The sequence below is a fragment of the Phaethon aethereus genome, assembly GCF_964289735.1.
Source record: "Phaethon aethereus genome assembly, chromosome: 14".
Lineage (NCBI taxonomy): Eukaryota > Metazoa > Chordata > Aves > Phaethontiformes > Phaethontidae > Phaethon > Phaethon aethereus.
The window spans coordinates 13,555,420-13,699,598 of NC_138590.1; the positions used below are offsets into that span (position 1 = coordinate 13,555,420).

At 45.6% G+C, this 144,179-nt stretch overlaps 2 protein-coding genes across 4 annotated transcripts; both read right to left on the minus strand.

Annotated features, from left to right (window-relative positions):
* Positions 1 to 8,882: 8,882 nt before the first annotated feature.
* SAP30L (SAP30 like) lies at positions 8,883 to 14,871 on the minus strand (the record flags this gene model as incomplete). Of its 3 annotated transcripts, XM_082006152.1 has the most annotated exons (4): positions 8,883 to 9,011; positions 10,953 to 11,051; positions 12,752 to 12,874; positions 14,686 to 14,871. In XM_082006152.1, 4 exons carry the CDS (start codon positions 14,869 to 14,871, stop codon positions 8,883 to 8,885), a joined length of 537 nt encoding a protein of 178 aa, XP_081862278.1. The 3 variants fall into 3 exon arrangements, with proteins under 3 accessions (XP_081862278.1, XP_081862280.1, XP_081862279.1); XM_082006154.1 differs by lacking the exon at positions 12,752 to 12,874 and having other exon boundaries at positions 10,953 to 11,036; XM_082006153.1 differs by lacking the exon at positions 12,752 to 12,874.
* Positions 14,872 to 24,793: 9,922 nt separating this feature from the next.
* GALNT10 (polypeptide N-acetylgalactosaminyltransferase 10) lies at positions 24,794 to 110,790 on the minus strand (the record flags this gene model as incomplete). Its single annotated transcript, XM_082006011.1, has 12 exons — positions 110,351 to 110,790; positions 67,967 to 68,069; positions 66,983 to 67,121; positions 62,765 to 62,931; positions 42,427 to 42,612; positions 40,650 to 40,833; positions 39,641 to 39,758; positions 31,021 to 31,128; positions 28,931 to 29,152; positions 28,081 to 28,197; positions 25,822 to 25,971; positions 24,794 to 24,961 (listed from the first exon to the last, which is right to left on the minus strand). The coding sequence occupies exons 1-12, from the start codon at positions 110,516 to 110,518 to the stop codon at positions 24,794 to 24,796; spliced, it is 1,830 nt and encodes a 609-aa protein (XP_081862137.1). The 5' UTR covers positions 110,519 to 110,790.
* Positions 110,791 to 144,179: the final 33,389 nt, after the last annotated feature.

Below are 144,179 nucleotides of genomic sequence, written 5' to 3' on the forward strand. Positions count from 1 at the left end.
CTGGTCGAGATCAGTGCCGTACAGCTCAGGGCAGGGGGTAAAAACAGCTGAGCACTTTGCTCAGCAGGACTCCATGCCATCTCCATAGCTGTGCGATGCTGGACAAGCTCCGTCTCTCCTGGTTACTCCAAAGGTGAAGTGCAATAGCAAACCCGGAGCTGCTGCAGCTCCAGGAGCCTGCGGATCAGAGGAGGCAGGGAGCCAGACAGACCTGCTGGAGCACAAGCGGGCAGTGCAGGCTGGTGGGAGGACATTTACCGGCAAGAGGAGAGACAGGCAGCTACCCAGGAGGCTTGAGCAGGGGAATTGCAAGGCCAGAGCACTCGCCTGGAGCCTCGCAGATTCCTTGCAACAGATCCCCGAGGTGGGGAAGGTCCTTTCTTGCTAAGTTTCCTTTTTCCCTGCTTGTTCTTTTGCGTGAGGAATTCAGTCCTGACCACCCTGGAAGACTTTACAGTAACCAGAGAAGTGAGGGAATTTATGGCGTCACTAGCGGCTGAAAGCAGAGGAATTGAGAGGAAAAGAGATTTTTTTTTTCCTTAGACTGCAGCTACCTTGACAAAATTCTCATGGCCTGTAACTGACCCGCAGGAGCAGCCGGCGGGGCCAGAGCAGGCTGGTTTAATTGCCTCGGCCAGGAGCTCCTTCCCAAACTGAGAAGCTGGAAGGAGTTACGAGACTGAGCTAGTGCACAAAGCTTGCGTCAACCCCGGAACTCCCTCCTCTGCTCACCTTCACTGTTCAGCTTCCACTGCTTTGGTCCTGTGTCTGACGGAGAGTAGAAGGGCAGGCTTTGCACTGAAGCTCATCGGCTTAACTCAGATTCGAGCCTGGGCTGCTGTGTTCAACAACTCACCCTACAAGATGTCCAGGAACCAAGGCAGCTCCTTAGGGCTAAACCCACGCGATTCCACACCCAACGCCCTTTTAGGCTCCTGTTTCTAGGAATGCGGCATAAAGAGGTGGGAAGGCCCTTGTGGAGATGCCTTTGTCGGCCTGCTTTGCAGAGTGCATGGAGGACTTGGAGCAGATGAGCAGCAGGGAGGAGTGGGGAAAACAGGATCAGGAAAAGGAGAGAAGGGAGGAGGACAAGGAATAGCCTGGTGAGGGACAGCAGCTCCCCAGCACTGCAGTTTGTGCTGGTCTAATAAGAAAAGCCCTGCCTGTACCCAGTGCTATCACTGCGCCAAAGAAGAGCCTTCAACCTGCTTTTTATACCCAGGAAAACAGAGACAAGAGGGCTGAGGTGAGTCGAGGCCAGCAGTAATGCACCGAGGGCTCCGCTTTTTTACATGAGGGTCAGGGTTTATGGACAGTAAACCACTGTAAATTCCAAGAAAAAATTAAACAACCTGGTTCTGTTGGAAAGGTGGGTGTGGAACAATGAGAACAACAACCTGCAGGGTAGAGGGGTACCCCAACTTCCAGGGCAGAATGGACAAGGAAGAGCGGAACAGCCCTGTTTGTGACACCTACAGAGATCCTGGTTGCCCAGGTGGGCAGAGTTGGGAAGGTGCCAGGCTATTTCCCCCACATCTCCATGCAGAGGGGCTGGATGTGGCGCCTGCCTTTCCCACCCCAGCCCAACGAAAGGCCTGCAATTCGGACGGCAAGCCACCAAATAGGAGATCAGATTGCTCAGGGCTGCCTGCCAGGCCATGGCTGCCGGCCTGCCGTCTGCTCAACAGGCGCAGGAGCTGGCGAAAACCCAGACACCGAACTGAGCTACGAACGAGCTGGCTCCTGGACCACTGGATACAATACTCACTTTTCTAAAGGCGGACTTGCCCACACAGGCATCAAGACCATGAAGAGACGCAGGCAACGCTCACCCACCTCTCGGACCCAGAGCCTCCTCTCTGCTTTGCGACCACCACCTGGGTTAGCGAGCTTGCTAATGCGGTGCCCATCATTGTGCTCTCTGGTCCCTGGCTGTCCATACCTGTGGTAGGAGGAGCAGCAGAGCCACCTCAGCTACCTGACACTTCCCTCTTCCCCCGTCTCGCAGCCTCTGCTCTTCCCCACGGGCACCTTGGTGCTCCCTGCCGAGGATGCCGCAGCGATCACCAACACGTAAAGGGAATAGATCTTGGAGAAAGTTCCAAAAACAATTAAGTAAAATCGCATTAGGGAGCTCTGAGGTGCTGAGGGAAGAAGTGAACACTGCCTGCAAGGATAAGAGATGTGAGATCAGCTCCAGCTCCTGGCAAAGTGAGATTGAGTGCTGGCAGAGCCGTGCAGTCACCCCTTATCGGATACAGGGAAAATTAAAAAAAAAAAAAAAAAGAGGAAAAAAGAAAAGCAAACACTAAGGCTCTCCCCTGCACACTCAGCCTGCTCAACCACATCTCTCAAACATAAAACCATTAAATCCACATTCACATTTTTCCCCAGTCCCCTGCGCTGCCCTTTCTGCTGGGGAGCAGAGAACCGAAGCCTGGTTTCCATCAACATTGCAAGGAGGCAGCAGGACGGCTCACGCAGAGGATCGGACGTGTTCAATTTCAATGTCCAACCAGAGGGAAAAAAAAAAACCCCGAAACCCAAACAAACCATTTTTATGATGTCCACATCCCACTACAGCATAATCCCGCTTCCGGTATCTGACAAGTACAGCCAGCTCCCACCGAGGCAGCATCTTGGCGACGGGAAAATGGCTCTGGTCCCCCCGCCAGCTGCCCTGGGCTCAGAGGTGCTGCTGCAGAGCACCCAGCACCCGTGTTCCTGAGCTAACACTGCCCTCGCACGGCAGCAGGGAGCCCAGAGGGGAATGTGCGGTTTTAGGCCCACCAGATCAATCTGCTGGTTGCTTCCTCTCTCAGTGTGAATAGGTTAAAAAGGTTGAGCAGATTCTTCCTCTGGGTTTCTTGGCAGGGAGCAAACATGAGATTAAAGGCTTTTCCCTGGTACCTCCTAAACCAGCTTGACAACACAGAGGGCATCGCCTGCAAAGTGATCCACCCTGGCTCCTTGTTTTGTGGTGCCCACCTGCGTCACCTCTGGTCTTGCCACCTTCAGCTGAGAGCTCCCCGAGACAGGGACACGCTTTTGGCGCAGGGCAGCACATTGCCTCACAGAAAAAGATGCTGGTTCATTGCAAAGGCCTACAGACATGTCCACAAACGCAGGCACTAAGGACATCATGATCTGCTTCTGATGTGCCAGCTCAGTCTCCCCCAGCTCTCCAATACAGCAAGGTCAGTCTTCAGCTAAGAGTATGTTAGACTCGAACATAACTATCGATCACTGATGGTTCTTTAATCTGCTGTGAGAAACAAACACAATTTGGTTCAGTTCTCTAAGGTCTCTTCCCCGCAGTCCTGAGGAGTCAGGTCAGCTGGCTGTAGGACAGCACCAAAGAATAAGGAGACAGGAGATGTTGTGGGGTTGTTTCAGGGAGAATTATCTATGCAAATCTTTCTTGCACATCAACAGTGTAATTTAATTTGACAGCAATAAATTCAGGTCACTCATTTTGAGCGTAAAGCTCTCAACATCCTATCATCCTCCTCTGTGAGAGCCCAAGCATCTGAAAAGCTACACTACAACCTCTTTCCTGGCCAAAAATCAAGGCTAAAGCATGCCTCAGACAGTGCCAGCAGAGCCTTAGGAAATGCCATGACAGTGTTCAGGAGAACAAGTATTCAAGCTCCAGGTTCTGGCATCACTCACTCCCTCACTGCAGCAAAAAAAGTGAGGTGTCTTTGCCCATAAGGCTGGCGGTCAGGAGGAAGAGCAATATGGGAAAAAGAAACATATCCTAGTCAGCAGTGCCCTCCCTCATTCTCCCCTCCATGTCTGCAATATTTTCGGCCCTGGGGAGGTGGCTGGGAAATGCCAGTGAATCAGAGAAGCCTGGACCAGGACACCCATGCAAAGCAAAACTCCATTGGCTCTGGAGCCAAAAGTGCCAAGGGCAGAAAGGGAAACAGAAGGGAATGTAGGCCTTGTTGCTAGATAGATCATTTATTAAAGTGAAATTCAGCATTTTATCTTTGTCAGACAGTACAGAGTTAAAGTCTCATACACAGTGGAAGCAGGACATTTCCTACACCTCAGAGAAAGGAGTTCTACAGCTTTTGCTATAAGTTACTAAGTTGCCTTAACAATACACAGCTATATTACACAGTTAAAAATACAAGGTGTCCAAAACATTTGGCATAAATCAGCACAACACATGGAGGCCAGAAACAGAAGAGGGAACACAGTTTTTCTCTCCCAGTAAGCCCGCTAAAAGACTCCAAGCCATTCTGCAAGTTACCTGCTACTCACCTCCGCTGCGCTCTAGCCGCGGAACAGAGTTGTGGCTAGGACAGGAGTAAACCTGGCCCTGTTAGGGCTCGGCTGAGAGGCTCCTGGAGCCCACTGATGTACAGGATGGCCTGCAGAGCTGCTTGCAAGGGAAGTTCAGGTTTAAGGCAGGAGAGCCAACCCCTCTCCCTACACTTTCTTCAACCATTTAATTCATTCCAGACAGATGTGTTCACAGGCAAGTCAAACACGCGAGACCAGGGATAGCTGTGAAAAGTGCAAGGAGCATCTTACATCGTAACACTTCATTTGCACTTTGAAAGTGGAAAATGAAAACTCCCTAACTTGATAAGCTAGAGATGGCTAAAGGGCATCAGTGACAAGAGGAGTGAGGCATCAATAACATTCCTTCACCTTTGGGACTCTTCAGTCAATACTCTGGGCAGTACAAGGACTACCTCCGTGCAGGAGGCTAGCTTGTGTTACCCACTCTTTTAAACTGTAGAGGCAAAGTGACTCTAGTGCTCTGGGGAAGTGTAACGATCTGCAAATTTAAATAAACAGTCTCCCAGCAGACCATTTCTCTCTCCTCCATCTGCAGTTACTGCTGAAGATCTCCCATTGGTATTTACATTTGGTTCAACCAAAAGACGTAAAGTGCACAGCTCTCCCCTTCTTCCCCTTTCATAAAACACCCATTACAAGAGCTAACACAGGACAAGTCTTCCTCCACATTGCTAACTGTGGAAGAGTGTTTTTTTGTTGAGTCTCTCTGTGGGCCGTGTCCTGTTTCATCTTCTCTGTGCCATCATGACCCACTTGAAAACTCGCACTTACTGTGGATTATTTTGGCTCTTGATTTCAAAGACCCTCTGAAGCCATCTCACACTTAAGGCTAATTTTAAATGCCAGACTTGGTATGTTTCGGTCAAGCCTTCCACTCCAGGCTATCTAGTGGTTTACAGCCATATTTCTAAGGAAAACTGAGACACTAGAGCACTGGGGACAAGTGGTACAAACCTGCTCGCTCTGCTTTTCTCAGGCTGAGCTTCTAAAGTGCCTGGCAAAAGAAACATTACCTTTTAATGCAATTGTTTACTTCAGGTTGATACATAATATTCTTTGAGATGAAGAAATTTGAAAACACACCTGCATTCTAACACAGCCTCCTTGGATATATTTGCACTTTTCAGCCATCAGATTGCCACTGACTCAAGACTTTGCATACTTCCAACTCCCTTCAGTTGAACTCAAGCCAATAACTACCAGCAATGATTTCTTCTTCTTCCCTTAAAGTGAACAGAGGGTCAGCATACAGGATGAAATTAATCCTGGAAGAGATGTTCCTGCATTATTTGGATTTCATACTAATGGCTTTGGATATATTCAGAAATCTAATGAAGTTAATGCAACTCTTCAATGAGAATTGAATTAGGCTATGCAATTGAGTTAGGCTATATAATGGCTGGAGGGCTTCAAAGATGACGACTCTGCCCCAGGGTGAATGTCACCTATGTAGGCTTGTAAGAAATAAGCTTCCACTATTATAAATGGAAGATGACATCTGGTCATCCTCCATGCCCCCAAGGCTTGTGCTCCATGGTTCAAAGCTAGACAGAATTTAAGGCCCATCTGTGAAAAGCAAAATGTAAAAGGAAAAAAAATAAACTTATACCAGCCAAAGCGATTTGGGTCTTCCACCTTTCCAACAAGTCCCATCTAAAAGTGCTGAGAAAACGTCCCACCTCATGGCTTCACAAGTGTGAGGTTCAAACAGATTTACTTTGAAGTTTAAAACAAAACGTTGGAAAGTCTTTTTTAATTGGCATGCAGCATAAGGAATCAAATACACAGAATGGTATTATACAGAACGACAATTGCATTGTTGCGTTTTCTGGTTATTAGACACTAAATGCTTTTCAAGAATCACAGGCACCCTGAACATGGATATTGCTACTGAATTGACGTGTGATTTCGGTTTATAGCGTGGGAGCCATAAAGCGGCTAACCCTTCCAACAAGACATCGGCTTTCCTTTGCTCAAGGCGTTTTGCTCTAGCTAAGTTGAGAACAAGGTAATAAGGCATTTGCAAGGGTTTATAAGGCCGTGGGGTCTGACAGCCAAAGATTCTTCTGCTTCTTTGGTGTCTTGCCTCCAAGCTTTCCACCTTATAAACAACTGCTAATGGCTGGTAAACATCCCTTCATCATCACACTTCACTAAGAATTTTTTCAAAAAAGTATAATTCTTTAAGAGTGAAACCAACAAGGATCACATTTCACATCAATTGACTACTTTCAGGAAAAAAAAAAGTTTCCTGGATACCACCTCTGCACAAAAGCATTCCAGTGAATACACCTGAACAGATGGAACCTGCCACCATATTTCCTTGAAAAGAATCATTTTGCTGCTGGCTGCTAAAACACTCCAACAGATTTATTTACTCTCAGAAATAAAACAAAACAAAAATACAACAACAAAGTAAACCCCAAACAAACTACATTTTTACAGTTTTGGTCTAGAAGTTACAATGAGGCATAACCCTCTCAACTCAGAAACTCATTTTCCCTTGGTAATATCCTCTGATTACACCAGCACTTCGAAGATTAACATGCAGTCAGAGAACGTACCGTTTTAGCTATCTGTCCTGAATGAGAGAAGCCAGATCATGTTGACTGATGTGGGAATTTCTCCATCCTTTCAATAAGGAAAGGACCAGCATAATTAGCAAATTTTAAAACATTCATGAAATACTGACGCAAGACATTCTCTCCTCATTCCTTGAACTTCTTTCCTGGCTGATGTTCTTAAAATCCATACTGAATCGAACAAGGAAATGCTGAAACAATCATACTCCCCAAAACTTCACAAGTGGGATGTGTACCATAACAGAGTATTTCTGCCTATGACACAGGACTTAGACATGTTGAAGTTTCTTGAACGTGTTTTTGGAGTATTAGCAAACGCTTCAGAGCTGATGAGAACAGCTTGGTTTAAATTGTGACTTGATTTTTAAAGAGACCCTTGGAGAGCTTCAACAACAACTTCACTATGTGAACCCTTCATGCCTTACGAAACATGACGCAGGACTAAGCTGTGATCGTGATCTGTATGTTTAGCTCTTCAACAAAGCTTCATCCAGTTTTGGAATATTAGAACCTGCCATTGACAAAGTGTTAGCCCAAGTTTTCTACTGTTCAGTTCGTTGATTAAGGCTTGTTGAGAATATACTCTATGTGGAGTCTTGGCATCTTGTAACAGAATGGAGACATTGGTTAGGACAGCAAAGAAACAGAGTGGTGCTTTAAATCATGAGATCCCCTTGAATAGAATTTGAGGTCACCGGAGAACTGTCAGTCACAACCAACACTTTTATAAGCTCCTTTTGCCAAAATAACCACTGTGTTATTTGTAAGGACACCTTGGCTTTAAATAATGAAATCAGAGCGATCACCTCCTACAGTGCCCAGTTAAAGAGCACCAGCATGCCACTCTCCACTCAAAAGCACACGTAATGCACACAAAAGGCAAGTGCTTCAATACTTTTTGCCCGTTGCAAAGACAGATGAAATGCATTATGCTCCAGTCAGTTCCCTACCCCGGTTATGGTGCTACACCCATCAGCATCAGTCTGCTTTATACTCAGAGGCTGCCGAGCCCACTAGTCCACACAGAAGTTTTGTGACATCTGCTAAAGACCAGCTTCAGTATAAAATTCACATCACTTGTGATTGATGCCTGATCTGACACAGAGATGAAGAGACAGATGTCTTAAGCCATTGTTTCACCTACCATCACTGAGCCTTGAATTACAAGAGAAATACATATAAGTGAATGAAATGAGCATTTCTACGAACATGATCAAACCCAGCAAATAAGCTGTATTTGCCTTCATAGCACATTCTGAGGAAATACAAAAGTTTTTAAATGCTTGCAGACAATTAGTGAATTCTTAAATAAAAGAAATTAGAAAAAGAGATTGCAAAGAGTTGTTTGGCATCCGTTTTGGAAGGGGCAGGAGGAAAAATGGTAAAAAAAAAATAAATTTCAGACTAGTCAAGTAGTGTTCACTGCAGTAGATTTGGTGAGCTAGAGCATTTGTAGAAGTTTGGGACTTGAAGCACTGACTCAAGGCAAGACAGAGCACGTGAAGGTGGGGACCACGCTTCAGGGAAACTTCTGACTCATGCACCTCAATAATGAATTTTACCTCTGCCGCTATTCCAGTCCTGCGCCAAGACAAACTGCATGGTGGTTTGTGATGCAGCCCGAATTCAGTGAAAAAATTCCATCTGTGATCTGAATTGCAGTGAGATGCAGATTTCCAGAAATGGTTTAAAACACCGAGTTGACAAACTCCACAGTCCTACAGGTTTACTTGGGTTCACCACTATCCTTATTTCTTTATTCCAATGTGACTTTGAAATGAGGGGAAGAAGTCTTCTGAAACATGCTGGGCACATGTTTTCAAATACTCCTGATAAGAATGTCTGTATTCTTTTCTGTCATCCAGACTTACTGCATTTAAAAAAAAAGAAATTTACAATATACTTCAACAGTTTTTATATACCTAAAATGCACAATACCATCTGTTCCTTCAAGGTCTCCCTTATTCCAAGTCTTGTTAAGCTTCATTCTAGTTGCTTGCTACCTTCTGATTTCTGGTCCAGCCTGCTCTTGTTGTTCTTCACCATATAGATGAAATACGCAAGCGTCTCTTTCTCATTCACAGGAATATTCCTGAAGTGACGACTGACAGTCTAGAAGGACAACATGTAAAGAGACAGAAATTCTGAAATTAAAAAGTAGAAATAATCAGAACAGGGTTTCTCTTTGCTTTCCAAAACCGATTTTCTGGCCACTGAGTGTAATATACTTTTAGTCAAACATGCACCAATTCAAACTGTCAGTCCTCATTTACCTCTCTCTCTCTACAGCTGGAATGTGTGTATGAACATAGCACAGTCTTGCTATGTCAGCAGTATTTGCAGCCAACCTACAAGCGGAATTTGGAAGCCAGAATGTCCTCCTGCCAAAGCAGCACAGCCTCCCCTAAGCGGCATTTCATGCCGAGATTATTCGGAGAGCAAGTTTCCCCTGCATCTCAGTATTTTAAAGGAGAGTGTGAGAAATACTGAAACACTTTGCTGTGTGAACCAGATGTAGCAAAGTTTTAGAGTCCAAAGGAAAACACACTGGATGGAACACCAGGGGGTTTGCAATGGGAGAGTTAGGACTTGGTTAGGGCTACCCCTCTCTGACAGTAGCATAAGCCCTGAACCATTAGATGCTTTTTCCTCAGAAAATGAAGGTAGAAAACATGTTGGAGCTGGATGAGATCTGCTTCTCATATGGAAGCAGCAATTTTTTGGTACCCAACACAGCTCTAGCACTGGATGTTGATGCAGGCTGAGCAATAAGTCACTCCAAGAAGATTTATGGAAGTTTGAGTTTTCCTTACGGTGGGGTAGCAGCAGGAGTCTAAGAGCCTCAGGCAGCAGTGATTCAAGCATGGGAGCTGGACGAGGATCCAGCGTAGGGTCAAAGCTGCTCAGACTTCACAGGAAATCTGGGAAGTGTGTGACAACTTTAAGTTAGGCTCCCTTTATTTTCCGCTTGCATAGTATTTTTTTTTTTTTCCTCCTGGGCACATTCATGGCAAATTGCCCAAGTAAGTAGTCCTTCATGGCAGGAGGTAGCTGAGAGACTATGAATGGTTAGTCAGAACATGACAAATCAGAACTACTAATGAGGACATACACCCACTCTGCTTCATTCACCTTATTCCTACATGCATGACACTACACATTCTCTATATTCCTTCCCTAGCTGACTTTGAAAGAGAGCAAGACAGTGTCTTGCTGTCATATTTGGTCTGTGGTTTGTTGCCCTTTAAAGCAAAAGCAAAACAGACAGTTTTGGGCAGACAGTTGGGAAAGCCTCAGCTTACAAAAACAACCTCTTTACCAAAAAAAAACTGCTCCAGTTTTTTCAAGTTTAGAGAAGATTCTTCCCACAGAATGCCTTCTGATCAAGTCAGGAAAGAGAGCAGAGCAGATGCACACCAAGCACAACTAGCCCAAATAACAAACTGTTACAGAGAGTTCTTTCTTAACAAGTCCCCCATATGGTGAGAAAGCAGCAGTAGAGGCCCTTAAAGAAAGGGCCTTGTATTGACTTAATACCAAATCATAAGACATCAAGACAAGGGAGGGAAATAAGGAATCTGAAGTCATGGTCAGTGACTTTGCCTTTAATAATAAGCAGTTCCAACCAGTTCAAGTGCCTGTGATGAAAGAAAAACTAGCAGGGGCACTTAAGGTGACTAGTAGTGTGTAAGTCTGAGTTTCATTACACAGCCATCTTCAGGTAACACCTACGCCACTGGAAACTAGGTCCTGCTTCTGCTCCCTGCAGGTAACGGACTGTGACTATGAGCAAGGAGGGAAAGGAAGCAGAGAAAAGCAAGTTACTAAAACATGCTTTCAAGAGCCAGCTTCCATGTATTCCATGACTGCCTCTGGTGAAAGAAAACACGCAGCTTTCTGTTGGCACCATCCCATGAAACCTTTTGCAGAGCACACAGTACATACTAGCGAGACTCGCTACAGGTATTAGCATCTAAGAAATGTGCATGCCAGCAGAGGAGACAAAAAGGTTTTTTTAATAACAGAGATGATACTACTTCTGTCATCACTTACTTCTGCTAGCTGAGCCTTGTTGAGTCCAGGCCTAGTCTGCAACTTGTAATGTCTCTTGTAACGTCGCAGAGTGTTCACTTGGAGCTGGAACAAGTCAACCTGGAAGTGATGCAAAGAGAGGATGAGCACTGCCTGTAGCTCAGGCAGAAGTGTAGAGGTATCTAAAACATAAGAGTTATCTAAAAGGAACTATTTCTTCCTCAACAAGACTGTTCCTTGCCTGCATTCAGAACCACATCGGCTTGCCTTACTGACAAATCTAAGTATATTTTGTATTTGTTAATGCTAAAGGACCAAAATAACCTCATGGAAATACAAAATTTTGTTCTGGTTCACATGCTGTCAACAGAATTGCTGGCCAATTTCTGCTCTCAATTACAGCTCTGCAACCTCCAAGCAAAGGGGAACCTTTTGTTCCCACAAGGTTTGAAAAGCTCACACATGAAACATCAATTTAGCAGGCACTGAACAAATGGCTTGTGACATAAGACAGAGTATAGACACAGAGAAGAAATGAAATTCAAATACTTCAATGGGAAGTGCACTGTTTAAAAGCAAGGGTGATGGGGGGAGGTTACAGGAAGGAAGATCAAGATCATGTAGAAAATGCCATGTTTCAAACACAATGAATCTCTGCTGAAAATCAAGAAGAAAATGACATTAAAGCTGACACACTGCAGAGCTCCCTATTCAGACAGGTGATGTGCATCCCTCACTTTTTAACCACCAAATACCCTGCACGCTCTACAAGCACTAACGTTGTTAGATGCCAGCTGGGTCTTCACCAGTCATCCTGGCAACCAACGTAAAGACCGGATGAGAAAGTTTTGATGGAGAACCATGTAAAATTGAAACATGAACAGCTACAACAAAAGGTCAGGTATCCTTAAAAAAAACCCCAAACCAAAACAAAAACTTGCTACTCTTTCAACACCTTCACACAGCAGGTGTGTGGACACAGCTTTGCAGTCCAGACACACAAAACAATTCTTGGTGGCTTCCCCCCCGTCCCGAAATAAAATGCTTTTTGCCAATACAGGTGGCATTTCCAGCAGAGGGCTCTGCTGATGTGGCCAGAGCTCAGCTCCTCCACGAACATCACCTCTGCACAACTTTTTGCAGTGTCAACAGTACCAGAAACATCACCAAAGCAAATACAGAACACAACGGCACAGAGAAGAGATTATTCTAGAATTCTGTAACACAGGAAAAAAACAAAAACAAGCCAAAACCAAGACAGGCCTATTTCCTGGAAACAAAAAGAAGTTACAAATTATTTGAAGGTAGTTTTAAATAGTGCCAAAAATACCACATATGCAAAGGTCTGGAGAAGCTTAATATCACTGGATATCATATATCCAAACATAGGGAGACTGACCTATTAGATTCTCTAGTGTATTTGCAAAATGATGCATGCTAGGTAACAAAGAACCATATCAAGGCCTCAGTCACCACTGAAAATAACTTATTTTTACCTTTAAAAAAGAATCAGTATCAAACGCTGTTTTAACAGCTTTGTTTCGAAGCAGTACATACATGAAGCTGTGCAGTTACCTTATTGTACCTCTTTTTATAGAAAACTTCACATAGGCAAAGAACTCATACAGGGATGAAGAAGAAAATCGGGACATTACACATCAGAAAAAATTCTTCCTGAAAAATGAGAGTAACTGTGTAGCAGTTTCAGTGGAGTTGTAGTTTAAAATTTAAATATATCCCAATACATTAAAACATCCAAGTCAAAATTCAACCTGCTCAAAATTGGTAAAGCATTCTATAACCACCTGGCACCTACTAACCTCTGGGACATCTGTTTCATGCTCAGGAGAGTCACCTCCATCATCACTTGTCTTCCTCTTTCTTTTGTTTCGGACACTTTGAATGAAGTTCTTGTGAAAGTCACAAATATACAGATGTCTCACCTAAGAACCAAAAGCAGCAAAAAAGCAATCAAAACAGGTACTGTAGAAACAGCATTCAACAGCAGCCACATAGACACCAGTATTAGAGTGCATCTCTCATGACTGACTGCCTCATGACATTAAGGAATTTCTACTCTTAAGCTCCAAGACTGATATCATACTCTTGAGTTAGAGATAATTTACATTACAAAGACTAAAGGCAAGGAAAGTGAAGGACTTAAGAGCTCCAGCTGATCCTCTGCAGATGATGTATTTCTTTTTTATGGTTGCAATCACATGCCAGAAAAAAATAGGTAATTGTCTGAGAGAAGTGTATTTGCTTCAGGACTTACTACCAGACAACTACCAAGAAAAACATCATTCTTTTCCACTCTCGTGAACTTTCTGGTTTAAATTGTACATGAGATTATTAATGCAAGTGTTTAAAAATCTAGATCTAATAAAAGTTGGCTAATTACCTCAATTACAACAAGCAAACCAAAAGCAAAAATCTCTTCCCTATAGCTTATCCTGCCATGGAACCCCCTTTTTAACAGATAATATTTCACTAGAGTTAGCATATAAACAACAAAGGAGCACAAACCATCAAAGTTATTTGGTACCTGTAAGGCAAAAATGACTCCAGAGGACACAGGCACCCTACATTTGAAGTTGCTTTACACAGCCTGCTTCATACTTTCCCTTCATTTTGAGTCCGCTAGTCTGATTTCCTCTTTTTCTTTCTAAAGCCTTACATCTGTCAACAAAGAATCATTTCTAAAATGAAAGAAATGACTGTACCACTAGACAAATCTACTGAGGACTACAACCAGGTGAAATACTCTGTTTTTTAACAGTGAGACTGTATTTCAAATTGAGTCACCCTCTTCCTGTGACAATGGTGTATTTCGGCTGTGCAAAACGGACCTACCCAACTGAGGACGCTGCCAAACAGCCTGACTCAAAACTTCGCCTCGGTTTTCAGTTTGTTTTTAATGGTTTTAATCTTTCAAGATGAGGTAAGAAAAACCAGGCGGAGCAGAACACCGTTAACCGAGTCTCTTCTGCAATCCTGGTGGGCTGCTCTGCTCTACCCGTTTCTCCGCGGCCCGTTTCTCCCCCCGAGAGCTGCCGCTTGACGCCAGCAAGCGCTCAGCAGCAACTCGGCTGCTCAGCGCCCACCCGCGAACCGGCGCGCGAGGACCCGCACCTCGCCCTCCAGCCAGCCGCAGCAGCTCGCTTTTGCACTAGAACGCGAATTCTTACCGATGCGAAAAGTAACGTCAGCGACGCCTAACTGCAGGCGCAACCCATGCCGGTGATTTCACCGAGTAGCGTCAGCGGTTTTCAATACGAAACTGAAATTAAACCTTTTGCCTCCGCAGCAAAGGTGGCTCGTCCCCGCGCTCCCCCGAACATTCCCCGCTCCCCACCGCGTCAGAGCTGTCCTCCCAAGCCCGGTTCCTCCTGCTGCTTCATTAAGCCTCCCGGGATAACCAGTGCTAGGGGCAAAGAGTCGTTCCTTTGCCCGGGTGTCAGCGACGCTGAGGAGGGGAAAACGCCGTCCAGAGGAACCGAGCGTGCAACACAACGCCTCCCCCTCCGCACCCCTCGCAGCTTGCAGGGCTTAAGGGGACCCTCCGCGGGCAACTGGGAAGCTCCGCTTGCCGGGCTGCTGAGCAACTTTCCGCCGCCCGCCCGCGGCGCAGGGAGCGCAGCCTCCGCGGGAGGGACCGCAGTGCGGTGCCGGGCCAGGCAGGGCGAGGCGCGCCCGGCCGGCCCGCAGCAGGTCCCGGCGACAGCGGGCAGGACCGGCGGCGGCCACAACTCACACTTTTGTCGATGTCCAGTTTCAGCTTCTTCTGCGAGATGCTCTTCTGGATCCTCTTGCTGAAGGACGCGTTGCCGGCGGGGCGCACGCAGCGGTCCCCGTCGTCGATGAGGCAGCAGCTCTGGCCGTAAAAGGGGGCGGCGGGAGGCCCATCCCGGCTGTCCTCCTCGGTGCTGAAACCATTCATCGCCCACCTGCCCGCCCCTCACCCCGCCCGGGGAGCCGAGAACCGGGGAAAGAGGCGCCGCCGCTGCCGGGCCGCCCCGCGCCCTCGGGGGGACCCCGCCGCCCGGCGCCCCCGCGGGGGCCCCCCGCTCTGGCAGGGGCCCCCTCAAGGGGGGGACCCCCCGCAGCGCCGGGGAAGGAGCCGCGCCGCCGGGAGGGCCGCCTGCCGCCGCCCCTCAGCGGTGGCCGCGGAGGCCGGGCCGGGCCCCGCAAGCGCCGCCGCCCGCGGGGGAGCCGGGACCCCGCACGCACCGCTCGCGCACACACACACAAAACCGCCTCCCCGGCAGCGGAAGTCCCGCCCCCCGGCCTGCAGACAGGGCGGTGGTTGGGCGCGACGGCTGGCGGGGCGGGGCGCTTCGCCGCCGCTCCGAGTTTCTATTGGGGAGGGGCGCTGCCAGTCTGTCGCCACGGCCCCGCTCCGGCCCACCTCCGCGTTCGCACAGCAGCCGGAAGGTCGCCGGGAGAGAGGCGCGGCGCGCCGGGTGTGTGTGTGTGGGGGGGCGCGCGCCGTTGCCAGGGCACTGCATTGCCCCCCCCCCCCCCCCCCCCGAGGGTTGCCCCCGCTCCCCGCGGGCGCGCGTGGCGAACACAGGCCTCCGGCACTCGCCCGCCGCGGCCGCCGGCTCCTGACCCGCCGGCGCTGCCCCGTCACTGGTAGCGGGCTGGCGTGGACAGTCTCCACGCACGCCTGCTCCCGGCTGCATCACCACACGAGGCTCCCGCTGCGCTGTAGGTAGGAGCCCCTGGCTGAGATACTGTTAAAGAAGGTGGATGTTTTACTAATTACAAGACAGGGAGGAGATAGGACCTGGGGCAGTGCTGCCCAAAGCCATCGCCTCGAAGCTTTGCATGGCTTCATCTTCAGGAAAAAAAAGGGGGTAGAAGGCGGGGGGGGGGGGGGGGGGAGAGAGAGAAAGAAATTCCTCCGGCGCTGTAGAGAAAAAATGTTACTTCTGGAAACGCTGTCACCTCTAATACCAGACAGCATATGCTATTGTCAAAGGTGCGTGGGCAGCTGTAAATGGAAAAGGATTTCATCTTCCTAAAGAAAAAGACGTTTTGCACAAACAGAACAAAGGTTCTGTCGGCTAGAATTACTTCAAAGCCTGAAATTCCACACGTGGAACAACGTGCGTTAGCACGGGATGACCTGTGCTGCATGACACACACAAAATACCTTTGCAAGAAAGAGACTCCTCAAAGCCCTTGGTCACTGGATCAGCCCACTCCACGGTAACCCTGACACAGGCGTCCTGAGCCTGTTTTGCCTGCTCCCCGCAGGAGGACAGACATGCTAAAATCTGTATTTTCTAGGCAGTCTTTGCAATACCAAACATGTCTCTCAATAAACCTGAGGGCAGGGACTTACTGCTCTTCCTCAGCAGTTCTGCCTCTTAGCTTTTATTTCTGGTGCCCCCAGGCAATTGATTACTCATTTCTGTTTTTCTATGTGGAGAACCAGTGTGCACTCTCCTGGGGACACCGCTCCCAGGAGCCAGCAGCTCCAACGGGAAGGCGGTGCTCGCAGACCTGCGAGCAGTTAGCAGTGACATTTTAGAAAGCAAGACGCCACCGCTTATAAAAGCCCCCGGCCAAATTGCCTGGGATCTGCTTGCTGGAAGTAATACCCTCCTGGCAAAAACCATACAGATATTCCTTGGTTTTGGAGAAGGGAAAACACCAGAAGGCTGACAGTGATCTCAGAGCTCCTGATAGCAAGCTTTCTGGATTTATCTTAACATTTCAAATAAAAATCAAACAGCAAGCTGAGGAAATCTTGCAGAGGGACACTGGGGAAGCTGAAAGCACGGACTGTAGGGAATGATGATAATAGCAGCAAGCAGGGAGATAGAAGGGAACATGATCAGAACAGGCAGGACCTCTTCCTGTCCCCATGAGGAGCAGATTCTGCCAGTGCTCCCTGGACTATTCTGTGGGAAGCTGGGAGTGGCTGGAGAAACAGGCACCATCAGTGCCAGAACAGGTTGGCACTGACCACCAGATTGTATTTCACCTTTGGCTGCATGCTCTCTTCCCATGCAAATAAGATTTTAAGTTGTTTTGCAATGCCTACCAAGAGAAAAAAAAAAACAACCCCGCTTTTGTCACTGTCTGTTTGCTACTTCAGTGCTAAGTACCGCCAGCTCAGGCTAACTCAATGACACCTTTTTTTCAGTTAAAAAAAAAAGTGTGTAGAGGTGTTCATATAATTGCAGTTTATTTCAGCATATTTATCCTCATGGGAACCTCAAGATTTCACAGTCTGCTAGTCTGGAACTAGCTGGCTGTGAAATAAACTGCCTCACAGAGGCATTCTTTATTAGGTATCTATCACTAACCTGATCTAATAATTCTTTGTGGGAGCTGCAATCAAGTGAGGAACAATGTTTCATAAATCCATCAGCACCCAGGCAGCTTTAGTGCCTTTAAGCCTGTAACAGCCTGTCCATCCGAGTCAGCCCTCTAATCAAATTAGGGGAACCTGCACAGGCCTTTAAACCTTAGCTGGAGCAGCACTACCCTCTAAAGATACTGGAATTTACTGCTTCAGTGGAGCCATTCAGGGTTCTTGGGACAGAAGTGGTGTTCTCCAAAAGGTCTATGCTGCCAAAGATGTCCTGGGAAGAAGCCATACTTTTTTATTTATTTTTTTTTAATATCTCCATCCAGAAATCAGACCATTTCCATTTTCTGTACCTTGGGGGCCAATGGAGACTCTGCCCTAGTGCCTTCTGCCAGACTCCCACTCTCCTCGGCATTTTTCTAGGGTGGCACGTATTGATAAAATGCTTAAACTGTTACAGCTTTTGGCACATACTCCTCCTGGGAAATGTTCCCGTGCACAAGAATCACGGCACAGTCTTCCCTTCGACGCATGTCTTGCTCTTATCTGCTGGTCCCCCAAGAAAGAGCCTTGCCTTTCCTTCACGCATGCTGGTTTTCACTTTCCAATTTTCACACCTGCTATTGTTTGTCTCCCATTTATTTCACTGTTTTTCACCCCATGGAGTTAAATAAAAAGGAGTGTTGGGAAGGCCACAAAAGAAATGAAGTGACAACAGTAGAAAGTGCTGGGGGTCCTAACAGGAACATGGGATAGGGCCATGAGCAGTGCCTATAAACTTACCTCGCCTTGGGCTGGAAGACTGCTCTCCCCACACAAAGACTGGAACACAAAAAGGGCAGCGAGCTGTTATAAAGCCTCCCCTGAAAACCCAGGTGTAGGATGGATCTACCAGTGGTTGCTCTCAAGGTGGACACGCAGAGAAAGGAGAGTGACAGCTTCATCCTGCCCTAAGCTGGGCAACAGCTGTGTGATGCTGAGCTCCCCTGAACTGCAGGGAAAGGCAGTTCAGACAAGATGCATGGGCAGGCCTGGGAGATTTTAACATTTTATTCTCATGGCCAAGGTATCTCAGCAGTAAACACAAAAACTGCCTTTGAGAAAAGTTTTTACTTACTTAGTTGCCAGTTAACACAAACTTCGAATCACTGATTTGGGTATTCAGAAAAAAGCCAACCCCAAAAACTGAAGTAAACACCTTTCTTCCTCCTTCCTTTGGCTAAACTTCATCCAACATGTCCTCCACTGCTAGTCTCACCTCCCCTCCGCTGCAGTTCATACACAGTTTCTCCCCATTCATCCAGTGAGGTGATGGGTGGTGCAGGAGGTCAGGGTCAGCATGTAACTGTCTTCCCTTCTCCATGCTGGGTTTTCTCTGCTCCTCTCTGCTTCCCAGTGTGCCCTACCAACAAGGACTGGCCATGGCCACTGTTCCTTAGGGGTGTCCTACCTTGGCACAGGTCATCCACCATGGTCATGGTCCCTCCAGGACTGGACCCTTGGGCACAGAGCGTCTCCTTGCATGAACACGTCTCCCTCCACATCTCCTCCAGCTTTGTCCACATCTCCTTACGCTTCTCCTCACGTGTGTCCTCTGCTCTTTGTTAAACTTGTCTGAGCTGAGGCACTGCAAGGTCCTCCGGTGGGCTGGAGTTTTGGGGCACGATGGGTTGTTCTCATCAGTTTGAGATCTGGCTGGCAGCAGCCGTGAGGGGCAGAGCGAGCTGCCCACAGGCATCTCTGCAGGCCCCAGCTGCCTGAACCTGCCACGTATGCCCAACATGGCGCTCAGGGCATGAGCTTGTTGGCTGCTCCTGCAGGAACGCACTAAACCCTGCCATTTATACCCAATACAAAGGGCAGCTGAAAAGACGTTTCCCAAGGGGGCTGGAGGAGAGCAGCACATGACATGGCAGGAAGCCTGCGCTGGGGAAACACCAGACCAGCGTAATTAAGCTTATTCTCATAAGAAGTAGAGAGAAGGGAAATCAATCACTGGAGCAAAAGAAGCAGGGACAGTCACTTCTGCATACAGAGTTTTCAGAAAACACATTAAAAATTTATTTTAAATATATTATAAAAGGAAGTCCATTCAACTTTAAAAACACTAGGCATTCTATCAATGATTCCCGATTTATGAAAGCTACTACATTAAAGTGCTACAAGTCCTTTACCACCCCCAGATATTAGGCTGTTGGTCCTAATATGCACAAAATAAATATACACTGATTCAAGAGGCACCATCCAGATTTTTACAGATAAAATGCATGCAGTACAAGGAATAGACAAACTTAGACCTTATCACTGAGATCCTGGAGAATGCATTTTGAAACTAATTCCCTTCTCCACCCTAGAGGCTAAAGCTATTTATTATTTTTATTGTAAGGGCTAATGTTTTAGTCTGTTAGCTTGATCAGTTTTTATCTTATTTGCTGGTTGAAGTTCACATTTGCTTGCTCACTGATTTGGATTAGGATTTTTTTTCCTAGAGTTGAACTAGTAGATTTAAGACCACATAGATCCAGTGGCTTTATATAAAACTCAAAAATCCCTCACATCTGCTGGAATCGTTGAAACCTTTTGGGTCATACAGAAGCATCAAGAAAGCTCAAATGCAGCAAATAAAGGGGCATACTCAGCTAGCAGAACCAAAGGCAAAAAACAGATGTAGGATTTTTATTAGGATTTCTATAATCTATCATTGCCTAGTTTCATACACAGATCTCCAAGTTAAAGCGTGACACTACAAAGGAACAATCGGAGCAGGAGGTGAGGTTATTTCAGTTATACTTGAAATTTATAATGTGAATAAATCAATCTGGTTAATGAGAAATATGAAATGAATTGACAACTGTGTGTTGAATGCTGGTGGAAATTTCAGATCTCAGCTTTCCCATTCTCCACCCATTGCATCTCTCCCCTCCGCTCAAACCAGCTTGTTTTAAAACATGGACTCAACACTCATTAGGTCAGCAAATAAAGCACTTAAAGCTAAATCTTACACAGGCTGGGAAACTGCAGCGCACATTCCTTGCTTAAGATCAAGGAATAGGCCACTGGTAGATTGGGAGTGGGACCCAGTGCTCCTGACTCCCGGTCCAGCTCCCCGTTTGCTATGTATCCTGCGAAAGACCTTTTAATCCTACCCCCCTCCACGCCCCGCTGACATTAGGTTAATGACTCTGACATTAACCTAACACTACTCACCATTTTGGCAACAGTTTGCTAACTAAGAAGCTTTTCATGCTAAGTGACTGTTAAAATGGAACCTAGATTGCCACTTCTCAGATAAGGACCGACTTGGGCACCGCCAGGCTCCTTTGTTGCCAGTAGTTGGAAATACTGTAGGTGAGTAGGGACATGAATCATAGCAGTTGGGAGTGGATGTGGGACGCAAGGTGCACTTAAATCCCTTGTGCTAGCACAACCACACTGTTTCAGACACAACTTCACCAGGGCTCTTTCGACTGAAAGCGTGACAGGCTGACTGCTAGAGGCTGGCTGTTCTCCAGTCAAAACCATTCAAGTGTCTGTCCGCATCCTGAAAAACAATTTAAAACCAAAGCTTCTCCCTTTTTACCTAGCAGTTATGTGATTGCCCAGTATGACTTCTAGGAGATCCCTCTCCACTCTCCTCGGTGACGTAAGCCATCATAGCTACGATAATGCCTGTTTGACTTTCAGTACATGGGCATCTCAGTGCAGCTGGGAGGACGAAAGTTTGTTGACTGAAACTCTCCAGCAAAGGAAAGCAAGTCCTGTGCATGGACTACTGTAAAACAAACCAGGAGGAAAGTTAAGATGAGAAATTGCTTTCTTGCTACTTCTGTATTAGACATTTGAACACACCCTTTAAGTTTCCCAGCGATGGAAGGGATCGACTTTCTGAAAGCTTCAGATTTTATATCCCCTTGGAAGTATTTGTGATTTCTGATTTGGATACTTAGAAAATAAAATGCAGGATCTTGCATGCCAGTGAAATGCATGAGCCTTCACCACGAGGTGAAACATCCAACAGCTAACCAAGACATCCTCTGGTCTAGCTTTAGTTGTTACAGTGCACCAAGAGGAAGTCACCGTCCTTTCCAAGTCTTCCCATTAGGTGTGACAACCCCCTCCGAGTCATTAATGATACTGATATCATTATTGGTGGGTAGAGGAAACCCAGCAGCTTCTGAATTACCATCATTCACACAAATTTTGTACTTGAAGTCAGACATTTTAAAAAACACACACAAACTGCAAGTTTTTGCAAGAGTCAAGCTTTCTCTTACATCCTTATCTCCCAGCCCCTTCCCCTCTTCTCTCTTGTCCAGCAAGGCACTAGGAAGTGGTTCAAGTTTAAGCATTTGCTGTACATTTGCATTTAAAAAGGCACATCTTTATTTTAATGATGCTGTATTCCCCTTTCAGTAAGGCCCACACATTCTTCTATTATGGTGTGGAAAAGAAAGTTAATTTCCCAGGCATGAAAAAAGACATCTAAGAGCCCCAAACCTGTTACTCTGTTTGTAGGCCTTAGAGATTAGCACCAGTTATAAATCAACAAGAGCTTCAGGAGCAAATCAAAGTATCATTATGCAACATAACACATATCCAGGGGTCCCCCTGGTGTCTGGGGTTCTGATACTTAAAAGTAGCAGAATTTATGCAGCCTTGGAGAGAAGGGTTGTTTGAATATTTTGAGGAAAAAAATATGAAAACATTTATTTTGCATTAGATGATCACTGGTATTTAATCTCTAGTCTTGACTTGCATGCAGATGTGAAGTTTTGCTTATGTATTCATGCTTTAGCAATTTTGCTTACAAATAACCAAAAGTAATTGGAATAATTAACCAGATTGCCCAGCAAAGGCTCAATTAAAGATGTAGATGATGAAATACAGCTTCTATTTCTCAATCAGTGGGTGGTTGGCTATATTAACTCTTCTCATTAGTCAGCAAAGCCTCTAGGGTATTGAAAAGTATAATTGATGTAAATAAATTAATAGCTCAAAGCCCAGCGAGCCAGTCAGAAATGTACCGAATTTGTGGGGCACTTACCACACTCAGATCCCAAACCTTCAGAAAACAGATCAGATCAACCATACTGAGAAGGACCCAGCGGGACCACTCACACTAAAGCTCCAGTTTCCACGTACTGGTGGTTGGCTGTCAAACAGGAGTTGCCTCAACGATTACCTAATGTTTTGGTGCATACTGCTAAAAGCTGTCCTGTCTCTCCAAATTAAGATCTTTAAGTGGTAAAAGACCTGTTTATTACTGCAGTTCTCTCTGAAGCAAGCGTCCAGCAAGCCAAGCAGCTAGGACTCTCTTCACAAGGTGAACCCAAATACAAAGCAAGCCATGCATTTTAGAAACAGAAGCTAGTCCTCTCATTAGAAAACTAAGACACACAAAGTTGCAAGCTGCAAGCAGAATGACTTACAGTCCATCTACATCACTTGCTGATTATGTCCCAATTATATAAAACTAGCACTGTTCATGGACAAACAGCTGCTTGTTCCACAGGTATTAAAACATTCATAAAGACATCTAGTCAGGCTGTCTAGCGATCCACAGTCAGCACTACTAGACTAATAAGAGCATTAATAACTTAAGGAAAGCAACAGTCAGACACAAAGCACTGGAAAGTGGCTCTGTCTCTCACAGGAATGAAAAGGGATCCTAGTAACAGATATATTGTAGTTACTGAGAACATAAGATGTCAACCCTGTTTGACACTGGTCTCACTTCCATAGCAATACTGCTGCAAAACTGTCACAAGGGAAGCCTAGAGCTTGCTTGCTTTCTTCACTCCCAATATGTTGGGCACCAACACATTTGGAAGCCTGGTCCCAGCTGCAATGCAGTGCCCGTGTTTCCCTTGCTTCATGACTACGTGGGCCAGGTAAGTTGGCAAAACAGGTCAGACACGGTCTCAGCTGCGAGGATGAGAGAGGTGGAAGTGATTTTGAGCCTCATAATCAATACATCAGACTTGAGAGGCAGCTAGCTGTGTTCTAGTCTGCTCCCAGCTGACAGACACAGTACTACATCGCCTCAAAGACGGCTGAAACATGGGCGATGATCCTACAATTGGCAACATCAGAAAGGGCTTCTTCCTTCTGGAGCTCTGCTGGGGGAGTCAGCCTGCTTATTTCTTGACACCAGGCAAAAATCTCCTTGCCTTCCCAGGAGAGAAGGACACTCCAGAGCAGAGCTTCCCTGCCCCTCCAAGGAGGGGAAGTCCATGAACTGTGCTTACCAGGAGTCCCGGAGGGGTGCCCTGCTCCTACTCTGAGTGTGGGAGTGAGACAATTCTGGTTCAGTGTCTGGCAGATCCTGCAGCCAAACCAGAAGGGTAATAATACCTTGTGCTGCTAACTGACTGCACAAGGAACAGGGTACCCGTGAAATTGGCCCATCAATTCCACATCTCTGCTTAAGCAAACAGATTTCCAGTCACAGTAAACTGTACAGTGCTGCAGATGTTGGGAAAGGAGCGGAGATTCATAGCACATTCCCACAAGGCTAGAACACTACTGACCACAGAACTCATGACTGCAACAAAGTACAGACTGAAGAACAAATGGATAAAGACCAATGGCTTATCTCAGCCCCGACTTAATTATCCTGAATTAATCTGCTCACACCAACTGTGAATTAAGTTAGCCTTCAAACCTCTAAAGGAAAAACGGAAGTTGCCTTCACATAGTAGATTTAACTCTGAGAAACCCTACATGTGTCTGTACTAAAAAGATCCTGAATATGAGGCAAATTTGGAACCTCTTATCCAAAGGCTCTTAGTAAAAATCTTCACCTGTAAGAACTGTGCTTACTTAAAAACCTTCTGCTAATCTTTCACCTTGAAGATTCAACAACGAGTGACAAACTGACTGCGAAGTGAATGGACCAGAAACCCAGAAGCTTCATCACTAATAACTACAGCGATATTCCCAACACTTGGCTGCACTTCCACTAGAGCTCATTCCTTTATCAGAGCTATGATCTGGAAAGTAATAATACTCAACCTGTTTGAAATCTACTTTGGCTTAGGAAAAAAAAAATATTCATTTCATTTTACATTTTGATGGCCTTTTTTTTTTGACGTCTATGATGCTGGAGGATTAAGTCTTGTATTCAAGATTTTACTTAGATGGACTTCGGAAGATAAAGCGCCTATGTGGGAACGCTTCAGTGGGTAGTATAGCAGCTACAAAAAGTCCTGGATAACAAAATCATTTAACACCAGACCCAGGTGGGAAACAAAACAAAAAAGCAGTTTGAATCACATTCAGACTCCTCTAAAAACAGAGTTTCTGTTCAGTCTTAGCACAGAAGTGGCTCTGGCAAAGCCTTTAAAATTCCACCATCCCCAGAAGAGAAGGATGCAGCATCTTCACAATAAAGACTGGCCTGCTAGTTAACCTTCTCCTGAGATTCTCCCTTTTACCTTCATTAACTGTTTAAAAAAAAGTATTCTTAAAAAAATTTTTTGTAACCCTCCCCAGTAAAAACTATAATTGTAAAATATATATATATTTTCTCAGTCTTTTAAAGATCAAGATTTCTGTTAAATTTTTCTAAGACTGTTGAGTTTGTATGTTCAAATATCCACTGCTGTGTTGGAGATGAAGGATTGCAGCTATTCATAAAGATCTTTCGGTCGCTCTCACTGCAGTCCATACAGCTGCTGCTTACTGGATGGTAGAGGGTCTTGTCCTGGAGAAGAGAAATTTGATGTGAGGTTGCTAAGCAGAGAAGCAAAGCTGGTTTAAAACCAACAGAAAGAAGTCTTAAAAACCAAGGCAAGCTATTTTGTCACCTGGATGTACCTGAAGAAGTTGTTCCACACGTAAGTGGTTGGCAAGTGTCAGGGTCCATTCCCAGCCCTTTCAACAGTATCCAGCCCAACCCTCACATCTGCACTGGAAAGCTCTCAAGCTATGTCTGAAGCCAGGCTCTCCAGCCTACAGGCTCACATCCCGCTGCAGTCGCTCCATGCACTGCGCAAGGCCTGGGATGGGGCATTTCATCAAGAACTTACTTGCCTGTTGGCCACAAAGGCATTGCGTAGTAGGAGAATGAATAAATCCTTATCTACTTTTGGTATCATCTTGTAGTATTCAGGACAAACTAATAAACACAGCACACCTCTTTGCAAACAGGTTTTGCAAGGGTGTTGCATCACCTCCGTGCCAGCTGTGGACAGGACTGCAAGGAGAGTGTCCTTCTGCTTAGCAAGCCCTGGAGAAGCAGTCCTCACCATTTCTAACGGTGGAACAGGGGAGTTACCTCTTTCTAATCAAGGGTAATTAATGGCACAATGACAACAGATTGTCTGTAGATTCTCTTATCACAGCTACATGAAGAGAAGGAATAAAACACTTAAAGTGGTGACACTCTAAGGAAACAAGTCTGTGTCTGGCAGATCCTGCAGCCAAACCAGAAGGGTAATAATACCTTGTGCTGCTAACTGACTGCACAAGGAACAGGGTACCAGTGAAATTGGCTCATCAATCCCACATCTCTCTCAATATGAGACCTTAAATGAGAATACGCATACACACACGCACACTCACTTTTCGGTATCTCCAGAGCTGGTTCCCCTTCATTCCATGACAGTCATAGAGGGTCACAGGGCTGCTGTGGGAAATGGCATCAAAACAAAACTTCTTGGTATGCTGAGGATCCCCAGGACGGATGTCTTCTCTCCAGCTGAACGTGAATACCTGCCAGGAAAAACAGGGCGCTCAGGATGGCTGGTACTGGGTACGGCGGTTTCCCCAGCAGAACGACGTTCCCTTCTTTGCCCACAGGGTGGGGATGGCTTCAGGGAAAGGACAATACCTTCTGGAGGAAAAACTACTTCCACCTCTGGGGACAGGGACTACTGACGAGGGGAGTCTGTAACAGGTACCCCGCGGACTGCCACGCAGCATGCTAAATGAGACCGTGCTGCTGCAAACAGCTACGCTAGTTAGCTTGGGTACTAATCGCAGCCTGGAGTGTCTCTGCAATGCAGACGTACATCATGGATTAAGTGAGCAGCTGACCAGCTGCAGCACTTCGCATCTAGCAAAAGAGGCAGAGAGCTCCAGGAGCTCCGAGTTACAGCTGGCAGCAAATACCCGGGTCTGCACAGACAGCCTGCAGTCACCTTGAGAAGACTCTGGCCCACACCTTCCGTGACAAGGGACCTGGAGGCCTACAGCTCCCCACCCCACTCCACAGGAGTGTCAGAAGGGTGATCACTAGGGCAATGCTTCCTGGTGCTCTCTTCTACTGACCCTGCAATGATCTCTCAGCACCGTCGGGTGAAATGAGAGGAGGGATACAGAAAAGAAGAGAAAGGGTTTTAGCTCTAGTAGCTAGGCACAACCTATCAATGCCTGGCAATGCTGTGGCCTTGAGGAAAGTTGCTGGATGCCAGCACACGTGGCCTGGAGATCCCTGAGCCACAGGGATCGGACCATAGGAGAACAGTTGGTGGAAGTACCACCACACGCATGCTCGGTTCCTTGGCATTTTTTTTTTGGCCACGGCTTGGGGCAGTAGTGTGGTCAAGCTGCATCTTCAGTCTCATGATCATGGCTTGGCTTACGACAAGCTAATGTTTTAAGCATTGTAGGACTGAATCTCACAAAAGATAAACTTGTTTCAAGGCAGACTCTGCTGTCAAGCTTTTGCTTTATGCTTTGACAAGGACAGCATCTCTGCCAAGGGTGCAAGTGTCCTCTGTGACCAGCACTAGCCAACGTGGTTCTGCAGGGCTACCAGCCAGCACAAACCTCTCTCACTCCCCGAGGGGAAGGGCTGTTCTGGGGTCTCCTTTTGGAGCCAGGTGGAGGAATGGTCCTCCCTTCAGAGAGATCTCATGGCGCAGTAAGGAAGACTAGTAAAGAGCAGGGTGCCACTATTTGAAGCAGCATGGCCAAAAACTTTTGCACAAAGAAGCTACTTTATCTCCCTTTTAAACCGCTCTTGGGAGAGAAATTACCAATCATTCAGGCTCAATGCTACACAGAAGTTCAAAACATATTCTCCCCCTAAACATAAGCCAACACTAATTGTTCAAGATCCTCCTGCCACAAGAGAAGCTTAGTTTTGGACTGTGCCTGAGTAAATTGGTTTTGTTTCTAGTTTTCATGCATCAAAATGGGTATGCAACAACCCTCTGTCTCCTACTACTGAAGCCATTCCCCTGAAGAGTTATGCATGGCTCTGTAATAGAGGCATTGTTTTCTTGATCTTTTCTCAGCTCAGCTGCTACAGTTTAGACAAACTAATATTTCCTTCCCTTCTGTTACAATAAAACTGTCATTTCTGGCACCTTATATGTTGAGAGGGTGAATCTATAGCCTGGCTGGTTTCATCTCTCTCCAGCAATGGTCGGGTGTTTATAATGCATTTGCCTCCTGTCAGAAGGATGATAGTAAGCGGTTATAGAATGCTCCTGCAGGTTCATTAATATGCATGATGCTCCTCTATCACTTCTTTCAGCACAACCTTTGAAGTTAATATTCACTTTGTTACATATTACAACTACCTTGTTACTGGTTTCTTTTATTATTTTGGCATATTTTTTCTTGCTCTTTCTTTTGTTCACTGTGAGAACTTCAAAGCAGAGGTAAAAGCTGTGCATGAAGCCTGCCAGACCCTACCACAAGCACAAGCCACATCCTGCTACAAACCCATCAAGTATAATTAGCACAGTGCACAGCACCCTCTGCTCACCTCAGAGAGCTCTGCAAAGGCCTTCCTTCTTAAACATTTGTTCTTATAAATTCGCCCTCCCCAAATTTATTTAGGGGCCAATGATTTATCAGAGGGACTGTTACCTGCACGTTGTTCCATGCTGCCTCTCCTCTGTCCTTCACACAGTTTTCCAGCCTCAGGGGGGATCCCAGGGCTCCATGCTTAGTATCCACACACAGCCCAGTTCCTACATTGCGTATCTGAAATAGTAAATTAGTCACTGAATCTCCTACTCTTACCAAGTGACAGGAAAGAAGACTTAAATTGCCTCAAATAGTGGCAGCATTTGTATGAAGACAGTTTTAAGGTTCCTCACTTTGTGCATCTGAGCTGGCGAGAAGAAAGCACCGGAACTCAGAACAGGACCCACCGCCAGCTGTACAACAGCCTCCAGGACACAGCAAAACCCATTAGCTACAGAACTGCAGAGCCCACTGTGTTGTTGTGTGTGACAATCCCCACGACTATGCTCCTGGGGTGATTCTTTTCCCAGAACACAGTTGACTTTCAAAAACAGGGGTGGTTTTCCTGGCTTCCAGATGGGAAAGCTAAGGAGCAGAGTAGCTCGCCACAGTTGTGTAGCCCTTTGGAAATACAAGATTTCTACTATTGCTCAGCTGCCACCTCTCCCTAATCCTCCCTGTTGGCATGTTCTGCCTTCTACTAAATACACAACATGCAGCACAAGCCAAGTCTCTCTTCTCTTTGTAGTTGTGCACTAATAGAAACGGCTGCCTAACTGCTGTCTTTGATCAGGCCAATATAATGGTAGAGAAGTTCTGGTCTTTGAAATGTATCAAGCGGGATCTTTAAACATTCACTTGCCACCTTACTCACAGCAAACCGGTATTGGAGCACATGGGTAAGGCAACTTTAAAAAAAACCAAAAACACAGCCTGTTCGCCCACTGCAGATTTCGGAGCACAAACTTGCCTCTCCCCAAGCAGCTGCTGGAGGCTCCACTGGTGGGTAAAACTTTGGCAAGTCCCATGCGACCTCGTTCATGAACCACTTGAAGCTTTTGCAGTTGAGGTTGTTGCGAAGTTCCTTCTGAGCTGCGACGTCCCCTGCAGAAAGATGCCGGTACTCTGGTCTACGCTGGTATATGTACTCTGCATATTCGTCCATCCACACCTCAGCCACCCGCTTCAAGTTCTGTGTGGGTAACAGCCACATGTGAAAATGAGAGGCCAAACCACCTGAGAACAGTCTGCACAAACCACTGACATTAGCATTCAGAACAGCTCTCATGTTTTTGCTCAGAAAAGATTTTCATTCACATCCACTCTTTCTCACCAGCTTCGGGATGAAGATTATTTTTATTATTCTCTAGTTCCAAGGGATTTTTAGAAAGATATTTTCCGTGGAGGTCAAAACAGAATCCTGGCACTTGGCCATTATATCTAGTTCCTTCTGGCTAAGAAAAACAACATTAATCAAAAGTTGTTTTTTTTTTTTCTTTTTTTCTGTAAAGAAGCTAGTCAGAAAATGATGCTGGTAAATACCACTGGACATTCAAAGGTCCCTGACAAACAGCTGCTTTCTTAAATCCTTCTTATTGCATCTTTTATATTCATCTAGGAATGGGATTTGTAGTACTCCCTTCTGGAAAGCTTCAGTTCACAATATTCTTTCTTACCACTATTTTTCCATTTTCTTGGGTAAAAAGCTGTTTAAGAGGAACTCTGAGATATCGCAGGAATATGGAACTTTCAGGTGATGACCCTTCAGAATAGAAGCAAAGGGTTTACTTGCTGGCAGCAGTATATTTCACATAGCGCTGTAAAGCTTAATCCACTGTATAATTCCAAGACAGCAGTGAACACCACCCTCCTGAGGCACCCGCCCTACTGCTTGTCACAACAGACTCAAGAGACCGTTGGACCTTGAACTGTTCTCTGGCAACATCAGGCACGTTCTTGGTGCCGCACAGTAACGTGCCACGTGCAGTCCTGACTTCAGTGACCCAGCAGCACTGCCCACCTTGCAGGAAGGTGGTCAGTCCAGCAGTGGTCATTTACTACCAAAAGAATTAAGAGCGGATGTTAAGAATGAGCAGTGCTGACCCAGCCCCAAATGGAACCTATACACAACAAGAGCAGGTGTTTTTCTCAAGGTGACTGTAGGATCTTAGATGACAAGAAACAGCCTTTCCTACAGCAGTCCGCCATCTCCCTCCAGCACTGGGAGTATGCAAGAGCCAAATACTGAATCAAAAGAAATATAGCTCCTTCCTGAAGAGACAGCACAGACAGGAGAGCACTCTATCGCTCTGACAGGTCACTGCTGGATGGAGTAATAAATCCAAATCTATAACTAGGGCAACCCTATTAAACTGGGAAACATTTTAACACTGTGCAAGCCATAAGACTGGAAAACAGCAGGGTACCTCTCGTGTTTTTTAGTTTTGCAGCCTTCCTGCTCCTATAATTTTTTTTCTCCCACCAGAGGGCAATGCAATCCCTTCTCAATTTGGAAATTAACTGGAGAAAGCGAGTTGCACGACAGGCAAAAGCTCTTTCTTCTTTGGGATACACGAGATTAAGAAATAGGATGGCAGAGAATGTTCCATCGTGGAAAATTACAGCTTGCCCATTCAGTGGTCTGTGATGCTTGAAGTTGAGAGGTCTTTCAATCACCGAAACAGAATCGCCACGCTGAAGCCTGCTGCTCTCGGAGAGCACAGCTATAAAACGACTGAAGTATTATACAAATAAAGCCATATCTTGTTTTTATGGGTGATTCCATAGCCAGCTCCTGATCCCAAAGTCCCTTCCCAACACCTAGAAATGGCTGATGTCTGGAGCGTGGCAGCTGTCCGCCCATGAGTCTGCAGCTCCCTAGGCTCTCTTCCCTTTGTGCTACACATCCACTGCTGCAAAACTGCTCAATTTGATCACTGTACAAGTACAATTTATGGACTACAAAGCCTACATTTGCCTCCCATTGTGGGGTGAGAGGAGACAACAGCATGGTCACGTTGCAGTCAGACATCTGTCGTGGGGAACGCCATTGCCACTTACTCTTGCCAGGCTGACTCCGGTTGGAACCTTGTATGGAACGTATTTTCTGTAGATATGACCAACTCTAGAGCAAGGGATGTCCTCCATGCGACCCCCACACATCCATACCTGTGGAACAGCAAATATGCAGATTCACTTTTGGTTATATGGGAAAAAAAAAAAAAAGCAAAAAAAGAAGAAATGCTTTCAAGTCATGAAAAAACTTAACCCAGGTCTTTAAAGAATACTCTCTCCCAAATACCCTCCCCTCCTTAGTCTCAAATCCTATAACTACCTGCTTAGAGCCATGCAGCAAGCCTTGATTTAGCACAAGTGCTATCAAGTCCAATGGCTTAACAGTTCAATTTTTCATTCTTTAGAGAAAAGAACAGGAAAAAAAAAAACAAGCACCCAGAGAACAGCACACAGCACACTTTAAATTGATATATGTTATTACAGCAATGGTAACCACAATAGTTAAACTGGGCTGCCATATAAGACCTGGGTGTAGGTTCTGTGATGTTCCTGTAAATGGGAGGCCATCTCTGCAGTATAGGTCATGCAAAACACTCCAGGGAATTCACAAGCCTGTTCAAGTGCCAGAAACTGAAGAAACTGCTACATTTTCCTGTGGTTATCACTGCTTTCATATGGCTTCATTGCTGACATGCACTCATTGCTTTTGCAGACTTACAATTAGGCAGAAATCCCTGCCTGGTGAAAAACATAATTAGCTTTAAAAAAGCCCACTGGAACACACTGCTAGTAGAAGTCGACCACCTTGATGCTTGATTAACATCTAGATTAGGCCCAGAAGTTTCTTTCCCCATCTGGGAAGATTCCACTTTGTGCCAACACTCTCTAACAACTTTCTTTTATTCCTTATTTATAGCATGGATGTAATAATTTCGTCCAAGTGAAACCAAAGGAAATGTTTTCTGAACCAGCCAATCTACTTCATTAGATTTAAGAAATATACTCCTATGTGCTTCCCAGAGATATCTAATCAATACTTAAAGAAGTAGTATCCGTCAGTATGCAAAACAAATTAAGTTCAGAATTCTTGAATTTCTGAATTCTTTCTGTCTTGCCCTTCATTTTGTCCCCAAATCTTATGTTAATGCCCCAAGGGCAGCAAATATTTAAGAAGGTCCACTGGTGCTGCAGGCTGATGCAGTGTTCTTGATCTCTCCATTCACTGTGGCTAATTTGAGCCACCGCAGTTCACTGTACAATGAGCTTAGTCAACAGCTTCACACATAGCAGGCAATTCCATTAATATCCTACAGTGACAATATTAAATACTTAGCTCAGAAGAGAAATATTTGGCCAAGGCTGCTGCATAATTATTAGCTCTGACATGAAAGTCCTTTGGAGTTTCAGCTCTGTCTACTGGCCCTAATAATTACAGTCATTTGCTGACTGTGTATAAATTAATGGAAGTTGGTTGCTCTCAGTTAGAGGAATATTTTTCACAGGCAACTTCTAAAGTTCAAGGTACTTAATTACGTGTCGTTATGGTGAGAGAGACAAGAAGAAAGTTGACAAACACTCCTTCTACAGAATTTCATTCCTTTTGTCCGTGTTATGTCTTGAGAGGCTGGTACAGAAGAGATGAAAATGGAAAAAGAAACTAGCACTCAGCTTCTGTGACATTTCTAGTGGAATTAGAAATGCTTCTTATTCTGTAGCTGCTGTGCTTTTTGCTGCAGAGGGCCACAGTGTGATTTCTCTGCTAGGAAATTAACAGGTAGGCTGAGAAAACAAGAATTTGGGGATGTTTTGTGTTTCTATGACAGAAATGGTTTGTGCAAGGCTGTAAAAGCTGCAACAGATCTGGGAACTATAAAAAACTGCAGGAACGGCTGAAGAAGCCTAAAGCTCAGTTGCACAGATAAACACACTCCTCAACAACCCGTATTTTTACCCTGTGCGCTGCGCCCTGCATCATGAAAGCCCTATTGGTTCACAAGCAGCTACATTTTAGCGTGACACAAGCCTGAATGAAAACACCAGCTTGTTATCCTTGCTGCCTGCCCACAGGACGCCTTACCTGCCCTTGACCTCTAAGGAAAGGCTTTCAGTCAGGCTACCGTGAATACATGTCTCCTCTGAAAAGAGGACTTCCCTACACGAGAAACAGATCCCTGCAGCCAACGCGCAGCTAGAGAGGAGAGCGCTGGCCTTGCGCCGCAGACCTTGTGAAGCAGTGACTCAGCCAGCACTTCTCTGTGGAGCGGTACACTGGGGAGGTGGGCTATGGGAAGCTAGACAGACCTGATGATACCTTGGGCCAAGAGCTCCAAGCTGGAACAAGACTCCAGACACAGAAGACGACGTGACATAGACGTGTGATGATGATAAGAAAAGGTACTTAACTGAGTTACTGAACGAGTAAAATCTAAGATCAATTTTACGTGCTCTTTTCCTAATCATGCCTTAAAATATTTACTCCCAAACGATGCGGCAATTACCATGCTGTGTGGAGGCAATGGAAAGCTTCCTAACTCCTGCTAGCAGAGCTCAGCGACCCTTTCAAGGTACTTTGCCAACTCAGTGCCTTTTTAATATTGTCTCATGCTGCAAGTGACAGTGTGGCACTGGCAGTACAAATCTGATTTTAAAAGCATGCTTTCCATTCATTCATTGCTGCTTTGATTTATTTTATTAGTGAGCTGCTTTGTGTGGTGACAGAACTCATTACAACCTCCATAAAGACAATTACCAGTCCTTATCTATAAAACTGGAAGAAGGTGGAGAGGGAAGGAGCGTGACATGCATCGGTAAAACACAGCTAACAAAAGCATTAGCAAGTTAGAGTTAAAGGTCAGGGGAATCACATCCAAGGGTCTGTCAAGGAATAACTGCAAGTGAAGCAAACCCAGAATAGCTGCGTGCTAGCCAAGAGAACGCTTCCACTCGGTTAGCAGTATCTGGTTGTTTTTAAACAAGGGAACAGTTCACAGGCATGACACACCGGAACTTACACTGCTAAAAATTCAGCGCTGTCAAACAGCTGAAACAGTGCTGTTCTGTGGGGCAGCACCGCGCACCTTCACGGTGACACTGCCTGTCACTTACTGTGTTCTCCTTAGGCCAGGGGAGCCAGTTTTCTTCTTGCTGTTGTTGTTTTATAGAAGAGAGGTGGTGCCTCATCTCCCTGGCTGACACGACAGTAAACATCAGAGCCTGAACATGATGCACTTAATTTCAATCAGCCATTTACTAGAAGACCGTAAGAACAAGAATTAAAGCTGGTCAGGCAGGCAGTGCTTTATACAATGATCTAATCAGATCTCGGTAGGAGAGAACAGGAAATTTCTCTTCCTCCTCAGGCAGGATTTAGCAATCTACATTTTGAGCTAAGAATCTAGCAGCTGACAGATCTGCTGGAATTAAGAGAAAACCCAGCTACACCGAGGTCAATGGGCATACTGCAACAAATTTTTCTAAGGCTACAATCTCACCCTAATAAATAAAACCATATACAAGAGAAGTAAAGTAACACCACCGGTGATATTACTTCCATCTTCTCAGTGGCCTGGAGAGCTGTAACTCCATATTCATAAAGCAACTCAAGAGCCTTTGACTCAGCTAGCGTGCTATGAAAGCACAAGGTAATATGCCACCTATTCTCTACATGGGAATGTTATGCTGATCCAATTCCCTTTCTGCCATTTCAGAAAACAATGTCACATTAGACAGCTGAACCTCTCCTCTCAAACACACAACACAATACCGCAGTTGGTGTGCGAATAGAAATTATCTGGGTATACAAGGTTTATGGTTTCCAAAGACTGCACCATGATGAGCCAATGCTTCCCAAGAGAGCAGATAAACACAAAGGAAAGAGTCAAGCCTTGAAAAGAAAGCTGCTTCTGCAAGCCACAACAGAAATAAAGACCATGGGATGGACTGATGGAGAGAAGCTGGCTGGTTGTCTGAGCACACACTGCAAAGTGGGAAGGAAAGGACACAGTGGATAAGTCAAGGGGGATCTCTGCATAACAAGGTAGGTGAGAGGATGAAAGCAAGGACAACCAGTAATTCAGGAAAATCATAATCCTCTGTATTGTAAGCATCAGCTGCTGTTGCAGCTGGGACTTACTGCTCTACGAAAGATTAAGGTAGCTCAAAAGGCGCTGGGATCCATGTGTTTGCACAACGCCTTTTCTCACACATACACCAGCATGGCCCCTCCTTACCGTCTGGAGCATTTTAGAGTAATGATAGCACTTTCCAATAATCATGTTTCAGAGTCGGGGCGGGGGGTCCATTTTCCTGCTGCTGCTTGGTGGGAGGCTACTCTGGAACCGAACCAAGCACATAGGGTGAACACAGGCAAAAAATTCGAGTCAATGGTCTGAAACTGATCTCTGCATCACCAGAAAGAAGCCACCCCCTACTGCAGCTAAGCGCCTTAGAATTAAGCAGCATGTGCTGGCTCAAAAAAAGACCCACAAACATGCCACAAAAAAAAGCAGCAGAATGCCCAGCTTGTTTCAGTGTGGGCAAACGTGAGCTGCTGGAAAGTGGTGTGAGTACGTGCCTGGAATAAGCAGTGGAGGCTCACAATCAGCACTAACTTCAGCGATACAACTAGAAATGCTGTCAGAAGTGATCCCTTGGCAGCTGCACCCTAACTATGCTCCTGCCATGGGGCCAGTGGCAAAATAGGAATCAGAAATGTGCTGCTGACATGGGGCAAAGGAGATGCATGCACTAGATGTGCGAACAGAAGCTGTGGAGCACTTGGATTTGTTGGAAAACACGCAATGTGTTTTACGCTATGTAAACCAGGAGAAGCAATCCCTGTTGACACTTTGGGAAAAGGATCTGTGATCACTAGAACAAGTGCAGTGGGCGTTTCCTATTGCTGAAGGAAGGAAAGGTGACCATGAGTACTGCCCTTCTCTTTTGTCTCCTCTTAATTGTTCTTTTCAGGGCAACTGTCCATACGGCTTGTCTGCACCAAGCCCTTTGAATTTTACGAAGGCTTCACAATCTATAAATTATAAGACAAATATTTCTAAAACTGGCATGATGTGTCACCTAGTGAGGGACATTCCAGATTCTCGTGCTTTGCTCTTCAAGTACAATGTAGAATTAAAGGACTGCGAACCACAACACCCAAGATCCAAGGTGCAAAGTACATCTATATTTATGCCTATACAAGTCAGAGACATCACTTTTTCCTCTTCTGTTGCCCCATACCCAAAAAATCAGAGACTATGTATTTATGGAAGAGAGGCATGAAGCAGTTTAGTGAGGATTACGTAAGTCAAACAGAATAGAAGCCACAAAAATACTGGAAAAGAGGCAACATAATCGCAGATAAAACTGAATGTAGATAAATGCTGTACAAAGTAGCATTTGCAGAAAGGAACAGTTTAAATGCTTCATATCTATGCTCCAAATTAAAGACTTTATCTCAAAGAAAATGATGTAGTTTTGTAGGCAGCAGAATGTAGGTATTTGTTGAGAATGGAGCATTCAGAAATTCAGGGCTATTAAGTTGTGTTTAGAAAAGGAAAGACACATTGACACTTTGGGTAAAGTATTCAATTTTGAATACTTGAATTGAACTTCTAAGCATTGCAGAGAGATGCAAAAGACTAGGAAAAACTATAAAGGAAAGAGGTATGGAAGTGACTCCCAAAAAGCATAAAAAAGCCCTCAAGGAAGTCCACTGAAAGAGAAACTAGGGCTGTAGAGTTAGGGGAAGCAGAAAGGAAAGGTGCTGCACTGAAATAGCTGAGCATGCTTGTTTCCCTTTCTCCAAAATACAAGAATGTACTCAAAGGTCAGCATCTGGTAATCCACGGAGATGGAGGAGAACGGTTCTTACACCACGCAGATCCACAGAGCAGTTTGCCTGGAGGATTCTGAAAGCCAGGTGTAATGCCTGCAACTAAAATTCAAGACTGCAATCTTCCTGTTGCATCTGATGATGACCTGAAATAGCAAGACCCTTGACCTGTAGAAGTACTGGCTTATACGCACTGAGCTATTCTGGATATGCACAGGTCAAGAGACGGAAGAAGTGCGTGTTTTCTGCTTGAATATGGAATGGATAGATTGACTCATTTCTAATCTGGAAATTTCTATTTTAAGGGGTTGAGAAGACCCAGAAAATGGCAAACAAGCAGTTAGGGTTAGCAAGTTTATTTCTAATTTAAAATTTGCCTAAATCATTTTGTCTCCCCAGCATGCTATGTTTTCTAGTGATGCTTGGCATACACATTTCATCCAAGGAGTAAGGCTTCTATTAACAGTTTGATCCATCCTCCAGCTAAATGTTTTCTGAGGTGCTAAACACTGATAGTTTCTCTGTTGGCTTGCCTTCAGCCTGGAAGTTTCTTCTCAGAAAGAAGCAGAGCCAGCTGATGACAGAAATACATATGATCTCAAAACAGAAAGGCAGGAGGCTCCTAAATAAACGTGTTTATTTCCAGTCTCTCAGCAACAGAGCCCTGCATTTTAAAATAAAGGCAAAAAAGGGGAAAGCACAGTCCATACATGGCCAAAAAAAAATATGCTTGGGGGGGGGGGGAAATCTACTCCTGGTGAGGCTCAAGAAGGCCAGATATGATACAATGGATCAAAGACCAGCAGTACAAAAGAGTACCAGCACCCAAAAGTCCCAAGCACAGGAATGGATTCTCTGGCAAAGCCAGGCTGTAAATTTGGCACACTTAGAATCTGAATTCCCATTAATTCACATAATAATGTCAAAGCAGGTACCCACACTTCTAAACCCAGAGCTTTAAATTATTTGACAGTGTCCCTTTAACTACAAAATCTCAGTCTGCTTCTAAAGGTAAAAACATAGCTCTAAGCTTGCCAGGAAATGTCATAGCTTCATAAATTCTATGAACAAACCTTCTATTCTTGCAATTCCAGCAGAATTATTAAATCTATCAGCCATAGATGAATGTATCAATTTATCTTAATTTCTGAAAATACACTGAGCCTCTTTCAGTTAAAACTTCATTTTTCTGTTGCACAATGAAAGAAAAAAGGGCGTCTTTGCAGAGATTAATTAAAGCAATTTATCCCTCCATAAATTACCATCTCTGGACTGAAATAAAACACAGTGTGTTTCAGAGAGGATAAGCAAACAGATGAATGAAGTAGTCTTATTTCCTGCAGATCAAGCAATGTGACTGTCTGCTGTGGCACTGGAGACAAAGGGCTTGCCCAGCCACTGTCATCATTCTTGGAAACCAGCATTTTCAAAAAGGGCCAAGGAAAAGAGGCTGAATACTGCCACTGCCCCTCCTGCAGAGAATGACATCGTTGCACAATTTCATTACATGCAACACAAAGAATAAATGGCTCTAACCATAACGACATCTCCAAAGAGGGTGCCCCTCACCCCTGTCCTTCCTTCTACCGTTATGGAGGACAAGGAACCTCCAATGTGACTTTATTACTTAGGGTTTTTTGTACAAAAAAATGGGAAGATATCTTTTATGTCTAAACAATGCCTTTTATTGCATTGTTTGCTGTACAGTAGTACATGGTATGTATGTATGGTAATAAGGCTTGCTGAATATAGTTTGATATGCCTTTGAATTGCATAACGGCATCAAGAATTAGGAATCAGTTTTGTGAGAGATCAGCCATGTCTTGTTTCTTGGGGAGACAGATGAGGAATTTTAGCCACCAAAGCTAAACTGTGCGCTATGTTAGCATCGCTACCATCTTCTAGCCTCATGCTGAGGCCAACTAGCTTTGTTCAGTGGTGTCCAGGCACCTATAAGGTTACATATTCAACCTCTGAAAGAGAAACCACGCGGTGGCCCAAACAGAGTTTAACACAGAAATCTTCACTCGATTCACTCCAGGCTATGGAAAGGATCCCCACCACTGCAGAGAAGACTAGCCACCTACTTTGGTGCTCTGGGACATTCCAGTTGGTTTCCTAGAATGGATTTCAGAGTGCCATATTCCAAGATAACACAGGTACCAGCGGTCTTCACAGGTCACAGTAACTTGTTACTATTAGTATGCATTTTTGGTCAGCTGGCTAACTCTTATGTTAAATTCCTAAGCTGAACAGCTTAGACAATCAGTAAGTGACAGAACTGTCCCCAAGCCAGGCAGATAATGATCTGAAGTCATTGCCAGCAACAGTATTGTTATTCCAATTGTTGAAGATTTCTTACAGGGTAATTACCTTGCAGCCAGGAATCAGATGGATTTACTATAGACAGTAAGTTACTCTCATGTCTGGGAACTCAAGCTCAGGACTGACATACTCAACTGGGCAAACACTGAGCTGCCTGAATCCTCCTTCCCTCCAGGAGAGCATTTCAAATTCTTGCCAGGGTGAATACTAAGAAGTGTAACAGCCAGAGCTCCACCCAAGCTGACTTACCCTTGCTGGGAAGAGCAAATGCATCTGAAGCTGTGACCACAGGACAGGGGACACCCTAGTTAATCATGCTTCAAAACTGACCCTCACAAATGACTGGTCACATCATCACTGTTTCTTCTGTGTGCTATCTTACTACTCCCAGCTTGTTCACCTTTAGTCACAGGCAAAAGCAAGGACAAGATAGATCATTCACATTCTGCACCTCAGAACAGTTCTTTCTTTTCAAAACAAAAGTAATTTCCAGAGAACATAGCTCACCTTAAAGGATATTTCATACTGCTCTCCTCCCCATATCTCCAGACCTGCATCATACCCTCCCAGCTCCCAGAACCACTTTCTATCGACTGCAAACAGTCCTCCAGCCATTACAGGAGACCTTAAGGAAAAACCAGACTCCATATTACAAACACATTCAAGGATACAGATATCTAGCTAAACATTTAAAAAACAAAGCAAGAGTTGACAAAAGTTGTTTTCACCACCCAGCGTTCCTGGTGCCTTTGCAGCCGTGATGGAGCATCAAACAGTTGGTTTTGCATTATCTACTAATTTCCCACTTGCAAATGAGGAGGACCAGACTAGGCTCCCTTCAGAACCAGTCAATGCCCCTCCTCCAAACAGGCAAAAGAGTTCACATTAAGTGACAGGACATAACCTCTTCCAGGACCCATATGCTGCACATGTGGTGCTCTTTGTCTCAGTAGTACGATCAAGTCATTAAGCTTGACCTCAAAAGGTGTTTTGTTGGGTTTTTGTGGAACACTGCAGAAGTATAAAGGACAGCAGAACTGTCTTAATGTTGGCAGGCACAGCAACAGCAGAACATAACTTGATCACAGATTTACTTCTGCAATGTACTGCAATCATCAAAATTGCTGTAATTATTCTGCTAGGTTTTCTTCCTTCCCACCTGGGAATGACATATAAACCGACATTAGTTTGTTGTTTTTGGCAGAGCATTAGGGATACTAAGTTACGTTTGAAAGATCTCAGTAATAAATGACCACATTAAATGTTAGACATTACAGTTTTAAATGAAATGTTAACTTCTGCAGGAATTAAGGTGGCAAAAAACAGCAATGAAAAGGAGAGTGTTCACAGCTACTACACAATGCATTTCTTTTAAATCAACATAGCAAACAGCTGCCAAAAAGCAAGTAGCTTAACACCAGCTTCCAACTTCTACCACACTGAGGTGTAAACCAAACCTGTAACAGGGTGTTATTTTGTTAGTCAGGGCTTAGCACGCTGCATTTCAGTAACTTACTCAAATGGATCACTGGGATCAAGTTTCTGTAACTCAGGAGGAATAGGGATCCTCTTGTAATACATCTCCCAGTCAAATGCACCTCGCATTGCATCTCCAGCCTGAGTCTCATATCCAAAGTGGTCATGATCAATAACATCAATCATAGGGCAAACGATAGTCTTGCGGTTTCGGGCAATGCGATCTGAAGATTGGAGAAACGTGTTAGAAAGTCCGCACCAGTTGGTTCCGTTGACCATGAAATTACAGAAAAGAGAATCAAAATATGAAGTTGTCCAAGAGCGACACAGCTTTCTTCCCGTTAGTGCTCTTTTGGGCAGACGCTCCAAATCATATCAATTTAGCTCATTTTTCTGCATTGAAATTGATTTTGATATTCAAGCTAGAACTATGGAGATAAAACCCACCAGACATGCTACAGTGACCATCACCCAGAAGCAGAATAGGAAGACAAAGCCACACTACCACAGATACCTCAACCACCAGGCTAAAAGCAAACAGTCTTGTATTTAGCGAACAGTCCTCATTTTAATGAGCGACCGGGATGTGAACCCCTTCCGCATTGATTCAAAGCCAGGGCCGTAACCCATCGTACCACCTAGCTTTAATTGCTATGCCAGAATCTGGCAGAAAGCAATTCAGACTAATGGCATAACTACTCTCAGCAGGCTCAAGAAATGCAAGTGTACCTCCTCCCCTCAACTTTTTCTTCCAACCAAATAATACAAGACAGGATTAATTCCTGCATAAGCATCTGGAACTCCTTAAATACTTTATTACTGAGATGGTCTCTTGCTGGAAGTTAACTTACAGAGCAGAGGCGACAAACGACGTTTCTGCGTCCAATGCACGTCTAAGAGAAATCCTTTCTATGATTTAAAATTAAAGCATACTCTATGTGCTCTCATGTAAATGGCATTTGAGATAATTCTGTCCTCCCTCCCCGGGGCTCATGAAGCTGCAAATGTTTTACATTATTACCAGATACAAACCATAGAGGAAGCAACAGCATTACCATCCGACAATCCTGCTGACAAATCTGACTAGTTTTTCTCAAATCTCCACTTGACTATTGTTGCCACAGTTTGTTCGACAATGTCACACCTGAGAGAGAGCTTTAACAGGTCACTTGCAATAGGGTTGCAAAGGAGTTTGGTACTGGCCAGAGGCATGCAGGTACCAGAAGCAGAAGGCACTGTCCTTTCAGTTAGTTATCCTTGAAAAGAACTGACATTGCAAAACTGATGCCTCCTTAAAGATGAAGCGCTGCCTTGGAAAGGACGTGTTCTACAAATACATAGCAGCAGCTGTTATTCACAAGTAGTATCTTCCACACGCTTGCAGACTATGAAGTTAAATATAGTTATATAGGAGAAAAAACCCAAAACTAAAAGCTACTTAAAAACTGCATGTAAAGACATTTTCTGTATCATAAAGCCGTTCCTCTCGGCAAGCTGCTGAATGACCATGTGGTAGTTTACTCTTCTAGCAAGCTGTAAATTATTTAAGATTTCATTTAATGAGGAAACTGAAGAATATGATCTCTGCTTTTTAATTAAGCAAAACATATGATACCGTTATGGTACAGCACAGGACCCCAGAAAAGAAAAAGATTCTTGCATGCTTGTTTTCCCTTTTAAGACATTTCATCTTCCTTTTGTCCACTTACAGCATGAGGGGAAAGCAGCAGGTGGAAATAAAACAAACTCAACACCAACAACTGTTACCAGCTCTTTAGCAGTTCTGTTTTCTGCCATGCACAGCACCACACACTCACCTAACAGAGGTGGCAGCCAGTTCACGTTGGCCTCACAATGGGAGTCCAAGAAGGTGATGACGTCCCCTATGGCCACAGAGGCCCCCAGCATTCGAGTTCTTATCAGCCCTTCTCTCTTTTTGGTTCGGAGGATTCGTACACTTGGGAACTGGGCCATATAATCTTCCAGGCGTTTCTTCAGGTGTTCTGTATGAAAATAAGAAATTTAAACACTGTAACGACTGATTTCTTAATAATGTAGTTCCCTCTTTACCAGAAAGAGATGTCTTTGGAAGCATGTCCTGAACAGTTAAATATAATTAACAGGAAAATGGAAGTAAGAATAATTTCTCTTATATCCAGGGTTTAACCGTAACTACTTAACCAAGACTTCTGAAGATGTTCCAAAAGCTTAGAAGCAATTAAAAAAAAAAGAGGCACTAGGAGAGATGGAGGAGTGCAAGATGAGAAATAAAACTGCAGAGGAAGAGGAAAAGGAATAAAATGCCAGCTGGCAGACCTCTGGGAGAACTTTATCAGAGCAGGGATTCTCGGACACTTTTGTGGAAAACTAATGTAGCTTAGAAGAGACACAGGACAATTTACTTTCAGAATTAAACTGCACTCAGCGCATTTAAGTTGTGTTTCATTTCTTCAAAACACACAGCATAACCATGCACTCATGCATAAATAAAAAACAGCAAAAAGCTTAGTCAGACATCCCTCCAAGCTGGCAAGGCAGGCATAGCCGATGTATATATTTGGGTGACTACGTTAAAAGCTTATCAGAGGAGATATTTGCATTTAAATATGGAAATATTTACACTACTGAATGCAGACTGGAGCCATATCTGAATTAGCACTGGCACTTGTGGTCACCACGATTAACAAAAAAATCAAACAGGAGAGCTGCAGAAAAAGATGACTGAGTGATCAAAACAATGGGCAGCTTGTTTAGATGTGGAAGTAAAAAGCTCAGCCTACATAAAGGGTGAGGGGCACACAGCTGTCTCTACATCAAAGAGCGAAGCACCAAAGAAAAACCTGAAAATAGGCTAAGAGCTGATGCCGGCCTAATCACTAACGGGTTGATCTTTAGGGATCTGAAATTTTGACTTATTGACAGCAAACCCCATTCGCAGCGTGCCAGGGACTGTTCATTAATGTGCCATACTATCCACTGCCATCGGCAACCGATCAAGGAAACAAGCCTTGCTAGGCAAAAGCTAGTTTGTCAAATCTAAGCAATTAATTAATCTTAAAATCTCACACAGAACTCGAATAGATGCAATCATTCAAATACAAATAAACTCACACATTTATTTGCCTCGACTATAGGGAACAAATCTACTCCATTCTGTATAGCAGAGCCTTCCTTGTCTTCCAAAGCAGGCATGAAAGGCAGGGGCTGAAAAGGCAGACAGTGTGAAAGCACCCTTGAACAGGGCACCAGGGAAGCCGGGTATTGGAATAGCTGTCTAAAAAGAGCAAAGGGACAAATAAACTTAACTACGTTATGAGCTCTCCCCCACAGTGCTGACCCAGCAACTGTGCTTCAAGGTTTTAGCTACTGGAGGAAAAAAAATGGGCAAAATCCCTATGGCTAACACATGTTCTGCACCTTCTCTTTGAAGCAGCCATCACCTGCCTTCCTTCAAAGATCACCCAAATCAACTTCTTTGCTTTTGAGGTATTCCTAGCAAGCTCTTTGCCCTTTTCAAAGCTTCGTTTAATGTTCCCCAGGATTTTTTGCTCACAAATGCATTTTAGTGTTTTTCCTGACAAGCCTAATTGTCCTACAATATCTACATAGGTTTTCCTGCTCAATAGAGCCCTTCATACTTCTTGCTGTCTAGCACGCTTTTCCCCCTCATCCTTTTCAAGCCTCTTCTGAATAGATCCTCTCAAGCAACCAGAAATTTTGTCCACTCAATTACAGATTTTTCAAATAAGGGCCTTCCACAGAGATTAGATATATTATTAGTGCAGCTGCCTTCCTCCTGAGGCAGTGGGTAGTCTTAAAAAGGAAAAAAAAGCCACCACCACTGTTTAACATCACAGCTCATCCCTTGCCATTGTTAGTTTATCACAGAAGATTAGTTCATCAGAAAAGAGAACAAACAGTCCTTGCTTCAAGCATAAATCAGCTAAGCCCAAGCCAGCAGGTACAGCTTAGTCAATCTATCCAAGACAAGATAAAATGAACGTGGCTACTGGTGCTCATAATAAAGGAGGTAACCGTCACACAGAAGCTCTGGATCTGATTTCCTTAACAGTAGCCACAGATATTGTAGCACTTGCAAGACCAGACCTCACGATATTTACGTTACCTAAACCAGACCTGCAATGAACTGGGAAGTCTTTAAAAAATCCCAATCTCCAAAACAATGGAAAACACATATAGACTTTATGCAACTTTTTATTTTGATAGAAATGAGAAAGTGAGACTGTGAAATATCCCAGAGGTTTGTCTTCCACTTGTGTGCTGGTCATTTTACGTTGTGGCATCATATACCTTTCTGAACTGTCATGGTTTGCTGTGCAATTTCATCTGTGGTGACACCTGAAGGCAGCCTAATGGATTCCTCCAGGGGTATGAGCACAGCACAGCTGAGCTGCTACCAAGAAACACCAGCATGTTTTTGGATCTGGTCTCATGCAGGAAGAGTGTGAGTTCACCAGCAAGTGAACAAAAACTCACTGGATTTGGCCATAGTTGTAGTGATGATTATGACTGCTCTGCTACAGACTTCCTGAAGTCAGGTTGATTTATATCTATTAATGAACAAGCAGTTAAGAACTGAGAGATTTCCCCATTTTTATAGTGTAACAGGAGAAAAGGCATAGGAGCCACAGAGTTTTCTCAGGCAAGTACTCTGCAAAGCGACAGCAGGAAGTCTAATCCACTGACCTCCCATTTCATTCCCAAATGCTGGGTTTGGTTCTTTAGCACTTCTTTACTATATTTCCATTATAAAAAAACAAAACAAAAAAACACCAAAGCATCTCACATTTGCAGCAAGCAGCCTGCTGCACTGGCTCACACATTAGGAATCTTATGTCTCCAGTGGCTGGAAGAAGCAAGGAAAAACTATAGGTACTCCATCAGCACCCATGTATTCTCACTGATGCAGGGGACACACGTACCAAGTGCTGTCCTTTGTATCCAGGAGTGATGATGCTCAGATAAGCTGCTCCCAATTGCTGCAGAAAAATCCATGCTTGATCACTGCATTTTATAAGGTTAAGACTTAGGTACCACGAACTGCAAGTGAGCAGACTTTATTGTAGTTACTTTCCCTCGCTAAAGGGTCACAGACTTTCAAGCAACCACACAATGTACAAAACACAAAAAAAATGTACTTTTCAGAGTCAAGGTTTTCTTATTCGCTTATCCCTGCCGCCCAGCCTGGCACCCAGCCGCCCAGACAGAAAATAGTTATTTCATTCTATTACAAATATTGTCACAATTAAGTCAATTTTTGCTTTTAAAAGAAAATCTCAAAAAAACCAAACAAGTGGCATTCACTGCTACAAAATTTTATAAGGCTTTAAAAAAATATATTATGGAATCTTGTCACACTGAGTAATTTTTATCACAAGGGCAATTTTCTTTAATGAAAGTTGTTAGGTGGACTGGATGGATTCCAACAGCTGCGCCTATGCTGGGCAAAGTAATATAGCCCAAACATATAAATGAGAGTAAGATTATCTGCAGATTAAAAAGTAGGCTAGTAGCTTGCTAACTAAAATAAACTTGATATACAGTGTATACGTTAACAGTACCAGTCAAGAACTACTGCTTTCTTTATTTTAAGCTGTAAATAAAACTGTGTGAAGATAGCAGAGAAGCTTCAACAGCAGGCCTGCTTAACATAAGCAGTCCCAAAGCTTTCCAAAATAAGTACTTTTTTTTTTCCCCCTAGGTCAAATTCCTGTGGTGGTCTTACTGCACTTCTTCCTTCTGGCCTCACCAGCCAAGCAGAGCTGCCCACAGATGCCATTAGTCTGGTGACCACTTGTAGCATGGCAAGGACTTTCCAAGATAGGAATTTCTTATGTCCAGTTGAGTTTTCATTCCAGCCACTGAACGCCTGCCAATCAAACAAGCACCTAAAAATGTTACCACCTCAGAAACAAATATATGCAGAAGCTGAAGGAGGACAGAGGAGCCTGGGGATTTTTTTTTTTTATAGCTTGGAGAGGCAAATACATGAGAAACAAGGCAACTTAGACACGGATCTATGGGACCGCAACAGCTCAAATCGCAGGGCAGTCGTAGGGTCCACAGGATGCAACTGTTCCAAGCCAAAGCAGAAGTTAACTCGACACATTCCCTCACGGCAAACCACGCAGACTGTCTCCACTCAGCAGCGTCTGCATCCTCCCCATCTCTTTCACATCCCATTGGCTCAGCCGTGTTTTCACAGAGGCTTGTGCAAAATCACCATTAGGTTTGTAGCCTATTTGGAATTGATTTGTGTCTGACCAAAGTCATCTTCACACAGAAATCAGGGGAAGAGATCCAGAAATTCTCAGCTGTCTAACATCTTGCCTGCGTGCTTCAAGTTCAACAGCTATTTGCCTCAAGAGCTGCGCTGCAGTACAAAGTAACCCCATTCCCCCGAGCGCACACAGCTCGGTTTTGCAGACAGCAGCAGGCCCTGTAGTCACAGCTCACAGATGAAGCCTGGCCTGGCTTGTGCCCTTTTCCCTCCCCCAAATCTCACATCAAGGCCTGAAGCACCTGCTTAGAGATAATTGCTTATGGGGTGGTTACCTTCCCCATAGACACCTACGAAGCCCACTGCCATGTGCGACTAGTGCACACCTCCCTCACTAGGCAAACGTGCTAGGCTGCTTCCCAGCACGTTGTCAAAGAAAAGTAGTTGCAACAGGCCTGCTGAGTTCCTGGGGGTTTGCTTTGTTTTCAAGCAGGAGATGCTGCTTGAAAGGTGTGGAGCTGATGACTCGGGTCATTCGCTCCTGAGGGGCAAAGATGTGTATTGCTTTGAGAAAATCACTGGGCTTTTTTAGAGCAGGCTCATGGTCTGGTGGCACTTTGGGACTCTCCAGAGCTCAGATGATTAAGACAACCTCCACTTCTGACCGCAGTGAACCTTGGGCAGCTGCAACTGAGAGGTTGCTTTCTGTTACTTTGAAGGACACAAGTTGAAAGTTTTGAATAAGTTGGCCATTACTCAGGCTTTTGAGCTGTCAAGGTCATTAACTGATCCCACAGCTGAAAAGACAGCAGATTTTTTTTGTCCCATCCCATGAAATCTTTATTTTCACAGATGTTTGAACTCAAAGGAGCTGCAAGCAAACCCTATACTTTCACTCAGGCAAACTGTTCTCTGCAGAGGACAACAGGCTAAGGCTTTTAGTACGGAAAACAGTTTGTTTGGCAATAACATGGTTGGCATCATGTCTTTTTATGTACGTCCCTGTCACATGTATGCAGTATCTGGCAGGGAAGGGAGTACCAACATTTGTCACAGAAAAAAAATTAACTCATTTTAAGTACCAATCAGGACTTGAAACTATGATACAGATTTAAGTCCAGAGAAAGAATTATGAGGGAAACATTTCCCCTGTCCTATTAGTGCAACATTTCATGGTTCATATGTTACTTAGGACCCTATCAGCTTTGGTTTCTGAATTTTATACTGTACAGTGCAGCTGCAACTCTAGGGCCCTTGCTCATGAGTACCATCAACCCCATCCAGAATGAGCGGCACTGCAGAAATCAAACTTTCCCAGACACCTTCCCACATTACTCAGATGCCACCAGTGAAACCAAAGTTCCCTCTGCCCTACAGTATCCCACCTCCTGCAGAGGTGCTTTGCTTCAGTTTACACTCAGGTTGAAGATACCATGAAGACAGAAGAGCCGTTACACTCTGGAAATTCAGGGAACTTTCCCCCTCCTGCTGAAGGGCACATGGCACAGGAGGAGAGGACTGGAGGGTCTCCAGAATTCCCTTTTAAGCAGACAGGGCTAGTTTCCCTTCCCTTCAGGTTATTTTGGCTACTTTCCAACCACCAAAACCTGAAGTGCAACTGTTCATCTGGCATTTGTTTACAGGTTATCCCAGCCTCCTGTCCCTGTGTGGGAGGCTTCCCGCATGCAGACATGCTTGTTTAAGATTACAAATGAATCCATTTCTCTCTACTTAGATACTTGGCCCTAACATGCTGTTTAACAATTTAAGAATGAATTATACTTCTTCCTGAATCCATCACAATGTGCAAGCCAGGCCTCCCTGAAATAGAAAGCTCTACATCACTGAAATTAATTTCTCTCCCTGTTTTGGTGCAGATGAGTAATCCTTTTAAATAGCAAAATGTGCCGTTACCAAAACGGGCAGCACTTACACTAGTTTTCATTTTCTTTCAGTGTTTTCACACTCGGATCACTGAAGTTGGTTGGGAGGATAATAAACTGATTTAATAAATTGTACTATGAACACCAGTCTCAACAATAGCAAACTCATTAAGCTGATCAGAGCTTTCCAAGCTAAATCTTCTTACAAACAAAGAAGCAAAGGCCTGGGAAGGGAGAAAATTAGTATCTGTTGCTTCATTGATTACAGTTCCGTGGTAGACTCAAAGACGAGGGGTCCCACTTTCCACTGCCTGTTCTGCATCAGTATTGGGTCTCAGCACATCTTTACAAACAAAAACTGGGGGGAAGAAAAGGGTTTCTGTGCACGGGACGATAGCTGAAAGTGTACCACCCCACTCGCTAATACAGCAGACACCACTCACTGTTTTAAAATAATTAGGTTTCTGGAATCGTATTGACTTTGTTCTCTTTCCAAATGTTTTAAAACCAAGCTTCCATTTTTTTGTACAATAAAGTGCACAAATGTGGAAGCATAGGGTCTAAGAAGTAAGTCAGACTGCAAGTTGCTGGGGCAAAGACCACTTGTGCAAGCCTGTGCTGTGTGCTTCGATAAACTCAAGTGCATAAGCTTCTGCTGTCTTGGCTGTATCATCAATTACTTCCTGAATTTGCAAAGGGAACTGTCTCATAGCTTCCTTGACCCTACAGCAGACATCCAAATCCCGCTCAGTTATGACTTCATGACATACTAGTACTGAACACAGCGACAAAGATGTAATCTTAAATGAGAAAATTCACATTTACTGGCACTAGCATACAAATACACCCAGACCCTAGGGAAAGTTTAGTAGGCTGCATTTCCAAGCAGGGAAATACACAGGGAATAATCATCTTAGCTACAGCATAGCCTCTTAATCTCTCAGGAAACTTTCATTTGTAAAGGAAGCCTATTCTAACTGTTTCTTCCTGAGGGAATCCAGAAAAATCCGTTTACTCATCCTTCCTTCATGCTGTAAGGTTTAAGCACCTTCTGTTTGTTAGGAGCAGTGAAGCCAACCTGTGGTGTAGGCATCAGTTCTTAAGTCCTGCATACTGACTCCCGGGTCAACCCACAATATCAGTTTTTCCTCCTGTGCCATAACCCATCTTTCCCAGGGGAAACAGTCCTTCTCCTCAATTTACTCTTCTCTCTCCCCATTTCATTAAATATGTATCAAGATTAAAGCACCCATTTAGGTTTTTTCCTCTTCTGTGGACTATATTTGATCGAAAGAGGTGATTTTGTGACTCTCAGTCATTTCCTCGTTGATTGCTTTTTAACAAAGAGACTGCTTTGCTGACATACAAACAAGAGCGCTGCATTTTTTGGCCTATGTAGCCATTGTAGGCATTGAAACAGGATTGAACTCCTTGCAGAACTCTTAATATTCAGCTCAAGTTTGATGTAGCCATAGTGACTAACAAGAGCAGCATTACTGTCCCAAATACTGCCTTCAACATGGGGAATCTGTGCCCTCAAGTTAAGGACAAGTAAGTGGTTTTGATTACCCAGTTGTTTAACCAAGGGAATGTCTGTACTCCTGCTCAATGCTAACACTCTTCTACTACATTGAAAAACACTGTATAGGCAGACAAAAACACTGAAAAACATTAAGACAAGTCATCGTACCAACGGCGTCACCACTTCCAGCAGTCCGAGGCCAATATATGCACATACACACACTGGTTCAGGATCCTGCAAATTTATACTCCACTTTCCCTATTAGAGTTAAAAATTGTGAGAGACCAGATTAGTCTTTAACTGCCTTTAATCTACAGCATCAGTTGCTCCCTAAGCACTGGAGAGACAAGCAAGGGTGCAAAAGCATTTCAGAAGTTTGCTCACAGGACAGAACAAACCCAGTTGAACACGACTCTTCTGTAACCCACAAGCTTCAGCAGAGAGCAGGTGCCCAGGGACTGAGTCAGAGCAAGCTGCTGTGCTGAAGGGTCTACATCTGCAAGACGCGTCTACTTCTGGTGAGCACGTCAGTATACAGTCACTGTTGATAGTGATGTACTGGATAGGATATCATGACAGGAACCTAAAAGCCCACGACCGACAGTAAGAACAAAACTTGCCATCAGCTGGAGAGATGCAGGTAGATTATGCATTAAGACATTTCATGCTGAAACATTTTTGAACATATCGAAGCTGTGAGATTAAAGCCTGAAAAGTCACTGAGTTTTGATGGGGAAAAAACCAAAAAAACCCACCTAACCCAAAGCAAACCAGTCCTCAAAGATTCAGCTTTGCTTTTATCAGCAGTCTTCATGAACAAAGAAATTCTTGGCCTGAAAGTATTTGCTCTGTGCAAAACAACAAAAAAGGAACGATTCCAGAAAGAGCACAAGAATTAACAGAAAAGTCTACTCTAGACTCCTGTTTTGTTAGAGAATACATCATTAGGTCCAAGATGTAACCCACTTGAAAGTTGTTTTGATTCGGTAGGAATGCATCCCTTTGGAGTCCAAAGGCTTTGATCCCAAGTGTCTAAGTGAGGAATAACAAATATGAAGCCTAAAATTAATAGCACAGACCTATTAAAATTTTGCTTTGGGGTTGCAGCCAAACGGAATATTGGAAAACTGATAATCCTTCATTTCTACAATAACGCTCATACATTAGTAACCATGAATGACAAAGCAAAAACATGTTTGTCTTGTAGTCTGTATGTCAGAGAACAGAAAATGAAATATTTGGCAAACGAAAAAGTTACCAATACAGCTGCAGGAAAAATACAGACACATTTGACTTGTAGTAACAAACTCTGGCATGTCAGAAGTATATTTTACAAGCTCATACTTCACTCTCCTTCTAAACCTCTTCGCCATCAGTTCCCAATGTTCATATATACTTTATTGACATCTGCCAGAAAGATCAATAAATCTATTGAATCCTGAAGGAGAAATCCAGGACTGTTCACAGATGTGTTGATACCAAAAACTAAAACATCCCATGGACAACATTATTCTCACCTGACACATTCATTTTAGCTGGATGAGAGAGGGGAGAGGGTAGTACCAATAGCTGAAGATACCCTGCTTTTAAATCTTGAGCCTTGGCTTCCACCATTCAGCACGATAAACAACCATGTTCCAATGGAAACATCAGTGCTTATGGGTCATAGGCAGCAGTAGTCCTCATGACATTTATGAATAGATGCTATATTGAGGGAAGGAGGGTGGCATGTCTTTACCAAGAAAATATCACTGCAATTGAAACTATATAGAAAAAGAATGTGTTTTAGATTATCCGCTTTTATTTTTAAATTGCAGCAGCATTACCTTCTAATTTTCTCAAAGTGAAGAAGTTTCCACCTTTATCAAAGTCCATATGTAGGAGCAGCTGCTTTGTCAATACTACCCAAAATGCATGCTTAAATAGCAGAACCTATGATTACCAATAATAGACATCATATATGAGTACTGGCAGAGGGTGTTTGAATCACATTTCTAATTAACTTCTATAGAGAAGCAGCTGTAAAGTATTAGAATGCTGATTTGCACTGCAGCTGGCAGATTATCTGGATTTTTGACTCCTAGCAGATGAGGACATGTACTTCAAGGTGAGGAGAATAAAAGTAAAGCTGTTTCCCTGCAAACTTCCACTAATAGAAGCTACATGCATAGGGTTTCTTAATAGCAAGCAATGCAGTTAGATTTATTTAATGAGCTGTAATGAAAACTCTGCTCCTCATTTGTTTATTTATTTAAACCTCAGTTTGCCAGACATCCTTCACTACACAACAATTAGCTTATAAAGAGGTCATAGTAAACTAGATCTTTTTAAGCCACCTCATCTCCTTTCTAGAAAGATCCTGCAGCTGTAGCAACTGATCTTGAAATAATAAATACCAGATGATAAAAAGTAAATTGGTTAGTTAATTTAGGCTGTCACAAAAAAAAGCTGAAGTAAACAACTACAGTGGGCCCTTAGGTCCCTTAAAACACTAGAGAATATGTTTTTAATACACTTCAGCCATTGCCTAATGAACAATGCAGGTTTTAGATATCACTTCATGAAGTGTATACACAAGTACAGAAATGTGTTTAAAGACACATTAAAAATGAATACTCAAAAAAGGAAAACAAAAATCAAACCCCATACACATCTCACAGAATCACAGAATCATTAAGGTTGGAAAAGACCTCTAAGATCATCAAGCCCAACCGTCAACCCAACACCACCATGCCCCCTAAACCATGTCCCAAAGTGCCACTCTTTCAGTGAAGAAATTTTTCCTAATATCTAGTCTAAACCTCCCCTGGCGCAACTTGAGGCCATTTCCTCTTGTCCTATGACTAGTTACTTGGGAGAAGAGACCAACCCCCACGTCGCCACAACCCCCTTTCAGGTAGTTGTAGAGAGCGAGAAGGTCTCCCCTCAGCCTCCTCTTCTTCAGACTAAACAACCCCAGTTCCCTCAGCTGCTCCTCATAAGACTTGTGCTCCAGCCCCCTCACCAGCTTCGTTGCCCTTCTCTGGACACGCTCCAGCACCTCAACGTCCTTCTTGTAGTGAGGGGCCCCACACTGAACACAGGATTCAAGGTGCGGCCTCACCAGTGCCGAGGACAGGGGCACAATCACTTCCCTACTCCTGCTGGCCACACTATTCCTGATACAGGCCAGGATGCTGTTGGCCACCTGGGCACACTGCCAGCTCATGTTCGCCCGGCTGTCAACCAGCACTCCCAGGTCCTTTTCTGCTGGGCAGCTCTCTAGCCGCTCCTCCCCAAGCCTGTAGCATTGCGTGGGGTTGTTGGGACCCAAGTGCAGGACCTGGCACTTGGCCTTATTAAACCTCACACAGTTGACGTCTGCCCATCGATCCAGCCTGTCCAGATCCCTCTGCAGAGCCCTCCTACCCTCCAGTAGATCAACATTCCCACCCAACTTGGTGTCATCCGCAAACTTACTGAGAGAGCACTTGATCCCTCCATCCAGATCATTGATAAAGGAATTAAACAAGACTGTCCCCAGAACTGAGCCCTGGGGAACACCGCTTGTGACCGGGCACCATCTGTTTCACTATGGATTCAAAGCAAGCTCTGTCACTAACAGTTGTCCAAATTATCCCACACCCACTAGCGTCAGCCAGAAATCAAGAATAATAAATTACTCTTTTCATAAACTGAAATTGGACATCTGCATCAGGTTTTATTTTATTGCTCCACGCCATTTGGTACTCGCTACCGAACAGAGTATTGGTGAGATCACAAATTCACCCCTATGCCAGTATAAATGCTCTGCTGCGCTACCTGTTACCGAAACTCCAGTGTGCCTGACAAGCATCACATCTAGCTTGAGTCACAACCACTGAAACATCTTTGAAGCCTATTTCACTTCGTAATATTTGTGCCTCTACGAGAATCAGTGATTTTCTATATGGAAAAATGACATTGGTATTGGCTTCATCAGAAGCATTTCAATAGTGAAATTCTTAGACCTTGACCATAGCCTGAGAACTCCTCACTGTGACTCTATGCATCTGGTAGTGTTACAACACAAATGACCAGGCCCACAAACTAAGCGTCATCAAGAGCCTGAGATTTTATGAGCTACAGATACCAAAATGAGTATATTTCATGATAGAGAATGGCATTCTAATGAAGTAAAGAATACATTTGTTTTCTCAGACTTCCAAGTCTCTCCACCTAGAACTAACCTTTTCCCACTTACCCAAGGGGACATCTCACTGGCAGTTACTTATAGACTCTCATAAATAACAGCTTAAAACAGGCCTGAGACAGTGCACAATGAATTCTAACAGCAAGGAAAAACCCTCTTTATTCTGCAACTTAATTGACAAAAATAACCTTTTTATCAGTTGAGACAATAGTTACTACAACTTCTACAAGAGATCTTGAAAGCAACATTTAAGAAAAGGTTGCAGAAAAGCATAGTTGCCTAAGAAAAGCTTCGCTTTTTCTTTTTTTAAAATACATTAAGGTAAAAGCTTTAAAGAATCATATTCAAAATTCAGTAAGAAAGACTGTCACCACTTTGTCCTAAGTACAGTCACTCCATATTCAGAGAGGTACCAACCTGATGCACTTTAGCACATTTGGGGGGGGGAGATGACTTTTACAAAGATGAACAGATAATCTCTTTAGCTGAATAAATCCTTTACTGTTCCATTTAAAGATCAAAAAGAATTCAAGTATTAAACCCTTTTCTATTTCAAATACTAAAGAACATGATTTCTTTCAATTAAGGCCTGGCAGATGTGGTTAATGGAACAGAGTTGTATTTGCTACATACCTAATGCTGCACCAAATGACACATTAATCACCCCTTGCCTTCTCCCTTCAGTACACTATTTAGTGACTTCTGCCCTTCAGAACAAATTATGCTGCATGTGGTTCAGCCAAGTAGCCTTACCCACATTTGTTTTTCCATCCAGATTATCCCATATGGCTTCCTCCAGCATCACTTGTACTGCAATATAAAGAGAGATTTTAAAAGTCACAGGGATTTATCTTTAAAGGGAAGTAAGGGGATTTGGCTGTGGCTCCCTCTGACACTCGGTGAACGGATCAGCTCCGAGACTCCCCTGCCAGTAAACTTTCAAACGAGCTACAGGACGGTGTGGAGACAACACGACGGTGCTAAGCAAGGGAAGCTGACTGGCCCTACACGAGGGGAAAGGGCAAACAAAGTGGAAAAAGTTGGTCAAAAGCAAGGGCTGAGGTGACACTGCTTGGGGAAAACACTCCTTGGACTCCTCTATTAAAAGGCTTAAAAGCCTTTTGCTGCCTTTCAGAGGCGAGCAGTGGCTACATGCCAGAGCCTGGGCTCACAATGCTTTGCTGTCTCAAATGTCAAAGAGCAGCACCAATTCTTATTGCAAAGTCCTGCTGAAAAGAGATACGGCTAAAGAAAAAAAGAGTAAAAGTGGGGAAAGAATAAGAAAAATTAAAAAAAGACTGAACAAGTATTTTCAGGACTCCTAACAGATACAATTTTCACAAATTAAAATAAAGCTCAAGGAAACAGAGTAGTCGTGGAAGAAAGATGAAGCTGAAATCTGGAACCTCCCTAACAACCCCCCAAGGGAAATTGATATCCCATACACCTTACTTCTAACAAAATTTTCTCCTTGAATTCAAATATAGCCAAGTATGCATGCCTCTTGGATAACTACATCCTAAAATATACCATGTTTAATCTAAAAGCCAGACGGTTGACTTTGCAAATGTCATTGTCATATTGGGTTAAATACATTCGAGTACTTTAGTTGAAACTATTACTGCCTCCCAGTCACAGGTACAGATTTTGACTGGTTACTGTAGGAAGGATGGTAAGTCTTCATGTATTACAGAATCACAGAATCACTAAGGTTGGAAAGGACCTTCAAGATCATCAAGTCCAACCATTAATCCAGCGCCACCATGCTCCTTAAACCATGTCCTGAAGTGCCACATCCACACGTTTTTGAACACTTCCAGAGATGGTGACTCCACCACCTCCCTGGGCAGCCTGTTCCAATGCCTGACCACCCTCTCAGTGAAGAAATTTTTCCTAATATCCAATCTAAACCTCCCCTGGCACAACTTGAGGCCACTGTACAGACATACATTGCTGTAAGGCAGGCAGCCCAGCTGTGTTAACACTTCCAGAACAATCCTGATGTTTGGAGTATTTTCAGTGCTGCCACATTCAACTTCATTACTATACCAACATAGTGCTTTGCACATAACACATGCTTTGGAGACAACCGGTGCTGTGATTCTCGTTCTTCAACGAGGGACAACACTTGTTCTAAAACACTGTCATTTATACAAAAGTAGTCTTAAAAAATAGTAAGAACAGACTGTCAGTCAATATGCAAATAATTGAATGCTGAAACATGACTTTTATATGAAATTTAAGCACTTAGCTTGACAGATTGTGGCTAAGCCATAAAATAAGATGTACCCAAAGTACTTGTGAACCACCTGTGTGGCATGTACATTTTCCTCTCTGCACATAGGTAGCCCCAAGTATGCAGCAAGATGTTTCTTTTAAATGACATTCAGCAATTAATTCACAGCCTTCTAATTATAAACCTAGTGTGTACATCTTGAATAATTTAAAATTTTCGATTGCTGCAAAGGTAAAAACCACACCATGTTTTACATTTAAGGGCAAGGCTGAAAAATACATGATGTCAGTTTGTTCCAGATAAAAATACAAATGCAAACATTAAGTTTTAGAGGTTTTAGTGTTCCCTAGATAGTTATACCTTTGGTGACTTGACAAGGGAACTAGGACATTGGGGTATACAGGATGCCTTCTGCAGCCTATTTTAGTAGCTGTACTCTTGCGATACGTTTGGATTCCCTCACTCCGAAGTTGTTCTTACCTATAAAAGGCATCTTGACTTTCAACACCGCCTTCCATAACATCCTCATAGACTAACTGGTGAAATCTGGGCTAGATAAGCAGACAGTGAAGTGGACAGAGAACTAGCTGAACTCTCAGGATTGTAATCGGGAGCACAAAGCTGAGCTCGAGGCCAGGACTGTCCCTAGCTGTGCACCCCAGGGACTAATAGCAGGGCTAATGCTATTCACAGAATCGTAGAAGATTTTGGGTTGGAAGGGACCTTTAAAGGCCATCTAGTCCCATCCCCATGCAGTGAGCACGGACACCTTCAACCAGAGCCGGGTGATCAGAGCCCCGTCCAACCTGACCTGGGATGTTCCCAGGGATGGGGCATCCACCACCTCTCTGGGCAACCTGGGCCAGGGGGTCACCATCCTCATCGTGAAACATTTCTTTAGATCTAGTTTAAATCTACCCTCTTTTCATTTAGACACATGACCCCTTGTCCTATCACAACAGGGCCCACTAAAAAGTCTGTCCCCATCTTCCTTACCAGCCCCTCTCAGCCCTGGCAGCTGCAGGAAGGTCTCCCCGGACCCTTCCCTGCTCCAGGCTGAGCCCCCCCAGCTCTCCCAGCCTGTCCTCCCAGCAGAGCTGTTCCAGCCCTCGGAGCGTTGCTGGGGCCTCCTCTGGCCCCGCTCCAGCAGGTCCGTGTCTCTCCTGTGCCGAGGGCTCCAGAGCTGGACGCGGCCCTGCAGGGGGGTCTCCCCAGAGCAGGGCAGAGGGGCAGAACCCCCCCTCGCCCTGCTGGCCACGCTGCTTTGGGTGCGGGCCGGGACACGGTTGGCTTCTGGGCTGCGAGTTGGCCTGCGATGGAGACCAACAATCCGCTTTGTAAAAGACAGACACTAGAGATGAACGGCTCCATTTCTCACAACCACACCCAGATTCAGATCGTAGGTCCAGGGACTGAAGCAGACCCCGAAGAATCATGAACTGCCTGTCTGTTATTTGTTGCCTGCTGTCAATAAAATGCCATCAGAGCTGATACAAAAACCTGCAGCGTTACAAACTGACCTGCATTTCAACTTCTTTTCCCCTCCTCCCATTTCTATGATATAATAGAACCCACTTAACACTCAGCAGCATTGTAATTAAATAATCAAAAAGCAAACAAATTTCACATTTGACAGCCCCCAGGAAGAAACTGATATACATGAAAAAAGCATTTTAGTTTACTTAGGGCCATTCTGGTAACAAGCTCAGAGGGATATAATTAGTACCCTGCAAGCCAGTATATGAAAAGGCTTAATTTAACTGAGATCAGAACTAAAGAATAGCTATAGAAATTAAAAGCGAAGCCACAAATCCACACAGGACTGCTACAGCTAAGCATTTTTATGATCAGGAATTCTAAAGTCGTAATGCACACGTATTGCATTTTGATTTCCGCTGATCCAGAACGGTAGGCATTATTTCGGACCACCCTGAAATAGCTGAGGTTAATCCGAAGAGGCCAGTCTGCAGGTCTTTAGTGGTTCTCAGTAGCACGCAGGAAGAGGCAGAGAACACTGGGCAGGTTAATTCTTACTCTCCAAGTCTGCTGAATGGGTGCCTCTCTCTTCAATATAACCTATATTCTTCTGCACGTTAAATCCCTACAATTATTTTGAAATGCTTATGGTCAGGAGAGGAAAGACCTTACATTACAAACATCCCAACTAAGTTTGGGAGGAAAAACGTGTAAGCTATCATAGTCTTACTGGGAATGCTATGTTGACGCTAGAGACTCTTAGAGAAAGCAGAAAATAGCCCCACAATATTTTCTCTGTTGTAAGCAAAGGCACATGCTGGAAAGCAGCTTCTTTTAGGTTAACTCAACCTAACAAGGGAATCCCCATAAAGAAAGATTCAGGTGTCAGCAAAGAAAGCTGCTACGGGTGACAACATGGACCACACCTCAAGGCAAACTGCATGCTACCACAGTACTGCATCAGACTGATCCCACCAACCGGCAGCCTTTCCCAGAGCACAGTAGCGGAATCCAGCACTAAATTTGTTCAAAGGAAGACTAGATTTTGATCATTTGCATTATGCTACAGGCACGCAAAAAAAATTCCAGACAGCAAGTTGTTCCAGCACATTTTGATTTTTCAAATACAAAGTATAAGAAACATTTCAAAGACATGACTTGTAAAGCTTTTGCTGCTCGTGGTTAAGCTTTGCTGTCATCAGGACAGCCTTTTTTGGTTGAAAAATGTTTATTGCTAAAGGTCACAGAATTGTCTGTCTCAAACAAATTAAGAAATAAATGGCTGTTGACACTTGCAGATGATGATTCATCTGTCCAAAAGCTCCAGTAATGCAAAGCAACACAGCTACCTCCCAGGTATGCTGCGGACTAAAGCAACCACCAGCTAACCCAGAAATCTGTCTTCACTCTCCTATCGCTTTGTTAGCCAACTTCTTAAGCCTCCTCCTAGTCACACCAAAAATTCCTTACTCCCAAGCTTAAAAACAGGTGAAAAACTAGGAGAGTAACATCTGTCAAAAAACACTGATGTGTGCAGTCGCCAGGCTTCCATACTTTCTGTTTCTGTTATTAGCACAGTTCTCTTTACTTCATGTGAAGCAAAGATTCTCCGTGCATGAGATACATGGGTGAAAGAGGCTGGTGGATTGGCACTAACACCACCACTCGCACCCAGTGCAACAGCAGAACGAGAGTGCAACTCTAACAGGACCTCAAGGGCAGCTCGGCAAAGCCCAGTATGTTTAACCCCAACACAGGTCAGTGCACAAGAAATGCTAGCAAGAGGGATAGAGTCTCCTTGCCAGGGAAAGCCAGGGCCTTGAAGGTTAGTACTTTTAAGGAGTTATTAAAGTGCTAGAGGTCTGTTTAGACAACTCTCAAGTGAAAGGCCATCATGAGGTACAGCAGAGCATATCTGGTATTTTATCTTGTCAGGGTAGCCTCTCAATAAAAAAAAATTAATAATAGATTTTTATTGAGCGATTATGCTTTTCATCTTTTGCTTTTCACTGGAGTTTATGATGACTATTTACTGATCTCTTCGGGGAAGAAGCTGACATTTACTGTTCATACTATGCCTCTCTGAACTCAAATGTGGCCTCTACTATCACTACATTCAGCAGCGATTCTATAATTTTAGAAGAAAGATGCTGTTACAAATTTGTGGAACTAGCATTTAAAACAGAATCACAGCATTCCATCTTGCTGACAATACAGAGGACTAATAATTTATGATTTTCAAAGAAATCTCTCCTCATTCGTTTTACTGCTCACCAGTTCTGTGGCACAGCAGTGATGATCATCAGCTCAGACACAGGGTTTTTACCACCTGCCCAATTTAATAATAAGAAACAGACAACCAGAGCCATGGCCTAACAGTCCAAACCCAAGAATGTGACCTTTTCAAACATACAACACGTGAAGTAAACGTTTTCCTGGAGCCTCTGCTCCTTCCTGCAGCTCAGTTTGATGCATTAAATTATCAGTTCTCAGGTATTGGGTTGAAATGTTTGGTTTTGTTTGTTTTTTAAATACATACAATGGATAAATTAAAACCAGAAATTTGTAACCAGCAGCCTTTCAAGTCAAGATCACGTGTTTAGGACTTCACAACCTCCTGAAGACTAAGGATCTATTTAAACGCAGGGAGGGATGTAGAAGCCAACCCCAGTGTGGTTAAGGAAGAACGCTGACTGCTAGAAAAGGAGCAGCAGCCAGCAGGAAACGCTACAGTGCAGATACAGAACTGACAGGAGTGAAGGAAAAATGTTTCATCCTAACCAGTAATTGTCCCAACATGCACAGATCAGCCGAGCTAGCAGGAAAACACTGGTTTAAAAAGTTTTTTATTAGCACTCTCTTTGCCTGTGTGTATTGTTCTCTTCCCTTGACAATTTAGCTCACTGTCCGACACCAGTAGTCTTTTATATCTATCTATAAATAGATGCTGCACACTAATCTCAGCTACTTCTCACAACCTTTGTATGAAAGGTGGATGACTGATGGAGAAGAGCTTGCATCTTATCAGAGGCAGGCGGAACAGAGCACGAGCAAGCTGGATGAACAGCACATGTACAGGCTGACAAGGAGCAGGGGTGGAGAGCCAGGAGTGTTCTCCTTTGCCTGGTCAGAAGGGCACATCTAGAGAACAAGGCAAATAGATCTACAGGAAACCAGATTTCAGTGCTTCCACTTCTCTCAAATGAAACTTGTTTGTACAATTCAGCTGTGGTTACAGTGTGAGCTTGTCCAATTTGCTTCTAGACTGAGCAGCAATAAAGAGACCTTGTTGGGAGGGTGTTGGTTTTTTTCTCCCCAGCTTATTTGAAAATCCTCTGAAGAATTACTTATTCCATATAACATTGATTTGTTCAAACCAACATGCCTTGCTTGCAAACTAGAGATGTGCTTTAGAACAAATACTGTAGCATTTGGGTAGTGCTTATTTGAAAGTCAGTATAGGTCAGAACACTAAACGCTCACGAGCTTGTTTACAAGTTCATTATAAGAGCTTCCTATATGTCATATTTTTGGAGGTGTACCCTTTAGTATCTGTGTAGAGAGCTCTCTTCCCCCAGATGAGTAACTTCAGTGGCAGGATTCTTCAACTCTGCAGCTCAAAGATAACTAGTCTTAGTAATTTTAAAGGAGAAAATAGAGTTGCTAGGTCTAATCAGAATGCCTTAAAGTCACTGTACCTTCTTCAACATGGGAGAACACCAGCTACTTCAGAGGACTTTCCATGTGATCTTTCTAGCTATGCAATGTCTATGTGATAGAGGCATTCATTCCTCCTTCCCTTGACTGCCTTTTCCACCATAGCAAGGGTGCAAACTACAAGACAAAGTCTAGCTTTTTATATCACATAGCATTTAAATGGTTCAGAAAAACAGATCCCTTGCCTTTCCGCTACAGAAGTAAATTCAGCAACTACATCTACACATTGCTGCTGCAATTACAAGCGGTTGTTCCATTGGTGGTGAAGCGTTATGCCAGCGACTACACGCCTTTGCATGTAGCGCTTAAACCCAATCCCAAATGACTACTCCTGGCAATGCAGTACAAAATAAGAAGTTTAGTTGCAAGCAAGTTAGCAAGTGAGAGCAGTCAAAGTTTTGGATGTTGCAGATTTACTTTTCAGGAGCACAAAATTCTGGAGAAAAGTAAGCCAAATCATAGGCAGTCCGAGGTGGAAACCTTTTACCAAGGCTTCTTTTACTATCTAGAAAAAAAAAGGAGAATGTGAGGAGTGAGTTATTCCCCTCTCTTCTTTTTTTTTTTTGTATTCTAAGCATCAAACATTTAACCCTGGGGTTAAATGTTAAGGGCTATACAGGCTGTTAGCAGAATATTAAGACCAGCTTCCCTGTTTACTCACATTGTCCAAAACGCAGGACATCCCATGCCATCAGCAGCTAAACCAGCACAAACTGAATATGGAACAGGAGTTTTTTGCTAGACTTTTGGCCTTTCAAAGGTCCTGGAGCAAGGTTCACCTGAGCTCTGCTGTTGGCAAGTAAAAAAACCTTCAAGTCATTATACACATATATAAGTTCCTTGATCCCTTAGGTAGGTAAGCATAGGTAGGTAAACGTAGGTGGAGATGTTACATACAAATTATCATACCTCTGTCACTGAAGTCATCCACCAGCACTATCTCTGCTATCAGCTCAGAAGGGGAGCGGTTTAGGACACTGTGCACTGTCCGGAGGAGAGAGGACCATCCTTCGTTGTGGAACGGTATTATCACGCTAGTGTTCGGAAGCTTCTCCAGGTACCGCTTATTCTTGCAGCTGGACACAGGTAGAGTAAGGTTAAAAGGTGGTGCCAAAGAACACCAGCACTTCCACATTAATTACCATCAAGTAACTTAGTTCATCCTTTACTCCTCAAATTGATGCAAAGTGCCTGGAAAAAAACCCAAACCACTCCAACTTTTAGGCCTTATCAAGCCAGTGTTGTCCTCATCTAGTCTACCTGGCCAACAAAAAACCTCCCTATGAAATGAGGACTGTCAATGGCCAGAAACACTTAGCGCCACAGAAAGTCAGAGGGATCTATTAGGTGCTGAAGTTGCTTTTGAAAGGAAACTCCAGTTATAGCTTAAGATACAAAAGTCTCTAAAATACTTGTTTTTCCTATCCTTATACCTCAAAGGTCATTAGGAAGAGGAATTTCTACAAAGTTGTTTTCCAAGTTGAATGTATCTCTTCTAGGCACTCTGAGTATATTGGTTTAGCTCGCTCACTCCCAGTTTTCAGAGAAGCAAGTCACTAATCACATGTATAACTGTCATCCAATTTCTTAAAACAAAATATGCAGGAAGTAAGGATTTTCTGTGACAGCATCTTCCCTAAGCAGTCCCAGAAGTTCAAGACATTACGAACAAGAGACAGAAGAGAGGGGATAATTGCGTAGTAAGAACTGCCCAATAAACAAACCCACCTCTCAGCAATAAGATCAACCTGCAACCTCTACCGAAGGTTTCTCTTATCATGCTGGACAGATTATTCAAATCGTACTTTTACTAACAAATCAATCTTGTGTTCCCCATTTTTCAGCAGGTCTAGTTTGACACCTGGGATCAGTTCTGCAGACAGAAGTGAAGGAAGTTGGACTTTGAATATAAAGCACCGCAGAACTTGGATAGGGCTGGTGAGTCAGCTGTGCAGTCTCCATATGGCCCCCTTCAATTTGGGGGTATTTCCCCACAGCATTAATCATCTTAATTTTTAAACAGGGGTAACGCTCCCTTCCCTTGGGGGAGTGTTTTCAAGGTAGCTTCATGAAGAAAATTCAAACTGCAGCAATAAGTGCAGTGTTTATTTTCCTGCAGATGTGGCCCTAATAGTGGAGTCTGAACATCGTTAAACAGGTAAGATCTAAAGCCATACAACGAACAACTGTAGTTAAAAAATACCCAGCAGCGGTTCACTAGGGGACAAAAATCTATTACGTTGCCAGAACTCCACGTGCCCCGTGCAGGACAGACAGAGGTGACTACATGAATAGAGATTTTTGGAACACATTCACGACTCTGCCAGCAGAGCAGGCTGCCCTCTTTCCACTAGCAGGGGAGGGAGATCGTTCCCTGCTCCCTGCCACGACGCTGGACCTCTGGCACAAGTCCGCACCAGAGCTGATTTGCCGACTCCCTCCTGCCAGGCACTCGGCCGGGCTTCCACTGCATGCGCAGCGCCGTGCGTGCACACGGCTAATTCCCTCCCTGGTCCCTGGGAGGGCAGATGGGAGCAAAAGCGGCTCTGGCAGTGGCAGCTTTTTCCTGGTACCTTTCCCAGGGAACGGAGAGAGGATGCACCTATGTTATACAAGCTCAATAAAACTGTGATTACAGGAAGGGACTGTGGCACCTACGTGGAAGGACAGTGGCTTATTCTGGGTCTAATGAATTGTTCTGGGGTGCTGCCAAGAGCTTGCAGGCTATGGCTGCAATGCACAGATGCAAGATGCAAAATAAAGCTGCATGGACGGCTTTCATGCAGCCCTTGGCATTGCAATCTTAACCTTCTTCCAAGACAGCAACTAGCTATAATTCTGTTCCAATATGAAGCAAGAGCCCCCAAATCTCTTCTAACTCTTCTTAAACAGGAATTCTCATTTTCTAACTTTAACAAGCGACAAACTTTAGCTATTAAGTTTAACCATTATATATGGAGAGTAGTTGTTTCCCTCCAGCTACCACAGCTACAATTGCTTTAAGAACTGCAAAATTAATATTTAATATTAAAAAACTTGGAAGTACCTAGAAGAAATGTTAGCAGGGGAAGACACAACTGTTGAAACAAATAGTACACACTCTCCCCCAGACCCTTGATTCCCATGATGAACAGAAAGCAGAGGCAACACACTATTTGGTATATAAAGGTCCACACAAACCATTTCAGAAGTGAGCAAACACATAGGCTGCTCTTCTGTCCCTCCCCACCCAGGCCAGCTGTTGGGAAGAACCACAGCTGTGGCCCCAAGCTTAGGTAAAGGACAGGACAGATGCCGCATTTTTCCCCACTTCACCTTCTCCTTAGTCTCCGCTGCCTGTAGGCACATTTCCAAACGACAAAGTCTTTATTATCTCTTACCGTATGTAAAAGTCTAGGTAAAGTGCGTGTTCTAAAAGATAGCTTGCTTCTTTCTAGAATGCTCTTTATGGTCTCAGCCAAACATCATTATAAATTGCCCTCATGAAGCTTCCAAATAACACAAACCATACCATGTCAAGTATATTTTTTTTAATGGGCACAGGGAATGCCCAACAGACCTTTTCAGTCATGAATTCCTTGCTGCACATCTCCATTACACGTAACCTCACTCCCTGCCCAGGTAATCCTAGCATCCTTTATAGACGCTGTTTATCTGCTCCTTGAGACCTCCACAATTATAACTCGCTATGTTGGGGGAAAGGATGTGTCAAGCAACAAGCAAAGCAGCTGCAGCAGCATCATTAATCACAGCTTAAGTTGTTGGTGACCCAGACACTTCACTTATTAATTTTAACTGGGGACTGAGTTGAAAAAGTTTAAATAGCAGAATTAGCAATGAGGAGTCAGCAACTTTGCGAAACAATGGGGAGTGTGAAGTGATATATTAAATCCTCAGATGAGGAAACACTGGCATTGTCTGATGCTTAAAATTCTCAGAGCCCATGGCAGCCCCTGTAAATGGAGGCCAGGTATAATTTAGGTTAGCAAACTCAAACTCTATTTCCTAGAACTTGAGTATGAGCTGATCAACAAGCATCTTCAGTTACCTGATTTATCTCTACGTTTAAACATTTCAGCTGCATGCCTAAAATATTTATGGAGCTATATTCACTACTCTGGTTTATGAGTTTATTGAGAAAGGCTGTCAAGCCAGTGTATTTGATTAGTTTGCTGTGACAGCTGAAGAGGTAATCTCTCAAACACGCAGCTAACAAATTATAAAACCTGACTTCTGGAAATTATATTCACATGAATAAAGTAGATGTTGAATTCAGATTCACTAAATTGTGATAAAACCAGCTTTGCACAAAACAAGCTTCCATTCAAATGTCTAACAAAGCTTTCAGATTAAAAACCACACAAACAGTATTTAAAAACCTCTCAGCTTTGTATAAGGAAGGGTTAAGTCCTAACTGAAGCACTTTTGCTAATGAAAAACTCATTCTGGCTTGCACAAAATCCAGTTTGACACCATCCTAAGGGATAACGTCCAAAAATAGATGAACTCAAAAGCCAGCATTCCATAAACCCTGATGAGGTTTTTATGAGGAAGATGTCTAAGAAAATAATCCATGAATCAGAAGAATTTCTAATAAAACTCTTCACACATAGTTGAGTGGAGCTACTTGAATCTTTTTCTGCTCCTGAGCATTTCATGGTCATTTCCAGCTAGTGGCCAACATGAGAGCTGGACAGAGTGTTTAGTGACCATCATCACCTGACAACACTTAGGGAATTTGCCAGCTGAGTCAGACATTTACATCAGTTTTCACTACAGAAAGAAATAGCACCACCTTATTAGTTGCTAAAAGTTGTTGGCTACATCAGTGGGCTCAGGAACTGAACTGTCACATTGCAAGAGGTGAAGGAAGTAGCTACCACTGAGTTGAATTCAAGATGTCTTCTGAGTAGGCCTGCAAGTTTTTGGTAATTTAAAGTCTTCTGGACTTTCCCACTGCAATTTCTACACACTGTCCTTTATTAAGGAGACAACAGGATCCAGCTGTAAGAGAATTGTATTTGAGGAACAAAGGACAAGAGTACATAATAAAGAGCACACTTCTGCAGATGTAGTAATTTAGGGCTTGTAAAATTTTACTTGTAGAAATGTAAACTACATACTCACTTCGGGTGTCTGATGTCTGGAAGGGAACGATTCAGAGAAATTTTATCACTCACAAAGATATTAAAACCATTTTCCCTGTATGCCTGGTCCACTCGCTCTGCATCAGTCATTGGGTAAGGTTTTCCCTGTTCTCCGTTTCCTATAGATAGGCAGAAAGTAAACATGCATCATTACTAATTGGTGCTTAACTGGACAGAAACTAATCCATATATCCAAAGGAAAGAAGTCATCTTATAATCCTTTGAAAATTCTTTCATTAGTTTTGTGCTCTATGTCATATTTAGCTGGGTCAACCGTGTCAACCTAACAATTTTATCTGATAAGCTGTTTTGCTACAAACCACTCAGCTGTGCAAGTCATGGAAGTTAAGTCTTCCTTCTAACATCAGAAACAGATGAAGGGACTATGGTAGCACTGGGGAGGATCTATAGAATGTTTTTTGTTTCACTGCAGGAAGAATACATATGGTTTGACTACCTCATCACTGTTGCTTTTTTCAGGACAGATGGATATGTATATTTAAAAACCTGAGCTCTTGCACAGATGAGGTAGAGCCCTTGCAGACACACCAGTGTCAAGCTGTGATGTTCAAAATGGGCCCTTTTATGTGATGCAAGACAAAACCCAAAACTATGGAATAAAACTTGCATGAATGTTATAATCTAGAACATTTTTCTTATCCCTCTTCTTCCTTTCTGGATCTCCCATTTCTGGGAGAGGTACAGGCACACATTTAAAAAAAATCAATATGGCACCTGTCCTAAAAATATCAAGACGTTACCAACATAATTTCACCTCAAATTTGTTATTGTAGAGTTGGGGGAAAAGGCTTTAACTGGGATTAACACACAAGAACTGTTGCATCATGTCAAGAACATCACCTTGACCCTGAAGTTGAACATGCTGTTCTGCACTCAGCCTACCAAATAAAATCAAACTACGTTACAATCTGCATTAAAACTTTTTTATAGTAATCTTACATACCTACACGCTCAGAGTCCCTCCTTATAGCTTCTTTGTTATGCCAGTCCTTTTTCCTTTGTCCATCACCAAAGTGAGGGTCTTTCTTTTGCCTCACATATGATGCCTTTTAAACAAAAAATTGGATATATTAAATACAAAATACGTGAAACCTTTCTTTCACACCCTCCCCTTCCTATAAGAGGACATTAAGCATCTTCCTTAAGGTAAGACCATCACAAGCAAGTAGTTTTTACCCTGAAATGGGCGAGGAAGTAAACTTTGCTTGCCTCAGAACAGTACTTTATGTATAGCTGTTAAGTGATATTTTTTTCAGGGCACCATCATGTATGCAGACCAGTATTCTTAATCAGGGAATCTATTAAAAATTCTCATTTTCATTTTGAAAACATCCAATACATCTTACATCCTATTTAATTAACAATAAAGCTGTAATGGGAGACCTACTGCAGGATCATTATTAATGAGCACACTACTATACCTGAATAAAATCAAAATAAGATTTAAAAGGTCATCCATTAAGACTCTTGCTGTTCAACTTAAAAGCAAATTTTACACAAGGCATGAGCCTGCACTGAACTCAATTAGAGCTCCTCTTTTCATGATGTTGTTGTTGAAATTCAAAAGCAATGGGTGCTTTGGGAACAAGTTAGCAAATGAAAGATGTGCTGAATTCAGGATCAAAGAGACTATGGTGTGTGGAAAGAAAACCATGATACATCTCAAACAGTGACATCCCCAAAATCCAAGGGAAATATATATATAATATATTTAAGTAGCTTTTAGGGTCAAGAAGAAAACATCTTCTCTGAGAATGGCTTTTCAATTATGTTGTAATATGCTAGTAGAGTATAAATGCAAGTAATTTGTAGCATCATTATTGCAGAATAGTTACACAAAGAACTTAGTGGTTTTTCCCTTTTAGTTCCCTGTGACCTGCAGAGAGAACTCCACAGGCTAGAATTCCTAGAACAAAAAAAAAGCTTCCCTCCTTGGAGGGCAAGAGGTTTAAAGTCTCAGTAATGGGTCAATCAAACCAAACCACCACCAAAAAGCAACAGTTAGCATAGTAACCTTGCAGGGTTATCAGGCATCTTTGGCATCTGGGACACAGACGTCATTTACCTGACTAGTTAAGTTACAAACTCTTCATTTTCATGCCTAGATGTGTCTTGGAAAAATAAGACATTTGGACATTTTACTTGTTATTCCAAGGCACTACACTTCAGCCTGATGCAGTTCACCTCACTGCAGTCTGGCAAATGAGCTCTGGTGAACCTTGCTGTGAAGGTTTTGCAGATTATCCCCATCACATCACCTCTCTTCTACAACAGCCAGCAGGAAGGGAGCCCTGTGTATTAGCTTACAAAACTGTCAGCTAAGACAGGTCTCAGCTAAGATGTCAAAGTGAACTAGAGTGGCTGAATGCAGGTACGTGCTCTGCTCCACCTGCTGGCTTATGGGTGGTAACCCTTAGCAAAGGAACTGCATGAAGACCTTGAGCTGTGTTAGTTGTATTACCATGCCAAAGGGTAATAAACCAGTGGTCTAAAAGTAACAGAGCTCAATCCGATTAAAAGCTGGTCTGTGAACTATTAGAATGTATTTTTTTTTTCCCCTCCACATAAGGGATTCTAAATCAATCTAAATCCTTCCAATCATGGATCATAAAATGATTTACACTCAGCTTCTTGACATTTTGCAGACAGTAACATATGTGGCAGAAGTCAAGTTTCATCCATGAAACCAGACACTCAGTTACCCATTTCAATTAACTAACATCAATAATCAGAGCATTCCCCTTCCTGCTCCCTGCAATTTAATTTTATTTTCACTGAAAGAGAGCTGATAGGCACTCAGAATGGACAAGAAGTCAGTCACACAGCTAGTTCATGATGTGAACAAGTATTAGGGAACTTCCACTTGTGTCACCTGGAGCTAACAAGGATATTCTCTGAAAAATACTTATGGTGCAGGAAGATGGAAGGAAAGAAACTCTCAGGGCAGCATGGGAATAGCAGGACCACACTACAGGATGGAACTAACAGCGGTGAAAGCCAGACAACTGCCAGAAAAGGCCAGTTAGCAGGGAAGGACAGTTACACCCAGAAGCGACCACTTTACGAAAAATCCCAGTAGAGCTACATTTAGATGGTGTACTTGATTTCTTTCATTTACCCCATGATTCTTCAGTTTTCTTCATCTTCGTTACCTGTTATTTTATTTTCCACTTTGATGAAGTTATATGAATCAAAAGCAATAGGTCATTTTTATGTTGTTAATTACTGTCCCTTTAGCCCATCAACTCTACTCTTCCAAATCCTTACTTCTGTTCAAATACAGAAACTGCTAGCGTACCTTCCTGAATTTCACTCTGCACCTATTAGGACATAAAATGAATTCCACCACCAGCAATCCAATGTATCAGTTCACCTCTAACTACACGTGTTGGAGACTTGCGTTTGCTGAGGGCAAGAGGTTTCATCGGCAGCACTGCAAAAGCCTCACCGATTCCCATCATGCCGGAGCAGGTAAGCACAGCTCCAGAGCAGCAGAGAAAACCAGCCAGAAACCTAACATTTGCTCCTCTGCAGGAGGTTGTGGCTGCTTTTGCACAGCAGGTGCGAGCAGAAGAGGTTTGAGATGCTTCCTCTGAGCGTGGTGAGCCAGGGCCAGGGCACGGCAAGCCAAGTCCAGCATCTACCCATGGCTCTGTCCCACCAAATGCTCACGCGAGTATTTTATGCAAACTCTGCCTGACTTTCACTACCTCGTGCCAGCTAACATGAGCAGGTCTGGATGACAGCTAGGTGACAGACAGAAGAAGTAGCAGCTTGGTTATTTTTGGAGTAAAAGGGATCAATTTTTCAGGACCACGAAGCAGCCACCCTGTGCTACTGCAAAAGTCCAACATATCTACTTGCCTGGCCCACCACAATGGCTTCTAACTTTTTAGACAACATGCCACCCTCCTATTCATCCCCACTAAATAACCCCCAGGGCACACTACTGTTCTGTGAGGTTTTTGTCTCTGTTTTGCCAGATCCCTGCTTTGCCAGGCCTGCTCACCGGCCAGTTTCCTCTCCAGGATATTCCCCTGCCCTGAGAAGTCCTGGAAAGCTCTCACAGACCAGAGCAACTCCTTGCCAGGAGAGTTCTGCCAACTTTCTGAGAACTAGGCTTGTGCACAAGTGTCATACTGGGCACAGGAACAACTGGCAAGTCTTAATCCTCAATATTTTAAGTCTCTTTTGTCTCTTGTTTGTAGCACTCTGGACTGAATGAGCATACCAGGAGAATTGTTTACGACGCCACTATCCCTTCTGCCATTTGCTGCTGTTCAACACGCGCAAACCCCTTACAGCAGTTACTCTAGAAATCCCACCCACTACTGAAGAGGAGAGCAGTCCAAGAGTGTCTAGGGACTAGACCTAAAAGGAGAAATGCACAGTGCAACTCCGAGCCTCATGACACCCGCTCCGCACATGGCAACCCAGCACCCTACGCTAAGTCCCTATGAAGTGACCAGGGGAAGTCAGGCACACTGGAGAAAAGAGAGGAGAGAGAGATCCACCCCCAAAAAGACATCCCAGCTGCCTAACAGGACACTGGTAAGAGCATTTTAAATCCCACCTCTTCTTGGGACTCAGTCAAATTAAACTAGAATTGCAGAGGCACCTCCCTTCCCTCTCAACTCTGGTCTGAATTGTCCCTTAGAAGATACCCGACCACTGCTGCAGGTACTTGTGTGGATTGATCTCCTTTCAAAGTACAATAAGGGGATGAACCTTGAGCTGCCCTCCACAACAGCTCTCAGGAGATGGGAAACAAGTTCAAAGCATACCCCAAAGGATTCACACCAACATCTCCAGCATCGTCTGGAGGGAAGCCACACCACTGGGCTATCGGCTGTTTCAGGAGGGGCATCTCACGCCATTACAAAGCTGTACCACCAAAGCAGCCAATGCTCGTCAGGCCAAGCAGCAACGTAAAAGCCATTAGAAAGAAGTTCCAGCCATCCCTGCACAAGGTGAGCACCCCCAGCCTCTGGGCTAGAGTCACCCTTGTGTTTGTGCGCTCGATATTGGACAATGTGAACAGGGAAGTAAATTTTCTGCACGGCTTCAAGCCATTCTTCAAAGAGGTCAGCAACGTGCATTTAAATACCCTCAGAGCAAGCAACAACCTGACGCAAGCAATTTAATCACTGTGATACTGAGTAAAAGCAGGCAATAGCACGCCATCCTCCAGTGCTGTTCAAAAAAGGAAAATAAGAAATGACAGAGACTGGCACTGTATTACGTACAGAGCCCAAATCGGGCAGGTGGACAGCAGAAAGTCTAGTAGATAGACGCATTACTTCCCCCAGTACCAAATAAATTCACGCATGAAAACATCTTCGAGCTAGGCTAAGCTAAACCCTGTCTAGGCCACAAGTGTCAAGAGAAAGACTTCAGTAATTTTTAAACTTTAAATTAAGCAAGAGGGGAAACTATGGACTACACGCATCAGTTATTCAGACCTACTGAAGTGTAGTGTTGGAATGTGGGGGCACACGGAATAAGAGTTACCGATCCTTAAGTCCTGTATAGAGCCCGTTCCCCAGCTCTCCATCTTGGAGACTTACAAGGACCGACTTTTCTTCATGCTGGCACCATCAGTGAGGACTGTGTAGGTTGACTCGTTATCTGTTCCTCTGCCTGCAGTGCTCACGATGTTACTGCCCTGTACAGCTAAAGCCAAACGCGATTCACACGAGATAAACACAACATTAATCTCCGTTGGATCGACATGGCTCTCTAAGTAGCTTTTAAAATCTTGAAGGCTAGGCATAGCTGTAGATGGTCAAGACAGACATGCTGCATTCTGGAGCTTTTTTGGTCTTGGGCAGAGAAGTTACACTATTCAATTCAATTCAGAAATGCTCCATTAAATTTAATGGGTAAATGTTAAGGGGCTAGAATATTTCTAACTGCATCCCTTAGAAGCAAACATATAATGCTTACATTGGTTTTTCAGGTTGCTATTAAAATACCATATCTGAAAAGTCTGCTGTGAGTCACTGACAAGTTCTGTCAACAATGTCTGAACATTAATTTTGAGGTGACTTCAGTGCTAGAAAATGAATATCAGCATCTTTGCTTCAGTGAACTTAGCAGCACCCACGATCCGCGTAGCCTCGAAGGGAAGGTGTAGCTGTAGCAGGCTGATTAGCATCACATTTCTTGTCAAGAATCACACTTTCAAGACCAACTTAATTTCAGCAGACTACCAAAAAACGTCAGTGTGAACAATAAAACACTGCCTTCCCCCCCTCAACTGCAGTTTTTCTGCTCATGTCATCACTACTAGCAGAGCAGTGTGTAAAGTTGTGGGCAGCATGCCATCATGGGCAGAGGGAAGATACGCACATACGCGCTCAGTCTCCTCATGAAAATGGGCAGGTTGCTGACATCGATGTTATTTTGGAAGCTCCTTCTCTCCCCCCCCGCCTTTGTAAAAGATGCCCAAGCTCTAGAAACCCAGACACAGCACAGAGGGACCAGAATGTTGCTTTTTTTAGTGGTTTCCTTCAGGGATGCTGCATGGGATTTGATTCAATTATGCAAATTACATAACTTGATGATACCCCTTCAACAGACACTCTAGACTATGATATCCAGGCAATCTGCAAAACACAGCAAGTTTCCTAGGACCGACTTTTGCTTTAACTATTAAACAAGCATGTCATTTGCAGGGAGCTATGCCTTAACTGTAACACTGTACTTCATGTAAATTTTCACTTTTATCCTAATTTGCCATTAATTCTAACTGCATAGCAGGAGGCATAACATTTTTGCCCAAACCCCACTGGTACATCCCCCCTTATCTGCACTTTAACCATGGAATACAGTGACCATTGTTTGAACATTGCAGTCACCAGTGCTGCACGGCTAGGGCAAATGGGCTTTATGGATCTGGATTTCTATCCCTATAAAACAGGTCAGCAAGGTTACAGCCTTTGCAATTTTCTGTTTTGCTCTACCTCGCCTTCTATTTTGCAAAAATCTCTTTGTTTTTGAAATGGTCCATTGTAAACAGCAATGCAAAAAGGAGATTTCAAAGCATGAAGGGCTCATTGTGATCATCTAGTCAAGCTATGTAAGTGCACAAGCCATTGAATTTTATCAATTAACTCCTACAGCAAGTCCATAAATTCTATTTCAGCTCAAGCATCTTTTCTTTTCCTTAAGAACTGGAAGTCGTTTACCACTAAGGAGTGATTACTTCTCCAGCAATATCTTAGACTAATCTCTTGCCCATTTCCATCCTTCATTTTTTAAAAACTGAAAATGAATTGAAGTAGAAAGGCATATAAAGCAATACATTGAAAATGGATTTAGACAGATTGCTAGAAATAAGCCCCTTCTGTTGTCTACCATGCTGTTACTTAACATGCCACCAAAGCAATTGATCAGCGTTCAAACACCAAATGTACAAAAATGGAATTTTAATTTTTTGTTTAATCATTATTTAGCGTGCTTGGCCCCAGCCAGAATAAAAGAAGGGTGGATGGAGATGTAAGCCAAGTTTTCTATACACGAGGAAAAAAAGGATTTGCTGAAGTGCATATACTAATCTGTACAGATAATGCTGTACAGATCTCAAACCCTGTTCAGGCATTTCTTTCGTCTTTTTTTTTTTTTAAACCAAGGAGCTATGATCAGACCTAATAAATTATGGTCTTTGGAGACAGTGTTAAAAGGAGGCATCTGTTCCATCCTAGGCTCTTCATTTATCCCAGCACCTCAGCAAGTATCTTGCATTTATATCCTACAACAAGATGCCAAAGATGACAAAACAATCAAAGATGACAAAACAATCCAGAAAAACAAGAAAAGACAAAGCAAATAGAAACCATTCCTCTATTTATTAGGTGGACTCAGTGAAAGACTCAAGAGCATGCACTTTGGGTACAACCTAGTTGTCACAATCTGTGCCACAGGAAAGCAGAAATAAGAAACATCTATAGCCAGCTTCTCTTCAGTCTTCCAAAACCTAGAGTACCCGAGGGCTTTCAGAAGGCAAGAAACATGAGAGAAGCCACATCTGGCAGAAAGCAGGAGAAATCCTCCCTCTCACTGCAGCAAGGTTCCCAGGTTCTAATGATCATGGGACCATCCACACTAAATGTAGGTAACTCTTTCATAAATAAATAGATTTCAAGTCTTATTGCACCATGAGGAATAAAAATCTTTTTTTGTTTCTCGGAGATCTATTAGCATGTGTTGAACAACAAATTGGTACAACACCTGTGCAGCACAAACAGCCTCCATCCTTCATACTGGCATGAAAACAGCTGAGACTTTCAGATGATCTAACAAAAAATAAAAATATCTCCAACATCAGTTGGAGGCATTTGTCCAGGGTCAGGAAGCTGAGTATAACCTTGGTCAGTCAAAGCTCTTCATTTACTGGAACAGGAGATGGCATACTACTAGAAAAAGCAAGCTGCTAAAAGCCTGTTGTGCAATCTATGTGAGTGTTTTCAAAAGGTTAATTTTTGAAGCTATTTCAGTGCATCAAAAATTTAAAAGCTACATTAACATAATCCATACCTTCAACATTTCAGGAACTATTAAAAGGCAATGCAGGACTAAATGGCAGCACATCATGTGGGATGATTAAGTGCTTTCAAAGACAAAACAGCCAAGTACGCCTTCACAAGAACCAGACCTAGAAGTTTCCTGCATGATGCTACCTTGGGTCATCATGCTCTTTCCCACCTGAAACACCAGTCATATTGAAATCCACATGTTCAGATTTGTGTTTTTCTTTGAGAAAGCCACACTTTGAGGTATGAAAATAACCCGCATGCTTCCTTCAGAAAGCAGAGCCACAACTGCTGTGGGCACTCCAAGATAAGTCCTGAGCCCATGTCAGCTAATTAAACCACAGCTGGACCAGACCCAGCCACTGAAGGGATCAGTGCCTACAGACCCAGAGCAGGGCCTTTTCTGCAGAATACCCAGGGACACTTGGTAGCTGACTGTAGAGCTATTAAAAAAATATGTTCCTTGCAGGACGCCAGGCATGCAGCTCCTTGGTGGACAGGACAGCCTACTGTTTAAGTATTACCCAATTTTAGCCGACTCTCTATTTTTTAATGCAGAAAGCTTTTTGTATTAAGTGCTAGAACAGTACTTGCTTGAACTGAAACTTTCCCCCCTTCTTTAAATTCCTTCAGTTAACAAGTTTTATTCAACCTCAGTTGATGAAAATCCCTGAGCACAAACAAAATTTTATCTAGCAAAAAGTCCTGGTTCATCAGCTGATTAAAGTCTGAAGACATCAGCTGACGACAGCGATACGACATCCAGCTTAGTCGTCTATCTCTACCAAACACCTTACACTTTGTTCTTCGCTTACCTTTAGAAATAATACCACGGTCTTGCAGTGTTTGCTGTTCTAAACTTACCGTTTGACTAATTCAATCCAGGCCTCCGAATGCACAGTGCCTTCCCAAAGTCAGCACAGAGCGCCAAGCGGTGAGCTCATCCCTGGGTTTTAGCACACCTTGTGATAGCACAGCTGTTTCAGCCTCAGACTTCTCTTTCAGCTGTCAAAAACCCAGCTGGCCTAGTTTTAGACTTCAGAACAGGACTTGGCACTTTAATTTGCCCACAACAGCTTTCTCATCTTTTCTGCTCACCAAAACGCTTACAGCCCTTCCCATCTACAGAAAGGCTCCGTTTCCCACATAGTGGCACGTCTCGGGGATCTGCTCTAAACTGTGGAATAAGCTCCTGCGGGCATTTAGTTGCATCAGAAACCTCATTTTCTCCCTCAGGCAATAAGCACATTTCTTTGACCTTGCTTTAACATACAGCAACACAGTATAAAATTCCCAAACAAGACATCAGTCCGTGGGCTACCCTCCGGTTGAGATGGAGACACAACCCGTTGCACACCCTGCCTGAGGTACGACGGCCAGGAGGGGCTTTGACAGCAAATACTTGAAATACGAAGATGTAGACAAAAGTCGTCTCTGAACAGCCATCCCAAATGAGATTAAAGACTTCCCATCCCTCCCACTTTCCCTTTCTGCTTTACATGCTTTCTGGAAACTTAAAACTAGGTGAGCTCTTCCCAAGGAACCAACATACACGTAATATTTTATCACATGTTCAAGAGCTGGTTTTTGACCACAACTCCCAGCAGAAATCCAGAGATGAACATTTTTTTTCACAGCGTTTACTGCTATCTGAAGCTGCCTTAAATATAAGCCTTATATTCACAGAAAGAAGAGTGAACAAGCGGATTTGGAGATTAATTTAAGAAATGGACATTTGAAGCAGAACCCTCCAGATGTCTGCATATATCCACGCTCCATTTAACAGAAGCAAACGGCACGCAAGCTGTAACGGTTTCCTATAAGGACATACTTCGGAGCACCTTTTCTGAAATCTGATTTACCAGTTAGACTTACGGATTATGCTGCATACGCAGAAACCCTTAACTAACGTGCATTAAGATTTAATAAAAATGCAGGCTATAAAAACCTATTAATTCCATCATTTCCATGAATTCCCTGTACTCAAGCTATAAATTCCCAATCAGATTATAGGAACGTTAAGCCAATCAAGGACTGCTCAGATGAGCACAGCTTCCAAATATTTTGAATATTAGCAGAGAATCACACCATATATCATACTAGCAGAAATCAGATACACCACAACAAACATCCCATATGGCCTCAACACAGAACTACTACACACAAGTGAAATTCACAGCACTTAGACAACCAACACAAGTTTACAACTAAGCTTGGTGCTGCATGTAGGTGGACCTGGCAATCGTGTCACTGCAAATTTGACTTTGTTCAGTTTACAAAAAAATTTCAGCATTTACAACTATTTGAATGATGACAGAACTAGGACAGTTTGTGCCTTTCATAAAATGGAATCTACCTGGATGGCACCGGGTCCTTGGGAAATGCTGGTGTAACTCCTTGTGTAAGCTGGTATAAAACAGGAGATGGCTGCTAGTGCTCCAACGATCTCCAAAGCGAGGACAGGACAAAACCTACCCACTAGATACCCAAAGGAAGAGGTCTAAATATTTATAAGACTGACAAATCAAAAGAAAACCACTCAATTTTGGGACTTTCCATATGTGCAAACTATACTACCAGGATGCCTTGCACTTCGTGATAGAGAAAGGCACAAGTAAGACAAGAGGCTGAGTTATAACAGGTTTTCTGAGGTAGGATGAGCAAGGCAGTTTGAAAACTTGCCAACGGTTACAGTTCATAATAGCAAACAGAAGTGATCTGGGTTTTGCCTGGAAAAGCTGGCAGAGCACTGTAAGGTATCCATAAGAAGAGCTGCAGCGGCCTTTGGAACAGCTGACAGTGTAGACCAGATATTTACCTTTCTTCATGGAATTTGGGCTGATGCCAAATTTATTCAAGCAAAATTCAAGGGCACATTACAGAAGTTTGATGCCCTGGTGAGGGGATTTGTCAGCACGTGGCTTCAGAAAGGTTAATACCACTATTCTGAAATGCTCCAAAAAGGTAAAAAAAACCCAAACCCAACCCAACATTTACTGCTGCTGAAAACTATATACAACTCATACAAAATCTACATGACAGATATGACTCAAAAACTGGAATAAGAACTGTAATTCCCATTTAGTTGTCTGCCAGGTACTGAGATTTCCTGTTTCGTGTCAGCAGAGTGCTTCCTATAGCAAGCTGCATATCAAGCTTAGAAATTGCCTTTTCCCTAATTAATTTTGAAAGGTATTAGAAAAAAGGCTGTATTTTAGCTTTTTCTTGAGCCCTTATCCATCTTTAGGAGTTACACATAAAATTATAAAAATATCTCCTATCAGAAATTTGAAAGGAGACACAATCTGATCAAGAACAACAACATCATCTGCCAAAAAGTCAGACCCAAAACCAGAGGACGTCAAATCATCTACCAGTGGCGTTCACCTGCTAGTACAGGAAATAATCCCCAGACACGCTGTACCAGCTCATCTTGCTCAGCAGATCACAGCTGCAGTTTAACAATAAACTGTACTTGGAAATGTGGCCAGGTGACACAGGGCCCCCCCCGTACCTCCCCTGCTGAAAAAAAGACCCAGGCCAAAAGGATTCTAGGGAGAAGTTAAGACATCAAGAGGTTTACAGGTATTTTCAGAGAATACTTTTCCCCCAGTTATCTCCTGCTACCAGGAAAAATACCATGCTCACTTCATACTTAATCATCACTTGAACTAAATAGGTCCCGCTAACTCAAATAAAGCAAAGAGAATCACAAGCATTTTTCTATTTTATTTTCCACACTCTTCACTCTGTACCTTCAGTGCTGACACTGCTTGCTTGCCTTCCAGTCCCTGAGCAACGAACGGTACCCATAACAATCATCGTGACTGCTTCGGTTTAGGGTGAAAAAAAAAAAAATAATCATTGTTTTCAATTAAATATTTACTATTACTTCAGGTGGTGCTCTGAAGGAGCCTGCTTCCTGGTCCACACTGTTAGCATCAGTCTCAGTACAGCTTTTTATTAGCAGCAATGCAGAAAACCCACATTTTTCTGATTTTCAGCAACAGAATACCACTATTTTCCTTTTAGCTATTTTAAGGATTTTAAAGTAAATTCTCTACCAAGTTCCTGGTGGACTTGATGCTTCTTGACAGCGTTAAGCTGAAAACATTGGCACTAAAAAGCAACATTTAACAGCCTCTTCTCCCCAAGAAGTTATGTAACTGCTGCTCTGACAACTAGTACAAGCTCAGACAACGTATTGCACCCAGCAATAGCAAGTGCACAGATCTATGCCGGGATTAATCCCACTCCCCTCAGACTCAGACTTGCTGCTATTACCCAGTTACACAAAAAAATCTGAGCCATGCTACCCCCAGTTTCCCCGTGTTCATGCTGTCAGTTCATTTGATGCACTTGTGCTTTGTCTGCATCTCCAGATTCTCCTTGTAGAGAAGGCAGCACACAGAATTACTGCCCTTGATGGTGAAGAGTCGTCCTGGGGCAGGCTGCGGCGCAGAGCAGCCGGGCAATAGCTGCAGGAGACTCTTGTACAGTTACGGTCGTCCTGTAAGCAGCTGCTCTCATCAGGAAGCACGAGCCGCCCCTTAAACCCAGGAATAAGCTGCATTATTCCACCAGGAACAAAAAGCTGAGCACAAAAATCCCAACTGCAGTCTTCAACCTCTTCTTTCTAGAGGTTGAAGTGATGGCTTGCAAAGATGACTTGCAGAGCATGCACATCACATGATTAAGGACTAAAACCCTACTGTGAACTGTATGGGAAAGGTTATCCCATGGAAAGTCCAGGCACCCTAAAAACAAATTGCATTTAGAATAACAGATAGAGACTTCTCACCATTTAAAAACTTTCATTTAAAAGCTGAAGTACCAAGTACACGTACCTGGCAAGAAAGCATCTACCACCCTTTTGCCACTCCTCCCTCTACAAGGAAAGCATTGGCAGAACTCCCTGCAGTACTCGAGTACTGTATGTGCCATCTGGTCACACTTCCCAGGTTTAATACTTCTCTCCTAAGCAAGCTGCTCAAGAGCTCTGACTCTACCCCTTCGAATACAGCATGAAATTGTCATCATCACCCATCTTTCTGCCATCCTAAGGCTTTTAATTGTCCATGCCTCCACCCTGGGCTGAGATGAGGCTGACCCAAGGCCAGGAAAGAATCAAGTAATCTGCACTAAAATGCTGAGGCTAAAGGCTAGATCCTGCGTAGGTACGTCGGTCCCTCCCAGAGACGCTCTCTAGCAGCAATAGCCACTTGACATGGGCAGCAAGTTGTAATATGGCAAGAAACTACCTGATTGCTCATAGTGCCAGCGGAGCAAGAGGGCATGCTAAGCCTGGTTAGGGTACAATAGGGAAAAAACAGAAACTGCTAAGATAAATTGGTTGGGTTAGGGAAGAAGCTGGTTGACAGTCTCAGGGCCATTATCTTCAAATGCCCGTGGAAGACAGATGAGATTTCTAATGACTGAAATATGACAAAACACTTCTGGTAAATTGAGGAAAAGCAGGGCTGGAGAAGCAGATATCAAAACATTGTACAGGCCTAAAAGGTGACAGATCACTTTTAGGTGTCACCTTAAGAGTGATAAACTGCTATAACTACAGCAGTGTCAGGATTAAAAACTATGAAACAAGCAGCTTCTGTCTGGGACAGGTAACAACTGGGTGGACAGGAGAGATGATGCAAACCAGAGTATACTAAGTCTTGTTATTGTTAATATCTAAATTGGAATTCACTCAAATCTAATAAAAAGTTACACATTTTGATGCAAACATTCAGGTCATGTGTCAAAACAATCTTCATTGTAATCTTTCTAGACCCTGTAAAATTATCTATTGATTTCAATACTGGAATGAAAAGCATGCTTGTTAAATCTGCTGATGTTGCCAGCTAAGTGGAGAACAGGATTAAAATTCAAAAGTGGTCCTGGCAACAGAACAACGCATCAAAAAGTTTGGGATACAGTTCAAAGTTTGAGTAAAGAAGGTGTTAATATATGAGACCTGAGTGACTTTAGCAGCTGTTTTATCGTCATTCCTGGGTGATGACAGATCACTGGCTATGAATCTGTGTCCTACTGTTTGAAAAAAAGCAAGTTTCATCTCAATATTTTTACAATAACATCATACACAGAAAAATGCAAAATAATGGGTGCTGACTAGGGTAGAGATGACTGAGCAAAAAGGAAAGGCAAGCATTACAAATAGTCTTCACACTTTTCCACACTGCTGCAAAGAAGAAAGTGGAAAGACATGAAATTAAAAGCACAACACATTAAATTATGGAAGAGGCTTTTCAACTCCATGAGAAATTAATATGTTCCATCTTGGGCCAAGAGGCAATTAGACTTTGATGAGTCTCATTTTACTACAAGGGTAATCAGGGAGGTCTCTCCCTTGAGTACACTGAAAACATTGAATTCCAGAAATCTTCACTGTCTGCTTCTGGAAGTTTAAAATAAGCGAGGGCTATGGCAGCTGAACAGTCTCACAAGGAGCCAGTAGGAATCACATTAAAATATACCACAATCTTTTCTATTTTCCTAGATCTACTCTAACTCCTATAGCACAGTAGAGCTATATTCCCTATATTCCAAATAAACTGAATTATTTGGAGCATTTACTGTCCTTCAGGGTCATTACAAGAGCGGAGCAGTTAGCCCTATGATAAAACAGAAATTCTCTTCTATATTTCTTTTCTATTCTATAAATTCTCTGACCTCGCTGAAGCTCCATGGGACTGAGAAAAATTGCTGTATAGCAGGACATTCTCTAAAACAGATATTTTGAAGCTTGTCATACCAGAATAAAGAAGTACCCAATTTGACTCGAACATGTTATATCTAGTATTTTTATGGGTCTCACTTCATATTGAAAAAATACTGTTTAAGCATTGACAAAAAAAGAAAAATTAATAAAGAAATAAAATGCATGGCTGTACATAAGATACAGCAGAAAATGACTGATACAAAACTCCTCACATTTGGTTAGGTGTTTGTTCTACCAAGTCTTACCAAACAGGGAAAAAAAAAAAAAAAGAGAAGTTCACTCTCCTAGGACTATTTCAAAGAGGGTTGGCTATTAGCAGGTCTTGTTACAGAGCATCTGAGTAATTCATTGCATGCATGACCTCTCTCGTGTCCTCTGAAAATTTATGGTGTAACACCTCGTGGCAAAAACAGTGCTGGCAAACCTAGTGCTATTGCACAGCTTACACAAAGTGCACAGAAACACTGAGCTCCATTTCACCTGTTTGGAGGAATTTTGAAGGTGAATCTCGGTTCAGTCTTGTGTAGAGGTAGCTTAAACTATTTGAAAAGCTTTCTTTTAATGGGAGCAGGGAGTGAGACATATCCAGTATCCTAGATTTTGGGTGTTCCCAGAACAAGAGGACAGTTGTTCTGGGGAGTATTCAGGCGACGCTTGGATGTTCCTTTTAAGAGCCATGTGCACTGGCTTTCAGTACAGACAAGGATAACTACTGAAAGGTGTTATGGTTAGGGCTGTTGAGCACAATGTGAACAAAGCAAGAAGTCCCAATGCCTCTGAAGAATGCTGTCCTACAGAAAAGCAATGGGAAGATCATGGTTGTAACATGTGGCATTTTAAAAAGGTTTTCAGAACAGCCTTTGTGATGCTGGTTACTTCGCCCCCCTCCCTGAGGAGCACTGCAAGCCTTAAGCACCATTTACAGCTGTGGTGTGCAGAGAGGAAAAGCTACCTGCACATTGAAGTTTGACTGGACACTTATATTTAACATTAGTCAGACTTACTAAATTCTGTGACATGGTTAATTGCAACGGAACAGGATTTCTTTTAGAAAAAGTTCATCTACTTCAAGCTCAGTGGTTTTTAAATGTTCTGTCAGACATGCACATCTGTTGAGTGGGGAAGTCACCTTGAGGGAGTAAACAGGCTGAGGAAACTGGGAATGAAGAGATGCAATTAGTGATGATGAACTGGTCTTATTACCATAGAAGACTGAAGTTCAAGACTTGATCTGTGTCATAAGTGAAGAATCAATCTGATTAATTTTGCCAATATCCATTCTTCAGAAACAGTTTTTCACCACTGCTCAAGAAAAAGCCCTGATCTGACCAGCAAGAGCATTAACCTCAGCAGCTTAAGACAGCCAACACTACCCAAGAGCTATTGGCCCTTTAGATCCATCTCCTGAGCACAGGAAAGCTTTCACAGGGATCCCTTTTGACCGTGACAAAGGCTTGTTTCACAGGCACTTCCTGCAAAGTCTCTTAGAAACCCTGGCATTGCTAGAGTACTACTAGATAATAATTCAATACTAAGATAATGGGAATGAGGGTTCCCTTTGCTTTCTGTAAGTCAAAAAATAGTTTTCCATTCAAGAATGATTTTGAAGGAACCATACCACAGATATAGATATAGCAACACAGCCTGTTACCACTTCTTATCAGAAGTGACAAGCTCAAGGCATGAACATTACAACATCTTAAAACCTTTCAGCGTAAATGAACAGCTAAAAAGTTCTGAATGACTTTGCTCAGGAGGTGGACATCACTATGTGCTCCATCTAACCTTACTAATAATCATTCAAGCTTCAAATCTGCTGCTAAAGTCTCCATTGTAAGCAATTATTTGCCTCTGTGCAGAAAATGTTAATTTCATGCTCTGTAAACACGTGTCCTTGTGAAAGCCCAGCCTGCCCATAAAGCTCGCTTTTGACAGCCTGGTGCCCATCTCCTGCAGCAAGTGCCTGAAGCTTGTGCAGTAGATCGCAACGTCTGTTCCTCTCGCCGTAGAAGGGGACATACGGGGATGACACGTTTACAGGTGAGCCACCTCTATAAGAGGGAGATGGAGAATTTGGGCTTAAAACTTACTTAAAACAGTAACTTGACACTAAAATTAAAGATAAGAGCAACTGCTTTCAAGTAGCTGTAGTTTGTAATAACATTTAATCAACTAACCTGTTGTAGAAAACATCATCTGTGCAGTGCTATTCTTAGGGCAAAGATGCACAGAAGATAAAGGCTGTGGTAAGAAAGATGACTTTCTAAAAGTGAGACTGCAAGAGGAAGGCTGGTTGTCAAGCTTCAGTAAAACACACACCATGATGTTTACCAAAACTAGCAGTAAAAAGTAGGCAGATCACTTACCCCAAACCAAAGTTAGCCACATCTAAACCTGTGAGCACTCTCTCCCCATGACATCATGCAACATGATGCTACATGGCAAGCTTTTTTTTTTGCCCAGGAATGTTAGCCTGAATACCAAATAAAATCCATTAAATACATACAGTTCCAGTTCTGGATGTTGGCACATGCAAGACCGCTGGGAGATAAGCTACATATTTTAAGGCAATATAAAATGCAAGTAAAATACTACATTTTACATGTGAAAGTTACCACCTTTGCTAGAAAGGCAAGAGAATCGTAAATATGCCAAGCATTTCATGCTAGGAAACAACTCTACTTTGAATAATTTTATACTATTAAGAGATGCACACTGAATATGGACTCAGATCACTTCATAATTCATATCCAACACATACTAAAAGTCAGCCTTGGTATTGCATAGCAATAGAGTGGTCTTTCAGATGCATCTAAATTCACTTCAACATACAGAGCAATGAAATACTTTCACCCCACCTCAAGCTTTTACTTCTTTCTCAGTATCGCTTCACAGATGTCTTCAGCTAGACCTATCTTCCCATGCCTCATGTTATAAAATACTCGAGGGGCCACATGTTAAGTGAACTAGTTCTTTTTACTTCTAAGAACATCTCTTGAAACTCGAAGTACCAAGCAAAGAGACTTCAAGATTTAAGAGTCCATATGATGCTCCCAGACTAGGAAATATTTATGAATTTCCATAAATTTACCACTATGCAAAGAGGCAAGACAAGTTCACCAGCCCAAAAAGGATAAGCCAGAGCAGATAGCTATTATGAATTATAAAAGCAAAAAGCTCAGATAAATGTCAATGTTTCAGTAATCCCTATTTGGACAGCTGCTCAGAAGCAGCCCACGTAGGACCAGATTTTCACAAATTACATTAGAAGGAAGAAGGACCATAACACTTACTGTAATGATGAGATGTCAATCTCGCCAAAAGTAAAAAATAAGATTCTTAATGCATGCAATTTAGTGGAATTACTTTCCAGTTTGCATAACAAAATAAACAAAAATCAAGGCTGCTATGTACCTTGAAGTAAAACTAATCTTAGACCGATAAATCCTGGCACTTTTGTCCATGGCCTGAAGTAAATCCTTGAAAATTCTTTGAACAGGTGAGACCAGCAGTCTTTTTCCTCTACACAGCTCAGCAAAACCAGTTTGCTTAATTACACTGCTATTCTATAGTCATCACCCTTGGGAGCAAAGGTCAGTTAAAAGGCTTTTTTCTTCTTTCAAATCCAGCTCATCTCATTGATCTAGTTTACAGTAGGTACCCATCCAGAGCCATACCAGCACAATCGAAAGGGAAGTAAACTGCAAAATGGGGGCAAGATCATCAAATTGCCTCCCCTGCTGAGACAACTTGAGTCAAAGCCCTCAACACACACAGTTTGGTTACTGGATCATTATTAGTCAGGCAGGAGGGCATATTCAGGCAATTCATTTACTATTCTTCTTGCTATCTCTACCACTCACGAACTCAAATTCACACTTTCACACTCCCTTACACAGGACCATGTCTCACTCTCCACTTTCCCCCAACTGTCAGGTTTATTAAGCCAAAGAGTTTAAACACCTTTCAAAGCAGAAAGTGGCTTACGTAAAAAAAAGAAGGAAAATCTCAGTGCCAGCCTTAAAGGAATCAATAAATGCTTATTAGTAGGTGGGAAATTCAACACATTTTTGGTTGCTCAGTACACCTAGTTTTAACATCTCCAGACAGGTTAATCTAATTGGTTGCTGCAATTTAAACCACCTTCCCTATATAAAACTTTAACCAGGCACTTGCTTTAGTTTTCAGAACTGGATCAAGCCCATGCTAACATTTTAATCTCAGTGACTGCCAAAGAAGATCCCGACTAAACAACGACTTCGCAGCAACAACGGTCTATTCAAGTAATCTTCTTTGTGAGCTCCAGAAAGGATCACTGCATGCAAAAAAACCCAAACCAAAACAATGCTCATGTAGTTAAAAGCCTTCATCACTTAATCCTCCATCCTCAGTAAGAACTAGTCTGACTGTCTGGAACAATTTACTTAGAAGGTCTCACTACAGCAAGCTAAACATTTCATCCAAAAAGTGAAACTATGAAGAAACTATAATACATGGTGGCAACATGTGAAAAAAATAAAATAATTTAGCCTCCACAATCCTTTAAATGCATTTTCAAAAATCAGCAGTTGCTTCAGACAAGCCAAGATATTCCACTTAGACCACAGGGAGAAGAAAACAGCCCAAATTCCTTAAAGTTAAGTAGAAGCCAACTTTCTGCTAGTTTCCATTAAAGGTAGAATCATTTTCTTTTCCTTACAAGAAGATGCAAGCCAAAGTTCATAGCTACTACAGATTTGAAAGTATTCAGATCAATCTTCTGAGTGCTGCATAAAAATACTGCATGCTTTTGATTAATGTTTCAGAAAGTGAACTGTGGCTTGTCTTTTAATCAGAAATGCAAAGATTTCAGGCTCCATACACAGTGCAGAGGAGGGACCTTTGAGCGTAAGTATGTTAAGACAGCGGCAGCTGAGGGGCATGTACTCTTTCTGAGATTTTTTTGATGAAGTCACAGCAAGAAACCAGAGCAAGTTCTAGAGGTAGTGGAAGCATCCTGGGTGACTGGGGAAAAAAAACTTCTTTGTGGCTCAGGTGAGCAACCACTAAGAAAAGATTCATATTATGAGCAGCAACCTTCAACATAAACTTTCTTAATAATAATTTGTAAGACAAGAAAACATGTCCAATAAAACACACGGGACCAGTAGCTCTACAGCAACCTAGCAGAATTCCCACCCCGTATTTCATATATACATTTTCCAGAGTCACTACACAACTGGGAAGTATCAAAACCAAACCTTTGGCTGAATGTTTCATTTGTTATAGCCACTGATACAAAGAACCATTTTATGCTCCTGTAGAAACAAAATCAAATGTGAAAACTTCCCCTCTTTGCCAGGCATCAGGGAGAGCCTTTGTTCAGCTGCACAAGAATTCAGTATAACCAGTTCATACTTAAAAATCAGCGTGCAGCAGTGAATGTTCGCCATCTCAAAGCATGGAGAGATTTGCTAGGAGGATTATATCTAAGCAGTTTTAAACACTAATGTGAAGTAGCAAAATCCAAATCATTAGACTTGCATTTGCTTGATTCGGCTCCCCGCTGCAGGGCAGCATGCCATGTCCCTTCAAGCAAAGCAAGCAGGTCCCTGCTCAAGTAGTCACCCGTTGATGCTTGCCATCTCTAATCTTCTCTTGGAATTGCTCCCCAGTGCCAGGCAGACTCTAGGGATTTCGACGAGCACAAGCTGGCTTATAATTAAACTAGTCCAAAGCTGGAGGAAGGCTCTTTAGGGGTAACATAGATGGGCAAGGAGATTCCCTTTAGTTACCCTGTGTGGCACAAATTAGATGTGTTGTTACCCTTGGGTAACCCCTTAAAGGAACATACCTTGTTCTCAAATACCTTTTTACCAAAAACGTCCTTGCACAAAAAGCTACCGACAACACTTAAGCAATCCCCATTTCCCATTAAAACCCTCTATAAAGATTTTTGGCACCCCCCTCCCCCAACAATTTCAAACAATAATATATAAGCAATCCTTATCCTTATCAGACATATTGCCTGTTTGGCACATCCCTGCCTAAAGGGGTATTTTTACTACCTAGTTTTGAGTGTTCAGCCTTTAAGCGCTCAGCCCATCCTCTCGGGATGCCTCTTTTCTCTCCTCCTGGGTTGACCAGACTGAGAACTCAGGATGCTGCATTTTAATGAGGTGTCTACAGCAAAGCACAGATAGTTTCCCAACTTCTCTCAAGGTATGGAAAAAAATGAATGAAAGGTTTATGTAATGATGAATCAAGCTGTCTGAATTTTGGAATTTTGGAATTTCTGAATCAAGGACACCTGATGCAATTCCCATGTCAATAATCATATAGTCCCTCTCTACCCTAAAGCCATACATTTGAACATGCAAGCAACATTTTGTAATACATATATATACACATATTAAGATGCCCTTCTGGGCAAGTGTTCAATTCAAACCTATGCAGAGACAAAAAGTACAAAAAAAAAATTCTTCATTTAAAAAGTTCTTTAATCCTGAACATAGCAATTAAAATATCACAAAAGGTTCTGTTAATAGAGGGCCGTGCCGTTGTCACTGATGCACAAAATACAGCATTTCCATGTGTTCAAATACATGCTTCAATTTATTTTTGCCTTAGTGCTGAAAAGTTGCATACCTGTTACAAATTTCAGTTCAGCATTTAGATATATATATTGAAGTACCCTTTTAAGCAAGTGTCCACCTTCCAGTATTAGCAATAGAGGGCCAGCAAACAACATAGCACGCAAGACCATCCATGGCAATATATGTTCCAGTCTCTACATGTGTCAGGACTAACATCTGCACATGTCTTGCAAAAGAATGTTTTCAGCTAGCAAATCCCCTGACAAGGGCAGAAAGTAAATTTTCTTGATTCAGACACTGAATGTTTAATTCTGTAAACTTTATTTTCTACATTTCCTCAGAATATATTTAGAACTGCTGGCTTCCAGGATACATTTGTCAAAGTCCATTTAGAAGGAAGAATATCTAAAACATCTGCAGATGGTTATAATGCACGAAGAAAATAAAGTTGTCTGGCCTCAGTACTGTATCAGTGTTTGAACAAAAAGAAAAATCAAAACCATATGCCTGCTCTTAGTTTAGTCTCAAGTGATCTATATTTTATAAGGTAACTTACCATTAATTTTTAAACTCTTCTGAATTGAATTCTACTAATTGGACTTCTTGGGCTTTAGAAAAAAACAAACAAAACTTCAAATTTCCATAATCCATCTGGTTTTGATTATACTAGTCAAACATTCAAAACCTGTCTGGTAAGAGGCATAAGCTCCAGAAGTTATCATAAGAGTGCCATGCCCAGAATACCTCCCGTCACTTCTCCCCCAGAAATAAGTTTCCTGCGATTGTTCTATCCAAGTTATCAACACCAAAGGTGCACAAAATTACATCCCTTCCTGAGCAATTCACATTGTGGTTTTTAACTTTAAACTCCATCTCAAATAAATAGTGGCTTACTGCTCCATGGGAAGTGAATGAGAGCAGGGATTTTAATTGAGTCAGAAACTCAATTTTGACCCAGGTCTTCCGTTCCCTCTGAATGAAGGTCATTCTAACAAGGTGACAGCATTTTGCTGCTCCAAAGGTTCCTGAGCTGTATAAATCAGCACAGATATAAGGTACGCAAACACTGAGTCTGCAAAAGCACAGCAACATGCATCACAGGTATAACGGAGACTTTTACAAGGCTCTGGACTCATTCCCAGCAATACAACAGGGGCAAAGTTTCACCACTGCGCACGCAACCAGGTGCTGACAGGGCGCTCTGGAAAGCTGCTCCCTTCCTTTATGGAGTGCTTCTATACAAGCCTTCAGCTGCCACCAGCTCAACGCGCTTTGCCCAACTTTGCGTTCACTCATGCCAACTTACTGTATTAAAAAGCCTTCCATGGCTTTGGCTTTAGAGACAACTCAAGCAAAACATTCTGGAAAACCAGCTATTTCAGCTGCTCCTTATGGCCCAAACAGGCATTCCTGTATGGAAAGGTTGAAGCCAACTGAAACAACTTGCCCAACAGGCAGGCAAGCGCGTCCAACTCAAAACAAATTGCAAATGTTCAGTGCAACCTCATGGTCTGTGAGCAAAGAGCCCCACACCCCTGAGGACAGTCTGCTGTCCAGATCCAGAGAAAGCTGGGAGAATGATATACTGCAAGTCGAAATCCCCTGAATAAACACGTAACTTGTGCTTCAGATTGCAGTGAAGCGGTCCAAAAAACTATGTAAACCTTCCCCACAACCACACCTTCCCAATATATGTTTTGTGAGTCAGAGAAGCAACTGTCACACAACTATGTAATGCCACGTCTTTTTAATGCACGCAGCTCTACACTTCTTTTTACCCATGCTGCGCTGGAGGAAGCACCTCTCACAAACAAGGCAAATCTGCAAAATGCTTTCAAGAACAGAGCAGGAACAGAGAAGCAAGGTTTGGGCTAGAAAACTGACCTCTCTGGGTAAGACGATTTACAAAGAAATTATCTAGTACAGTGATAGAAGAAGCTGAGCACAACATATTTTGTATTCACATCTCCTGGGAAACTTAAGGGAGATAAACAGCCCTGTCATAATTTGCTCTCCTAGGAAAGAAATGTTTTTCTTGGCCCCATACATTAATGTCCTCACTCACTGCCTTCACTGCTTAGTCTCTGATCTCAGTGCAAAGTTCCTAAGAACTGTCTCCCATCTTTCTTTCAGAACAGAGAAGACACGTCAAAATTTGTCTTCAGCTTTTAAGTGCTCAATACCCGCATAGTTTCCCAGTAATGGTTTTGCTGACTGACCACTTAGCAGGCTTTCCTGTTACTTAACAGTAATTGCACAGCAAATATGGAGACAGTCATCCATTCCCACTGCAGAACCTTTAATAAGGATTGATAATTATGTGGCTTTTGATACATCAGAATATTGCAAAGCAAATAGAAAGGGATTAACATTTCACTTATTGTAAAAAATTCGGGGAAGATGTACATGACAATAATGCTCTCTATAACCACGCATTTGTTTTTGGACTGAGTTCTAGTCTGAACTTGCTCTTGCAATTTCCAATCAGAATCTGAACATCGACTTGATAAGCAGTTTCACAGCTGCTTGTGGGTGCCAGCAGAAGCAACATAAACTGACAAGGCTCCAATTTTATGTTTTTAAACCTTTTCCAACCTTATAGAACTGAGCAGAAAAATATCAAAGGCCAAATGCAAGCTCAGAAAGACACCTCTGCACTGACTTCATCTTCGAACCAGCAGATTTTCCTAATGCTGGCTGAGTAAGGCGAGACTGAATATCATCTTCTCCAGAAGTTAACTGCACTCACCAGGAAAAGGTGACAACTCCACTGAAGCCACTAGCTCCTCCAAGCTACCTGTAAAATCAAGGAAGAGCACGATCTATGCAGAACATGGATTTGGAAAGAGAGCAGACCCAGAGCTGTCTTACAAACACACCTTTTAAGCAAAGAACTCTGCTTTACTGTTACAGAAATTCACTTCCCCCCAATACACAGACTTTTCCATTAGAAACACAGAATACAGCTACTGGAAGTGTGTCTTTAAAATCCTAAAACCCTAATTATAAAGCAACAACAGCAGCACAGTGCAATAGAAACACTCAATCCACCTCGGTACGCATATCTAAAAGACTCACAACACTGCTTAGGTTTGAGGCTCTTACCACTATTTTAATGGCAGAGAACCTCCTCTTCTCACAGATCTTAGAATCTTTGGGTTGGAAGGGACCTTTTAAGGTCATCTATTCCAACCCCCCCCCGCCATGAGCAGGGGCATCTTCAACTAAACCAGGTTGCTCAGAGCCCCGACCAACCTGAGCCTGAAAGTTTCCAGGGATGAGGCATCTACCACCTCTCTGGGTAACCTGTGCCAGCGGTTCACCACCCTCAGCATGAAAAATTTCTTCCTTAGATCTAGTCTAAATCTGCAGTCTTCATTTAAATCCATGACCCCTTGTCCTATCACAAAAGGCCCTGCTAAAAAGTCTGTCCCCATCTTTCTTATCAGTCGCCTTTATGTCCTGGCTGGCTGCAATAAGGTCTCTGCAGAGCCTTCCCTTCTCCAGGCTGAACCACCCCAACTCCCTCAGCCTGTCCTCATAGGAGAGGCGTTCCACCCGTCTGATCATTTTTGTGTCCCTACTCTTGGTAGAGACCGACGCAGGACGCTGCAACTTGTCTTTAAAGGCGCGTCGCTGAAGCAAAGCGCTTGTTACCGTCAGATCAGCTCAACAGTGCATTAAATACTTGCAGCACCACAAGCTGCCAACAACTCCACATATGCAATTTTTCTGCAAAGTACAAAACACATCATGTATGATTACCCAGTATTTTAGAAGCAGCCACAGGTTCTGCAAAAGAAGACAAACACCTTCTAGATGGCTCTTAGTCTGTTGTCTTACACAGCACCAGCTAGTCTGACATACCCAGGGATTTTGAAAATGCCCTCCCAGGAGCACTAGATTTTTTTTTCCATTACTGCCAAAGGGCCACAACTATGCAATTGCAAAATCCTAAAGACTCAATGGCAGTGTCAGTTCACAAGAGGCAAACTGCTGCAAGAATAAAAATTTAAAAATGTTTAAATTAAAAAAAACCAAACAAACATTTGAACTTATCTGCAACTCCCAAGCAGCACAATATTACTTTTTAACCCGTAACAGGCAGTAAATCAACTTTGAAAGGAATGTACAGTCAGCTTTCAAAGACTTCTAGAAAATGCCTGGAACATTTTAATAACTTAATTCTGACTTAAAGAAATCTTTAATTAAGACAGCATTTAGAAAGTATTTTCAGAACAATCTGGAATCCTGTGGAATGTGTTAAGGCCTCCAAGGAAGCTTGCTCTGGCTAAGAGCTGAGATCAGTCGTGACTTAGAAAAGGAAAGCGGCAGTCAGAAGTAGCCAGCACCATCAAAGTCTTAGCATGCAATTTGCCTGTCATGTCAGTATTTGGCATCGGGATCACTCCTGCCTATCCTTTATCACATTTCTTGGAGGACTGTGCCTGGTTTTCTCCAAAAGATGGCATTACCGAAGTTACAGTAATACAGGACTTGACTTATAAGAATTAACTGCTGCTTACTTTTACACCACCAAGCCACTGCTAATCAGTGCTCCAGTAAAAAAACAAGCAAATTAGGTCAAGGGAGCTTAAGTGCTACTGAAATATGTTGCATAGCACCTTATATCCACAGCTCAGACAGCACTTTCTCACCCACAAGCAAGCAGCAGACAACATCTAAGTCAAGTCCAGATGGCTAAAGGGTCTTTGTCTGGATACCAATGAACTTTCCTTTATTCTTTAGAGAAGGATTATGCGTTGAAATGTCTATCAAGTACGTGCAGTTCCCAAGAGATTACTCTGAGGAGATTATACCCTGCTGGCATGCTGTTTTGTAACTTCTTTCAACTGTAACTTTTCCAAAGTACAGCAGGTCTCCTTCTAGCAATAGAAACTCAAAAATGGAGCAGCAAAAACCACAGCAGAGACCTTTCTCTCTTTCTGAAAGCTGCCCATCCAACCAATGCCACTCTGCTTCTAGAGGGCACATTTCACTGCAAGATACCAAAACACTTTAACATTTACAGTTTCTGTTATATATATACACAAAAATGTTTACACGATAGGCATTTTCTTTCAATCTCAAGCTGTAGACCATTAGAGAAACTAGAGCTATTCTGACACAGGAAAGCAAGAGAGGACACGCAATCCATCACCTCCAAGACTGCTGCTTTAGTGCAAGCACTTCCTGCATCAGCTGGACGTCAACCTGCTGCACCAACACGCGGTTCCCACCTTTGAGCTGGGTGGGTGCCTTGGGAGCACACATTCAGTCCCACGGACTTGAAGCATCCGCCTTGCTGACTCCACAATGAAAAATTAAGGCCGCTCAGGCAATCCCATTAACATAGATTAATAGTTATGTCAAGCATTGTGTCAGATCCACGGGATGCCAGCTGTCTAGTACTACAAAACCGTCAGCCTTGCTAGAGTTAGTGCCAAGCGTTTTACTCGATGCAGCCCATTCTGCCAGCTGGATTTGGGATAGGATGTTGTCTGAGGACAAGATGAAGAAATGGTCATTTACTTCCTCTTCTCCTTGAAGTCCACTGCTCTGGAGAAGTGCATTCAGTCTCATTCCCACATCAACCTACGCAGTTGGAAAGGGGAGCAGTCATTGACTCTCCCGTGGTCGAGGAATATGCAGCCGACAAGAACTACGTCAGCTCTCTTATTGACCTATGTTGGGCTTGAATGTAAACCACCATGAAGAGCAAGAATGACTAAAGTAGCATCCCATTTCAGACTGGGTACACAGCTATACATCAAATGTGTAAAAGGAAAACTAACAGTTTGACTATCCAAGGAGTAATGTGACCTGTCCTGCCTACCCTTTCAACCCCAAACAGATGAATTGCAAAGATCTCGTGTGCAGCAGTCAGAGGATAAACGGCTCAGCAGCATTCCTTGTGTTCTCTTATTGTTACCTCTCAAAGGCAGAGTTGGTAAGCAGAAACCAACAGCAAAGAAGCAAAAAGCTGCAATATTGCAGGACTGACTGAAATGATGGTATAGCATTATGTGGTAGGCACGTACCTAAAAATAAATCTTAACTAATTCCTACTGCAAACTCTACCATTTCCCAAACATTCAGTGTTCCAGGGATGCAAGCCAGCATTTGTGGCTACTGGTTGAGCTACAATAAATCCCTTTGAGAAGCTGTTCTGCAGTTATTTTGCTAAAGAGCATTGTTTAATGCTTCCACCATTTTGGCTGCAGATCACAGTAATCTCTTGCATACTCATTGCAGGTTGTCCAAACCGTTCTGCAGGCTAGCAAGGAGGAAGTTCTCACAACGTAAGCTAAAGCCAAGATTGCTTTGAACCACAGAAGAAACTTAAAACTTGAGGAGCTTCAAGAAACCAGGGGATATCTTTGCAACTGCTGCCTCTCCCTCCCTGCTTTTTTCAAGTATTTTTATTTCTTAAGATTACGATCTTTTAGAAGAGATTCATTGTTACACAAAGAGTTTAGCTCCATTGGGGTACTAAGCAGAATTGCTAAAGTCAACATTAAATTCATAAGCCCAGACATGCAATTAGAATGTTTGATTCTATTTCATAAAATTTTAAGAGTACTCTACATAACCAAGCAGCTTGCAGGGTCTTCTCTGCCAACCAGTTTGCTCTTTTGAGGAGCCACTGAGAGTTTTTAGAGGCTTTAGAAGCTTTGTACTCCCATGTCAAACAAGATCCAGGTCTACAAACTGATCTCCTCTTTATTTAATTCCTAACCCTTCTTGCTGACTGTACACAGCACAGAACCAAGAACAGATTACGCACACATTGAATGGTGATGTGTTACCCATTGTTCTTGTTCAGGAAGCCAAAAGAGAATCCTAACTGCATAATCCAGCAGCACTGAACACATGCCCAAACTCATTCATGATAAGCTGACAAAGTTTATAAATAGGATGGAAAAAAATTTTCTTTGGTACTCTTCCCCACCTCCTCAACAGAGGAGATCACTGGAGTCTATGCACAGGTTTGCCTTAACAGTGCATCACAATGCTTCATGAGCAAGACACACAGATAGTTTTCCAATAAGCTTCCATCAAAAGAGGAGGGATGAACACCGTGCCTCATTGCTGATCTTCCAGAGCCATTGCCTTTCCTTTGCTCCCCAGAAATAGCAGCCTTTCAAAGCACCACTTGTATGTGTATTTCTGCTAAAAAAATCCAAGACTGTACCTGCAGATACAGCCAAAAACCCACATGAACCCATTGCTAATGGATCCAACTTCAATGAGCTTGAAAATATTTTGCTGAAGACATCCTGTTATTGTGAAGGTGTGACTCACAAATGAGGTAAACCAGTGCTCCTCTTAATCTTTAGACCTTTAACAGTCGTAAGGAATTAAAGAGAGATTAAAAATAATCAAGGTTTCAAAGTCAGACTTTCATAGCTCTGACAAGCTAAGGAAGAAGAAACTGGATCCAGAAATCTCATGCTTAAGTCAGCAGATCCAAGTGTGAAGCAACTACAAAACCTAGAGACACCACATATCAGCAGATTGAAAATGCCCAAGGTCTTTAAACACTGGATTCAGTCACCAGTGAAAATCCAGCTGTCCCTTCCAGAAAGCTATGCGGTACTTGTGACACACTATAAAACAAAATTATTGCACTGCTGAAAAGCTGCTTTTTTTGGTATAAGTACCACCAAACAATCTATTTTTTAAAGCATTTTCTATAGAGCAACTTTAGGGAAGGAAAATAAATATACTTTCAGTGGATATTACTTTATGGGAAGCAGTTTTCCTTTGGGTATTTTACTTTCTCCTTGCAGATTTCTGACTGGGCCTCCTACATTCTATAGAAACACAAATCAATCCTCATGAAGCCATCACTTTTCCCTAAAGGGGGCAAAGAATTTAATTCTCTTTTTCCAATTATCTCAAGAGTTACTCAAAAGCAAAAACTTTACAGGCTAGCAAAACCCAGACCTAAAACAGCCATAAAACTCTTAAATGTGAGGAAAAATTCTACACAAAAAAAGTGTGAGAGGTAAGCCACAGCTGTAGTGAGCTCAAGACAATTATTTCATAACTTGGATTTAATTGGAAATAACTTTGCTTCTTGCATTATTTCTTTTAATATTAACAGCCAAATGTCTACTCTACAAAAAGTAGCAGTGTAATTTTGATACTAGCAGGATAATGCTATGCAGCAGTGTAATACATTCTTTTTCCTAGTTTTCAGGGATTCTTTAACCTCTTGTGACTACCCTTAATCCAAGTTGTATTGAGCTGCTCTGATAAAAAGATTTCAGAGGGGGAAAACAAGCAGTTTTCATAAACAAATACTGGCAAAGTTCAAATACAGACATCAATTGTGATAAGCGAGCCAGGCATTTTCATTTTGCTCCCATTTATATTGAATAGAAAAATTTTGGCAAGCTCCAACGTAACTGACAAGATATGAAGAACAGGGTAAGGCAGGAGAACATCTTTTACAGCACTTGAGCGATGACTACATCTATGATGTCAAGGGCTAAATCCACAAGAAACTTTGATATTGCAATGCTGTGCACCTTACAACTCAACTTCCAGCTTTGCGATTCCCACAGGGGGTGTGTGTCCTTGAGCAAGGCTGTAGGCACCTTCAGGATCAAATTCAAAACAACTGAGTAAGACAGGCTTTTGACCTCTGATTTCTCCAGGTCTTAGGTACACGGCCCTTACGTACAAGGTGGTCTCTGTATCACGTAAGAATCAAACACTCATACCTGTTTGCATGCTTTGATGCCTGAGCTGTTCCTCTCAGAGAACAGGGGTTATTTTGCACGGTCAAAGCAGGGAGGCAAAATCGATTGAGTGCTGTAGCTCCTGCACTGCAACTCCTGTGTAAAAGCTATCAACGATCCTTGTGGAAGGGTAGCTGGGCACTGTCCTCCTCTCCTCTCTACCCCAGGGCTTCAGATGCATGTACCCGGAGTCCCACGCAGCTCCTGCAGAACTCGACTCCAAGAGCTGTGCTCGGAGCTCAGCATCCTTAACAAGAGGCGGTCAATACTAAAGATGGCTGCTGGGCTTCAGGGAGGAGGAGGTGGTGGCAAGAGCTACCCAGAAGCAAAGCATGAGCATGCACCCCAGGGGCTTGACCAGCAAGAACTCTAGACCCAGGATGTCAGGTCTGGAGAGTCAGCTGGTTTCTGAGGATCAATCTCTGCCCGAGCCCTTAAATCCACAAAAAGAGTTGGGTTCCAAAGTCTCTCACTTCCTAGGGCTTTCAGTCCACTCTGGCATAAACAAAGAAAGCATGCAAAAACCTGCATCATATGAACAGTGATAGATATAAAGGGCAAACAGTTGTCTAAAGGAAGCAATTAAGGGAAACATGCAGAGAAAGGCACCAGTTGTCCCCTCAGTTAAACCTCAACCGATTTGGAAGATGGCATGTCAGTTACATACAGATAACCCTAAAAATAACTATTTTCCATTCCTACTGTAAAACCAATCCATAAACCGCTACATTTCTCATGTTCTGTCCATTCAGCTTTTTCTACATGCGACCGTATTTCTCCCACTTCATCCTGCAGCACCGGTCCCACTAATCACTGACATATGCTCCGGCACAGAGCATTTCCTCTGGCATGTTTTAAAAAGAAGCGCTGTCACCAGAGCAATATAAGTGCTGGCAAATACGGTCTGTCAGGTTTTGTTTTCAAGGACTATAAAAATAGACTTCATTGCATTAAGCTTGAAAACTCATACCCTCTAGAAATAATTTTAAAAAACAAGTTTTCAGATGACTTGTTTCTGTTTTCAAATATCCAGAGAGAAAATCTGTAGTATTATATTTCATTTAATGTTTTCAGGTTAAGCCAGTATTTCAGTTTTTTTACACAACTGACAATTCCCAGCTAATTTATCAGCAACGCCAGTGCTCTCTGCTCATGTGCATCAATTCACAGCTTCTCAGATGCATTTCTACTATAAGCAGCCTCTTATTATAAAAATATCAGCACTTGGAGAGCCACAAGGCATCACTTGTTTGCAGAGGTTAGGCCTTTCACCCATGGTAACCAGTATTATTTTATGCTGACAACAGCTTTGGCCAAAATGCACTTGACACAGATTGAGGTTCGAAACACTTTCTTGTTAGTTTAATTGCTTTGCCAAGGACTCTTTCTATCATCAGCTGACTCAAGTTCCTATTTGCAGAAAATATGCAACTATGGTGAAAGAAAACCTATTATCACACAGATACTCTGCAGCAATCAAAAACCAAGGACAACACAAGCAGCACCTTCACACGCTGCAGATAAGACTTCCACATCCCCATTCGCAGAATGCACAAGCTGCGTCTGAAGATCATAAACAATCTGGGGCAGAATAGGAAAAGAACCACATTTCCAAAGAATCAGCAGCAACAGCAGGAAAATGGCAATAATGATAACTTGGCTAGTCCTCTGGGCTCCTTATGTATATCCAAATACACTTCTGCCAGTTTCTATATCAAAATCCCAGGTCTTCCAATACTTGGCAGATTTTTTTACAGCTTACTTCCATGCTCTCAGAACCAGGCAAGCAAAATAATCTTGAGAAGTCTCATTCCAAACACTTTAATTGTACCAATATAACTTCTCTGCTGCTGTGAACAAGACCTGGGAACAGATGCTGGTTTTCTGGAGTTTTTTTTTTTTTTTTTCTTCAGGCTAAATTAGTACCTCAAATCAGATTCCAAAACAGCCACAAAAAAAAAAAAAAAATCAGGCAGCATGCAACAGTAAAATATCAATAGGAGTTTTAGATATTTGCAACAGAGTAAGCCACAACCTGAGAATCAAAAAGAACTGGCAGTCCAGACTGAATTTCATAGATCAGCAAAACATACACAGGAGTGGAATAAAGGGTTATTCCTTGTTACTTGGCTATCATACACTAAACGCTGGCTACAGGCTACCTGGAAGATAAATGAGAAGACAGAAGATAATCACAGGGTTCACTTCTTTTTGAGATCCAGAATAATCCTGTTATGTAGTGGCTGACATGAACTGACAATTGGGCTAAATTTAAGTGACCTTCTGCAATGTTACAGAAAATAACCCGCTTGCCTAACTGAAGCCCTTTATAACATAGTTATGTCCGTATTTATCTAGCTTTTTGGGGTTCCGATTTTCTTTAGTGAGGGAATATATTTTGCTTTTACTTACCTGAGCTGAAAGTACAGTCTCTAAAGAGCCACTTTCAAGGAAGCTGAGTTAAGATTAAAGTCAGTTTGAGCAGAAGTGAAGGAGCTGCTTGATCTTTTAAAAATAATAATATAAAAAAAGAGAAAACCAAAAAAATCTTATGGGATGCCAGACCTGGTTATGTGGTTATTTTTGTATCATACCCTACATCAAAGTCACTAAGACTCTTATTTTTCAAAGGAACATCACACTCTAAGACATCTTTGAAAACTTTGGTCTAAACATTAAGACAACCCAAACCCTGTTTCACCTGTTTTATTTATTAAGCAACAGCTCATGCTTACTAGTCCCTGTGAAAATTTCTTCTTTGGACTGCATCTGAAGGCTGAGAAATGTTAGATAAGCTCAAGAAAGAAAAAAAACTACATCTTTTCCATCATGGAGAAAAAAGTTGTTTTGGTGCTAGTGTCACGAACTAGGTAAAAGTAGCTTTCCAAATTAATCTGAACACAAGTAGAGGTAATTTATACAAAGACAAGCCTATATGATCTTCCACTGAGGAAAAAAAACAAGACTGGCTACTAGAGGTTTTAAATGTTAGATCTTCTGAATAATCACAAGCAAAGATGGGGAAGAGGATGACTTTCCTTTGAAGTCACCTTAGCTTACACATGTAACTGCAAGGAAAGGATTTCAGGCTTTAGAGATCAAGCAGAACAGAACTTTTCATAACAACATAATCTTGTAAAAACAGTTGTTCAAGAGGGCAGAAGCAAAGCAACTCTGCATGTAGGAGGGGCAGCTGACAGTCTTTCCAGATAAGATCTGGTAAAGCCCTAAAACACCACAAGACTTTGACTAACAAAGACAAAATGTCATTCTAATCAGACTTTTGGAAAGGAAGATTAGTCAAACAAAAAGGAAGATTTCATGCATCCAGAAAGTTCTTGCAGGAGACAGACTGATTTACTGTTATTCTGCAAATCCTTTATTTTTATTACCAAATAGCTCTAGCAGGAAGACAGAGTTCATTTACAGACATCCAAGTTTAAGACACAAGTTCAAATATTTGTACCTGGAAAACCGCCTTTCAACATTTGTTTGAAATTTAACCTCTTCGTTGGTCATTATTTCAGTAAACAGCTGCAATTTCTGTGCATTTAAAAAAAATACTCCGAAAGGCCTTTTGGAAGTTTGACTTCAGCAGTCACCTTGTGAACCGCAACCACACAGAATGGGCCAAGATCTCTCTTTGAAAGCTCTATCAGGGAAACATGTCAGGTCACCGCTACATCATGCATGACGTACATGCGAGACATATGTATTAGTGTTGAGGGGAGACACTTTGAACAGAAATTAGTACCTCGCTGCAGAGGCAACGCTCAGCTTAACAGGGAAGGATGCCAGCATTGACTGTTTTGAAAGAGTTTTTAGAAGTTGCTTTCTGCTACTTGTTGTGCTAACTGGGAAGAAAAAAGTATTACAGTTGAAAAATTAATAAGGAGTTGAGACTGGAAGACACAGTCATCAAATAAACATTAAGAATGAATTTCACCACCAGGTTGGGCAGCACTATGCCGTCAAGCCTTTGCTGACTCCATCCTCCTCCCCTTCCTTTACTTTCTATTTCTGGCCAAGGAAAGAATCTTAATACCCACAGGAGTTATACCAGTTTGCTTAAAATAGGGTTTTGATTTTAAACTCTTAATATGTTTAAACTGCTTATCATTACAGTTTTACTCAATAATACAGAAAAGCAGAGGATATAGCAATGTAAACTAAGTTTTGTAGGGTGCAAATTTTAAGCCATCAGCTACTGTTTAGTAATTGCCTCTAAATGTCCACTGTAGTTGTAAGACCTCCAAGAGCACCTAGACTAAGTAAGGAATTTCAACCCTGACTCACATTGGTGGCAATATGTTCACATGTTTACATCATGACCTCCAAGAGCGGCAAGTCTGCTGAACGCTGCCAGCTAATGGTACAGTTACTGAAAGCTGTGTTTTAGTTCAGATTCCTGGACAGAGTCACAGTAAGACCCAGAGAAGTCAGACCTTAGAAATGAGCTTGATGACATTTCCTCAAGCTTTCTGAATATACACGAGGGACACTACTCACAATAACTGGCAGCCTGTGTTTCCAAGAAAGTGACAGGCAGAATAAATAAAATATTTTTATTCTTGTGAGCTACAGAAGATACGCCATTAGTGGTCAACAACCTCAGAAAGATAACTTATCATAAAGTGGGAAGGCATGAAGCAGTATCAGAGGAAACTCCATGACTGGGATAGCAGAGAGTTCAGTTATAACAACATCAACAGCTTTTCTACTGAAGGAAGTTTCTTCCCTGGCTATCAGCAGCACTGGAACACTGCTTACACTCCACTGTAACTGCGGTTAAAAAGCCTTAATTATAGATACATGCTCTAGAGAGATCTCTTTTAACCCTGGAGCTAAGATTAGAGTAAAGGGAGGAACTGCAAAAGGGCAGAGAAAAGAGCTAATTATTCAGAAAGAAAAGCAAACTTAAGGACCAAGAAATGGTAGATCTCTCTTCTTGGAAGCTGCAATTTAAAGCTTTATCAAGTTATGAACAATAAGGAGACAGGTCAAGTGACACATTTCTTGTCTGTTAAGGGGTGCACAGAAGTTTGGATGCCAAGCTGCCAGCAGCTCTCAGACACAGTAGAAGTTACCCTTCTACCCAGGCATTCGAAAAGGAGGGGCTGCCTGGCAACTTACTGTGCTACAGATTGATTTACCTATCTTTAGCTTTCTCCAGTCATTTGCCAGAGCCTTTAAATCTGACAGAAGAGGCACAGTCTGACAAGGCAGCCATAATTTGATATCCAGTACTACTTATATTCTTAACAAAGCTGTGTAGATAAACACTCTCATCCTTGTTACCTATCCACCATCGAGCCAGGGTAACACAAAATGCAGAAAATACTACCACAAGTGTCGGTTACACTGCTAGAAAAGATACCATTACCACTGAGAGGTTGTGCTTCATGTTGAATAAAGCAAGACCAGTAGCACTTCCTAGCTCCCTGGGTTGTAAGAAGTCATAAACAGCATGCCAGATCTGAAGGTAAAACCGCAAGTAGACTTTAAGAGATAACTGAGAATTTGAAAGTTTATTCATGGCAAACAAGATGAAAGGCAGTCCAAAAGTAGAAGGGGGTCTACTATCCCTGGATTTGGAAATAAAGCATTATGCTATTGTACTGAAAGTGACTTGAGCATCAGGATTTGTTCAGGAGTCTGTGAAATCTCACAAACCGATTCATACTTTCTGTTAACTGCCCAAAATCCCCACCGCCAGCTATAAGTTTTGCAAACAATCTGGGACCTGAAGTCAATTCAGAGTGTCTTTTATACCTCTTTCTAGAAGCAGAGGAATCCCAGGGCAAGCTGTATCTAAGAAGGAATACATGGGTGGCCAAACTCCACTAGGACTGACCAAAACTGTTCCGTCCAGGGGCATTAGCTCAGGTTAAGACAAAGTGCAAATGTAGGGCAGAAAGGCTCTTCCTGACTTGATTCCAGAACTGGAACAGATAGATACAAGGTTAACAAAAAGTAACTAGTCAGCTTTAACCCAATCTACCTCAATCTGATTTAAGTACCATTTAAATTATATTTAAATGAACGATTAGTTAAATAATCATTAATGTCTGCTTGCCATCACAGCACGTCCCAGCAGAACAGCCAGTTTTTAATCCATTCACCTATGGAAAAATTCCAGTTTTCAAGTAAAGGTGATCCAGAAAAAAAGTCTACACATACACTCAGGTGACTTAACCTGAGAGTATCTATTACTATTAAAAGATTTTGTATGCACAAAGTCACTGAAGACACCTTTCTCCCTGTGTCTACACAGCATCATGCATTATTCATTGATAGTACATTCATGTACTATCAAACAATTTAAAGCGGCGTAACTTAGAAATTCCTGTACAGAGTTAACAGGTTGGAACACACGATGCGTGATGGACACCAGCGAGGGACAGAGTCCTCTGAAGGTAAATATCACAGCAGCGCTGTTTACATAAGCATTTACATCATCCTGAAGTACCACGGAACTTGGCACAGTGCACTCCAGTTAAGGTGCGCTCCATAAAAGCCTCCCAACGACAAGCTCTGCTAAAGTCAACAGGATACCGAGCCAGCAGGTTGAAACTCTTGCTTTCGTAGTGGATCCAAACAAATTTCTGAAGCACTTTTTTTTTTTCCCTAGTGATATTTCAAGCACACAGTGGAACATTGCCTACAAACTCCTAATGCACCCCACCAGCTCTTTCCTTTCCAGAAGGAAGCTGAAGGCTACGTATAGGGAAAGGTTGCAAAGAAACAGGAGCAGCATGCAGATTGCTTTTACACCCAGATAACTGTTTCCTCAAAGTTTAATTTCGCAAGGATCTGTTCCTACACAATGAAGGTAAGGTTAGTTGCCTCCACAGGGAAGCAAATACAAGCGTGACAGGAAGGTTAACTGCTCTTCTTTATCTTCTTGTAGTGATGCCTGTAATTGTATTTAAACAGGGAGTGGAAGATGATACTATAAGTCCGGTAGACAGCATTCTTCTGCCTAATTTCACCAACACTCCTCACTGGTCATAAGAAACTTTCCGTTAGTTTATCAGTCCACTTAGTCAAATGCATGGCAACTATAGCTGCTCTTAAATCTTGCTGTCTCTCACAATTTGATCCATATTCATACAGGAGAAACACACACCTCTGGAGATGACGGTACAATTATGGTTTTCACCGGTGACCTAAAAAGTAGTCCAGATGCCAGGAGCCAAAAACTTCTCCTGCTGAAATCTTCCTTCCATGAAGAAGTGTAACCATTGCAGCTATTAAGAACTGCATACAGAGCACGTCTGAATGGCAAAACACCGAACCACTTGTTCGATAACAGAAGCACTTGCTCCACAATAGAGCTAACCCCCCCTGAAGAAGAGCAACTATAATAAACCTTTTATTTTCACCCAGCATAGGAGATCTAGAATAGAGCACATCTGTTCATTCAGCTCAGTTTTAACTGTTGCTATTACAGTTAAAACCACCAGAAGGAACGAGACCTTGAGTAAAGACCACTGAAAGCTCCAGTTCCTTAATAAACAGCTTTTCCAAACTTTACTTTGCACTTCACAGCTGTGAGATGGTTTAGCCACTTCATGCTCACTTCAACTCACTTCGCTAATCCAAAGTGCGATCCACACTTACATAGTCCAGCAAAACCTGCTCGTGTCCCAAGTGCACTGAAGTGATCAACTTTAGAGTAGCCCATACTGGAAAGCAGTCACTCTTACATTAAAACAGGCTGGTTCAGCTCTAGCACTTGCATTTCAGTCCTTAGATGCCAATTGTTTTACACCACACTTACCAAAATAAGCTTTTCAAAGTTTGCTTTTATATCAGCTGATGAGTGACTAGCAAAACACAACTGCCAACACGGCAGTCTCCAGGGGGTCTGCGAGGAGCCAGGCCTCAGAGCTCAACAGCAGTAGCAAGGTCTAGGGCACAACCAGCCTAACTGCCCAAGAAATTTGCTTAGGAAGTACGGTAAGTCAGTTCTTCTATTTACCTCTGGCTGGCAGAGAGCAGAAAGGTTTCCCCTCTCACTTTTCCCAGGCCCTTCTCTCCCCTCCCCAGCCTTGGCAGCACAGCCTGCTAAACCGTCCTCTTCCTTATTAGCTTTCGCTAGCTGCAACATGAAGCTGACAATCCTTGACAGCTTCATAGCTGCCCCCAGGTCAGAATGGCAAAGCCGATCATCTTCCTCTGCTGAGGAGGACACGAGCAGCAGTCTGGAAGGCAGCCCAGCACTGCTCCCCACTCAGCTCAGCATTAGGGCTACATTTTTCAGCAATACCGGCTGGAAACTTTAAGCTTAATTGCACTAAAGGCAAAGTTTAAGACCTCAAACTTTCCAAGAGGACCACTCTCACGAACTATTTTTCAATCACAAGTTTGCAGTTGGTTTCTCATTCACAACCTTCCAGCAGGCAGGGACATCCCACTCCTGCCGGCTGGCAGCAGAGGGCACCACACAATCACCTATGTGATTTATAGACTTCCATCATGCTCACAAGTGAATTTATAGAGCACAAATTACTACTACAGCAAGCTACAGGGTGACTCCATAAAGCATGCATCATATCAGATAAAAACGCCTGCAATGAAAGGCAGCTAATTTACTACAGTGCTTTTAGCCAGCAATTCAAAGAAAGAGATGTTCAAGCTTAGCATCTCTGAGTTCAAATGCCACATTCCCTAACAGCAGGTATCGCACAGAACACAGATCTCCAGTCTGACCACACAGCTACAGAGTAGTGTCTCTGCAGAGCATTAGTAGTCATGTAAACACTTGCATTAGCCCAAACATAAACCACTAGCCCACAAACTCACTCATCTGTGTTTTACATACTGCAGGACTACACATCAGTTAAACATTTCAGCTGAGGATGCCCAGCAGCCTCTGAGGCAGAGAGGAGATTCAAGACACGAAAGGAATAGTTGCATTTCTTTTGCTTTTTCCTACCCCCATACCTACAGATAGTATGTTTTTACCTATTGAATATTTGTTAAAAAAAAGAAAAAGATGAAACTACACAGGTGTCAATCCGCATTACACGAGCATACAGATACACACATACCGGTGAGCAAAAAAGTACAGTCATGAGGTATAAGAAGGTTCTAAGCTAATACTCTTGCTGTCAGCAGAAACACTTCAGTACCTTGATACCGTCACCCCCGTTTAAAGCTGCAACACTAGCCAAACATGTTACACACACCACGAAAAAAGGAATTCCTACTTCATATCGTCTGCTGAGCGACTGTACATACAGACTGATCAAGGACACTTCTGAGCATGCAGCTGTAGTGAAGAGTAACTCAATGCATCAGCTTTTCCAAAGACATCTGCAGCATGACCTTGAGGCCAAGACCTTGATGACTTCAGGCTATCCCTTCTCTGCCGAGCAAGAAGCACCCAGCGGAGCTGTGGGAGAACGAACCCAGAGGCAGAAGGAAAGAACACTGACCTAACCCACCTTATTAAAGCAATACATTATTTTCAGCCACCATAATGTTTCCCTTGAACATGTAAATACAGAAGCAATTAGCTGCCTAGGCATTTCTGCATAAACCATTTAGCATAATCTTTCCTAGAATATATTTACAAGGCTTCTGATTGCTTAATTTTCTGACACGTTTGTTTCAGGCACTAGAAAGATTAAATAAGGCCAAATTGCCTACACTGATTTAGTGCCATTTTGAAGGTAACATGCAGCACAAGACAGGCAACAAAACAAACTTCTAGCAGGTTTTAAACTTCAAAATGCTAGCATCACAACTCTGTATTCTAAGAATTGCTTTATAGCTTTAATTCAGCTGTTTCTTAAAACCTTTTTCCCCCTTTTGCTGTTACTCAGAAAGATAAAATTACTGATTGAAACAGCAGACACCATTTAAAGGGAAAGAGTGAGCCTGGACAGAGATTTCATTGAAAAGCTCAATTCTGTATCACATCTGAAATGTCCTCAATTCAAAGATTAGCCTGCACAAAAAGGCAAATTAAAGCCAGAAATAGAAGAAAATCTTTTCTGGCTGCTATGACTATAACTTTTTATGATGTAGCCTCCTGTCATCTAGAGTTTTGATATTGAGAAGTCAGCTGTTCAGAATGGCTTCATGAACAATCAGACAAACAGCATATTCATTTACAAGCTGGAAGTTGATTAGTAAGTAAAAAAACCACGAATGCTCATCAGGACCAAGAAAGAGAGGCCAGAACCACTGAACCTGAGGGTGCCCAAAAAATTGCTGTAGCCAGCTGGCAGATAACTCTATGACAACAGTAAAAAAACCCCAAACATTTGGTTTGTCTTTATTCTGCTTCATCTGCAATTATTTTTACCAAGACAGCCAGTTGTCCTTTAGGGTATGCTTTCCCTTGCTCAGTGTAACAGGAGCTCTCATTTCAGGGCCCAATCCTTCAAAAAAATAGGCATATAATACATGTATATCTTCACAGACCCACTGCAGCCCATAACTCCACGTTAATTAGACTGGAAGATGAAGCCTTCAGCCTAGAACCCAGTAACTCTGATTTACACAAGTGCAGAGAGGTTTTATTCTCCTGCAAGTTGCACAGACATTTCCTGCCCACCTCAACACACCATCAAAATAGAAGTAGCTCTCAATTTACTGACAGCTGCCATATAAACAGACAGAGGAAAACAGAGTCAACATTCTGTACAATACGGGCAATACAGGATAGCTAAATACTGAGAACAGTGAATGTACACAGAAATCGGCGGTGATGCACTGCACGGTAGGAACTGCACAGCTTACAGCGACCCAAAACCCACAGTACAAGGACAATTTTGGAAGACCAAAATAAAAAGTCAGCTTGTCACTGTTTTTTTACCCCTTATAGATTTAACCAGGATTAAGTGCTAATTCCAACAAGGAACCTTGAAGCCTCTTAAGAATAATTACCAACTTTCTCCTCATAAGCTCTGGAAGACATGTGATTTTACAGTGGTCTTCATTTCACCATAACACCACGCCATGTGAAGCTATGGAGCGGCAGACTACAGGGCTTGATTTGTATCAGTCATACAAACTAGATTCCCTGCAACCAACAGAAATACAAGCATAAGGCAGTACATCAGAAAGTCCAGGCATGTAATGATCCATGTATGTTAAACGGATTTCTGTGCAGTTTTGAGGATCTGCTACAAATGTATTTGTTATGGCAGGTAACAGCTGACCCCTTTCCCTACCAGCATGGCACATTACAAGGATATGATCATGGTTATACCCAGACTTGCACTAAATGCTTGCATTTGGAAAAAAAACCACCACATTTCTTCTGGGAAGGAAGAGCTCAGCCTCAGTTTCACTACACCTCTTTTTGAGAGCCTTCTCTCCCTCAGACCAGAAATTGCCAACATTAGGTTTCTCCACCTTTACAGTGCGGTCATAGCAGCAAGTCTCCAAGAAGGGAAAGATTTAGACAACTAAGAGTTCTCACAGAATCATTAAGGTTGGAAAAGACCTTTAAGATCATCAAGTCCAACCATCAACCCAACACCACCATGCCCACTAAACCATGTCCCTAAGTGCCATGTTCACACGTTTTTTGAACACTTCCAGTGACGGTGACTCCACCACCAGGCTAGCCTGTTCCAATGCTTGACCATTCTCTCAGTAAAGAAGTTTTTTCTTACTAACCAGTATAAACCTCCCCTGGTGCAACTTGAGGCCATTTCCTCTTGTACTACTGCTAGTTACTTGGGAGAAGAGACGAAGCAGTTTTAAGTGGTTCTGAACGAGGAGAGCCTTGTAGAGTAGCAGCTGAACTGATAGTTACATGCTGACATTTCACACTTTCAAGCCCCAATCATTCTTAATGGTACAAAGCCAAACCCAGAAGTGGATAAAGCAATTATGTAGCCAAAAGTAAGCGCAGCTAAACTGAGCTTCCTAACGTCTAATCTGGGTGATCTAGCCTTGCCGTCTCGCACACTAAAGCGGTAGGGTTTGTCTGATAAATCTACTACTACACCGGCGGGACAAGAAAGGAATGTAGTCATGTGCTGCAGTATCGTCAGGCCACACATGCAGCAGGCATCCCCTGCCCCTCTCGGGCAGAGTTATCCCCTCTTTTCCCAAAGGAGGATCAGTACACAGGCACAATCTTCAAGCTCCAGTCTTTCTCCTAGCCCTTGCCTTAAGCTCTGCGGGGACCCAGAGGCGATGCCGGTCCCCTGTACCTTTCCGAGGCAGGTGAAGAGAAGCGGCGCAGAAGAGAATGGCACATCTCCACCCCTGGGAGACAGAATTACTCTCCTTTTCTTTGCAAGGGTGGGACAAGCTCCGTTTCGTTACTCCTTGGAGCACGGGGCAAAGACCTCGCCTTACCAAGCTCAGCCAAAAAAGGCAAGCAGACCCTCCGGTCCCCGAATCTGCGAACTGCCAAGAAAACACTCGCGTTCCCCCTCCAACCCCGGCACAGGCTCCCGAAACGCAGCTCCCTCCCCAGGGGCACGGGAGCCCACCCCTGTTCCTCCCTCGCCCCCTCCCCTATAACGAGGTGGCTGCCGCCTCTCGCGCCCCTCCCCAGCCCCTGCCGAGGCTTCCCCCCCGTAAGAAGCGCGCACCCCCCGCCCCCAAGCCCTTCTGCCCTCAGCTCCCCCTCCCACGGGAGCCACCCCCCGCCCCGCGTCCCTCACCCAGCGGCTCCCGCCTTCCCCGCCGCGCACACCGGGGGCCGCTCAGCCCCCATGCCCCGCCGCCGCCACTCACCGGCGCTTCGCCGACCGCTGCCCCCGGCGGCCCCACGGCGGCGGCCCCCTCCCCGCCGGCCGCTCCGCCGCCCTCCAGCTGCCGCTCGCGGTAGAGGGACCAGAGCCCCACGTTGGGCAAGAAGACGAGGGCGGCCAGCGCCAGCCCCACCGCCTGCAGCAGCCGCTTCTGCTTCCGCCGCATCGGAGCCGCCGCCGGGGAGGAGGAGGCGGGGAGGAAGAAGAGGAGGGAGCGCGGCCCAACCCGGCCCGGCCCGGCCGCCCCCGCCGCCGCCCTGAGGGAGCCCAACTTTCCCCCGCGCGCGCGGCGGCAGCGGCGGGCGGCAACTCCGGCACTTCCGCTCTGCTCCGCGCGCGGAGGAGGCGTGACCTCGGCGGCCACGCCCACCGCCGCCGGAGGGCGGCCACGCCCCGTCGAGCCCTTGCCCCCTCCTCGGCTTCCCCCCACCGCCCGCCTGTTCCCTAATGACTCTCCCTTAATGACTCTCTACTAGTGACTCTGGAGGGGTGCCGCGGCACTGGCGGGTGCCTGGGTGGGCGCCGCGGGAGCGGGCTCCGAACCGGCCGTCGGGGATGTGGGAACCAAGGTGGTTAATTGCTTCAGAGAGGCTCGGCAATTAGCAGCCCGGCGGCAATACCTGCGGCCATTAAGCGATGGCCCCTGCGGTAGGAGCTGCCCGGGCGCTGCGGGGAGACCGGCCCGGGGGAAACAGCGAGAAGGAATCGGCCCCCGGGGTTAAACGCGGAGCCGGGCCCGGGCCGGGCTCTGCGGGGCGTGCAGGTGCTCCCCCAGGGGTGCGGGTGCTCCCTGAGGGGCTGCAGCTCGCCCAGGGACACACGGTGACGGGGGGACAAGGCTGCCGTCCGCAGAGCTCCACGGCTGGAGATGCCGCCGGTGGCCTCACCCGGCCTTACCCCCATCGCTCCAAATCAATTCCGCAGCGGCGGCTCCCACTGAGAAGGAATGCTGTTTGTTCGGGTACCAATTAAGTGGCTTCTACTGTACCATAAATGAGATAACTCATAGGCACGGGATGGTGGTTTGTTTTTTTTAAGAAGAAAAAAACGGCAGTACAGCTTTCCCAAAAATGAGGAGTGGATTCATTTCTTAAATGAAGAACGAACAGGCCTCGTGATGAGGAAGACGCCCTGCCAGCAGAACAGCCGTGCCGCTCGGCTAATGTCCGCAGTGAAGCTGTGACAATCCAGTGCCCTGCTGGGGAGACTGGCAAAATAAATACTAGGTCCCTTCCAATGCAAACTCCCATAGGGAAATTTTTATTTCCTAGAACAACAAGCAACAGAACGTCTACAAAAACCATTACAAACCCCAGCATTTGCAGTTGTTGCCACCCTTGCCCCACACCAGCAAGTGGATTTAAACTTAAATAAACTTCCATAACCCACTAGATGGCATCTTCCAGCAGATTTCAGTGCCTGCTGCGAGAGCCAAAATTATCAAGGAAAGCATTTAATTTAGAGAGCAGGTTACAGTTCCTAAGTCTAACTACATGTTAAGGCAGCTTGTACTTTCATTTTAATTATCAATGAGAATTTGTCGCCAGCTGATTTCTTTACTAGAAATGTTAATGCTTCCATTGCTCCTCCGTGGGTGGAGAAGATACCGACCGGTGAAATCCCTTTGCTCCTGCCTCTAGAGCAAAATGTATTCCCTTTATCATCACTGAATCACCTCCAGCAGCGCAGAAACTTTGGCCGCTGTTGAATAATGCATAGCCACTAAAATCGTACAACAATAAAACTACATATACGTTACCTGGTACTGGGAGAATCTAGGTTGGAATGCCACAATACCTCTGATTTAATACTGCAGTGCCATCGTAGTGCCATATGGACCCTTATAATAACATCCACATCCCCTTGCCTCTGCAAGCGCTCTTTGAAAAGTAGTTGTGAAATAGCAGGCGGTTTTGTAGGTATGCACATAGGATTACAGTCTGCCCTTGGCAGAACATCCTCATTTATATCAAGAAATGGCAGACACAAAGTTTGAGAGTTAATTAAAACAAAGCTACTAGCTGGCTTGACATATGTTTAAATTTAGGATTGTGAGCCTGCTTGCTAAATTAAATGTTTGCCTCATAAATTGACTTCATCAGAGTTGCACAAGTTTTAACTGAGAACAGAATATGGCCGCTGCTGCAGGTAGATCAGTATTTTGCATTCGAGAACATCCTGAGCGATCAAACCCTCTGAAGAGCCTCATAGGAATTGAAGTCTGGCTTGTTCCTCAGTGGTCACACTGGAAATGGATGCTCCAGGTCTTTCCTTCCCACTTTCAGACAGCGTGAATCCTGTTGGGGTTATCAAGTAAAATCATTTATACCCCATGAGCTGCCTCGGGGTAATGTGTTTCGTCTATTAAAGGTCCAGCATTTCTCCCTCTCCTCTTTCTCCTGAAGTGTTTTGGTAGAGACAGAGCTCTGATTTTAGCCTGTTGGATGCAATGCCTTGGTGGTTAATTGGGTACATGCAAAATAAACATGGATTTACGTTTCTGAGAAAGAAGAAAGCCGGTGGCTGTTAAGCCTCTAACAGCAAAGGGAAATGGTGTACCTTTACCTTCCCCAGGCATCTTTTCAAAGAAGTGTAGGATGAATTAACAGCAGCTCAATCCCCGTTTGGAAGCTCTTTTTGCTAGCAAGCTGGGCTGCCCGGTTTGCAGCTTGTGCGTTGAGACTCTCAGGGCAGAGTGCAGCAAAAGTGGGTAGCAGCACGATGAAGCCTTGGGTGTAGGATGCGGAGCGGGGATGACCGGAGGGACTTGGTCAGCAGATGCTGGGAGAGGGCAAGAGAGCATTGCAAAATGCTAACGGGAGTGGATGTGACAGGAGTTCCTGGGATAAAGCCCGCAGATGGCATGACAGCATGAAAATGAGATGGCAAAGACGTAGGGAGTCGGTGCTGTCCTGCCTTCCGGTCTCCTCTGGCTGCAGCTCCTCGGGGAAAGGACTGACTCCTGTGAAGGCCAGATTCTGACCTTGGGACTCCTGCAGGCGTGGGTAATGGAAAGTGGTGGGTCCTTTGCCCCCTGCAAGAGACCTGAATGGTTATGGGATCCCCCTTCTCCTCATGGGGGGCATGAGTGAGACAAGACCTGGCTTTCTGTGCCCCCAGCTGCTGTGCCAGCCTAATGGCACGAGTTAGAGGGAGAAAATACTGCCAGAGGGATGGCATATCTGCCTCTAACAGCAAGGGAGAAATGGGAACCAAAATACCATGCGAGAGCCTGTCAGTTTTTTTCCTCGGGTTCACAGATGCTGCAGGTACATGTTGCCACTGTGCGGGATGGCGTGGGAAGCTCGGGTCCAGGTCTCCGTGTCCGCACTGTGCCCTGTGTCAGATGGCTGCACCCATAGGGAAAGCCAACTCCTCCACTTATCCTTTGGGTGGATATCCTTTTTGGATAGATGTTTCTATGCTGGGTGATGCTTTCTCTTTTCTGCAAAACTCATTTTTAACCAGGAGGAGAAAAGAAAAAAAAAAAAATTTCAACACAAATGAATCTCAGCCGTGGCTGTGTCACAACAGGACTTTTTTTTCCACAGCATTTCTTTATCCTTCTAGTTCAAATCTCATGTGAACAGAATTGATTGTTGGAGTTTTTTTCCCCCCTTTTTCTTTCCCGATAAAAGGCAATGCCCAGGAACCCGCTCACCTGTGGGCAGGAGCACAGCCCTCCCCTGCCGGCACGGCCCCCCGCAGCAATCCTGCTGGGCTCCCCCGAAACATGCGGCTGCTTCCAGCCAGCACTCGAGTGCTATGAAACAATGCAAATGCTTGAATAGCTCACAGAAGTGATGATGATTACAGACTTTTAAAAATAAATTGCAAGCCCTGGCACTGCAGGAGGGCTTCCCACCTTCTCCCCATCCCTCCTAGGGGTGGAGAGACAGCACCAACACGCATGAATCCTTGTTCCCTGGCTGGGAAGCAAGGAAGGGAGTTATCTGTGGTGTGACTGACCTGGGGGTTTATCTGCATAGCACAGACCTATGCACATTTTTAGCAGAAAAATACATAAAATAAAAATGCTGATATTCTCAGTGGATCCACCTGAGCAAGCAAAATCCCCGCGATCAATGGGGAAATCTGCCTGCATTTACTTTGGACAAAGAGAGACCATCAGCATGGGGCAGGAGAAGGCAGCTGAAGCTGGATGCTGGTGGAGGATGCTCAGGCTCTTGCTTGGAATGCGGAGCCGTCGCCAGCGGTCGCTCCTCCAGCCTGATGCAAAGTGGAAGGAGCGGCTGAGTCCATCTGCAGCCTGGAGAGGTGCCTCCAAAAGCAACCAAGCTGTTGGAATTATTTCCCAGAGCCTAACACTCTTTTAACTCCCCTGCCCTTAAATCAGGTGGATAATTTCACTGATCGCCTGTGGCAGGGGAAATTGCTGATGTTGAAGTTGAAGCACAGTCCTGGCAGATGAGGCAGGGACGGCTTGCTGGGAGGATAAATACTGGAACAGAGCGTGAAGCAAGGAGGCATGTGAGCATTCCACACTGCAAACAGTTGCACCAACGTATCCAGAGATTTGGTTTGCATGGGAACGTGCTTTTCCCCAAGCATAACCTGAATCCCTTGCCTGTCTCTGGGGCAGGTTGCCCAACTGGCAGGACCATTAGTGGTTGAGATGAAAAAGCCCTTGATGCACTTTGTAGGGACTGAACAGTCCCTGCTCCCCACTCTGAGCTTTGGTGGTTGGTGAGGACCCTGATTCTCCAAGCAAAGCCTTGCCCAAAACCACATCAGGTTGCTTTAGTTCTAGCACTGTTTTCCCAAAGCAGCCCTGGTAATTTGTGCTTAATTATCAGCTGGGCTCAGTTTGGGGATGAGGAGACAGAGGGTCTATTCCTGGCCATCTACTAAAGTAACCTTATTAAAAAAAAAAATGAGAACTGCAACTGTTGTTGCAGTCTTTCTGGCTGGAATAGGCAGTGAGCCTTCTCTGCTCCCTCTGCTCTGAATTCAGAGCTGCTGCAATGAATCGGACTGATTCCAAGTCTGGCGGAGCCAGCCAGGCAGACTGCAGTCAAGATGTCCCCAAAACTCCCTGGCTCCCACCTCTCTGAGCACACCATGAATTTTAAGGCCAACATTTTCTGCACTTTTGAGGGATTTGGAAGCTCACGCTCTAATAATTAAGGCAGCTTTAAACATCTTAGCCTTCAGCCTTGCATTTCTGACTGTTTCCCGTAGCAGCCATTAGTGCTTGGAACAGGTACCAGCTTTCAAAATGTGCTTGCCATGGACTTGCATGGTTTTAGCAAGGAGGAACTTAAAGCAGATTCTCCGACACATATATGAGAGCAACATAAAGCTGATTTGGAGGGAGGTTTGCAGCTTTTCCTGTGAACAGGAGCAGTTTGGGCATCACTGAGATGAACCTGGAGGAGAAGTCTGCTCTCCTGCCAGCTTGCTGGATGCACTTGGGGATGAGAGGAGCATCACTTGGGTCCAAGGTCTTCTCCAGGGTGGATCTGCAGTGGATCAGGAACGCTTATGTGCTCAAGATCCCCTTTAGCACGTTATTTGCTAACTGTGATAAAGTTCGCTTACACCATTAGAAAATAACCATATGGAGAGGAGAAGGGAGGATAAAGATGCTTAACCCAGCACTAGAATATCCAGTCTTGAAGATAGCCAGGAGAAAGGGAAAACTAAAGCTCGTTATGAGAAAATTTAAATGAAATACATAAAAACGTAAGCGATATTGATAATATAATCCTGAGCCACTGCACTCAGCCCCACCAAGGGGAGAGGAGCAAGGGCTATAAAAGGTAAATAGAGGAGAATTAAATTCAGAATAGATGTCAAGAAGGACCTTCCCAAGTGGAGACTCAAAATGCAGGGTATGACCTGCCAGGCAGGGCTTGAGCGGACACACCGGGGCCTTCCAAGGTGAGACGTGTCCCCGGAGCAGAAGCCCGGGGCTAAGCACAGAGATGGGCCCAATGGCCTCTGCGGGATCCTGCCCTGCCTTCTGCATCTGACACAAAATCAGCTCCAAGATTTTTCATACCAAAAAAAATGGCTGCCCTCAGCGAGGGGATCCTGGGCAGCCCTTCTCACGGGAACCTCCTGCTTCTTCAGCCCCGTGGATTGAAAGTGTGAGATGTTCAGCCTCGGAGGGGATCTGAGCCCCCCGGCTGGGGCCCTTGCCCATCGCCCATGGGGTGCCCACTCCGGGAGAAGGTGGCATTGCTGCCGTGCGAGCGGTGAGCCAGTGCAGGGGCTGTGCGGCGGGGGCTTCCACCCAGGACACGAATCTCCCTGCCTTCCCCATGACTCCTGCTGGAGCACGACTTGCAGACGTTGATTTCTGCCGCTGCCGGATGAGCATTTGGCGGCTGAAGTGGCTCCTAGCAGGTGCCTCAAGTGCCCGACTGGAGGGCACGGCGCTGAGCCTGCCCTTGCTGAGCCGCTTCTCCAGCGGGGAGAAGGCTCTCCTTTCTTAAAATAGGGCCTCTCCAAGGGCTCTTGTGTTCAAGGGCCAGAAGGAAACCAGGTCCTTTGTCCTTTATTTTCCGTCTCTAAAAAGAAAGGCAGAAAAAACAGCACTTAAGAAGCAGAAAAGCAAGGCAGGTGCGGTGTGGGATGGGACGAGAGGACGAGATTGGGAGGCCAGGCGCCCGCCGGCGTTGCGGTGCTGGCCCGTGGCAATGCACCGGGAGAGCCGGCGGCTCTGCGCCGCCGGGAGCTTGCTGCTCAGGCGCGGGGTGAGCTGTGCCAGGTCAGGTCAGCACCTCTGCTGTGTCCCAAAGACGTTGCCCTCCACATCTTCAAGGAGCTTCACAGCTCCAGGCTGCCGTGTGGCTCCAGGTAGCTGTCAGTCAGTGATGGAGTTGCTCAGGAGCTTGGTGTATTTTCCCAGTTTTTTATCTTTTAGAGATGAACTCATAGCGTAAAGCTGGAATATTGCATATCCTCCTGTTTCCTTTCTCCTGTCCAGTGTCCCCGGGGTTGCTTTTTTATCAATATCACAGATTGCTTCGGAGTCTGCTAACTCTTCTGGCCTCCAAGACACACAAAGTCATTGTGTAAGGAATTGTACAGCTCCCCTCCCATCAGCTGAACCTTGTAGTTCAACCAAAATCCCATTATTCTTTAACTCTAATACATGGAAGTACGCACAGACTGTCTGGAAGTCAGTGAAGAAGCAGTCACATCTCTGGAAAGCCTCGTCCTGACAGGCATTTCTAACAGGCAGACGCTTCTTTGGTGGTGTTTTTCCCTTCTTTGACTACAGAAGGTGCTGCAGTGACTCGCTTGGACCAGCCGTTTGCACCTGGAGAGCTGGAGCTCAGCATGCAGAGCACTGCCTTCATCCTGAAGGTCCCAAATGTCCTTCCTTCTCCTCCTCCTGCAGTCTGCAGCCCATCCCTGCCATCCTCCCCCTCCTTCCTCTCCTCCTGCCCTGTGAAGGAAATTACTACTTTAGTGTAATCTCCTACTGACTATGGGATCTCTTTGTTCTGCTTATTTTTGTTTGGGGCCTTTTCCTGGGCCTGTTTCCCTTTTTTCACGCCTCTTAGAAAATGCCATTTTCCCCTCTGCTTCTTCTCCAGCCATACCCCTGTGCTGCCCCCGTTGCCCTGGATGACCCAGGGATGGGTGATGCTTTCAGAGCTGCTGAAAGAGCTTTTCCTCCCCAGCTGCTGCCAAGGCTGGGAGATGCTGTTGTACTCAGAGGCAGCCAGTTACCCACTCTGAACCTCACCGCAGCCCTGTGTCTGGAGGCGATGCCTGGCAGGATGCTGAGCAGGCAGGGTGCTGAGCAGGCAGGGTGCTGAGCAGGCAGGGAGCTGAGCAGGCAGGGAGCTCACAGCAGCTACAGCAAACTCCTCTCGCTCTTCCTTCTGCTGCAGGTGCCCATCGCACAGCAGCCCGGGCAGCCGGGACTCTCCTGGGGGGGCAAAGAACAACCCTGCGTGGCTGCATGCGTGAGAGGTGGTGATTAACCCGGGACCATCAGGAAAACTCGCTGTGACAAGCTCTCAGCGCTGGCAGTCTGCCTGCGCTCCCCGGGCTCCTTCTGCAGGGAGAAGGACATGGAGGCACCAGCGCTGGGCTGGGGGGGGGGTAGGAAGGGAGGAGGGATTATGCTGCCTTTGGAGGAAGCCTGGGAAGCAAAGCTCCGCATGTCCCAAACCCATGTTGCTTAGGTGAGTCTGCAGGGCCAGCACGAGTCAGCAGAGACATCCCAGGCTATGGCTGTCGTATCACGTCGCTGTTACTGTTGCTGAGGCTCCGTAATTCAGCAGCCCTATGGTTAAGACTTGAGCCTATTGAGCAAGGTGCTGTGCAGAGGTTTCTGCCTTATTCCCAGGATGAAACAACTGGCAGCTTCTTTGAGAGTGCTAATAACCATCATCTTGCAGTACGTGGCACTGCAAGACAAAGCTCTTCCCATGGGGTTGCCCCAGATTCTTCCCCCCTGGGAAACACACCTAAAAGCTTCAGAGGACTCAGGGAAATTCATCCTCCCAGGGAGACCTGAGGCTGAGCCCTGCCCATATCATGGAGCGGCAGCAGAAGGGAAACAGCAGCCACAAATGTCCCTTGTCCTGAGCTGTGTGGTCACTGTCACGGTGGTCTGGGGTCGGAGTGGTGGTATCAGGGGTCTCCCTATTAACAAGGTAGAGGCAAAGGGGAGGCAATCATGGTCTGTGGAACCCCAGCATGCCCAGCTGCAAATCTGGTGTTTGCTTGCTTAATTTGTTGGAAACTGGAAAAAAAAAAGATCAGTTCTGGGAGTCCCGGGTTTCAGCCTTGAGCTGACGTGTGGGTTTGCCCGGGAGAGCAAGCGAGGGAGGAATCGGGTGAACCAGAGTTCAGACAGCAGCATCTTGCTTTGCTGCTGGGCTGTCTGAGAAGGGAGAAGAGTTGCTGTGATTTATCAAGGTTCGAGAGCCACCCTGGGTCCCTGCCAGCTCCTGGCAGAGCCCCAGCACTGCTCGCTCCTGCCAACACTGGAGCTGGAGAGATCTGCCCTTCCATCCCCTGGAGGGTGTTTTACCCGCTGCCGACAAAGCAGGACCTCATGAACACACAGTAAATGTGTCCAGCACCAGAGAAGAGATGCTCTCAGCTGGGAAATCACATTTCCCTGCTCCTCACACAGGGATTAGAGAAACATGGACTGTCCTATGGACTTACATGGACTGTTTCTCCAGCCACCATCATGTCCAGCTCCCCCTTCCCTCCCAGAAATAAATAGACAGACTGAGGAAGAACAGCACAACTGCAAATCTTGCTAGAGAGCTGTGGCAGAGCCACTTGCTCTTGTAACTCTGTCTAACAGGGTATGCAACAAGCCTAATGAATCTCCGTCACGAGCCCATGCACGCGTGCTGGCTGGATACTGCGTTGGCCGGCACTCTGGAGGCAGTGGACAAATAATCAAATTAGGACAACCCCAGACTGGTCGGCTGCAGGTCTGACAACTGCTGGCACGGTGGCTGTCGGGGCGGGTGAGCCCTCCCACGCTGCCCCGCTCCCCGTGGGACCCCATCCCTCCCTGTGCTGGGACGGGGCCAGTCCTTGCCACAGGCATTGGGAGCTACGTAGGAAAGGCTGTCTGCTTGCACATTCCTGGAAATCATAGAATCACAGAATCTTTGGGTTGGAAGGGACCTTTAAAGGCCATCTAGTCCAACCCTCCTGCTGTGAGCAGGGACATCTTCAACTAGACCAGGTTGCTCAGAGCCCCGTCCAACCTGACCTGGGATGTCACTCACTACAAGGACACTGAGGTTCTGGAGTGTGTCCAGAGAAGGGCAACGAAGCTGGTGAGGGGGCTGGAGCACAAGTCTTATGAGGAGCGGCTGAGGGAACCGGAGCTGTTGAGTCTGGAGAAGAGGAGGCTGAGGGGAGACCTTATCGCTCTCTACAACTACCTGAAAGAGGGTTGTGGCAATGTGGGGGTTGGTCTCCTCTCCCAAGTAACTAGTGAGAAGACAAGAGGAAATGGCCTCAAGTTGCACCAGGGAAGGTTTAGACTAGATATTAGGAAAAATTTCTTTACCGAGAGAGTGGTCAAGCATTGGAACAGGCTGCCCAGGGCGGTGGTGGAGTCGCCATCTCTGGAAGTGTTCAAAAAACATGTAGATGTGGCACTGCAGGACATGGTTTAGTGGGTTTGGTGGTGTTGGGTTGATGGTTGGACTTGATGATCTTGAAGGTCTTTTCCAACCTTGATGATTTTGTTTCCAGAGATGGGTCATCTACCACCTCTCTGTAGTCACTGTTTCACCATCCTCATTGTGAAAAATTTGTTCCTTATATCTAGTCTATATCTATATATCTATATCTCTATACGTCTATATATCTTATATCCACCCTCTTTTAGTTTAAAACCATGCCGACTCTCAGACTAACTGAGAGCAGTGATGGACCGACCACAGCGGGGAACAACACTGGGAATGAGTTGGAGAGGCAGGAGAGACACGGGAGAGAGGTGCTGCCCCGGGGAACCTTGCATGGGGTGTGCATCTCTGCCAATGCATCAGTTCCTGAAAAAAAATGTGGTGACCACAGAACTGTTTGGAAATGCTTCAACAGAACATTTTTTTCTTCCCCTCGGAGACTGTCAGTTTGTTAAACCCCAGTTGTATTGCACAAGCAGATTTCAAGGACGCTGTGACAAACCTCAGGCAGGTGATGGGCACCAGCTCTCCCCCCAGCTCTGAGGCTGGCAGACCTCAGACCTCACATATAGGCTCAGTCCTGGGGCTGTTCCTATGGGAAGGAGGGGACAGCACAGAAAATGTGATACACTGGAGTTGCAAAACCCACCTCTGCTGGTGAGCGCTGAGCACCGAGCAAGGAGGCATGCCCGGTGTCACACAGCTGATGCGTTCAAGACACGCTGACGCACTGGTGCACCCCCAGCCCCACAACCACCTCTGCCCCTGAGAGGCTTTGCTGGAAGCACTCAGTTCCTTCACCATTGCCATTCTCCGACGGCGTTCCAGGATCGCCCGTGTGCCCCGCTGGGCTGCGAACAGGGCAGGGCGCAGGAGATGCCGGCTGCCTGCTTACAGCAGGCTGTGTCTGACGCCCGGTTGGGGGCTGTGGGGACTCTCAGCACAGAAAGCCACCCCTGCCTGTGACATTTTCCCCAGCTAGCACGTATTCCAGTTGGGCCAACATGCCGAAGAAGGCTTTTGAGCTTGCTAAACCCATGCGCCTTCCCATCCCTCCTGCCTGCTGGAGAAATCATGCACCTCACCACGCGGTTCCACGTTGGGGGAGGACAGGACACCCCCGGCTGCAGGCAGGCAGCCTGGAGAGCAGCTCTTCCGCTGATGTAGAGCCTCTGGGAGCCTCTCCAGGAGCATCTCTGCCATTCCGTGTGCAGCGATGTAAATGATCGCGTGAGGGTGTCCCAGCCCCAGGCTGACATGTGGCAGAGCCCGGGGGATCGGTGAACCTCTTGCCCGGCTGAGACAGCCAGCCTGGCTGTTGGCTGGGAGGCCTGGAGCTTGTTTCCCCAAATCAAATGCGTTGCAGCAGTGTAGCTCTGCTGGAAGCGATGTTTCTCACCCTGTCGTAGGACGGATCCCTAATTTCCACTGCCTAAATTTGTGCATCTTAGTGCCCGGCTTTAGGTGAGAAAAAGCCACACAGAGGTGTGCGGCCGCTGGGCTTCGTGTGCTGCCCTTGAGCTGGTCCCATCTCCTCAGAGGCGAAGGCAGCCAGAGGGGCAGGGGAACCCGGGGGAGAACCTGGGGGGGACCCCAAAGGGCTGTGCTGGGCTTGGAGAGTGTGAGTGGTACCGTATCTGATAACTGGAGACCACCTGGGGTTTCACATCCTAAAGAGAGCGCAGGCCACCTCCTCTGCTGAAGAAGAAATTAATAGGCTAATTTACGATACCCAAATGAGAGCTCTGCCGGGAAGCCACAGCTTGTAGGGCTGGCAGAGCTTTGTCAGGAGGGAGCAAGGGGGGACTGGGCTTGGAAGGGAAGAACCAGGCATAAATAGTCCCAACCATTCAAGCCAAATAGCCCTAAGAGAAACTGAGATGTACGAGAGAGATGGCATTGCCTGATGTGAGTCCGTTCAAAGGAGCAGATTCCTCTTCTATGCTCCAAACAGCCCTTCTGCTCTGCATTTAGGTAAGGTCTCACCGGTGTGGGCTGTCAGGAGTCTGTGTGCTGGTGGATGGATGCTGTGGCCCTCGAGCCAGGCTGCTGGGGGGGATATAAGCTGTATATTTAATACATGCATCCTAAATGGGCTTTTTTTTAATAGACCTGAAAGAAGTGTGCTAATAGCTGTCCCCTGCCCTTCTCTGAGGGCTCTCGAGGTGCTTCACGGAAGGGAAATGCCAGTGTTTCCACTCCGATGTGGTGTCAAGGGACTCGCTAACCCCTGCGCAGCGGTTCAGCGGCGGCCGGGCTGAGAAGGAGCCCCGGTGCCTGGCCCCCGGGCTCCCGTGCCAGCACCCGGGGGGCGGCCACAGCCGCGTCCTGCGGGAGGTGCCACGTCCCGGCCCGTGGCGGCCGGGCTGCCGTCGCCTCCGCGTGAGCCTCGGGGACGCTGTAAGTCCTGAAGTGCAGGGGAGCGACGGAAGGTGGGGTGCTGAGAAGAGGTAGATGATGCCAGGCAAGAGGAAAGACATTAAAACAATAAAAAATAAGCTGACAACATTCCTTTGACCTTCCACAGACATAAACCCTCTGCTCTACAGACACCTGGGTGTCTCTCATCAGCTTGCATTGGTTTGGTCCTCCATACGTTTTAGTTGTGTGGATGAAGAGAAAAGAAATGTCATAGCAGAGAAGAAGAAAGAAGAAGAGTACAAAAAGCTGTGAGCTGCCAGTGTGTTTTGAGTTGCTTTATTCTGAATCAATATTGAACTGAAGAGGAATTATAAATCTAGCAGATTAAAGCTGAAGAAATGCCAGGGCATCTGTTTCCAGATATTCTTCTTTTTTTTTTTTACTGGCTAGAGCAGCTGTTTTTACAAGAATCCACAGTAAAAGAGTTATTAAAACAAAGGGGGGAAAGAAATAACAATAAACAGGAGATATATAGCAGACAAGGAATAGCAGAGACACGGGGCTGGGAAATAAATGGAAGAGAAGAGGAAGAACCCGACAACCAACAGTTTGTAGCCAGCATTAGGTGCTACAAAATCTGGAAGGTATTTGTTTTACAAGACAGTGATCCCCAGCTCCAGGATTGTGCTCGGTGATTTATGACTCCTGGCAGCTGTTGCAGAGGTTGAAGTAAGAGCAACAGAGATAGAAATGTGGAAACCACCCTTAGCGCTTGCCTGTTGTTTCCTAATGAGGAAGATTTATTAGTAGGAAGCCAATGGGGGTCGCTGGGGGTATTTGGAGGCAGATTCCCAACTCCCTTGCTCCCCATGTCTAGGATCAAATTAACCTTTGATGAAATTCAGGTCATAATTAGGGCAACGGGAGCAGAACCAAGGGCATTCATGTGACTTAAAGCTTTACTGTTCTTCAGCCGAGGTGATGTAATCGGCACGTGTGCTCATAGCCTGGCTGGGGATGGAATAACATGTTGGATTAAAGCACCGTGAGGTCATGAAGCCCGTTATCATGGTCCTGGCTGGCCACCACAGCTCACTGGCGGGGTGTGAACCCGCTCAGCCTGGCCAAGCCCATCAGCAGTGGTCGTGGGGCCAGGATGGTGCTGGGGTGCCTAATTCGTTCATCAGTCTCCAGCAAGTCACGCAGCCTTCGCTTCCCCACAACCTTAATGTATCACAACAGATTTCTATAGAAACTATTCTAGGACAGATAAAATTAACCAAAACCTGGTGGCCCCCCCATAGTTTGATCTTGCCCTTCACACCACCCTTTCGCAGTCCCTAGCTCTCCGAATGGTGGCTCGCAAACCTTGAAAAGCCTTTTTACCACAACATTTTGCAGGATTTACCCTGTTGCCCCTCTAGTTAAATGATCTCTGTCATTTGGGAGCTCCATCCTCACACAAGGCAGTCGGCATCTGCTTCCTCCTGCCAGCATTCTGCCAGCTTGGTGCTTTGCAAAGCCTTAGAAATGCCTTGAGCAGGGAAGATGCTGTCTAACACTATATCCTGTTCTTGCTCAGTCTCTGCTGTCTTTAGGTGCTGTACCACAGCACGCTCTGTGTTGTGTGCTTGTCTTGAAATCAAGTAAAGACCCTTTTTCCAAGAGTAGCTTATCTCCGCAAGCAGGGGCTCATATTCCTTTTGTTACTTTACCAGCACTGATCACCGTGGCTTGCAGAACTGAGAAGAGGATTTTGATTCATATCCGAAGTCAATCAGAAGCCAGAAAAGAAAACCAGCTGTCAATAATCCATCGTGCTTAACTTTCTTCACCGGGAAGGATGCTTGCATCTGCAAACAGCACTTACTGGAGAAACACAGGGGGGATGTGGGAGGCAGCACCCGCTACAGCCGGCACAAAGCCCCACTCTCAAGTCGTTGAGGATTTGGCCTTGTGTTTGCTTTGGGTTTATTGATTCATTTTGCAACAATGCACCGTAAATAGATTTATTCTTACAGTTACAATCGAGCTGATGAGAGCTAGGGAAGTGGAGAATGAAAGAAAGCTAAATAGAAAACAAGCCTGAAAGAAGACACTTACGGAATGAATACATCTAGATTGTGGGAAAACAGAAAGAGTGTTTCTCCCTCCGTACGCTGCACTGGCCATAGCCCTGCACGCACGGGTCCAGCACTGCGTCCCCTTCGGGGCCAGCTGCGCTTGCCCACGGGAAACCCCACTCGTGCCCCCAGCCCCGGCCCATGCTGCGCCTTCACCGAGAGCCCGTGCCGAGCGCTCTGGTACGTCCCTGGAGGGTACCGTAAGCCCCGTCCCTCCCGTGGCGATGCCCGGCCTGAAAACCTGACTTTTAATGTCTTTTTGACTTTAACCCTCACCACTGAATGGAGAAGCAGAATTCTTTTCTTTCCCCTTTTTCTTTCGCTCGTGTCTTTAATTGCTAAATCTTCCGTCTCTTCTAAATATCTGAGGAGCGCAGAGCGCAATGGCCCTCCAGCCGCTGCTGCAGCTCCAGGATGCGACCTGAAGAGCAATTATGCGTGGAAATTTGCAGTCAGCTCACAGATAGCTGCTGAGCAGGAAGGCAGCAATCTTCCCCTAATCCACAATTTGATGCAGATTATTCATACGGTGCCGCTGAAGAGTTAATATACTTGGCTAGGACAGGATAGAAATGATGCCTACTTAATATGACAGAAAATAAATAGAATCTGCTTTCGAAGGGTGCATTGACCGAGCTGTCGTGTCTGATGTCGGGGAGACAAGTGTCTACAAGCTTCAGCTTAATGTGGCGTGGAAATGTATTGGGTTGTATTTATGCCCATATACAATACTTAACTGGCTATTGCGCTGATTAAATATTTAATTGGCTGTCTGTGAGGAGAAATGCACCATTAGTCTGTGGGGAATTACACTGTTCCTTGTGCCTGCTCTTAAATAAAATGCGTAATTCGTTGTCACTTAAGCATAATGTTAAGTGCCCGTTGAGATGTTTTCAAGGGAGATAAATACAAAACTTGCCCACTGGCATTGCCCCGGGACCCCCACCTGCCTCCATGTGAGCACAGCCCTCGGGGGCATCCCGGGGCTCGGGGGGCAGCGGGGACGCTCGGCCCCGCCCCAGCGTGCCGCTGCCGGCCAGGGCCCGGGGCCGGGGCAGAGCCTCTGGGGTTCTGCGCGGCTGACCGGCTTGTGGAGGCGCTGGTCCATGCACCGTGGTGATTTCAACCCCTTGCCCCACCTCTTTCGCAGTACGGCTCAGCCAGGCGCTGTGGGGGAGAGAAAACCAGAAAGCCCCACGGGATGCTCCTAAAACACAGCCCCTCGCGGCGGCCGGGTGAAGGGAGGGGGCTCGGTCGCTGACAGTCACGGGCGTTTCTTTGCCTGGTTTTGTTTGGGAATCAGAATTCAGTGGGGGGAAGAGGAGGAGGAAAGAGGAAGGGAGGAAAGCCTATCAAAGCAACTGTTTCTTCCCTTCCTCGGGGCTACCCTGGGGTAAAGCAGAAGCAAAGTATGCAGAGCAGAGCTTGCTTACCTTGCAGACGGCACCGTGCCGAATACCTGCAAGGGAAAAACCAGGAATGTGCTAGGTTTTATTCCTTAACACTATAATTTAATGAAAACTCTGGACCTCGTGGTGCAAAAGCTAGTGGTATTTTATTGCAAAAACTCTCAGTTCTTAAAGCGCAGCATCGCGCCGACGGCTCGCTGCAGCACGTACCCCCACGGCTGCGCAGCCTCTGCCGACCCTGCGGGCGGAGAGGGCCCCCACCACGGGCTGCCACGGCTCTTTTATTCATCCCAGCAATGAAACTGCCATCTCTGCTGAATAACTGATCCTTCGACAAGCGTAACTCTTTTTCCATTGACGATTTGGCAGCCTTGGCCAACTGGCTCGCCCTCGCTGGCAGATTTTCACACCCGTGCGCGTGTGCCTGCTGCAGAAGCGGCTCCAGGGCAGCATTTCGACTTGCAGCGAGGTGCCCACACTGTTTGCTGCTTTAAAAGCATCCAACTATTGGGATTCAATAGCAAAATCTGATATTCTGAATAATGCAGCTTCATCTGTGTCCTTAGAGCCGGGCTCTGGGCTGAACTATCTGGTAAGTGCAGCTCTTTGCTGCTCTCCCACGCTCCCTGCACTCAGGGGGGTTTTACTCTACAGTGAATGGTTCCGACCTCCAAAGCTTCCCTGAACAGGGTTGGCCTGAAGACACAAGTGTCCTGGGACAGATAATAAGGAAAGCTCTGCCAGGACTGGTGCAATGAAGGCACGATGTTAATTTTAGACAGCATTCACGTCCTTGTTAGATGTGGGCAGAGAAAATGTTCCCCTGGCTGGCACGGACAGCTCAGCTTGCCTGGCACCAAGGGTGATGTCTTCATGCCTGCGATGTGCTGCGAAGTCCCCAGGCAGGGGCAGCTCCCACCAGGCCGTCCCTGCAGCTTTACCACCCTGGCTGTTCGGCTGTCTCCTCTTGGCCTGTGCTGGAGCTGGGAACAATTCAGGGCGTCCAGCCTCGAAACCCAGGCGGAAGGGAGTTGTCTTGGTCCTGGGAAATTCCCTGGGGACAGCAAGGTGGTGACACTGGTCATGCAGGACCAAGAGTCAGAGTTGCATGCAGCAAGGTCACAGAATCACAGAATCACAGAATCACTAGGTTGGAAAGGACCTTTAAGATCATCAAGTCCAACCATTAATCCAGAACCACCATGTCCCCTAAACCATGTCCTGAAGCGCCACATCCACATGTTTTTTGAACACTTCCAGGGATGGCGACTCCACCACCTCCCTGGGCAGCTTGTTCCAATGCCTGACCACCCTCTCAGTGAAGAAATTTTTCCTAATATCCAATCTAAACCTCCCCTGGTGCAACTTGAGGCCATTTCCTCTTGTCCTATCACTAGTTACTTGGGAGAAGAGACCAACACCCTCATCGCCACAACCCCCTTTCAGGTAGTTGTAGAGAGCTATGAGGTCTCCCCTCAGCCTCTTCTTCTCCAGACTAAACAACCCCAGTTCCCTCAGCCGCTCCTCATAAGACATGTGCTCCAGACCCCTCACCAGCTTCGTTGCCCTTCTCTGGACACGCTCCAGCACCTCAACATCCTTCTTGTAGTGAGGGGCCCAAAACTGAACACAGTATTCAAGGTGCGGCCTCACCAGTGCCGAGTACAGGGGCACAATCACTTCCCTACTCCTGCTGGCCACACTATTCCTGATACAGGCCAGGACGCTGTTGGCCTTCTTGGCCACCTGGGCACACTGCCGGCTCATATTCAGCCGGGTGTCAACCAGCACCCCCAGGTCCCTTTCCGCCGGGCTGCTCTCCAGCCACTCCTCCCCAAGCCTGTAGCATTGCATGGGGTTGTTATGGCCAAAGTGCAGGACCCTGCACTTGGCCTTATTAAACCTCATACAGTTGGCCTCTGCCCATCAATCCAGCCTGTCCAGATCCCTCTGCAGAGCCCTCCTACCCTCCAGCAGATCAACATTCCCACCCAGCCTGGTGTCATCTGCAAACTTACTGAGGGAGCACTCAATTCCCTCATCCAGATCATCTATAAAGATATTGAACAAGACTGATCCCAGAACTGAGCCCTGGGGAACACCACTCGTGACCGGCCGCCAGCCGGATTTAACGCCATTCACCACAACTCTCTGGGCTCGGCCATCCAGCCAGTTCCTCACCCAGCGAAGAGTAAACCCGTCTAAGCCACGAGCCCAGTCTGGGCTGGGAAAGCTGCTCTGCTGCAAGGGAAGGGGAATACTTAAATGCCAGCAGCCAGGGCTGCCTCTGTCCTCTCCTCTGTTCCACCCCAGTGGCAGGGGACAGCAGGACCACAGGACACACATGGGGTTGGGGCGAGCTCAGCCCGTGCTGCCCCAGGGACACTCCCAAATCTGGGGCAGTGATGGTCCGCAGGGAAGCTGGGGTTCCTGAGTCACTCCACTCAACGCCGACCAGCAAAAAGCCAGAAAATCCAACCTGGTTTTGCTGCAAACAGTTCTGGGACAAGGGACACAGCTGGGAACAAGGGCTGCACCTCATGCTGTCTTTGAGTGTCTGAGTCCCCGACAGCTGTGCTGGGAAGTGAGAAGCAGAGCGAGGGTCCTGCCCTCCACTCCCAACACCATCACTTGCTGCCATCCCCACCCCTCGGCTCCCCTCCTGCTGCACTGCGAGGTGTGACTCCGAGTCAGAGCTGCCACCAGCCCCACGGGGACCAGTGCTGCCATGTCTGGAAGCACCAGGGATGTGTCAGTGTGGATCCTGGGAGGTATCGCTCAGCTCTGAAATACCCCAACGCGAGCCGGGTCCCCCCTCCCCAGGCTCCGGAACCTCAGGGGAGGCAGATGCAGATTGCCGTAGTCAGGTGGGTTGGGTTTTCTTTCTTTTTCTCCCTTTTTCCTTTTTTTTGCTGACTTTCACACCTCCCCTCACTCTCTATTTTTGATCAGCTGAGTCAAGCCTGGGTTCGGCACTTGAGGAGTGGAAAGGCTACCCCGCTCCATCAGCCATGAGCAAAACCACTAGAATACATTTTTGCCTCTATGAAGGCGGGGGTTAAAGGGCCAAGCATCTGAAACCCCCAGTGTGGAGCTGCACCATCCCCTGGGAGACGCAGAAGAGCACAGGGTGGGCATCCTGCTGGCTCTGCAGACCCCAGCCCTAAAAACGGGACACCAATGGGACACCAGCTGCTCTGGGCAGGGGACAGGGCTGAGGGAGGTGAGGGTCTGGGGGAAGACTTTGGGGGGAGATGACATGGGGTCAAAAGCCCCTTCCCGATCCAGCGACACATCTGGGTGAGCAGCTCCCGGGCACTGCATGCCTGTGTCAGCCCTTCCCGGTGCCACAGGCACGCCTGGCTTTCATGCCCTTGCTCCAAACTTGGTGGTTTGAGCCATGCAGGATGCGGGTCCAATTCTGGGCTTTGCTCAGCCACTCTCAGCGGGCTCGGCAGGACGCCATCGTCCCCGTCACAGGGCTGAGCCCATCCCTTGCACCCTGGGGAGAGGGGGAGAGTAGAGGCTTGGGGTTTCAGCTTTTCTTTAGAAAATTAATCACACTTTAATTACAGTGAAACCTGGAAACATGGCAAAGGATTAAGTGGATTATCTTCAAAGTAATTTGTTATCAAATATTTATCCTTCTGGGAAGGGAGATGCAGCCTGAGATGTTCTGCGTTATCCGTGCTGCCGGCCAAGGACGTGCTGTGTCCTTCACGACTCCCCCCGCCCCTACCCCCCCCGGCTCCCTTGGTGCAGGCTCAAAATGCAGAGCGGGGTCCTTCGTCCCCTGGGACGAAGCCAGCGCTGTGTCAGGGCTTTGCCCCCGCAAGTCCGTCACACTGCGGGAGGGGAGATACCGGTGCCTCACTGGTGGTCTCTGGTGTGCGAGGTGGCACAGCGGGAACAGCCAGCGCCGCTCGCCAGCTCCGGCGGCGGGATGGATGCTCCCAGCCCCGCTCCCTGCCAGCGCCTGGCTGCTGCCTGCATCCGCAGCGGCGGGGAAGGGGCCGGGGGGCTGCGGCGGGCAGCAGCTCCATCGCTGCCAGAGGAGCCAGCGAAATGCGTGGTAAATCGGATTCAGCCTGAGCTCTTTATCCGTTCGGCAGACTGTGGGTTTAGTGCTTGGATGCTTCATTAACTAATAATAATGAGTCATTGTATTTGCCTCCTGGGCATTGTAAATGATCCGGTGTCAGGAGACGCGACGAGGACGTGGAATCGCAATGAGGCTGGCGTGGGCTGGGCCTCGCAGCGCAGGTGGGGCCGCCGCAGGTCTGCCGCCGCGCTCCCCACCCGCGCACGCGGCCCCCGGCGAGGCTCCCAGCCGGCCGGGCTTGTGGCACCAGCGTGCTCCCACGTGTGCTGGGACCTCCGCCATGTTTCCCTCTTCTCCTCCGCTCACGTGCCGTCAACAGAAGCTGTTCTCTCCATTCCCTTCCCATTGATACAGGGACTCTTTTAGCAGCTCTCCCAGCAGCTCTCCCAGCCCTGCTGCGGTGCTGCACCTCAAGGTGACGCGCCAGCCGCATCGGGACCACCCAGTGTAGCACATCTTTGTACTTTCCTGTAGGGATAATTCCTCCTCTGGAGCGAAAGCAGAGTGATGTGCAGAATGCCGGAAATGTGCAGTCCCCGGCAAAGAGATGTGCATGTGCCGGGGGGCAAGGAGAGCGGAGGGACCACCCGCTGCTCACGGACAGACATCCTCTGCCACCAGTGTCACAGCCCGCACCCCTGCAGACAGGACCCGTTCGCACCCCAGCTCCGCATGCAGAGAGGCAGCTCTCTTCTCCGGCCCCCAAAATCCTCCTGTGCACCCCAGCGTGTGCAGGGGACGCATCCTTCTGGCCTTGACGCGGACACAGCCCCTTCCCCTGGGACAGGCGCCTGCAGTATTTAGTTCACCTCCAAAATCTGGCCCCAATCCCCTGATTAAACCGAAGGGGAAAAAAGGAATGAAGGTGAAAGCAATAAGGGAACCGTAAAAAAAAGAAAAAGGGGGGGGAAACAAGCTGGTGGGCTGACTGTGCGGAGAGCAGGAGCCAAGCGGAGGTCGTTCCGGCTCACACGCTGTCGAGGGGGACAGCGAGTGTAGCTCCTGCCGGGTGAGGCGGCCGCCAAGGTTCGTCTTGGGCCCCAATTAACATGGGAAACTCCAACCCTTAAGATGCGGGCTGGCAGAGCAGTGGCCCCTGTGCGCGTCACCGCGTGCGCATCGCCGCGTGCACGTCACCGTGTGCATGCCGCAGCCGCAGGCTGCCAGCGGGGCCGGGAGCCCAGGTGAGCCGGGGCTGTGCCGGGCAAGGGTCCCTGCCATGCTGTGAGCTGCTCGTAGCCCGCATTTTGTCCTGGCCACGTGCCCTTTGCTAACAGGCATGGCATCAGTTTTGGGGGACCAGGACACCCTCCAGTGCAGAGCCGCGGCCCCGCAGAGCGCGTGCTGGTGCAGCGTGCGGTCACCTCCACTAACCCGGCTCATCACCCCATCGTGGAACTAACCAGCTGTATTTGACATGACATTGTTTTCCATAAACCACGTGGACTGGCATTAATTAGATTTCTATCCTTTAATTCTTTATTAATTGAATCTTACATCAGCTTCTCTTTTACTTTGCCTAGGATTAAAGCCAGGCTGAGCAGGCAGCACCGACCTGGGTCATCCCACGTCCCCCCCGGGAGCCGGCTCACCTTTGCCACCCCCTTTACCTCCGGCAGCGTCCCCGGCTCCGGGCTGCGCTCCAGGACGCAGCTCGGGCAGGGCAGGGAGCCACGGCACCCCGGCCTGCTGCGTCCCCACTGTTTACTCCTAGCAGATGATATTTAATAAGGCCACATCATTAATGAATTAGAAAGTGCTTCAGCAGCCCGACGTGAGACAAATATAGCTGCCTGCTCATTTCCAAATACCAAACAGAAATATTTGCTGCCTGTTTCTGCTTGTTATGTATCATCATTAGCAATTTTGCCATCCCTATTAAGCATTTGTCTGTAATAATACAAATAAAATTTTAAAAACTCCTTTCTTATTGCCCTTAGCCCTTCCAGGCATGGTTTCTCCTTGGCATTTTCATCCTGCTTTCTTAACGTTTCACATCTTCCATACTGTAATGACCACTATGTAGTTTTGCTTGGCTATATATAAATTCTTCCATTGTAATTGCCACTTTCATTTCACCACCGAACCACAAAAGCTTTAATCGTTTCCTTCTCTGACTCTGTAGCCAGGCTTTTTGGTCTCTCTATTTGACTCTGAAAGCTCCCTCCTAATTTCCAGCCATATATCTTTCTGTCTGATTTTCTCCCCGCGCAGCCAGCCGCAGCATACCAGCCTTCCCAGGGATGCGACGGCTGTTTGCACATTCTCCTCTCTCTCCTTCCAGGCAGGTTTATTCCCCACCATGGCAACGAGGTCTGCTGCAGGGAGGCACCCCACCGCGCCCAAGCCCGCTTCGGAGGGGGCTCCTCTGGCCACACAGCCGCGGCTGAGCCGGGCTCGCTCACTGCCCTCCCCTCCCTTGTCCCCCGCCAGCACACCGGGGGGATGGACTGACCCCCGTGCGTGACTCAGTTTCCTTTCCTGAGGGTGACCGTTACACAACACCCCACCTTCGCTTGGCTGTGGGAGGTGAAGCCGCGAGAAAACTCGCGCTGCGCCGCTGGAGGTGGGAAAAATAGGGAAGAGGGAGAATGTGTCAGCACGGTTTCTCCGAGCAGCGGCGTGAAGGCACTCGTGTGACTCCGGTTGTATCTTCTCCCGCGTGCAGATGCTCCGCAGCCTGCCTGCGACCCTGCGTGGGGTGGGATGCTGCCGGCACAGATGGGCTGTGGGCTCCCGGTCCCTGTGAAAGGAGGCAGAAGCTGTTGCAGGGAGTCAGAAGCAGGCAGAGACCTGGAGAAAACACCCTGTGGGACCTCATGTCTGCTGCAAATGCTGCCCTTGTTGCACCGAGGAGATGTCCAGCTAGGAAAGGGGATGGTGCTGCTCTGCTGGGGCAGATGTGTCAGGGTGTGGGACAGTGATGGACACAGTGATGTCCCACAGGGTCCCCATGGTGGGAGCCCCGTGCTGGCTCTCGTCCCACAGGGCTGCCCCAGCACATGCTGGCTGCTCCGCCACGTTTCATCACCCAGAGCTCTGTGGTGGGCAGCAATCCCTTCCCCAGGAGCGGCACGTGGCAGTGCAAGTGCTCACCCACCCCTCTTGCTGCCACCATGCACCCACAGGACAGCCCTGCAAAACTCCCCCCGGGGCCGGGGGGGCCGTTGCCGTGCTTTAAAGCCCTCCCAGAGCTCCCCAAACCAACGTGGAGGTTGAGACAAAAATACCAGCTGGGCAAGGTGATGGGGAAATGGGAATGTTTGTGGGCTGGCAGACCTGGCTGGGTCCCTCGCAGAGCCGCAGCCAGCGAGGTGCCAGGATTAAGCACTCTGAACACAGCCCCGTGCCCGGGCAGATTTGCATCCTCCGTGTGTCATACTGTCTCATTGCCCCCAAAAACCCTGCTGCAGCTCGCAGCGACGGCCGGCTCTCCTGCCTTCTCCCCAGCCTGCCATTAAAGCAGAGAAAGTGAATTGCAACAGGCAGAGCATCACACGCGCATCCCTCCCTGCCTGTGCTCCTCACCTGGGCTGGTCTCCCAACCCCATGTCCCACTGCGCTAATTAAACCACAGTGCCCCCAAACTTGGGTTTCTGGGGCTCAGAGGCATTGCCATCTGAACCTGAGGACATCTGCTCGGTTCAGCCAGGTGACGGTGGCCCCGGTGGCCCCGGGGCTGGGCACGGCTGACACCAATTTACCGATCAAGAAGAAAGTGAGTTTCAAGGCTGTGGTGGCATGGCGGGGGAGCGGGTCCCGTGGGACCGACCTGGTGAGCTGGAGCTAATCGCTCATGAGGCGCCCACGTCTCCGGCATTGCCCCGGCGCCGGTTTTGGGATTTGTTGCCCGAGTGTCCGTCTTTGAAATAGCCGTTTGCACCCACCTGCTGTGCGGGGGCTTACGTCCACCTCCCCCGCTGATGAGAGGGGAAGAAATGTCCATGCAATGAGTTATCGCTGCTTTGAACCTCCCTCTCCGACACAGGGGTGCTTGCAGAGCTCTCCCTCCCCTTGCCCTTCATTGCTGGCGTCGGCACGGAGGAACAGCCTTCTCTTACTAGATGGGCTGCGATCTGCGAGCCCTGCACCGGGTAATTGGCAGCAAAAGATGCGGCACAAGCAGAATTGCAGGAATCAGCTTAGGGGTAAAAAGGTGAGACTGAGGAAGTGATCCCAGCAGAAGCGGGTCCTGCCTCTGGGATGTTTCCCTGTGTACGGATTAAAAGAGAAACAAAGAGGATTAAGGGCCCTGCATCTCCAGCTGGAGGCATTCCCGTGCAGAGTGCTTGTGCTGGTGCTGGAGCAGCCCTTTGGGGAGGCAGGAGAGGGAAGGCCCGTGTGGGATGAATTTTTTTGGGAATAGAGGAGCTGTTGGGGCTGGACTCCCCAAAAGCATCATCCGCAGTCACCAGGCAGGAGATGGCCAGCACTGCCCCAGTGAAGTGAAGCAGAGCATCTTGTCTCTTCTCTCAGACCCAAACCAAACCGATCATGAGTTTCGATGTTTTAATCACATTTTCTGTGATCTCAGTATTTGCCTTCAGGTTTCTGAAATTTTGGGCTTCTTTGCATCGTGATTTCCAGGCCTTCTCCACAAGTGTGACATCTAGAAGGATGCTCTCTTTCCGAAGGAAAGCCGCGAGCCGGGGATAACCAGTGCTGGAGGAAAGCGGCAAACACCACAAGGCAATTAGCAATTTCACAAAATACGACTTGTGAGCAAGTTCACTGCTGGAAGGCGGCTGCAGCTCGTGCTGAGCCAGCTGCCTGCACAGCCTGCCTGCTGCCCAGCACAGGCAAGCACTCACACACACACACAAATACGCTTGGGTGAAGCAGGACTTGGATTTGGAGTCTTATTTTGGCACCGCAGGAGCTGCCTGCCAAAACGTTGCAGAGTCAGCCCGATCAGGAACCTCTCCCCAGCCAAACCCCAGCCATGCCTGCCTTCATGCTGTGGGTGTTTTGCCAGGAAGGCCCCGTCATTAAGCTCCTGCCCCATACAGGGTGCTGCCGGTTTGGGTTGGTGGTCCCAAGGCAATCGGGAGGGTCCCTGGAAGCACACAGCCATCTGTCTGTCCCATGGGACCGTGTTAGCCTTGCTTACTCACAGCCACGTGAGTGGATCAAGAGGAAAATATCAAGCTGCAATGACGGAGTGGCTGGGACTTCAATTCGTGTCACTGTGCCCCTTTCCAGTCTGCACGACTTCCTAAATTGGGGAAGGGCCACAGTGGGATGGGGCATCCCCAGGCAGGGGGACCCCCCTTTGCCCCTGGGATGAAGGTGGGAAGGCTGGTCCCTGCGCACACAGACACTGTCATGGTAAGGGGCGCAGGGTCCATGTCTCTGTGGGGGACAGACCGTCCTTCCTCGGGCGACAAAAAACCACCGGGGCTCCAGAGCAGGCAGCCCCCAAGGCAGGCGCGGGCAGGCAGGCGCGCAGGGCGCAGGAGCTCTGGGGCAGGTGGGGGCGAAGGGGCAGAAGAGGGAATCGAGGCCCTAAAATGAAGCAGAAATGCAGACAAAAATTTTTCTTCCGTCATTTGTCTGGCAGAAGGTGACACTGGGCCTGTCACCCGCTTTTCATTACATCTCCAAGGCTTTTCATGCAAATTCAGGCAAACAATTTCTCGGTTCCCTTTTAGCGCTCCAGGAGGGCCGATTTCATTTCAGGAGCAGTGGGGAACAATAATCATCTTGAAGTGTCTTCCATCCTGAGAGACGCAGATAAGAGCCGCGCAGTGGACTAACAGCACTAATTTGACGTTTTCAGTTGATAGCTTTGCAGATGACAAAAATCAGACACCATAAAAGGCTGGTAAACTCCGTAGCGGCAGGGTTACCCCCTCCTGTGCATCCCTCCCGCTCCCCTCCTCTACCCCGCGAGCGAGATGAAGCCCTGTCCCCGAGTGCACCGCTGCTCATTGCCATGGGGAGGTGGTTTCGGTGTGGATGGGGCAGGTTTAGCTGGTCGCTGAGCCGTGGGGGAGGGAGCAGGACACCGCGGTGGGGTGCAGAGAAATGCAGGTCAGCCTGGTAGACAGAGTCCTGCCCATTGGCCCTGCTGCTTTTCTTGGGAGAAAATATACCAGCTGTCTTCTACTATCTTTCTGGAGAAGTCCCTGATCATGTCATCATCCGATGGCATCTCAGGTCCAGGAGTCATTCTTCTTAGAGAGATTGCTTCTGTCTCTGGGTCATGTCATCGGTCTTGTGTGCAGTGTTGGTCTGTGGTGGAGTCACCATCACTGGTGGTGTTCAAAAAACGTGTAGATGTGGCACTTTGGGACATGGTTTAGTGGGCTTGGTGGTGCTGGGTTGGCGGTTGGACTTGATGAACTCAGAGGTCCTTTCCAACCTTAATGATTCTATGATTCTGTGATTTTACATATCCAAAGGGAAAGTGATCACTTTACTGCTTTGAGATACCAGTTGCAGATTCCTGATGTAGTCGACGGAGCTAATCAAGAAATATCTCGCTTCAACAAACCTCTCTGAGGTATCTTCTGAGTCCACTCAGCTGCCTGAGCCCACGCAAAGTTTGCAAGTGGATGTCCTTGTCCCCACTGGCTGCGTCCAGCCGTGCGTGCTGCCAGACCCCTCAGCTCACACGGGAATGCACAGGTTTGCCTTGCAGCTCGGTGAATCCCTCCATGGGGCTACACCTGGGTGCCCAAGTCTTTGGTGGGTGCTGCTGTCATTCAGGAAAATGAGTGCTAAAGTGACAAAAAGTGGCTGTAAACTGATCCCCCCCGGGGAGTCAGGCAGGGTCAGACCCTGGGCTGGACCAGCAGAAAACGGAGCAGCAGAAAGCTCAGCAATTTGGCCAGCCCAGCGCCCTGCATCTGGGCAGGACCAGCTCCACCTGCACCTCTCCAGCGACATGCATCTGGTCTGTTCTTCACTGTGGCAGCGTGTCTGTCTTCTCCCTGACCAACCCACCCCATCTTTCACTGCTGTCCTTAAACGGTTTCCTTGATGTCTAACCCCAAATGTTCTTGCTGCTTTTTCAGTCCACCCCACCTTGGCCTAACCAGCAGAGGATGAAGAACTGACACGTCCCTTCCTTGCCATCACTTTTCCCACTATCCCTTTGTTACCACTTGTTCTTTCTGAGCCTAAAACCCAGTTTTCCCAGCTTGTCTTTGTGTTTCTACCCCTGTGTGGCCCTCCTGGCCCCTCTCTGCACCCTCCTGCATCTGGTGAGGATACTTTTCACCTCCACAAGTGCCCATGATGGGCATTAATCCTACTCCCAGGCAGACCCCAGCAGCCCGGAAAGCCGCACATCAAGGCTTGGTAGAGAATGCATTTCCCATAGGTCCCTTTTTTCCTATTTTCCTCCATAGATAAAAGACAAGATTGAGCAGCTGGGGCAGGTGTGAATCCACCTGGGGCCATCTTCTGAGTTTTAATTTCTGCCAGGCATGAAGTCTTGGCAAAAAAATTGGTCAGAAAGACACTGATTTCTCCCTGGTGCAAGCAGGATTCCAGTTTGGCCAGCACGGCGCGGTTCATTCACGTGAGGTTAAGCTAAGCCGCAGGAACTGGGGACGGCAGCTAGTTAAACTGGAGGCACTGGGGCAGGCTGGGCAGGGCACGCCACAGAGAACGCTGGTTTTGCTGATGCAAGGTAGCCACTGCCAGCTGGGAAGTACCATCCCATGCTCAAGAACGTGATTTTTAAACTGTTTTTTTACCTGAATTGTGGAAAAATGTAATATCAGGGGTTTTTTTTCGTGGGAGGAGATATTCAGAGCATGTGGAAAAAGTTTTAGGAGAGCTCAGTGGGGTTTCTTGGCTCGGCGTCTGACTGCTCAACCGGTGCCCATTAATTTTGTTTTCTCCCTGAAGGCAGAAATTGGACTAGCAGAATGTCTCCGGTTCTTCCACCCCTTCTCCCAGAGAAAACTCATAATTTTTCATCAATCTTGAAATTTTCCCAAAGGAAAAATTTTCATTTTTATGAGAGTGGCATTTTCAGCCAACAAACCGGTCTCCTGGGAAATTCCTACCTGGTTTTAAATTCACCACACTCTCCTGGGCTTCGATTGCTTCCTGCCTCCTTTTTTTTATTATTATTATTTTGACCACAGGCTGCTGCGGACAGGCGTTGTTCCTCCTGGAGCTGCTATCAGTCTCCTGTGGGATGAAGGATAGAGATGTCCACATCAGCCTGAGTCCACCAGCAGTTTAGGAAAGATGAATGCTGAGCTGTGCCTCCGCCAAATATTTCTTTTACCAGTGTGTGCAGCTCTGCTTTTATGCCATATCCTTCCCCTTTTTCTTTTGATAGTCCCCTTTTTTTTGATTGCTGATAGCAAGCACCCCTTTGAGCATCTCACCTCTCTGCTAACTCCTCTCGTCGAGCACACTCTCTCTGCTCAAGCTGGAAGTGTCATTTTGCGGGTATCATTTCTCCCTGCTTAACAGATTGGTACTGGGTTGCCTTGCACCAGCCCAGCCTGGCTCTGGTCCTGCAGCAGCCGTGTCCTGCAGACACCCGGTGTGGGGAGGGGGTGGCCTCGGCCACGCTCCATCAGCATCCCTCGCTGCTGCCCCGCATCTCTCAGTGCCAGCAAAGCACGGCCCCTTCCTCCTCTGGCTTTTATTGTGGCTCTGCCAAAGAAACCAGCTCTATTTGCTTTGTCCCTTGCAGGGAAACCATAGAGGATTTCTCATCTCGTTCCCAAATATAATGGGATAATGTCTCGCTGGCTGGTTGCAATGCTGGGGAGGGAGGCTTTGCTAATGAGGTGATAGATGCCATGTTGATGTAGGTTATGTGCCACCGGTGAATCAGATGAGTATTGTTATTTTTATTTTCCACAGTCAGATTTCATAGCAAGAGATCACCAGAGATCGCCTCTCTCAGCTCTGGAGCAGGACCAGCCCTACCAAGCCATTTCTGATTGATGTTTACCTCCCTGGCTCTTAATCCTTTGAATCTACCCTGCCCTTGGGGCTTGGACGCACATCCCGGCATCTCCCCTCAACCTCCTCCGCTCCAGGCTGAGCCCTTTTGTTTTTCCCTTGCCCAGGGGCTGTGGGCAAACATCTCCAGCCCACTAAGGCCATGTGTGTCCCTGCAGTGGTTTCTAACAGCCCTTGGCCACCAGCAAGCCCTGGAAGTCAGCGCACGGGTGATGCTTTGCCCTGCTGCCAGCCCGGACGGCTTCCGATGACACATGGCCACAAGAGTCCAGGGTGACCCCCCCAGGGACCTGGGTCTATCACCTCCCCGAAGGTCCAGCTCTCCGGTGACGCAAAGATCAAGGGTCTGGACACAGCACCTTGGCCGTGCCTCCAGTACTGGCTTCGGAGCAAAATGCCGCTCAGCCGGTCGCTGCATCCTTGGCTCGTGTTCGCTTCGGTTTGCCCCAGCTCGGCCCCAGCCCCGTGCAGAGCCGAGCGAAGCACGGCTCGGCGGGGCTTTAGCAGAACATGAAGTGTGAACAAACTCACCTTTTTTTTCACTTGTCCTTGAAGACTGGTGACAATTCAGCTGCATTGTTTTGCGTCGGTTTTGCTGCTGCACGGCACCCCGGGGACTTAGCGGTGAGTCCGCGGAGTGGACAGGGCACCTAAACATGGGAGATGCTGCTGCTGAAATATTTACCCTGCCCAGTGAGCAACTCCTCATCCTGCTGGAAGGCAGATTCAGCCCTGCCATGTCCTGGCTGCTGCGGGAGGAGGGCAGGAGAGCTCCTGCGCTGGGAAAGGCTTTCTACGCTGAAGCAGTCGGATCCTCTAGAAATTTCACTGGTGTAAAACCCCCAGTGACTCCTCCATAATCTTTTCCAGGGAAGGACTTGTAAGATAATCATCTTGTAACTGCTGAGCTAAAAAACAGCTCTGGGAAGGGCATCCTTGTGGCCATATTGCAACTGGGATTTTTCTCTTGAGGGGAAAAATCCAGTATTTGTCTAAATGTGCAGGGCAATATTTGCAAAGCATCTGCAAAAGCATTGAAAAGTCCTTGTTTCTGTAGATTGTCAGAGACAAGGGTGTGCAAAGGGAGCTGTCAGCCCCTGTCCTTCTTTGAGAGATGCTGAAGGAGCAAGGCCATGGCACTGGCATCCCTGGGCCCTTCGGTGCCCACTCTGGGACTCCAGCTAAAGGGAATCACAAGGCTCAAGCATTAATGCCACAAAATCAAGGGGGAGAAGATTTTTGCTAGATCTTTATCCTCACACTCTTGCTGGGTTGGTGGGTGGGCTGGTGGGATTTCTAACGAGTGAATCTCATTAGCCCACTTAAGTTAAAACACGGTAAATGTTGTGTTTTGGGAGCCCTGCTTCTGGGATGGGGCTGGATTGAGAACCAGCCTGCAAAGGCTGCTGGCTTTCCAAAATTCTTACCATGATCTCAGCTGAAGGATGCTCTTTGCTCTCTCTTCATCACAAAACTGCAGGAAGGTTCATCCCCACTGGCCTCTGGGGATCCCTCAGCCTTCACGGCCGCTGCCCCCAAAATCACAGCCCCAAATTTGCAGCCAGACAGAGCCTTTGCTCCCTTGGCCGCGGGGCAGCTCCTCCCAGAGCAGCTCGGGCACAAGCTGGAGCCAGCTCACACCTTCCCCACCTGGGTGCTGACTTTGGCATCATTAAGAACTAGCACCCCGGTTCTTTTTATCCCCTTGCCATTTTATAGTTCCTGGCTTTGCTGCAGCTCTCAGCTGCCTTCTCAGTGCCCAGCTGGTCGTTTGAGACTGCGGCGTTAGTCCGTAGCCTTCCAACCGAGGATGCCTTTTGCTGTTGTGCCCCATAAGCAGAGCTTTGCCCAAGCTGGTGTTAATGGATGACAACATAAATATCTCAGAAGATTTTTAAAACCCTGCTGTTCTTGAAACTTTTATTTAGCTATAACAGCTCCTGTGTGATCACTGCTTGGGTTGCTTGAACAACAGCTGGAGACTAATGTGGGCTGTATCTCTTGGGGACCACCAAAGCCAGAGAGAAAGGCCAGCAAAGGTAGTGACAAAAGTGATGATCTTGCTAAGAAAAGCCGTAACAGAAAACTCAGAGCTGCCCGTAAATCCCATCGTCTCGTTATGCCACTGAGCAAAAACCAAAACCAAGATCAAAAAACATCACAAAAAATACCCTGCCATAAAGCCTGTATATTATAAAACTCAAGACATAAAAATAATAATAAAGCTGCAGGAAAATCTGGAGGTTCAGGCTCTGACCGAGCAATAACGGACCAACCAAGGCACGCTGCGGGCAGGAGAAGGCAGCCAGCGAGGTCTCACAGCCAGGCTGCAGGGTCCGAACTGCAAAACTTGTTCTTCTGTATTTTCAGCTAATTAAAATTCCTTGGACTAAGGAATAATCATGTGCATTATGAAACGTTTCCCCCCTGTTAATATTTTAATTGCCAGCCGCTCCCGGCTCAGGGTGAGGAAAGGGAATAGAAGTTGAGAAGTTGAAGCGAATCATCCGAAGGAACAGATGGAGCAGGGAGGGGACGGGCAGGGATTAGCACTCGGCACACGCCTGCACGCACGCGTGCACGCACACCCGGGCACAGCAGGGCTTCTCTCTGGGCCCGGTGAGAGGAAACCCGTTCAATCAACAGGTCTTGCATGAATATCCCGTTCTCTATAAATAAACCAATAAAGGGAGCGCTGTTTGGCTGCTCCCCCGCGGCACTTTAGGTCCTGCTTCATCCGCGCGCTTTCCCTCCGCGGTTGGAGATTGGTGCGAAGGGGAAATCACTGTCTCGCCTCTTGCGTGGGCTGGCAGGGGCTGTGGGCACGATGCAGCCCCCTCTGAGCCTCCCCGGAGCCCTGCAGGTGCCCCCAGGCTCTTTTGGGGGAGCAGCATCGCAGCCCTGAGGAGCAGCCTGGCTCGGGAGGGGTCACCCCCAGAGGAGGAGCCTCTGCCCAGATGTGTGAGGCTGTTGCCCTTTGTTTATAGCATCGGAGCCAAAAAGGAGAGTTTTAAGCCTGTTTTTAAGTTTCTTAGAAATAAGTGACTGTAAAAAGCTATTGAGGGGCTGGAGGGAAGTGCTGCTGTGTATTTCCACAGAGGTTATAGAGGGAACTGGAACTGTCCCTGTGGGAATAGGGCAGCACCATCCGGGACGCTGGGATCCTGCACCTGGGGTCGCCCCATCCCAACGTGCAGGCTGCAAAACCAAAGAGGGTTTTGGCAAATGATGAAGGGGCTAATTAAGAGCCTCTAAAGACGAAAATGTCGTTTGACAAACTGCAGCATGGAGCTGAGAGCAATTCCTGCTGCACAGCTGTGAAACAGCTGGGCTTTGGATGGTTCTGTCCCCAGTCGGTTTGCAAATTGAATATGACACTCAAGAGAGCATGGATGGGAAACCCAAAGCTTGCTTTGCCTTTTCTCCATATGTGCTCACAGGCTCCCTGTATTTTTGTGGTGTGTTTGCTCGTTCTTTCCAACAGCTTATGTCTTATTGAAGAAATATGATCTGAAACACTGAGGCTCTGATGGACTGGGGCTCCGTGCAGAGAAATGCTGTGTAACACCTCCCAGGGCGGATGCTGGCAGATAATACACTAAAACAAGAAGTTCAGGTGATAAATAAATAAAGAGATAAATCATGTTTGCTGGATTTTAATGCATATGTAGAGCTGCTCTGGTTTTTCATGAAGGAAAGAAACTAGCATTTCTGAGTCTGTAGTTCGTAACAACAAAAATTACATACCAGAAATGCTATTAATATAACCTACAGGAATCTGGTGCGTGTGGCCGTGCCACCAGCACAGTGTCCCATGCTGGGGCATTTCTGCTTTCCTGGAGGATTCACTCGGGTGTCCAGAGCCGAGGAGCTGCTCGAGGCAAGAGCAGTTCTGCCCGGTGAGGCACCAGCGCTGAGCCGGCTGTGAGCACTGCCAGGAGGAGCAGCGTTACAGGGCTGTGCGTGTCCCCGGGCGAGGAGAGCCAGCCCTCCTTGTCCTCTCCCTCGTGTCTTGGCGTACAGCAGGTCATCTGAAGGCATGTCAGCTCTTGCAACATGAAGAAACCCATCACCTTCCTCAAACCAGTGGGTCTGCGCAGCGAATGTTGCAATTCCCAATACTTTCCGGGGACCTCACTGCAAGCCGCATGGCTCACTGTGTTTGGTGTCCCTTTGCTCGCTGGTGCATGCAAATCAAATATTGCGTGCCATCCCTCCTCAAATCCAAGCTTATTTTGTAATTAGGACGGGGTGGCAGGGAGGTGGTGCCCTGAGACAATATTTCAAGGTGAGGGCTTTGGGAAGAGGTCCCTGCTGTGTGCAGAAAGCCCTTCGGGGTAGGAAAAGTGGTAAGTGGAAAAGCAAAACCAAATGAGAAGGAATTCAGTGGAGGGGGAAATGCTGCTGCTCACGGTCTTCTTGAGCAATTTGATCTTGCCCTTGTCCTGAGCCCGACCTCGACTCCTCTCCTGCCTGTCCCTCCCTCTCCCCAGCGCAGGGACCCATTAGTGGGTTGGGGACACCTCGGTGTGCTCTCCTGGGGGTGAAGAGCCATCATGGTGCTGTGGGACACAAGCGACAGCCCAAGGGCTCTCAGTGCACGCTGCTCCCCAGCACACTTCAGACCCCCTGGGCGTGAGGCTGTGAGCGTGCAGCATCGCTGGCGTGACCCCAACCGAGTCCTCCCATCTTGCCTCTGCCGCTGATGTTACTGCTCAGCGGCCACGGCAGCTCCGCGTCT